At 33.1% G+C, this 130,133-nt stretch overlaps 1 protein-coding gene and 1 long non-coding RNA gene across 5 annotated transcripts; one reads left to right on the top strand and one right to left on the bottom strand.

Annotated features, from left to right (window-relative positions):
* The first annotated feature begins 17,333 nt into the window (after positions 1-17,333).
* Positions 17,334-28,277, top strand: LOC143239512 (uncharacterized). 2 transcript variants are annotated; one of them, XR_013021221.1, is made up of 3 exons: positions 17,334-17,596; positions 25,349-25,956; positions 27,638-28,277. It is a non-coding gene; the product is annotated as an uncharacterized LOC143239512 (long non-coding RNA). The 2 variants fall into 2 exon arrangements; XR_013021220.1 differs by lacking the exon at positions 27,638-28,277 and having other exon boundaries at positions 25,349-27,387.
* Positions 28,278-58,726: 30,449 nt separating this feature from the next.
* Positions 58,727-128,110, bottom strand: LOC143240273 (uncharacterized). Of its 3 annotated transcripts, XM_076482453.1 has the most exons (7): positions 127,847-128,110; positions 110,243-110,319; positions 87,522-87,901; positions 73,073-73,183; positions 71,842-71,980; positions 61,719-61,828; positions 58,727-61,469 (listed from the first exon to the last, which is right to left on the bottom strand). In XM_076482453.1, the coding sequence occupies exons 3-7, from the start codon at positions 87,879-87,881 to the stop codon at positions 61,050-61,052; spliced, it is 1,140 nt and encodes a 379-aa protein (XP_076338568.1). In that variant the 5' UTR covers positions 87,882-87,901; positions 110,243-110,319; positions 127,847-128,110; the 3' UTR covers positions 58,727-61,049. The 3 variants fall into 3 exon arrangements, with proteins under 3 accessions (XP_076338568.1, XP_076338567.1, XP_076338569.1); XM_076482452.1 differs by lacking the exons at positions 110,243-110,319; positions 127,847-128,110 and adding an exon at positions 91,445-91,576; XM_076482454.1 differs by lacking the exons at positions 110,243-110,319; positions 127,847-128,110 and adding an exon at positions 91,061-91,313.
* Between the last annotated feature and the right edge of the window lie 2,023 nt (positions 128,111-130,133).

Raw genomic sequence — 130,133 nt, 5'->3', positions numbered from 1 at the left:
GACAGCTATAATTTATTTCACTTAAAAGTAACTTAGGTAGGTCAGCTGAATAACGGAAGGTTTATTAAAATACTAGAGCATAACGTCAAAAATGACAAGTACAAATACCCTCACCCCAAACTATATCCTAATATCACATTTTATAGCTAACTGAAATAAATACATTTTGCGAAATTAGTCTTAACTAACACAGAGGCAGACAAACGTCGGTAAATTCTTTTGTGAGCCAATCAGAATTTAAATCATGAATTCGTGGCGTATTCACAATTGTTTGTTTTTGTTTTTGAATTTCGCGCAAAGCTACTCAAGGGCTCTCTGTGCCAGCCATCCCTAATTTAGCAGTGTAAGACTAGAGGGAAGACAGCTAGTTATCACCACCCACCGCCAACTCTTGGGCTACTCTTTTACCAACGAATAGTGGGATTGACCGTAACATTATAAAGCCCCCACGGCTGAAAGGTGGAGAATGTTTGGAGCGACGGGGATTCAAACCCGCGACCCTCAGATTACGAGTCGAACGCCTTAACCCACCTGACCATGCCGGGTGAACGCGTATTCACAAAATAATTACACAGATTTACGATGGTTTTATTATCTCGAAATTTTTACAGGTTCTATCGTAACTCCTGTACGCTTAAACCGAAAATGATATCCATTTTCTCCATTACGTACGAAGTTTTCACATAACTTGTTACGTACTTTTACACAAGTGAATCATTTACTTCCATTGACATCAAGTCACATTTTGTTACGCTTGGAATGTTGACAACCACTGGCTGTAGATTTCTCAAGACCAATCACGACGAGAGTCTTATCGATATGTGCAAATGTATCTCAAGACGTCTGGTATGGATATTAAAACTTTTATTAAAATGAAATAGAGAACAACGTTTCAATTTTCTTCGGTCATCTTCAGGTTAACAAAGAGATAGTTTGCAACTGACCGTTGCCTCTCGTCGTGACGAGTGTTATCGATCGTTCTAGAACCGAAAAAAAATAGCAAATATAATAATAAAGACGTTCAGTGTGGTAAACGATATAGTAATTTGATCTCTTGGGATACTCTTTTACCAACGAATAGTGGGGATTGACCATCACATTATAAAGCCCCCACAGATGAAATGGCGAGAATGTTGGGAGCGACGGGGATTCGAACCTGCGACATTCAGAATACGAGTCGCACGCCTCAACACTCTTGGCCATTCTGGACCCTTTTATCTTGAGAAATGAAGCGTTACGTGACGTGACACATAATGACTTATACAGATTAGATTTACTGGAAAATACTTCTGTATTTTCTGACTAACAGAGTTTGTAAGCGACAAAGAGAAAATCAACCCAAATGTACTAGCACAATAAATAATATTTATTTAAACACGCAGAGTGAAAACTGTACTTTAGTTACCATAATAAACAGCCCCTTTTAGTGGAGTTAGGTTTGAATATTTTCTTATTTATTCAGATTGTAAGAAACATTAAATTTATTGACATCTTGATCCACACTGTGTATATCTTACGTTATTTGCTTAACTTGTCAACACCAGACTCACCCAAAGCGTTTGGTCATTCCCAGAGATAATAAGAGAGGTTATTTACCTGAAAAGATTACCCAACTGCCAATAGAAAAGATATATGTTTGGGATTACGGCCAAAAGCACCGCTAGCAACAATCTTTATAAGTAGAAACATGAAAAAAAAAAAAAGCTATAACGACGGCCAGATTGATTTTTAGTTTCATTCTAAGTACATAAGTTTTTCTGATCCTAAAGATATTATTATTGTGTAATTTCACATATTGCATGTGCATGAAATAAAACAACAGGTACCCAAAGAAATACACAACGACCTTCTTATTCTACGTGTTATGCAGAAACTGCGCACACCTGCACAAACAAAAATTTTTGAAAATTTCTTATATCTATTTAAATTAATAAATGGTTTGTTTTGTTTTGAATTTCGTGTAAAGCTATACGAGAGCTACCTGTGCTAGCCGTCCTTAATTTAGCAGTGTAAGACTATAAGGAAGGCAGTTAGTCATCACCACCAACCGCCAACTCTTAGGCCACTCTTTTACCAAAGAATTTTGGGTTTGACCATCACATTATTTATTTATATTAATGAAAGGTGTGTGTTTTCTTATAGCAAATATACATCGAACTATCTGCTGAGTCCACCGAGGGGAATCGAACCGCTGATTTTAGCGGCGTAAATCCGTAGACTTACCACTATACTAGTGGGGGACATTAATAAAAGGAGGAAGAAAACATATGATATATTTATATACCAAAAGGCACCCCAGTGATTTAGTGGTAATTCAACAGATCTAAAACGTTTAAACCGAGATTCAATACCTGTGATAAACAAATCATAAATAACACATTGTGCTGCTTTGCGCTATGAAACAAACCAAACCATGTATCATAAGTATATGTATATATATATAAAATTAAGTATGTTACTTAATCCGTTGACATTATAATGTCTAACCCTGTTCATAGTTGACAAACTGTCTTCCATCGAGATTGTTGCTTCTAAATTAGGGACGACTAGGGAAGTTAACTATCATTACAAGTACAGATACTGAAAAATACGTCTTTGAAACAGCTTTTAATTCGAAGAATACGCGTTGCTTACTGTTTAACATATCTGAATTTTAATGTTTATAGCTTTAAGATTACTTTTCTGTTCCAACAATAGCTCCAATTCATAATTTGTTAACACTTCTTAGTAGTTCTGCTAAAAACGTCACACAATATGATCACGCTTTATTAAATGTGGTGGAAAAATACGTGCATATACGAAACTCTTTTTGTTTCCCAGATAATATTAATAAAGATCAATGTATTTATTTATACATTTAGCTCAGAAAATTCAAGGTCATTTCCTTGCAGGACTGGACAGGACCTAGCAGTTATTTTGCTGGGACTGTGAATCTTAGCGTTGGAGACTCGTGATCCTCCGCCTAAAGACGAACTTCACCCTTTAGAACTATGAATGAACTATAATAATGACGACGGTCAAAATCCAATATTCACTCAGACAAGGGTAGCGTAAGAACTGACAATAGATGTTGGTGACTATCTGCCTTCCTTTTAGTCTATTACCTGAAAGTTAGGGACTGCTCTACATGCAGCTTTTTTTGAAAATTCTGAACTCTTCTTGGAACGGTAAGCATCCACGTCTTTTACTGTATTAGATGTGACGTCACCTCTCCTAATGGTTTACAATGTATTGTATTAATTACTACTGAACACGCATGCGAATATTAATATTCAAAGTTTTAAGTCTTATATTCTAAATTATCTACTACTAAGAGTGTTTCCTGTGCAATTAAACAACTTTTCGAGTCTATTTCAGCGAATAGTTTAATTTTGTTTTATGTGAAAGCAAGTTATTGATATATCGCTAAGCCTTACAACCTAATAACTTTGCTATGGATACGAAAGAGAACGTGCGCTAGTAGCATTCTCAGTCTGATTGTCGAACAAAATCAACATTACACTCGCCTTTGTTCCTGGTGTTTATATGTTTAATCACATAATATGGGAACCACTTTACTATTGGTTACTGAACAGAGGAACTATAGTCATTCATTCGAAACCTGAAATTTGGAGTGATCAGATGATGTACTGTGCATCAGGGAGGGAGAACAGTGTACTTATAGTACTAAGGTTCTTCTTTCTGACCATCTTTTTGGTTATATATTTAGTTTTTATAACACGTAATTCACTTATCATATTGATAAGAAAAAAACAAAATAAAGCAACAACCGTATACTAGTGTTGATTTTCAATTAAAAGCAGCTCTGTACGTTATTCGAATCACGTTTCAACACCTCAGCTAGGACAAAAAAGTAAATGTGGTGTTGTAATGACGTGTTTCCTGTAGTAAATCATAACTACATTAAACACTGAGTCATTAGGAACAGGAGGTTATTGCCATGGCATTAGGTTGAAGAAGACCACAATACTAATATACTATGGTGTTGGGAATACATAGCAGCCCTTCAACTGGGGTGTCCGAACTTTTATCACCATCTATTAAACGTGTGTGTCCTTTGGACTGAAGAGTACTTGTGAAATGTCGAAACCAGTTTCCATATAAATTATAAATTATTTTATCCATATAAATTTACCATTGTTTCGTTAGTGTGGACTTTAATGGGTTATATATTAGGTTGAGGAATAATTCGTGAGCGTTTTTAAATACTTTCGTTCAAACATTACATGCAAGACTATACAATACTTCAATGCATGAACACATTACACCCAAAACATTTATTATGATACTTTATTTCATGTAATACCTAGGTATATAGTATGCATTGTTTTAAACGAAATTGCAAGAAATTAAATGCGAAAAGCAGATGGTGTCGAAAATGCTCGATTTTGTCCACTTGACATTCCATTTAATGAGCTGAAAATGAAAGCAAAAATTAAAGACATATGAAAATCAAACACACCATCTATTAAGGCAAACAATTATCTAACAAATGACATGAAATATTTTGCGAAAGCGTTTCGTTTATGAATATATTTTTTTAACTTGAAAAAACGCTCACGAATTATTCCTCAACCCAATATATATATATAACGAAGAGACATCTAAATCTTACTGTATGTGTATTGTCTTTCATTCTTGTCTTCGATTTTCAAACTGATCATATTCTGAAGCATTTGTACTTAAAGTATATCAATAAACCAACTGAAAAATGTGATTACTAATATTTATCACGACGTCAGTTGCTTTTCACTTAAAGACTATCTGTTTACAAAAAAAATGTCGAGTTAGTAAAGAAGTTATGTTTGCGTGTTTTCTGTGAGAGCCTTTTCTTTGTCAGTTTATGAACAATGAAAAAATGAGATAAAGTTCCTTCAGATGTAGGACAACTTTTGAAGAAAGCTTGTGACTTGAACCCCTATTTTGCAATAAGTTTTTGTGCAATTTATGAATCGCTTGCTGAAGGTTGTAGGACACACACAGAGACATTGTGCTTTGGAAGGTTGACAAGTGCATTCCAGGTGCAGCCAAGGCCGCAGGGGTTTTCCAGAACTTTGATCTTTGATCTCTGATATAAGAAAAACATTTAATGTGTTCTAAACTTAACCATACGCAACAACAAACTCACTTCTATTGCTCGTTTCTCTTGTATATTATATGTCCACAACTTGTTCTCTGGAGCCCCTGTCACGCTCAAATATGATTGCGTCTTGGGCAAGTATACAACCACGCAAATAAAAAGGTGTTCTCGTGGTCTGTGATTAATATGTCATAGCTAGGATTTAACAATTAGAAGACCAACAGTCAGAAGTCAACTGAAGTTGACAAACAGAACTGCACATAGCAACTGTAAACCTGCAAAGTTGGAAATAAATGTGGATGTTATTGAATTAGCAAATAGTTTTAACAGAAAAAAAGTTGATATACATTTAGACATAAAAGTATTTAATATTTGGAGGGTCAAGGTCTCAGCAATGTCACGAGAAAGGATCCTCTATTAACATAAGGATTGCTCACACACTATTTTTGCTCTATTACTCACCCAAATTCATTGGTTTTTGGTTAAACTTGATGATCTCTCGCAGAATACTATTCCTTATTTTCCTGCCAAAAACGGCCAATGTCAGTTGATAATGAAAGACATAAGAACATATTTTCGTATTTTGTTGAGAGCCGAATATGGTGAATGTATGCACACTAATGAGTGTCCCACTAGTTGATCATGATATGATCCTGCTTTGTAACCTGTTCAATTGCCAATTTGTACAAACATTTAACAATTGTTGAGGTTGTGTTTTGAGTTATTTGCGTTGGACATTTTTGCTTTGTGCGGTCGGCGAAGAAAGTGTTATCTAAAAAGGTGTTAGGGACATATTTCTTTAGAAATGGTTAAAAACGAAAAATATAAAACTATACTTAACTGTTTAAGTAAAATAAAGGTGACATTTGGACGCTGGTTGAGAAAGAGATGTTAAACTAATTGATTTATAGAATCAGCCATGGGAAATTATCTTAAAATGATAGTAAGTTTTATAAAAATTAAGGTCAATGTTACGTGAAAGAAATAAGCAAATAAAGCAAAAGTTATTTTTCTAATAGAGGTGCCCGGCATGGCCATGTGGTCTGAGGGTCTAGGGTTCGAATCCCGGTCGCACCAAACATGCTCGTCATTTCAGCCGTGGGGGCGTTATACTGTGATGGTCAATCCCACCATTCGTTTGTAAAAGAAGAGTTGGCGGTAGGTGGTGATGCCTAGCTGCATTCCCTCTAGTCTTACACTGCTACATTAAGGACGGCTAACGTAGATAGCTCTCGAGTAGCTTTGCGCCTAATTAAAAAAAACAAAAAAATGACAGAGATGAAACTCATGATCAAAGATTGATTCAATAAGGTTGAACAGTGTTTAGATTAACGATTTAATAATATATAGGCTTCAGTCATTTTCTTTCGAGATAGCCAAATATTCTAAATTTGTCTTCATTAGTTCGAATGGGTCGTAGAAGGATGTACGTCACATAAGAATAAAACGTGTTGCGTATTATAACTTATCCCGGACGAATCTCTGAATTATTATGTAAAGTATGACAATGTATTACGATTCCAAATAGCAGGAAAATTTAATATGAGTTTATAAGTCAATTGAATGTCAGTATGTATCAAATTTATAATATTTGCCAACAAGAATGATACACACAAACATTTCTTTCTTAACAGAATAATATACAAATACCAACATACAAACAATAATACAATTTGTAATAACGGTTAATATAAATAATGATTTTTTTTACAAACTACAGTGAGTCTTCTATCTAGTCGGTAACTGAATATTTTATCAACAGTCAACGATGAGTTGATATTGTTACACTTCGCTTAATGACTTGTCTCACGCCGTTTACAAGCTGACTTTTCTTCGACGAATGTATTTAATATTCTCGTAGAAATAGTAAATTGATTCGCTGAGGTTAACTGGTCTGTAATGTTCGAAATATATAAACGTTCTTGGTCAAATATATGTAATTTTCCAATTAATAAGCGTTTTTTACAGCTATATCTTCCGAGGTTTATAGTATACTAATCGCAGCAAACCAATAATATTCGACTGGCTCTCCGCGTCGATTTATAAACTTTCATGCGAGGTTCTAGAGAGTCCAGTTGGTAATAATACTGGCAATCACTAATGTTTTACATACAAAGATAGTACGTTGTTTATTTTTATGCTTGGGATTCTTCTACGAATTTAGAGAATAGGCGAGACTTTCGCAATATACATTTAACGATATAAGTTGCATGCATTTTTAAATATATATTAAAGTGAAACAAATATAGGTATTAAAATAAATGCATAATATTAAATCCGTTACATGTGTTAAATTAACTTGCAGCCATATTATATTTAAAGGAGGAAACTTAAAACTGCATACATTTTAGTCCTCTGCTGGGACAGCGGTAAGTCTACGGACTTACAACTCTAAAATCAGGGGTTCGATTCCCCTCAGTAAACACAGCAGATAGCCCGATGTGGCTTTGCTATAAGAAAAGCCCACAGTGCATACATTTTACACAAATATTTTAAACATAACTTACTTATCACGATATGAGGAACTAAACACGACGTTTTAACACACGGTACACAATGTTTGAACACTTCTGTATATTGTTTTCATTTTTTTCGGATAATATAAATACTTTTTTTAAAGAATTGCTAGTTGAACGGAAATATCATGGAAATGTTGAAAAACTAAGGATATGAGCTGGTATTTTATTAATACCTACATAAGTTTATACTAAAAAGAAAAAGTAAGTTGTTTGTCGGTTCTGAATATTTTAATATAAAACATATCTTAACATGTATTTATAACTCTGTAATTATGGTTCTGTTCTTCCCTGATTACACGATCCGTGATTTTAAAGGAAGGAAAAAAGTATTGCTGAAGAGCAATAGGTAAAAAAGAAATTAAAAGAAAGAGGCAAATTGTCTATAAAACACATATGAAATCTAAGTAAAGACATATTCTTAATTTTGAAAAGTTGTACCGAGACAGAGGAAATAGAATGATTTAGATTTGCCGTACACGTTTATTTGATTATACTTCATGGTCAGGTGGTTAATGTGCTTGACTCCTAATCTGAGGGGTGCGGGTTCGAATCCCCGTCGCACCTACCGTCCTCGCCCTTACAGGTGTTGGAGCGTTATAATGTGACAGTGAATCCCACTATTTGCTGGTAAAAGAGTAGAACAAGAGTTGGCGGTTGCTGGTTATGACTAACTATCTTCTATCTAGTTTTACACTGCTATATTAGGGACAGCTAGAGCAGATAGTCCTCGTGTAGCTTTGTGCGAAATTCAACACAAATCAATTTATGTTAGAACAATTTTTAAAGGACGATAAAAACTCAATTCATTATTTATGATATATTAACAAACGTTCTTTATAATTACAAATAGAAATTAATTTATTTGAAAGGACAAATACTTTTAAGGCATTTTTTGGTCTACAGTTACCCTTACGATGGAACTAAGCGTTAAAGATGAAGAATTACTTTTCTGAGATTTTTAACTATTCTCTTTTCTTAGTTTTCCGACAACCACAATAAATTAACATCTTTTTTCTCCATTTCCTTTTGTAACAACACGCTATTATTAGTACGTTAAAGTTGTTTTTAACGTGTCTAATCAAAACAAGTGGTTTTTTTTACTTAAGCATGTTGTAACGTTTAGTAAGTAATTTTCGTGCAAAAAAAAACACAAACTTTTTATTATGTAATTACTCAATCAAAAAGGTCCCACGTTATAAAAGAAGTGAATTTTTGGTCCTAATATTTGATCATTAACAAGATTACGATTCTTCTACATAGGTGGTGTTTATAGTCTTATCTGTAGATTAAAAAGTTCATGAATTTAAAAATCCGTTAACAAAACTAAAGAAACGTTCAGAAAAGCTCATATTTTCGTCACGCAGCATTAATCATATTAGGTTTTCAAAAAAATACCGATATATGTTCGTATGTTCATCATTATTAACGGACACGGACCTTTTTGATAGGACAATGAAAAATAACATTTTATATAGGTACACCAAATTTTATAAAATTACGATCATATTTGACTGAGCTATAGAGCAAACACAATGTGAAAAATCGGTCCCCATGCTAACAGATGGGATTCTTTTTTCATGGTCTTGCTATGACCTTTACCCGTAAAAAATAATCAATTCTACGTTGGATCATACTAACTTTTGTCCAGATCCATTTAACCGTTTTAGAGAAACACATGCACGCACACACACACGAGGATGAAAACATAACCCCCGTCTACTTGCGGGGTCAAAAACGTCTTTCAAATGAATATAAAATAGTCCATGTATTATATCGTAACGCCTGTAAGATCCGTGAGAGGAATAGCAGCACGAAAAGATCAGATGTAAAAAAAATATTGTACATGCAGTAGTAGGAAAGTATAAATGTTATTTTTTTTTACAGAGAGGAAAAAAGTCAAATAATACTTTTGTAAATTATGGAAATGGGGAATCATATGAACATTGTGATTTAAATACTTGTTAAGTACAATTTTCTTGGCAGTGAAATAAATCTTGAAATATCTTCAGTTTTTGTCATTTGTAATCATTTTATTTTTTATTGTTGAATCAAGAAGACAGAAACAAATTACTAAATTCATTACTGCATATATTCAAGTAGTTTGGTTTGAATTTCGCGCTAGCCGTCCCTAATTTAGCAGTGTAAAATTAAAGGGAAGGCAGCTGGTCATCACGACTCACCGTCAAGTCTTTTACCAATGAATAGTGGTATTGACCGTTACATTATAACGCCCAACGGCTGAAAAGGCGAGAATGTCTGGTGTGACGGGGATTTGAACCTGTGACACTCAGATTACGAGTCGAGTACCTTAACCACCTGGTCATACCGGGCCTTCAATATATTCAAATGGTATTTATTTTTGTCCCATGTCTGTTAAAATTAAATCATGACTGTTAGACAAGAGGACGAATTTAGGATGCTAAAGACAGCAAGCAATGTTTGTGATCTAATTAGGAGCACAATGCAAATAACTAACGTCCATTGTTTGCACTTTTTCACTTCAGCAACTTTTCATTTTCACAAGTACATTACATCATAAAGCAAGATAAAATGGAATATTCCTAAAATCCTTAGTAATAAACAGTGTAATGTCAATTACTGCAGTGTCAGATGATGCTGTGTAAACATAGTGAGCCTTGTCATCCACCCAATGTAGCACTAGACAGTGGAGTGTCATTGGACTGAAACACACTCAAACCGTATCATAAGATAGTGGTGGAGTCTTAACTGTTTTAACTATCGTATGATACATACCTTACTGTAGTGCCATGCAATATACTGTCAACGGGTTTAACCGCACAACTGACTGTAGCTTTAGTAAAACATAATGTGAACGAATTGAAAAATGCACTTTATTGAACTGTTAGGTAGTGTTGCTTTATAAGGTTGAACCATATGATCCTTATCATAGTTTCAAGCAATGTAATGTTAATAGATTGAACCACATCCTAAGAATAACGTTACTTATTGCAATGCCAACTGATTGAACCACATCCTTAGAATAACGTTACTAATTGCAATGCCAACTGATTGAATTACATCCTTAGAAAAGTATTAGACATTGCAATGACATATTTGTTTTTTATTTATTTATTTTATTAAACTGGTATTCTTTTTATCGAGATCGTTCTGTTAATGCTTAGTGAACACTCTTGTTGAACTTCAAAATAACATGGTTTTCACATGTTTACATAATTTTCGCTTTTTTCATAAGCACCTCCACAAATACCCAACATGAAATTTAATAGACACAGACGCAAAGGTGCATATTAATATATTTACTGATACTTGTAGATGAATATAAAATGGATAGATAAGTAACCAAACAGATAAACAAAGAGATGAATAGCTATTGAAAGTAAAATGAAACATAGTTTAAAACAATGTCAAGTTTCATTACAAAGTTGGTTGTTCAAGGCAAGTCTGATACAAGATATTTCGTTCACCCAAACCACGTCATTGTTCATACTAACAATCATTAAAATACGCTGACAAGTATGAATAAATATTAGCTTAAAATCAGTGAAGGGAGTCTAGAAAAAACGTGTATTTTCTGTAGTTCTAATAAGCTTGAGGCTATCCTCTCTTATCTGATAGAATTCAATTTAATTTCAATTATAAAATTGTGATTTTTCATAGCTTATAAACGTAGGAAGAAATATTAATAATTTAACCAGTAAAGCATTCAAAAGACTGTCGTAATAATCCCATCCAAGTGATATTCTGTGTATTACAAACTGATCTTTCCTCTGAAAAGCTAGAGACTTTACTCGCTCATGAAAACATAACGTATTTTTACGCATGAATGTTATTAGCGTACGTGTGAAACGATATGTTTTTTGCACTGCCAAGACGGGTAATTCAAAGACCTGCCCGAATAGAAGACTCGTTCCAAGAAGACATCTGGCATTCATCTGTCACTAGAAGGCTAGTTTTAATGATGGAAGTATGTATTACTGTCAATAAAATGAAATCCATGCCTGTAAACAACAATACATCTGTATTTTCTAGATTGATATCCGGAACGGAATGTTCTAAAATCTGCTATTTGAATAGGCTATTCTGTGTATATTACTAGCAAACAAAAATAACATATTACGTCATCTAAGCCTCTAGTGGACTAGTATCAGTACGTCAGAGGCGCAGCTTGCAAGTGAGAAGTTTGTTGTAGGTTGTGTGGGTGGAAAAAAATATTAAAATGCAGTATTTCTTGCTTTTGGTTAAAGGAGAACTTTCTTTTTGTAAGCATGTTGGAATGACAACATAGTTTGTTTACTAATTTGACAATATTAGACAGATAATATAATATATCCAGTATTCTAAAAATTAACGTCCTCTTGAACTAAATCAAGCATGCACGCATCTAACAGGAAAGAAACGACACAGAAAAACGGTGTTTTAATATAACTTGATACAGATGTGAAATGAAGCAGAATGACGCTACTTTAATAAAGCTTGTTACAGATGTCAAATCACACAGAACGACGCTACGTTAATAAAGCTTGTTACAGATGCCAAATGACACAGAACGACGCTACTTTAATAAAGCCTGTTACAAATGTGAAATGACACAGAACGACGCTACTTTAATAAAGCTTGGTACAGATGTCAAATCACACAGAACGACGCTACGTTAATAAAGCTTGTTACAGATGTCAAATGACACAGAACGACGCTACGTTAATAAAGCTTGTTACAGATGTTAAATGACACAGAACGACGCTACGTTAATAAAGCTTGTTACAGATGTGAAATGACACAGAACGACGCTACTTTAATAAAGCTTGTTACAGATGTCAAATGACACAGAACGACGCTACTTTAATAAAGCTTGTTACAGATGTCAAATGACACAGAACGACGCTACTTTAATAAAGCTTGTTACAGATGTCAAATGACACAGAACGACCCTACTTTAATAAAGCTTGTTACAGATGTCAAATCACACAGAACGACGCTACTTTAATTAAACTTGTTACAGATGTCAAATGACACAGAACAACGCTACGTTAATAAAGCTTGTTACAGATGTCAAATGACACAGAACGACGCTACTTTTATAAAGCTTGTTACAGATGTTAAATGATACAGAACGACGCTACTTTAATAAAGCTTGTTACAGATGCCAAATGACACAGAACGACGCTACGTTAATAAAGCTTGTTACAGATGTCAAATGACACAGAACGACGCTACGTTAATAAAGCTTGTTACAGATGTCAAATGACACAGAACGACGCTACGTTAATAAAGCTTGTTACAGATGTCAAATGACACAGAACGACGCTGCTTTCATAAACCTTGTTACAGATGTGAAATGACACAGAACAATGATGTTTTAATAAAGCTTGATCCAGATGTGAATATATATAATTTTCAAAACCCAGTAAGAAATATGCTTAATTTTAATACAAACGTTTAATAAAAATAGCAAAACCAAAGTTACAAAAATTTTCATCCTTGTTCCGTTAGTGTTAATATTAATAAACAAGGGTGTTGCAGATGTTTTATCGTTTATATTTGTTATTACGCCTATCTAGGAGAACTTGTTACAGCAGGGGGTGGGTGTTTCCGTTCAGTGGCAACTCAGATAAACGATACTGACGTAATCGTTTATAGGGTAACTAACCGGTTCAAGCAAAAGGAACCAATTAAAATAGTTAAAGACTCATATAATAGTTTTTATTACTAAGAAAGCTTCTAAACGAATATGTAGAATGAAATAAATGTTTAGTTTGAATGAAAGAACCAAAACTACTCACATAAATAAATCGCTCTTTTGTGATGGTTTTTCGTTATAGTAAAATTAGTAAACAGGATAGCAGCAAGCATTGTAATGTATTTATGTAACTAATCTATAGAAATGCTGCTTGGCTGTTTTCCATGAGGCTTTGGTAAGTAGGACAAACAGTTGGAAGTAATAAAAGTGTTTGTAAGCATCAGTGGCTCATCAAATGCAAACTCATCGCATGACTTTAGAATGATATTTGGGATTTATAATGACAAAAGTTATTTTAGGAAGTAAGAGTGGCTTTAAAAACTTGTGTTGTTCACTAGACAAACAGAAGTGTGTTTGAAACAACAGTTGTCTAATTATTTACAAGGAATGATTCTGTGTAGAGGTCAGAGTGAATTATCTAAAATGTAAAAGGTCAAAGTAAGTTCATTTACAGGGATTTCGTGTTAGTGTTGAATTATAGAACACGTATGGGATGATTAATCCCACACTTTGACCTGTAGAGTTTCGAATACAAATATATATACATTTTTGTGTTGTTTTGAATTTTGCGCAAATCTACACGAGGGCTATCTGCGCGGGCCGTTCCTAATTTAACAGTGTAAGACTAGAGGGAAGGCAACTAGTCATCACCACATACCGCCTCCTTTTGAGCTACTATTTTACCAATGAATAGTGGGATTGATCTTCACGTTACAATGCCCCCACGGCTGAAAGGCCGAGCATGTTTGGTGAGAGGGGGAGTCAAACTCTCGACCCTCAGATTACCAATTGAGTACCTTAACCACCTGGCCATGCTGGGCTTGAAAGTTGAAGGAACAAGATGATATAGAATAGAAATGATAATAAAAAATGATTCAAAGAGCATATTCTGAGGCCCGGCATAGCCAAGTGTGTTAAGGCGTTCGACTCGCAATCCGAGGGTGGCGGGTTCGAATCCCGGTCGCACCAAACATGCTCGCCTTTTTAGCCGTTGGGACGTTATAATGTTATGGTCAATCCCACTATTCGTTGGTAGAAGAGTAGCCCAAGCATTAGCAGTGGGTGGTGATGACTAGCTGCCTTTCCTCTAGTCTTACACTGCTAAATTAGGGACGGCTAGCGCAGATAGCCCACGAGTAGCGCGAAATTCAAAACAAACAGGTATGTTCTGAACTTCTGTGCTTTTTCCAAGTGAGCTAATAAAGCTGAAAAAACACATATAGTTTGTTAAAAACACAAAGAAACGTTACCGGCAGATGTTGGCTTTCGAAGAAACAACGCCAGTAGTGTTTATTTTCACTAAGGTACTCTTCAAACACCACGTTAAGCTACAACACAGGAAATTTAATAAAGACTAAAAGCACGTCTGTTTATTCTTAGAAAACTGATGGTTCATCAGGAGCATCTCTCTTGTTATCTAACTGTTTTGGTTGTTTACAAGATGTTATGGAATTAGTAAGCGATGAATCCACGTTTACGAATGATTTATTCAAAGAAAAAGAAGGAAAAAGTGCTTTATAATGATTTCGAAGCATTACTACAAGAACACATACTCTTTACCACAATCTTGCTATTACTACTTAACCTGGCAATATTATGCCTTATCATGGCTTACGTGTTTTAAACCACATGACGACGTAACCAATTAATTTGCTCAACTCTTTTCTCAAGAATCAAATATCTATAAAAAACAAAATTAAGTACTTTTTTAAAACAACTTCTCGACAAGGGATCTTTCAGTCTTACAAAGGCCAGAGTTGGCATACTGGGTAGCGTTTGGTGTAGATTATTTTCTGTTCCATATAAACGAGTTTCGTACTTCGAGGTCGGGTGATGAGTTATAGGAGTGACGGTTAGCCAATTGCCCTATCTTGTCGTTGTACTTATCCAAAAAGTTATTCCTAGGCATTTTGGGTATATATAAACGATCATTTAACCTTACTGTCTTATAATGATATAATAATACAATATTTTGTATTACGTATTACTGGTTGTTCATTATTCGAGAAAAGAAATGTTATAAATGGATCAGAATTTTAAGAAACAAGGACTTCAGTTATCAGTGTGTACTGTTCACTAAGAACTTCTTTGCGAACATAGTACTTTGTATACTTATTAGCTAAAGTACTGAAATAAACAATTCACAAAACTGTGTGACGAACCCTAGCGTTTCCTTAACTTTTTTAGGATGATGTTACATTTACTCTAATGTCCTGTTATGAGGATACAAGATCTTAAAGTTTGAATGTTAACAAAATGATAACCGAGTGTAATAGTATATCATTTCAATCTATATAATATCTATATTATATTGATAAGAAAATAAGTTGTAATTTCTCATACTTCTCCAGTAAATGCCAATCTTCGCTAATTTAAACTGAAAACAACAACAACAAAAACTTACTGTAAGATTTTTATAAATATTGTTACATTTTAACTGTTGTCTTTGATGATAAAAGAAAACTTTGTATTTCTTTCGCTGATATGAATGTATTAGAAATTTTTACTATTCTTACGACTTGTCTATTGAATTTCGCGCAAAGCTGCACGAGGTTATCTGGCAACTACTCTACGACCCTAATTTGAAAAGGAAACATTTAAGACCAGTTACTGGGCAACTCTCGCCACACCGAACAATGAGATTTGACAGTCACTCTTATAACACACCTAGAGCAGAGAGCGATCTTGTGGGGGAACCTAAGATTCAGTGATCGACAGGCTAACCATTAACAGCCCACTCCCGTCCTACTGGCCGATGGGATGTAGGCTTAACAACAAGACCGAACAGTATTTTTGCAAGTTGAATTTTGATGACAAATATAAAGTCAATTATCTCCAAACGTTACCTCTTTAAACGATGTAGACATTGTAATTACACCAAACACATACAGATTGAAAAATAGATTAGTACAATAACGCACAACACGTGTAAAGGAAATAATATATTTATTTTTAGAAGTTATATGGTATATAGTATATCCTATATACCAGTGAAAGTAATTTCTGCACGAACTGCTGAGTAACAAGGTTTCAATGGAGAATATGTTAACAAAATTATTAACTGGCTGGTGCAGTTCTTTCGAGATACGAATATATATATATATATACATACGCTTCTTCATTGCAATGTATGGTTTGCATTTATTCCTAAAATCTCGTCGTTATCAAAGAGAGTAGTTACAATTAGTCAATGTGTTTTTGAATGGAATAGTTATAAAAAAAAAAGGAGTAAAACATTGATTTTGACCCAATTACAGAAAGGTCGAAATGTGTTTTTCCCTGTGTGTGTTTTCTTACAGTAAAGCCACATTGGTCTATCTACTAAGTCCAACGAGGTGAATCGAACCCACGATTTTAGAGTTGTAAATCCGCAGACTTACCGCCATTCCAGCCGTGGACGTTGTTCTATGTACATATATGGTTGATATATGTTTGTCATGTTTAAATTAGAAATAATAGGAAGGTAATAGCAGATATCGTGAACTAAATCATTTTGTGACTTGGTATACGAACACATATTTTATTCATACATATATTTTAGGACGCATTTTTGCACTTAACTGCAAGATCTAAATAAACAGGATATGCCCAACCTCGAATCGCGTTTATCCTATCTTTGGGAACTGCCGTGTACATCCACAGACATATCTATTCTCGTATCTTACCGACTCACTTGTTAATTTTAACTAGTTCTTGAGAAGTTTCTGGTCATGTTGGTTACGTATGAACATAAGAAATGTCGAGAACTCAAAGGCTAGCCTAATGACGTGAGTGGCGTGGAATTCTTGATAGTGGACTTAGGACTGAATGTAACTGTGAACAAAGTCACTTCTCGGGTTTTCCCCTAGTGTCTGTTTGGTGAAGTTATATGTTTCTTGCAAAACAAGATAACCAGCTATCTGGTTTGCTTATTCATCTGAATGATATTAAAGTTAATCCAATAAAAAACAAACACATAATAAATAATATTTTAAAAATTCTTACACTAATTCTGAGTTGTAAATGACGTAAATCAATTTAATAATGGTAACACACTACATTTGCTTAAGGTACTTCACACCATTACAGTTACAACTGGTAATATTTAATAGCGCATTGGCTTTTATTATGTGTGTATATTATTATATCCTAGCAACTTTGATAAGTTCTGGGATTGGACGAAAAGCTTTGTCACCACCGAATATGGAAAATATAGTGTGGTGGCCCTGTTATGCCATTTTGTTTCGTTTTTATTCGTAAGTTCTTAGAAATCCAGAACGCTGATTCTACAAAGTGAAAGTAAGTGTTAATGTACTTTTGTTCTTGCTTACAACTTTTATATTATTAACGATCACACAGCCAATTTAATTCTGATAAGTAAAGTGATTCTGTTCACTGAACATTGTGTTAGTTTATATCATTTGTGGTTGATCGTATTGTAGTTCCGATAAACATTATAAATCTCATCGAATCTTCTGATATTGTAGTTAATAACCTGCCAAAGGAAGACAACACACCAGTCTTATCTTTTGCGGAAAAAAGTTTATTTCCCATTTATTTGCACAGATTTTATACCACAAATTTTATTTGAAGTATTAAAAAATTACAGGAACTGAGATTCACGTTATTTGTCACACTTATTGTTTGGCAATTAAAAGGTCCAAGGTTCGAGCCCACAATATGTCGCTGAACGCGGTCCACACATTCATCTGTGGTTATTTCCACCGTGTAGGTGGTAGGTGCTACCGACTAACTTCCTGTTCTTTGATCAACAGCAATAAACGAGTGATGATTGTGCTTGCGCCTAGGGCTCTTTGACTTAGCCGTTTAGCCATATATCTCATAAGGTGTCGTTTAGGGTTGAATACTAAATATCAGATATTTTCACAATTTTACACTAGGACTATATTTCACATTTATTGTAAGAAATTCGTACTACATTTCTCTCGAGATTAAACAAAAATTGATGAAATTTTGAATTAGAGATGAGTAGAAACAGCAGTTAACTTTTGCCTGCCACAAATCGCTTCAGTGCTTGAACTCTGCCTGGGTTGTACTTAAAGCAGTTCTATAGGGATTTCAAATAGAGGTGTGTAAAATAATAATCGAAATATACGTTTTTTTTTTCGCTCACAATCACTTCAGTATCAGAACTCAAGAGATGAGGCTGTCAAAAGTCTCCCTGAAATATTCGTTGAAAGCAGCATAAGAAAACCATACGATTTGATGACGTTGTATTTCGTACTTATCTTTACACTCCATAGTTAAACATACTGTTGTAAGTACCTATATTCTGATGTTTCCTTAAGCTGATAGTGATGCAGAACGTCAAACAAGATTGAGTTTTAAGGTGGAAGTCCGTATAGATCACTTTTGTTTATTTGAAGCTGGAACATTCCTGATGACACACGGAGAAATTTAAAATATTTTAGTTCGATCCCATACGATATTTCGAAGCTTAAGCGTAATCCTTAATGTATACAAGTTCAGGTTTAATCCTTATGTATAGAAGCCGAAGCCGAAGTTTAATCCTTGGTATGTACAAGTGCAATATTAATTCTTAGTGTATACAAATTGAAGTTTAATCCTAAATTTATAGAAACCAAAGTTTAATTTTTTGTGTATACGAGTAGAAGTTTAACTCTTGGTGTATAGAAGTTTAATCCTTTGTGTATACAAATTAAAGTTTAATTCTTAGTTTATAACAACTGAAGTTTAATCCTTTGTGTATACAAATTAAAGTTTAATTCTTAGTTTATAGCAACTGAAGTTTAATCCTTTGTGTATACAAATTAAAGTTTAATTCTTAGTTTATAGCAACTGAAGTTTAATCCTTTGTGTATACAAATTGAAGTTTAACTCTTAGTTTATAGCAACTGAAGTTTAATCCTTTGTGTATACAAATTGAAGTTTAACTCTTAGTTTATAGCAACTGAAGTTTAATCCTTTGTGTATACAAATTGAAGTTTAACTCTTAGTTTTTAGCAACTGAAGTTTAATCCTTTGTGTATACAAATTGAAGTTTAATTCTTAGTTTATAGCAACTGAAGTTTAATCCTTTGTGTATACAAATTGAAGTTTAACTCTTAGTTTATAGCAACTGAAGTTTAATCCTTTGTGTATACAAATTGAAGTTTAATCCTTTGTGTATACAAATTGAAGTTTAATCCTTTGTGTATACAAATTGAAGTTTAATTCTTAGTTTATAGCAACTGAAGTTTAATCCTTAGTATTCAAGTACTTAGCCAATAAGTTTTCATCTCCTTAGCTTGGAATTTGTTATAACATTAGCTCATTTTAATACATCTTCTGTGGCATCTCAAACCTTTACTTTATATACTATTTATTATTCGGATATTTTACCAGCTTTTGGAATAATTCGTTTCACCAAAATGTGTTCTAAAATAACTGAACCAAGCTATGGTGTCTTTAACGAAAAAGAAAAGTTATTTAAAACTTTGGATACAACTGTGATAACAAATAGTGCAACAAGCGTTCGGCTTGTTTTAGTATACTATTTTTAAAACAAGTGGACTGTGTAGTGTTCGTTGTCGAAATTTATCGTCAAGAAGTCACAGAACCTATTGTATTGTTTTTTTTGTGTGTGTGTGTTTTTTTTATTTCGCTCAAAGCTACACGAGGGCTATCTGCGCTACCCGTCCCTAATTTAGCAGTGTAAGACTAGAGGAAAGCCAGCTAGTTATCATCACCCATCGCCAACTCTTGGGCTACTCTTTTTACAAAGAATAGTGGGATTGACCCTCACATTATAACGCCCCCACAACTGAAAGGACGAGCGTGTTTGGTGCGACAGGAATTCGAACCTGCGACCCTCAGATTACAAGTCGAATACCTTAACCCACCTGGCCATGCCGGTCCAACATCTGTTGTAAAGAATTCAGTTCATACATAAAACCTGACAACATTAACTGTGTTATCGAAACTAGTCCACTGAAACAATAAATAAAAGCTTTATTTTTCATTGCATCAAATAAAAATGGCGCTTTTTGTTTTACTTTTAAAATCGCTTTAAGTTGTGAGTGGGGTTGAGGGGTAATATGTGATCAGTATATAGGTTGAGCGACCTACGTCGAGTTCTACTGAACGTCAGTATGACCGAAACGTTCAGAACAATTTATTTACTTTTTCTTTTGTTTGTTTGTTGTTAAACATAAAGCTACACAATGGGCTATCTGTGCTGTGTTCACCACAGGTATCGAAACTAGGTTTCTAGCAGTATGAGTCCGCAGACATATCACTGTGACCCTGGTGGGGGACTTTTCTTTTAAACACATATTGTATCAATTTTTTTGTATTTCAGATATTTTAACGCTGTAATTGGAACGGTTTATTATTCGATTAATCTACTTATAGTTTCGTAGCACAGTGAAGAGGTAAGCCTGAAACTATTTTATTTTTTCCTTTATATTACAAGTATCTGCCTTTAACGTAAAACAAAAAAATAGCGAAGAGTGTTTTTAATACATGTTATTCACTAATTGGCAGAATTCTTGAAAAACAACATAGTTTATTGGTTTCAAATAAGAGCTAGGTATTTTAAAGATTTTCATTAAATGTGCTTGTTATGACTAATGGTACAAAGTGCGGTGCTATTCTCGTGCAACATATCGTTTAATTATACAATACAACTTGATTGAACACAATTATTACAAAAACTAGGTACATAAACATACGTATTAAATAAGCTAGAGGTATGTGCGTATCATCCCAAGCGTTTGAACGACAACCAATAATTTCCCGTCCAGTAATTGTGGAGGGATATTTATTGCTGTGTAACTAAAGTCATGGGTTCCCTTCTTTAAATTACTGTCTTCATCTACATTTACTTTCTTTATGTGCAATTAAAGGAAGGGAAAGTTGAACTTTCAACATTGAGAAACGTAGTTATGTTACAGTTTTATTCCGGGCAGAACTTTTATATAAACAACTGTTCAATGAAACACAAAAAAGTGTTATTTTCGGATGTTTTGGGTGAAATTTGGACTTTTGTATAACACAAAGTTAAAAAATATTTCTTGTTGCTTCTATATTAAATTAAACACAATACTAATTTATTGAATCCATCAGAAGCTAAACTAGGAACATCTCTTGACATTTTTTTATTACAGAAATAAAAGGTTCGGCCTTGTACGAATAGAACAATGACAATATAAGTCATAATTTTAGTAAGTTATAACAAACGTTAATGAACGCTATTTTAGGCTTCTCAAGTGCAAAGTCCAAAACTTTTGTCAAGTATCACATATAAACATGAGTTATCAACATTCACATTTTTTTACTTATTATTATTTTGTAAACGTAACTTTCCTAATACTCCAGACCCTTGGGTTGGGTCAGCTTTAAGTTACTGGTTTACAAAGCTTTGTTTTTTTTTTGGAATTTCGCACAAAGCTACTCGAGGGCTATCTGCACTAGTCGTCCCTAATTTAATAGTGTAAGACAAGAGGGAAGGCAGCTAATCATCACCACTCACCGCCAACTCTTGGGCTACTCTTTTCCCAACGAATAGTGTGAGACTTTAATAATTAATAAGGTTGTTTGGTATGCCTGTTAATTAAATGTGTATGTATGTATGTGTACATATATACTCTTCAAAAAAAAAAAAAGAAACGCAAAAGACAAAATTTGAGACATATTGTTAACAAGTTTATTCCGGGTAGTTCTGTATGACATGTGTGAAATTTTGCACATTCACTGCTGAACATCCAAAGTCTGCAAAGGCGAAGTCCACGCTCACTAGTTGAAGTTTAACGTCACTAAACGTCAATAACGAGTATGCCACCCGTGAGCATCAATAACTGCTTGGCATCTCCTGCCCATGGAAGCGATGAGATGACGAATCACATCCTGTGGAATGGCTGTCCACTCAGCCTGCAAAGCTGCTGCAAGCTGAGGTAGAGTCTGCGGTTGAGGTTGTCGCCGTCGCAGACGTCGGTCCAACTCGTCCCAAAGATGTTCGATGGGGTTTAAATCTGGTGATCTGGAAAACCAGGGAAGAACGTTGATGTTGTGGTGTCTCAAAAAGACAGTGGTGAGTCGGGCTGTGTGAGGACAGGCGTTGTCATGTTGAAAAACGTCGTTGACGTTTACCATGATGGGTTGCACATGGGGCCTAAGAATCTCATCGACGATTGTGTACGGTCTGATCGGAAATCCTACGCAGCCCTGGTATGGTTGAGGCAGTAAACGTCACAGTGGTGGTCCTATCCCAAAGGTGACGTAACCGGATGTAGCGATCTTGTGCGGGTGTGGTCACACGAGGTCTGCCAGATCGTGGACGGTCACAAGTTGATCCATGTTGCTGGTGACGATTCCATAGCTTTGTGATGGTGCTTGGGTGGACATTCACAGCTCTGGCAACATCTGATCGAGATTCGCTTGCTTCCTGTCGACTAATGGCATTGTTGCGTTGTGCTTCAGTCAGTCTTGGCGTAACTGTATTGCGTGTCGGTGGCTTAACACTGAGCTATGGAAACCGAGAACCCGTCACTTTTATAGGGATTTTGCACATATTGCACTTGCAGAACATGCATATCTCTCAAACAAATTTATTGGACACGAATGCGTTTTGGCGAAAAATCCGATGTTTCCTCCGTTTTCAAAGTGCACAACTTTTATTGTCATTTTGGTCTGACAATCAGTGCCTTAACACGTGTAACATTACATACTCTGAGCTTGTAACGTTATTACATATATTTCTCTTTAAAATAACAAAAATATCCCTTTTGCGTTTCTTTTTTTGAAGAGTATATATTCTCCAATTATTATCCACTTCGTATATTTGTCTTTATTGAAAGATTGTTTTGTTTTTTTCTACGGTCTTTAGTAGATGATATACTCTTAATGTACACTATAACAATGACAGGAAGCAGATATGGCGAAACTATATTAGCCTTAATTTCAAAGCTGCAAAAGTCGAAAATGTTATCTCAGTATGTGTGGTCAGTCTTGTAGAAAGGTAATAACGTGTTACAACAACTTTTCAAGACAAGTCGTAATGTCCAAATACTGACTGATTCTTCTATTCATTTCATGAGTGATGTAGGAAAACTCAAACGATCTTTAGAATGAAACCTTAAGGTAGTTTCAGTTACATAGTACAAGCGAAGACTGATATGAGAAGACGGTTTTCAGAACTGGAAAGAAACGTATTTGAAATGATGAGAGTATGTTTAATCCGAAAGAAACAACAACAAAAACAACAACGCTTTGTAGTTTAGCAAATTGTGGAAGTTACTGCATAGCCATTTAGCATTGCTATTTGATATAGTTTGCCAAATAATTCTCAGAATACATTAAAATTATTGTTGATACGCAATTTAAACGTTAACGTACTTTAACAATAATTACATTTAGTTTATTGCAGGTTTTTACTCTGCTGTTTATTAAACATATCACAAAATGTAATGGTTAACTGATGATGTACACGAGTGGTGGTAAAAACAACCAAAATATGTGATGTGAAAAAAAAATTATACATTCATACAAAACTACTTTTCAATGAAAATCACAATATATTTTAAAACACTAATCCTTTTTTAGTTCACACTTTTCAGTACTTTTCCTTATACATAATTTCAGGTTAAAAGTAATTAAAAGGTTTGCTTGTGTCCCCCGATAAATGTCGTGTTTCGATGCCCTCAATGTGCAGAGTACGGACAGCCCATTGTGTAACTTTGCACTTAGCAACAACAACAAAAATCCTAACACTGCAAACAACGTATATCGATAACAGTCGATGACAGTACGTTGTAAATTAAGCTGTTCAAAACTGACTGACAATTAATTTAATTAGCTAACAATAATTCAAATTCTTTCGGGTTTCGATACCAGTGGTGGGAAGAGCTTGTGTAGCATCGTGCGTAATTCCAAACAAATTAAACAAAATCTTTGGATATGATCGCAGATATAAATATCAGTGAAAATGATGACATTTATTAATTAAAAAAGCCTTAATAACTTATTCAAAAAGTCACCAGGTGTCTTGGGAGCAATAATTAGTTAAATTTTCAAAGAAGACGTTTACTGCTATTTTCACGAGCTCCTGAAATTGTTTCTGTGTGATGGTTTGTTTTGAATTTTGCGCAAAGCTACACGAGGGCTATCTGCGCTAGCCGTCTCTAATTTAGCAGTGTAAGACTAGAGGGAAGGCAGCTAATCATCACCACCCACCGCCAACTCTTGGGCTACTCTTTTACTAAGGAATAGTGGGATTGGTTGTAACATTATAACACCCCACGACTGAAAGGGCGAGCATGTTTGGTGTGATGGGGATTCGAACCCGCGACCTGCGGGTTACGAGTCGAACGCCTTAACACACTTGGCCATGCTGGGCCTTCTGTGCAATAGAATTAAAAAATATTATCTTCTGTATATAAACATTTTATTACATGTTAAAGTTATACACCTCTCTGTTAAATTATAGCTTTTTAATGATTTCCCACTTTTCATGATTTTGGTGACAAGCACACTGATAAAATGACTCATCCACTTGAAATTCATAAAAACTAGTTTTTATTTCCTATTTTGCCAAAATATATAATGGATTATCGAATAATTTCACAGGCCACTGGTTGAAATTTGTAATAAGCGATGTTTTTGAAATACCAAACTTGGACCCAAGTGAGGTTTTAGAAAATGCAGGAACATCTTGTATTTCAAGGAAATTATTTAAAAGAAGGAAGGAAAGAAATAATATTAATTAAGAGTCATAAGATACCATTATCATATTTTTCATATTTTTACTCTTAGAGGCAAGCAGTCACATATTTTGCTACAAATATTTTCTCTACTGAGACGACGGGTTATGAGGTCCAGCTGAGTAACCTGTTTCATTCACTGCATTTATATGAGCGTGTTCAGAAAATAGAGACGTCACAGCATTTGTTTTTGTAATTGACTAAGGTGAAAGAACAAGTTTGTTGGTTACACTTATAAAAAAGTTTCAGGTAGATAAATCATATAAAAATGAACGTGTTTCAGGGTGGTGTAGCTTTTGGTCTTTAGAAATTTCCCTTTTTTATTCTCTAGATGGTGAATCTACGACTTGATCTGTGGTCTTGAAGTTCTGCCAGACAACAACAGGTGCTATAATACACAGAAGTCAAGATTACGCCATAGTACGGCACTTATCTTGAAAGCACTCTTTCTTCATAGATCGATACGCAATTCCAACTGAATATGAATAGCGTTTGAGCCCTTCAGGCAGATTGTGTTACTGTGTTTTTTTGCTGTTGTTTCATGCTTTATGTCGTCATGTTCCTTAATAATAAAGTGTTAATTTTGAGCTTTTTGTTTGTATCGAAATCCATTTTAAAAAAGTCGTCTCTTGAGAAGTGACTTATTTCAGAGTGAACTGCTAATCCCACCGGACAGCAGGGATTTGTTTTCAATGATGGTGAAGTGTTTAACTAAAAACGTTTCTACCTGAATTTGATCTAATTTGTTAAAAAAGTTTTATCTCCCCTCCAAGAACCGATTCATTAATTTCTGATGAATGTAGGTCAAAGATCAAGATCACTTTGAAGGTCAACCAACTACTTTTGTTGTAATGATAGCAATTTGTGATTTTCAAAAATGATCGAAACTCGAGAACAAACTGAGATACAAATAAGATTTTGGCACCTAGACCTACCTAGGTAAGAAATAGTTTGATTGGTAACCGCAAAAATTGACGAATTACGGAGTGGGGGCTGCACTCTATAATAACATAAACATACCTAATATGAATAAAGAAGTTCATACATTTTTTATTTGTTTTTATTGTTTTATCAATTGAATATTAGCAAATAAAGTATTACTAGATATATTAATAGGCACAAACGAAAACTACAAATTCTGAAGTTTCTTCTTACTTATCTTTGGATTTAGGTTATATTATGTAGGTAAAACTTGAAACAAAAGTTTATCGTGAGCTAGTTCGTAATCTAAAGTATTCTGCTATTAGAGTATCTATTTACTCTTTGTTTCCGGGTTGGAAAACTGAAGTGTTCATGGTTCATGTCCCACAGTTTCTAGTCATGGATATGTAAAAAGAATGACTGTCAAATCCCAACTTTCGTTCAGAAAAAGATTTAATAGTCGGTACTGCTGATTAGCTATATTTTTTTAAATTTATCAGCTCAAAATTACGCATGCACAGCTATGCACTAACATTCTGAAACAAACAACTCATTATAGCATGAGAAATATTTAACAGCCTTAAGTTATGAGAAGCACCAGAGGTTGTCGAACCTACTTGCGATTAATAAAGGCGAACGAAACTCTGTGAATAAACGTTGCAGCCCAAAACTGTTGACGTTTAAGTCAAAATAAACAGACAGACAGAAAGAAAGATAAATACAAGAAAACTGATAACATGAAGAACTTCAACAGCTGGTGACGCCAAAGAGTCTTGCAAAGTAAACAGCTTTATGAAGTCTCTTTCAAACAATTGGAATCAACTGCAGCTTCAAATCAGTTAATGTGTTATGAACTGTTTCTAAGGTGACCTTTAATCATTCCTACAGCTTAGCAACAACTGTTTCTTCCAGTTGCGCTCGTTCGACATTTCAGTGGGCAGATATGTTAATATAGAAGTTCAAATGGCTGAGTAACTGTCATAAGCTCTAGGGTTAATATGTAAAAAAAAAAGCTAACTTTAATAATTGATAACCAAGATTTCATATTGCTCAAAAATCAAAACAACATGTAAGAATAAGTCTACTTAGTAATATAAAAACAGACAAAAAATATCACTCATTACTTTATAAACGATCCAGTATTAAAGAAAACTTAATAAAACAGGAGTAAATACCATTATCGTATTTCACTAATTTTTATTAATTAAATTAATTGTAATTAATTTGAAAAGAAATTAATTTTTTAAAAGAAATTTTAAATAAATTTCTTTATTAATTTCATTAAGAATTAACTGAAATATAAAATAATTAGTCTTTCTCCGTTTTAGCTTTCCGTAGACAAAAATTAATTTGTATAATAATATGGATAAATAAAGTTACTATTTTATTTAATGTGACAGAAAACTCTCAGGCCTAATATTAAAATAAAACTAAGATGGATGTTTATAACCACTTGAAATGGGAAAAATAACTTTTTATCCCAATGTAGAATACTTAATTTGAAGGTTAAAAACATTTTAATATTTTATCCTCAATATTTATTTGTCATTTTATTTACCAAACCTTCAAAGTGGTTTATTTGTTTGTTTGTTGTGAGTGATAAAGAGTCTGTGAGTTATGATGTCTTTTTGCTTTATTTTCGTTTTTTGTGTATGCACTTTCTATATTCTTATGTTTTAATGTGCTGTTTCTTTTTTAGGTTTACTGCGCCATCCACATAGCATATGGTCATTAAATTACTATTGTTCTGGCTACTTATTGCTTTCTGTTTTTCTACTGAGATAACACCTGGTGTACCTATGATTAAAATAAAGTCGCAAATTGTTTAGAAAAGTGGGCTGCAGATTTCTCCATTGGTAAGTCAGGTGATACCTGGAGTTACAAAGCAAAACACAGATGACAACCATTCTTCGCCACTGCTTACAAGACTGTGATACAGGTGTCGCTTCTAAACACTTCAACACCTTGAGTGCGTGTAGCAAAGAAATGTTACGCACGAAATAAAGTTTGTGGGTTCACAAGATATGTCTTGAATTAAGCATTAATCAAACAGTTTCACCTTTACTCCCGAAACATTCGTTACTTGCAAATGGGAATGACCAGTCACGTAGTAAGCGCTAGTTTAGCTGATTAAGACTGAAGTTACTTTTAAAACTAAATAATGTGAAGTTTATTTAGTTAGTCTGTAACAGGATTTTTACTATAAGAGTCTGAAACAAGTATTGAAGGAAAAAAGCAATTTGGAATCTAGATATTTCGTAAAAGTGATGTCTTCCATGCTGAAACAAGTATACATATTATGTTTGTGTGCTTGAATAAAAAAACATTGTATTTTTATGCAGTTATATATAGTCTCTTTATTTTTCTTACAAAGTTACTCATATAACTCACAATTACTTCTTCATAAATATCTTAGTCAAATTTCGTGTTATTCTGCAAACCTATCATCTCACTCTAAGTAAAAATTAATTCATTTGAAAATAGAACAGAGTAAATAGGAAGAAGACAATTTTGATGCTAGGCCATACAGTACATTGTTGTGAAGTTTTTCTTTCTGCTTATGTGTGTTGCTTCCTTTTTACTCCAACTATTAAGTTAAAAATGTTTTATTGTTAAGAAAATGTCATTTCCATAACCTGAGGGGCTTACTAGAGAACATAAAAGTACTTTATTGAAGGAGATGGTCATGTATAATAGTTGTCTGGTATAGAAGTCCTTTTTTGAATGTTGGATATCAATTAATGTTGCAAAAAGTTAAAACCTTTCTCTTACTACAATCAATGATTCAGAATTCTTGGAATGGGTGTACTGAAGAGTTTATTGGTTAGTTTCGTTTATGCAACGTGTGAAATGCTGTTCCTTGGAGAGTTATTTGATGCTGGCTACACTTGGCCTAGAAACAATGAACTTGACAAATGAGTGTGGAAGAGAAAGTCAAAGCTCCATCATGAACACAAATTCTGTTCTATAGTTTACTACAGGTGAAGTCTAATGCATTAGCGTCATGTAATGTGGTGCACACACATGAAATACGTTAACTTCTCACTGGAAAGGTCATCAGCAGGGCAATCAAAGTGGAAGTAACAAAAACTAGTGATAATGCTATAGCTTTATGTTGAACCACCACCAAAAACACGTTCACAGCTATTAACCCATCTGAGACCATTAAAAGATTTGTGGACAAACAATATATTCTCAACACAACAGCATATGTTAAACAGGGAGAATATACAACTTTCAAAGAGCATTTTTTCATCACCGCTTTTCAGAAAGAAGGAAGCTACACCTAGGTTGTTATGTATTGATTTTAGGCAGATGAATGTTCAAATACATTGGAAGATTCTCAAAAGTTCAACACGTTACTCTGAGCTCAGAATACTATAAATTGAGCTAGACGATAAGAGCAGATCTAGGATATATTTTAGTATGAGAGATGGCTTCTAAGAATTTTGTATGATGCTATTCAGCCTGTGTTATGTGTCCGTCACTTTTAAGATGACAATGGAGCTTACACTAAAGCGGTTGTAATGGGAGAGTGCCTGGTCTATGTTGATGACTTCTTGGTGTTCGGGCACATATTAGAGTCTTTAAACGAGAACCTAAAAGTGGTATTTCAATTGGGAAAAAGAGCTAGCTTCAGATTAAAACTAGAGAATGTACAGTCATGTTCATGGAAGTGGAATTTATTGGTTATATGTTAGGTGGAAATGAGTCTCAGTGGATTCTGCTTTTGCAATGTTGTGAAATTTATTTTAATCTGTGATCAAGTGAAAATTCTGTAGTTTCCTTGGTTTGCATATTACTGTTTTTGGTTTGTACCAAGATCGTAATACCATTATTGGCTTTCTCTCATGTTAAGACACACTTCAAATATGGTGAAGAATATAATCAAACAGTTGGAAAGTTCGCTATGATGTAGAACATGTGTTGCTGAAATAGTTGATAAACTCAAAAATTTTGAAGGGATAACTGCACACTAGATAACAGCATTGCAAGAGAATAAACTAACCATACAGCATCATCCAGGCCTATTATATGGAAATACCAATATGCTGTCTCATAGTACCATAAGACCATGTACATTTGTTGAATGTCTCAATCCTAGACATAGAGATAGAATTAAAATTAGTTTTGACATAGTGATTTCAAGCTATACAATGGGAGATTCCATAAATGGGTGGATGTCAATAAAAACTTCAGGAGCTCCGTAAAGAACAAAGGATAAACCTAAATCTAGCATGGGAGCTACTTGCAGTAAGAAAGACAAAGCTCAAATAACTCAGGGTGAGAAATATAGAACAGACGCGTGTACTCCTATTATCCCATAGACTTGGATATCACTGATCCATTTCTGGAAACTATCTGTATATACTCTAAGTCATATATTACTTCATGAAGTTGTCATGATCTGTAGCTGATGCATTTATGGAGGGCTTAATTCCCCAGTTTGAAGTATCAGAAATGATTTAAATGAGTCAGGGGACTAATTTCAAGCTATTTGTAAAGTGTTGGTGTCGTGAAGACGTGCACTTTGTCTTATCAACTATCTTATGGTTTAGCAGAACAGATCGAACAAACACTGAAATATGTGAGATGAGCACTTACCCTATATTATGATAGTATACTGCAAACTGAGCATAGATTGGTATACTCTTTGTCAAACATGCTAATTTAGGTTGTGAAACCTTGCTTCCTGTTAATGTGATGGATGATCCCCCTAGAATGCATTTCTCACAATGTCTTCAAGAATACGTGGAATAGTTAATGGGTTCAAGTGTAAACAACTAGAAAAGGCCATCATATATTAATAAAAGTGTTACAATAGGACAGTAAAGGAACAAATGAAGTTTAGGTGTGGCTGCTCTGATACATGCCAGTGACATGGAAGTACCTCTGTTCCTGTTCGATAGGATTTACCTCACATTCCAACAAATCAATTAATTGTACAAGTTACAGCAACTGAGAAGAGCACAAAATAATGTAATTTGTTTCAATGAGCTACGTCTGTATACACTGCTGGCCAAAATCTTAAGGCCAATGAACATAAAAAAAAAATATGCATTTTGCGTTGTTAGACTCAACCACTTATTTGAGTAGAGCTTCGAAAAATGAAAATAAAAACCTTTTTAGCATTTAATAGGGAAAATGTGAACACTATGAAATTAGCCTAAATACTTACTGGTCAAAAGTTTAAGACCATACCAAAAAGAAGTCCTAAACAGGGTAGGAAATGATGGGTGTAAGTTTGAAAATTAAGATGAAGCAATTTTCAACCCTTACTTTCTGAGCTACCAATATATTTTCCAAGACCAAATGTCCTCTGGCATTTCACAAGGACTACTCACCTGATATACAGGTCCTTGTTTAATTTGCAGTTGTGTTTTTTCTGAAGTTTATATTGATATAAATCGCAGTAAAAATATGAGTTTTAGTCCTGGCTTACAAGAACTCAATTCAAAAGTTATAGTTTGACTGATATTTGCCACTGGTTGTTGATTGGTGGTTCCTCAACAAATATACGAGTTGAGCTTGATGACTCATAGATGGCAGCACGTTATAAAACGGCAATTAGTAATATGTACAGGGTGGCCCGTACGTCCCTACCCATCCATATGTCATTATAAACAACGTTATAATACTAATGATGAGTTAAAGGCAGCTGTTACCGCGGCATTTGGAACAATAATCCATGCTATGTTGAGGAAAATGTCTCACAGAACATGGCGTCGCATAATATTGTGCAGCGAGAATGAGGGACAACACATAGATACACTGGATACATAAGATATATGGATGGGTATGGACTTACGGGCCACCCTGTAGTTCCAGAAAGTAACTCAGTCATGTGGATGGTGCGAGTAGTCTCTGGATAAATCTGATATTACCATTTAACTCAGTAACCCGAAGTCCAGTGAGTTTGAACTCAGATTACGCACAATATAGTAAGTATCGTTGATGAATCCCTTGCTATTCTATCAATTTATCTTGTCTTTGTGTGTGACTATAAGGGAAATCAGTTTGATCTGAAAATATCAAAGTTTGTCATTAAAGTAGGTTTCAAATTCTTCAAATGGACTATATAATTAAGTACTTCGTTTTTGAGTTGACATAGAATGAGGACATCTTCCAGTGTAGAATAAATACAAAGTCACCTCTAAACTTGAAATCAGTGTAATTTCCTCTTTGTCATATAATATGAAGAGATGAACATGGAGGCTACCAACATTGAACGCTGTCAATAAAAACTCTATATGCTTGATATATTAAAGAGAAAATGATTGTCTAAAAACAAACACGATAAGGTGTACATGCAGTGAACACACCACTTTAAAGCGAAAGTGAACTTTAACAACAGATATCAATGCAAATTACACCGAGTTTTTAAAGGCTGTATTAACTTTTCAAAGATTCTACTCATATTCTTAAAAGTCGTAATCATTTTGTAGAAGATATACTCGTTGTTTAAGGTTTGCATTCGTTTTTATTCTTCAGATTAAAAACCCCAGGTTATTCACTGAGAATAGCTATAAATAGATAGTAATGTTTTTGAATTTGCAAAAATTTGGGACAACATCAAAGAGCACGTGCACAAAAAGCTTGGTTAGACACTTAAACAGACCAACATTTATTTTTGAGGTTTTTGCTGGGACACAAGAAGATAAAAGCACGGTTATTTTAGAAAATAATAATCTTTCTTAGGACATTTAACCATTGAGGTGAATGAACAATCAAATGCCATGCTGTCCTCATGAGATTTATCATACATGACAAAGGTTATGAGGCAGGGACTAACTTGTGTTATATGCCACAGATGAAAGATTGAAAAATTATGTAATATGCATGTAACTGGTTCATGGAAATTATTTATATCATGGACTTCTAAACATTTCAATAGTTTTACGTTATCTGGACACCACTAGATGATACAGCTATGCATTGTGTCTATGCAGTCCTGTCTACCAAATGTCAGTGTGTGCAAGTAACTTCTTAAATGCATAATAACTGAATATGGCAAGCTTGGCATTGCACCAGACTCTACTAAGGGAATGAATGAGAGATGACAGAATTTCAGGCAATGGCCAGCATTCTATGTCACATACTAATATTCAGAGCTGTTGCATCCACCAGATGCAAAACCATGTGGAAGCTATAGGAAATTGTCTTTACAAATCTATATCGTAAATTACGATAACCTAAAACATGATAATATACTGTTGAATGTTGTGTGGTCTATCTCTTCTCTTATTGAAAAACGTCGAAGGAAGAATTATCTCTCTGGGAGATAACATTCCAGAAGGAATGGAAAACCCAATATCCTATTTTGAATGCATATATATTACACGGGACGTTAATGTTGTACAACCACCAGCCACAATTATTTGGTGACAGCTCAACATTTCCATCTAGAACTTGGAATGCGTACGATGTCACCATAAATCATTGGTTCTCAACCCTTTAAGACAGTGTCTACCTTTCCTTGTCTGTGTTACTTGATTTCCTCAACCCATATAATAAAAATAAACCAATATGACATCATTACTAAGCATTAAAATATCAGTACATCACAGGTTAAAAGAGACACAGTGTAACGATAAATGAATATACATTTTATATGAGAAACTGCTTACATATTCGTGAGATGAATGTGCATTTTTCTTGGAATAGAATAGCTCCATTCATGAACTGTTAAATGGCTTATACACCAGATGGATGAGAAATTTGCGAATAATATTTTAGCTAAATAAACGACTTGATATGGCAGTAGGTACCAACAGTAAGAATTACTTTACTTTCTAAATGTATATAAAGTTGTGTTATTTTCGTCAACCTCCTCAGCCTCCAGGAACAACTGTTCTAAATTGCGGATATGCAATTGAATTTGTCATGTGTCTTACATATTTGCTATATGTTATGTATTTTGTCCTCATTAACGTAGGATAAAAACTTACTATTTGAGTGGACTAAAACAACTGAAATGGCTGGTAAAGTTAAAAAATTTGGAAAGTATGACTGCATATTGGATAATGACACTGTAAGAAGACAACTTTACTACAGAACACTAGCTGTCTAACAGCATGAACATGCTGATAAGTTATCTTGCCAATCAGTAAGAGTTTTACTATTTATTGAATGTCCAGATTCTGGGCAAAATGTACGAATCCAAACCATTGCAAGAGCAATGACGATGAGCACATTAAGAGCAACTGAAGGATCCAGATATTGTTTGGATGTATTACTTGATGTGTAGCAAAATAAAGTTCAGTTGTTTCACAGAGTTAGAAGTACAGTACCGATATACATGACACGTGACAAATTTTATAGTCAAGTAGAAGAGCAGAATTGTTTGTTGTACTATAAACTTTGTAGATGACCTGTAATGTAGTTGAGGGTCTTAAAGTATTCTAGCAGAAGATACTTTGCACTTTGGATATTGTGGGAGTTAAAGAACATCAGTAAGTGTTACATACTAGTTCAACTTTGTGTGAAAACGTTTCTAATTGTAGTTATGTAAAGACACTGAGAAATGGCGTGCACCATCTAGAGGAAAACCTGACTACTTATACATATATGTATGTATGTGTAAAGAGGTGTAGATACAGCTTTTGAGAGAACAACCTTGGATATAGCCGTTCCTTAGACAAAACTTGAACAAAGAAGATAATCAGTATATCCTAATTGTTAATATTTATTTGACTAAGTAACTGGAAGTTTGTTCATTGGATAATTTACTAGTGAAGTCCATCACCGACAAGTTGATTGAAGAGTGGTAACAATGGAACACCTGGAGAGAACCACAGAGGTTAAGAGGCTAGCCTTAATAACCATGTGTTTGAATGTTTTTGATGGGTGTCAGTTGTGGTGAAACATGTGCAACTCGGTATACCACCTTTAATCTAATAGTTTGAATAATAGATGGTACAAACTGTAAAATGAATGCTTGCTAAGTTGATTAAAAATTAACTGGAATGAAAAACTGCTGCATACCAAAATGAGATACCATTCAACTGAGTACCAATCAACTGTTTGTTTCCAAAAGCTACATACTTTCAGATCACTGTACAATTCTCAGTGAATCCGACCTATGTTCCTTCAATCAATTCAGATGTATCACAAGAATATGTGGAGTGGCTGTATTCTGTGACAGTTGCTGTGCATTAATTCGCTTTTCAACAGCCACATAAAACAGCCACATGGTAAAGAAACGGCATGGAAAAACAACCAGTAACTGAATAAAAGTTTGAACTGATAACGTGACATTACTATGTTATCTACTTGTATCATATAAATGATTTGGCTGTGGCTGAACGGTTCTAAGTTTTGTACGCTGACAACTCAATTGGTTTAGCTGCGAGTTAAAGTACCGATGTGAGGCGCATAAGCAAACTAAACACGACAAGCTAAAACTCTATGTCATTGTTGTGCTTATGAGGAATTCAGGAGCTCATTACTCCAGAAATGAGAGAAGGATGTGCTAGTTGACTCTGTTTACGAGAGTACTATATCATATAATTTCATCTCATCTGATAAGGAAGGAGTAACTGTCAATAGTTATTTGAATGTTCATCAGGAAGCATATGAAATAAGCCAGTGCATAAGCATTCTATTAGCTTTGACAATAAGACAAGGTGTCATTGACGACCTCCTAATCATTATGGCTGAAATTAACTATTTGATTAACAGTTGATAGGTAAATCGGTGATTGAAAATAATGGTATTCCTTGCTTTCTGATTTATGGAGTGATGGTTCACAATATTAAAACATCTTATGAGGGCCACTTGTTTATAGTACAGTTCAGAATGCTGGTTGATCAGCATATCCAGAGATATGAGGCTATAGCATCCCTTATATTTCAAGTTATTGAGCAAGCTTTCATAGAGAGACGCTGAAGTATGTAGTTTGTGAAACAATTCCATGGAGCAGTTTACTGGACTCACAGCTGGGACAGATGAAGACATCGGACAGGATCCTAGAACACTGATTTTTGGATCTAATTGTTGATGGTCATTGGGAACTCTGGTATATCAAGAGGCTGAAAAGAATTTGCTATCCTTACTTCTTTTGAGAATTCAGGTAACGTTTTGTGGTAAACATTGGTGGGCCACTACTTGCTTTATGAGCAGCCTTGTACACGAGTTTATACAAGCTTTTAGTGTGACAACATGTAAGATCACACCTGCTAGTATGGTAAGTCTATAAGAGATATCCCGAAAGTAAGAGAGTTGTGTTTCCACACAGTATTTAAAGTCAGTGGAAGTTTTTGTAATTTTACCGTATTTTCCCCTGAGTTATTTTTCGTATATATTTAATATAGACTCTTTCAAAAACTCTCGATGGTAGTTTTAGTGTAAAAAGCCTAACTACTCCCGCTTGTTGTTGAGCTTTGACGACAAAAATAAATTTACAGTCGTCACTGCTTATGTATGTATTTTGTAACTGACAAGATGAAATATTATTCATAAACTTCTTACAGTTAGTGTACTTGTAGATCACTGGGTGAGCATGAATACTCTGCATATACCTCAGAGAATAGGAAAAGTAACAAATATTAATATTGGCTGCTACACAGTCTTTTTATCATATACAATGTGTTGGTTAATGCGAGACATTGCAGTAGATACGTGCGTACATGTGCATGCAAGTTTTGTATTGTATATGGACTGATTTGTGTAATACATCTAGTATATATACGAGTTTCAAATATACAAAGGGAAATTTCTTTATGTGATTAAAGAATTTGATTAAACTTTGAACGATTCATTTGGACTGTTCTTGAATAGAAACATAATGTATGTTATATTTTTTAAAATGCTATAAAGAAAATGTATAATTGAATCATAAACTGACTTATTTTTACTTCGTACATTTTACTGTAAGAGAAAATCAAAACATTGTCAGTATAATCTAAACCACAACAAATGAGAAACATGATGGGACCGTTAAAATAACATTCTGCGGTTGTTGCGACTGGAACATTCATACATTTTACAACACAATCTTTATAATATAAAATCATGATTAGGGATTTGTTCAGAATGAAAACCAAGCATAATGTGATGTGATTTTCAAGTAGTTTTGTTCAGAAGTACGTTTAACTTACGAAATTAATTTTTTTTTCTGAACTTTGAGGACACCACTGGATGTATCTCATTATTATGTCTAAACCCAATGGCTGTTTTAGATATGTTTTAACTACATGTGTGATATCATTAATTTTTATGAAATCTGGCGTTATTTTTCATCTGTTGTGTTATTTATTTATCTTACGTCAGAAAATAAGTTGGTTTTATGAACAAAAAGCTTGCAGATAGCACTAACAAATCCAAGTCATTGAGTGGACAAAGGTCTGAGCGCTGTATCAGAATGTTTTAGGTTGATATCGGGGAAGAAGACACATTAAAGATTAATAATTAGCACAGGAGAATAGCCATCTCTGCTAGAATATATTGTGTCTCAAAGAGACATGCAGAGAGTTAAAGAGATCCTCCAAAACTCGCCACTGAGACGTTACAAATTTGGTAGTCTTCTGTAGTTTCTATGAGGGTTTTATTTTACTTTGACTGTTTAAACTTTTGTATTTAATAACATTTCCCTTTGTTTGTGACGGTGCACATTTTAAGCACTTTCTTAGTTAAACTTATACTTTGACTTTAACGTTTAAGGTATAAGGTAGTAATGCCCTAAGATAAGGTTGCGTTTGAAAAACTGTATTTTATCCTTCCATGACTATCAAGTTTGTTTGTTTTTTCCTATTTAGGTACATTTGTCAGTTTTTGAGTGCGGATGTAAAGGGAATTTCAGTTTGTTTTTATCATGGCTGTACTGGTGTGCAGTTTATACTCAAGTTCGGTGGTTGTACAGAGATTTGGACATGTTAGTGTGAATTTGGAATTCATTCCTTTGGGATATATAATGAGAATGATAGTCAACGAAAGCAATCCCTGACTGTGAGATACTGTGTTATAAAACGTATTTCTCAAATAACTTTGCAGTACACTATCGTTATGGCTCCATTATTTATTCCAGTTTCAGCAAGTAAAGAAATTAATCATTAGATTTTGTAGATAACCAGTCCAGCAAGTTCTCGGTGCTTTCTTTGTTTGTGCAAACAAATTTCCATCATTCTATGCTTCACAAGAATGTTATTTTTTTCCTTTTGCTCTCTTCTTTATTTTTTTGTCATTTCGTAAAACATTTTCATATTTCTTACTTATTGAATCTGAGTTGCACAGTTGTATTTCCAAACTACCAAATGTGAACTGGTTTCTTTCTACGTTTACACTGAAATTTGACAGAAGTTAACCAGTTGAAAATTTGAAACTAATTAAAACTTTAAAATTTGTAGAGAAGAGTGTAGTAAATTGTAACGATGTTAAATTTATAACACTTCCCTTATCAGACGAAACTTGATAATGATAAACTTAATAGTAATCAAATAAAATGTTCTAATATGATCTTTAAGTTCAAAATTTATATATAAATTTATAAATACATATATCTCTTCTTTTTCTTTATACTATTAAATAAGCTTACAAAAAGGATATTGAAACTTAGATTTGTTTATAATGGAAGTAAGTTTAGATTTTGATAAATATCCAAAAATGGGAAAATAAGAACATAGTCCAAAAAGTTAGTATTGTTTTGAAATTTCGCACAAAGATACTCGAGGGCTATCTGTGCTAGCCGTCCCTAATTTAGCAGTGTAAGACTAGAGGGAAGGCAGCTAGTCATCACCACCCACCGCCAACTCTTGGGCTACTTTTTTACCAACGAATAGTGGGATTGACCGTCACATTATATGCCCCCACGGCTGGGAGGGCGAGCATGTTTAGCGCTACGCGGGCGCGAACCCGCCACCCTCGGATTACGAGTCGCACGCCTTACGCGCTTGGCCATGCCAGGCCCAAAAGTTAGTAAAACAACTATTATATACTTACCAATATAACGAGGGAAGTAACCTACTAAAATATATATATATATATATAAAATCGGCTCGTTTTCTCAATTCAAACGAGCCGTTTTTACATATATATTTATCTACAAGTGGGTTTTCTCGACATCACTAAAATATATATAATCTTACCAGCTGGCTTTACCTAAATGCGCTTTCACTTATTTTATCTGATGGTATGACAGTTTGACCAGACTGATTTTGTGTCACACTAATTCATCCTTTAAAAGTCACATGACAATTATTTAATATTACTATTGGATATTTACTCTTAGGATCTAAGAAAGGGCCAATGATGAATTGTGGTTGCATTTAAAGAGAGCTTACTCCTGAGATAAATATATTTGTAAATTAATGTTAAACTATATTTAATTACGTCAATTAATGTGTTTCCTTTTCTATTCTGTTTTCTGTGCATTGTTCATTTATATAATATACTTGTGTATAATACTATATTTATTTCCACAAAACTGTCATTTTTGTTAATAATTTTTGTTTTTGTATTTCTTTTAATTTAATGTGTTTATGACTGAAAAATTATTATGACGAAACGTGCAATTGTACGAAAAGAGCAGTGGTCAAACATGATGGTTGTCTTATTTATGGTTCCCTTTCTTTCTTGTAAAATTTTGAGTTCTAACTTATTTTTGGTTTTAACCTTTTAGTAATTGCAACTTGTTTTCTATTAAAAACTTCCATATCTTTACGTTTATGTAAAAGCAGAGAGTGTTCAATGAGGTACGTGACCATCAGCCCGTGTGCAATTTAGGAACTTGAGGTCTAAACCTATATGGCACCTTATATGCAAGAAAGCAGGCCAGAGATCCATATGGTTCCGATATAATTGTCTTAATTTTGAACTACTGATAAAAAAAGGCAGCCAACTAGCAGCACCTTCTGTCACAAGGGTTTGATCAGCTCTTTGAACCGAATAACAGGATTGACGGCTATTTTTCAAATGTCCCACACAGCTGAAACTAGAGATCGTGTTCATTGTCAGAATGTCCTTACCTTCAGTAGTCAGACATGCTAATCGCTAGACCTTGCCTGTACTGTGCAATATGAGAAGGATACAACTTTAATAAAAGTTGCCTTTAATACATCGTTAACTCGATACTCTAAATCTTACATTAAAGCCATCAGTCAGTAGAGAATGTCAATGATGGTAATCTTTTGGAGCATATGTAATTTTTGAGTTTTAAAGTTTCAGTTTAAAGTTTATAAAAGAATTAGCAAGATGAACTACTAGGTATATTTTTGGTTGACGTTTTACAACTGAAAATTAATTTTGTAATAAATTGGTAGAGATATTAATTTATGTTTATTCCATATTTACTAAAAGTTAGGGCTTTCCATGGCCTGATGACTCTCAACTCGCAATATGAGTCGTGATTCCAATCCCTGTAAACGAACATGATCGAGGGGTCATTATAATGTAACGATGAATCACACTATTCATTAGTAAAACAGTAGCCCAAGAGTTGACGGTGGGTGGTGTTTACTAGTTTCCTTCCCTCTAGTCTATCACTGTTAAATTAGGGATGGCTAACGCAGATAGTTCTTGTGTAGCTTTGTGTGCGTGTGTGTGCTATCTGCTGTGTCCACCGAGGGTAATCGAACCACTGAATTTAGCCTTGTAAATTCGAAGACTTACCGCTGTCCCTGCGGGGGACTTGTGCAGCTTTACTTGAAATTCAAAACAAACTACCTTTAATGGTGCATCTGTATGTTCGCGGGCTTACAACGCTAAAACCGGGTTTTTTTTATTTGTGGTAGGAAGAATGCAACCTTTGTGCAGCTTTATGTTTAACAACAAACAGAAACAAACTGAAAGCTATTCTGTGCTGTTCCCACCATGGGTATCAAAATCCTATTTTTAGTGTTGTAAGTCATCAGTTATACTGCTGTGCCACATGAGACCATTTACGAAAGGAAGAAAACACATTGTAGAGAAAAAAAAAGGAAATCATGATGTACAAATACATTTTTATTTATAAGGAGTCTGTCTGTTTTAAGTTTCGCGCAAAGCTATTCGAGAGTTATCTGCACTAGCCGTCCTTAATTTAGCAGTGTAAGACTAGAGGGAAGGCAACTAGTCATCACCACCCACCACCGACTCTTAGGATACTCTTTTACCAACGAATAATGGGATTGATCGTCAAATTATAACGCTCCCACGGCTGAAAGGGCGAGCATGTTGGGTGTGACGGGGATTCGAACCCGCGACTTTCAGGTTCCGAGTCGAGTGCCTTAACCACCTGGTAATGCCGGGCCTTAAAATTAGAAAGGAATAAGTTACACACAAAAAAACCAGTAAAATGTAATAAACTTGTGATATTCTGAGATAAAGTGATTTCTTTACAGCACAAAGTAGTTAATAAAAGTTAATAAATTCATTTTAAAAACAGTGAAAACAATCTTTATTATAAATACAAAAAGAAACAAGTATGTGCGTTAACAAGTGAACGACTGTCTCTACTACATCAATGACTAGATCTTCAGATGTTTTTTCCCTTTGAGTTAAATCTCTGCATAGCAAACCACGATGTAATAAAAGTAGGAAAAGCCACGAAGTCTGGGTTTCATGCTTGTACAAAACCATTGGTTTATTTGTCTTGTTTGTGTAACTACGTGAGCATCACTCTCTCTTAAACTTCGCAGTCTTAAACGTGCTACTGTTATTCCATCTACTAACGAAATGACGCCTCTACATTTTCACAGTTAGAGAAAAAAAATGATAAGAAAATTGAGAAAGAGTTTGGACAAAAGAATTTCAATTGTTTTGGAAGAGAGTTTCATACTATGAACTGCATAGAAGTAACTTAGATGAAATCCAGTACAAAATGAAAGAACAAGTTGACCAAATCAAAGAGAAATCAAAACAACTTTAACGAAGATTATTTTCTCTACTTTAGAAGGTAGTCTAACAGATCACGGTTATAGAATATATTAAAAAGTACAAACTAAATTAAAGCATTCAATAAAGGTAACATACCCTATGGGAAGATGTAGTCTAAAGCATCCTTTACGTATCATAGTAAAACTTATTAAACTCTAAAATGATGAAATATAAAAAAAAATCGTAAATGAGAAGGAGAAATAGTTTTCACACATACACAAAAAACATTATTTTAAATAATAAAACACACAATATCTTATGCAGAAATGAACTGGCAATACAAACATGAAAAAAATTCTACAATAATTACCAAAGAAATAATGCGTATCCTAATAATAGCCCTTTTAAACAACCTAAATAAACAACACACACACACTCTCGGGATAACTAAGTACCTATACATAATTAAATGTTGTATTAAGATGTATATAATACATATATTGGTTGATTAAAATAACAGGAATTAAATTACTTCAAAAGACATATTTACAAAATCCTCTCTGTGAAGTAGCATAGTGACTTCCTTCAATGACAGCTTTTGTTTGGGTTCTGCCATTATCCACCAATATTCTCTGTTTGTTAGACATCGGACGAGTGTCCACCATCCTCTTCAGCTTTTTCATAATGGGAAGATATGGAAAATGCTTGAAGAGAGTCAAAGATTTAACTAGTTAAGGGACAGAATAACCTGAAAAATCTTGGGTTCGATCCTTTGTTCAAAAGTCTATATTACAGTCAAGTGAATCCAATCAGTCAAAAGTACAGGTTAGTAGGTAGGTTAAAGCACATCACAACACATGGTTAGAACCCCAACTATTATGGCAGTCATTACTTAAGCTAAATGTCTACATATTTTTGAGCTCAGGCACGATATTACCCATAAAACATATATTTCGACGACTTCTTAGGCTGTAGTGTGTTACGTATTATAATCTATCTTGGATGAGGCTCCGATTTATTATGTTACGCACACTACTTATTACGATTTCAAATAACTGGAAATTTCAGTTTGAATTTAGAAGTTAAATGAATGTACATATGTATCAAATCTATAATATTTGCCAATATGAGTAATACACAAATATATTCTAATATACAAACAACAATACAATTTGTAATAATGGTTATTACAAATAGTTATTGAAATTATTGGTTTATATATAAAAGTTTGACAAACTGACTAAATATACAGAGTCTTCTGTCTGGTCTACAACTGAATATTTTATTGACGGTTCAGGTCCACAATGAGCAAATTAATTCTGAGTTGATATTGTTACACCTCGCTTAAGCTAACTTGCGTGGGTGGCCTCACGCTGCTTATAAGCTAGCTTTTTACCGACAAAGATATTTAATGTCTCGTAGAAATAGTAATGTCCAAAGTTAATTCACTTAAGTTAAACGGTTTGTAATGTTCGAAATCTATAACGTTATTGGTCAAATTCTATAGTTTTTACGATACATGGATTTTTGCTAGACCAAACTGCCTGTGGCCACTTTACTTTCTATTCTATCTTCTGCGCAAATGGAGTACACTCTAAGCTTTGAATAATGGCTCTTACAAATGTGAGCTGACTCATGTTAAGCAGTACTAACCAGACCTTTGACCATTCACCTTCACCACTCCTTTTGTTATCTTTCTTTAGGGACTTTCCTCATTTACAAGTCCTGTATTAGATTTTGACGCGAATTACAAGTTGTTAATTTTCTCTTACTCCTGCTACATTCAGTCTACGTTTTCATGTCTTAAAATGCTGCTTGTAATATAAAGCACTACGAAATTATTTATTTATTAATAAATATTTTAATCGGCACAACTGAAAACATTCTTATCACAACCCCATTAAACACTTATTACATCACGTGTATATATTTGGTAGGATATATAAGCCACTGACTGTGAATTTCATTAGCTACTGATAATTTCACCTGCTCGTGAATACCTCAGTTTGATCCAGTTAAAGCATCTTCTGAACTATTCTTTATGAGAAACAGCAGCTACAAATGTGTTCTAAAAACAAAAGAGACAAAATTGTATTTTTCTCATTACAGTGCTAATCTTATCATCTTTTGCATGAAAATTATTACCTGATGAATATTTCAGTGTCAAACTGAAAGATTATTTTTCTGATATTAATGAAAATATCAAGTATACTCATTTTAGAAACATCTTTTGAACTATTCTTTATGAGGAACAACAGGTACAAATGTGTTCTAAAAACAAAAGAGACAAAACTGCATTTTTCTCAACACTCTTTTATCTCATATATCCAACATATTTCTCATGTAGTTAAGTTAAAAAATCTAGTGAGTATGAGTGTGTGTGTGTTTTCTTATAGCAAAGCCACATCGTGCTATTTGCTGAGTTCATCGAGGGGAATCGAACACCTGCTTTTAGCGTTGTAAATCCGTAAACTTATTGCTGCACCAGTGGGGAACATGTGAGTATAGGGTGACATGCTTTCATCTTTCAGCTTCAGTATGGGAATTATTTTTTCAAAACGTTGTATGACTTTTGTATCAGAAAATTCATTTAGTGGCTTAGAATGAAATAGTTTTAACATCTTTTTAGTCACTGGTTTTTCTTATATATAAATATTCTAATTGTGTAATCGGGTATAAATCATATAATGTAATGCATGCATTATGCAGTGTGCATCATCTGATAGCTTGAAAGACAAGGAGTGGCAGTCAAGCTGGTCAATAATTTCTTCTCATCCCAGTTGGCCACAAAACTAGATCAATAACAAGGATATAACATGCATTTTCTTGTGTCAAAAGTTTCTGTAACGTAAAACATATTATATCTAAATTGACAATAACATTTTCCACTAGCAAGTCTGATGATGTTCTAGAGATATAATATTCTTTGTTTCAGAGTGAGTGTCATTGTCATTTATGTGGATTCCACCCTCATCCTGGAAAGAATGGCATTGTTGTAATTAATATATAGTGCCTTGTTTTCTCCCTCTATACAGTTTAAGCTAGAATACAGTTTTGGTAAAACTTGAACTTAACCACAACTTTTGAGATCTGAATAACTTATCTTGATACAGCGTGATTTAATTTAACTCTAACAACCCTGAAGAGTACTCTTCCATAACATCACATTCCTCTCAATAAAGATGCCATATTTATTCTTGTCTGTTGGTTCAGCAAATAAAAATTGCTTAACTGTGTGGAAACATGTATCTAGTCTCTGTCTTTGTGTCAAACTCAATTAAAGTAAGAGGAAGTCAGATTTTTGCTCTGCAATACGTTTTCTGATGAATCTCTATTATCTTCTGGCTGCTTCCCAATTACTCTAAATCGCAAATAAAAATCGCAGATAAAAAGTAACATAGCCACAATAAAAATACATAAAGTAAGAAATAGAATAAAACTACATTATAACAGTTACAGGTATTTTGGGAGGGAACGAAAGGTTTTTAAGACCAGATTTTGGCAGAAAACTTTGAGAACCTTTTTACCTTTTCAGATATCTTATTCTGTCAGTTACCACTGTCAACCATTAGAAGGTGAGTCATGACTTCACAACAAGAACCATTCAATTTAAATAATCTCCCAACAGTTCAGAAATTCATTTATCAACATAGTATTATATATCATAGTATTACACATCATAGTATTACATATCATAGCCAATTAAATCATAACTCTAAATTTTCTTCATGACCCTAGATTTTCTAAACCATATATGGCATAGTTTCTGCTTTTTACAGTTGGAATAGTGAATGAACTCTACCCTTAACTACAAAAAGAATGTGCTTTGTGAATATCCAAACCGTGAAGCTTCTTTCATACAGTACACACAGAGTTACTTCACCTAATTGTGATTGTGCCCAGTCTCTAACATGGCCTTACTAATCTGTGAGTACAGTCATTTCACATACATGTAAAGTTCTCATATCACTGTCTAGTTTCTGGCTCCAATAGGCAAAGGGCAAGAACTGCAACTTCCTTTTATACAGTGGTTAGTTACTAAATTAAGTCAACCACTGGGAAAGTATTAACCAATTTTACTTACCTTGAAAATTTTGCAACTTGTTTATTCATAATACCACAAAGCGAATATAATCTAAATGGACGAACAAAATCGTACTTGATTGAATAAAAAAATCAGAATACACTCATGTATATATAAAACCTCTATATAAAAATCGTATTATAACACTACAGAAAAATATAGCATAACTTTATTTTTTTAGAAAAGCCTCAACCAGTTATTTAATACGCTCAGTAAGTCATATCTTCATTTATAGATGCTGTGCAACCACCGTAACATCAGCGATATTCATGATCTGTGTTATTTCTGCTTTCTCTACAATGTTGATGGTTATTCCATTTATAATTTAAATAATAAAGTGTTTAAAATTTCAGATCACCCCATTATAATCCATATATTTAGAGAGGTAATTGGGAGATTAAATTCAACTTAATTTCTTTACAGATAACGACAGATTTTTGCTTTAATTTTATTGTCTCAACCGACAGTGATAATATACTAGACTGCAGCAACCATGCACCATATAACACTACTTAACCATTCGTAATCGCTACAGCCTCGTTCTCAAATGTGTGTGGCTTAGAGTTGCTTGCTTCAATGTGATCAGCAACAGATGACTTTTACATAGAAATATGATTCAGCTATTGCACAAGCGCGACTAACCAAATTGTCCATGAGCCACAGCAAATATTAGTATCACCTAAATGGCAAAACTTTAGGGGTACCAAATTATTTGTATGGTTAATATGAGCACATTGATAAAAAAAAAGATTGTTCTTTAAATCTCTATCGTATTTTTCTTCATTAGAAGTCATGCTGATATTGATTTTCGTGGATTTAATCTTAGTTATACTGTTTATAGAGAAAAATACGTTAAATTGCCTGTTTATAAACGTTTGTATAGATAATAGTGTATTATGAAGTCCTTACTTTCAAATATAGGAAAATATATATACTTTTGTTAATATAAATAAGCAAATTTCTTTCAATGTTTATGTAATTTTAAATGATTTATTTAACAAGCTTAAATGATAGTTAAGTTGAAGATGTCTTGTTATTGTATCTTAAGTTTAACAAAACATTTCAAATCCTATGTATTAGAAGCGGAGAATCAAAATAGTATAAGGTCCCTTGACATCAGCAAACTCGCAACATCAATTGGGGCTAATATCTGAAAATTGAGTATTTTGAAGCAAATGAAAACATATTGAGTCCATCGGGAGGTTATTAGTCAGTCTGAAACATCATGGAAAGTATCAACTAAACTGTTCAAGACAACCCAGCAGTGCACCTGCCACACGTGTTTACCTTCCACTAAAATCCATCAAGTAAATCATGCATCATCAACTCTTCTGAACCAAATGTGGATGAGACTGCTTTTTAATGCATGTTTTACGTGTTAGTTACTAAGATGAGCTTTGGAAGTGCTGTGTCCAATGCCATTCCTGTTATGACAAATCTCAATAGATAGGAATGGACCATAAATGATTATAACAGTCTAGCCATCTAGTAGATGCACCGGTTATCAGCACTAAATGTTGTTTTAGAACTGTTGTCTTGTTGGTACATGTATTACTTCAAAACACTACAATGCACGTATCTTGCCAATGGTCTAAAGTGCACAGATACATGTAGACTGCAGATATGCACAAAAAGAAGAGGTTTAAGTTGAAACAGAAGACTATGATGATGGCAATGGTAACGAACAGTGAGTGTTTTCCAACTAATCTACTGATAGATACTAAGAGATACATGTACATGCCATATGTTGGTAGATTACTGTTGAAGAAGACTTCATTTACAACAAGTCACCAAACTCTTTGTTCATTAAACAGCGCTATAAAAATATAATTAAAAAATATTATCGCACCCTCATACTTTTTTATTTCCCCTGGTGATGACATGTCTTAATCATACTGGTGCATGCATATTAATAGACAAAAGTACTATGTACTTCTTTGTTCTTGTATTTTAAAGAGTTTATAGTAATTCTGATTTACATTTTTATTGTGACTATTACTAGTAGTATGTTTTCATAATACTTAAGACGTATTTACTTTATTATTGTGACTATTACTACAGAAAATTAGCAGAAAATGTGAAAAAGGTATTTTCTTTTACCATACTACACATCAAAATATTTAATGTGTTTGCTATAACAATATTTTAGATTGGTATTGGGTTATCTACAATAAAACATCAGACAAAAGGTAAGGACTTTATCTACCGCTTTTCACCATACAAAAAATTATAGTCTCTACATATGAAACCCTAAGAAAAAGCAAAGAACTTTTGCCACCTCGAGTGATACCGAAAAATGAATGCTTTTTTGCCCTTGCTCATGGACTGAATATACTTCAAGTGACATTTAATGCATTAGCTTTATATATTTTGAAAAAGGGGTTTGTTGGGCTTGAAGATAAACCCAAAGCTACACAACAGGCTATCTGCTCACTACGGGTATTGAAACCCAGTTTTTGACATTGTAAGTCCACAGACACGCCGTTGTGGGACTGGGGGTTTTGAAAAAGTGAAAAGGAATTTCGTTTCTAAGTTTTATGCATAATTAACAAGAAATTAACAACTGCACAGCAATTGCAAGAGTGTCAAAGGTTGAGTAGATATACAAAATACTAAGGTTCTATTCAAATGAAAGAAAAACAAAGTGATGGCCAATTAGCGAAAAAAAAGTAAATGAAATAAACTATCAGAATAAAACAGGAAATAGAATAAAATATCAGAAGACTAAAAATGATAGAAACTAGCAAGACACATTCATACGTCTTCTTCACATTCGCCTCATCTTCTATCGTGGATTTTGAATAACTGCTACACTTAGTATTATGCTGTTTTATTATTAAGATGGCTAGTCGCTGTTCTCTGTAACATGTTAATTCTATGCTGCCTTAATAGTTTTGTTTCCCAAATTCACCTTAAATTTCATTCGAATAGAGGAAGGTCACATGAAAGATGTAGTTTTCTGAATATATTAGAGAAAGAGCTAACTCAACAAAACAAAAGTGATGATGTCCAAGTACAACAGATTCCGACATCGACTGAAAATCACAAACTGTAATTACATGAAAGCACGGTCGTTTCAAGTTCTGCCCTTGAGAAATAGAAAGTATTCAGGGATAGATAAGAGAATATAAATATTTCGTGTGTAAAGTGTTTTTGAAGTTATTATGTGACTGTTATGATGTTTGGAAACTTACTTCAGTTTAACGATATGCATTTTTTATACGTAAATACTACTATTGTTAGGGCAACTGAACCTTCATGAATCTCGCCTAATAAATAAAAAAGATAATGATCGCAATATGCCAGGAGACAGTTTATATTGTTGGGATGTTACACTCAGTGTACTATAAATCTCGGAAGATATAATTCTGATAAACGCTTATTAATTGGAAAACTACAAATATTTGACCAGAATCGTTTACAGATTTCGAATATTAAAAACCGTTTAACTTTGGTGAATTAACTTCGAACATTAAATATCTTCATCGGTGAAAAGTCAGCTTGTAAGCAGCGTGAGGCCAGCCAAGCAAGAATAGACAGTTATCTAGCTTAAGCGAAGTGTAACAATATTAACTCAGAATGAATTGGCTCGTCGTAGTCCCAGACCGTCGATACAATATTCACTTTGAGACCAGATAGAAGACTGAATATGGTTTGCAAGCTTATAAAATATAATTCATTATTTGTAATAACCATTATTATAAACTGAATTATTGTTTGTATGTTAAAATATATTTGTGTTAAGAAAAAAAATTGTGTGTGTGTGTTTTTTTCTTATAGCAAAGCCACAAAGGGCTATCTGCTCAGCCCACTTTATGGCGTCCGCGACAAAAATTGTGTGTATCAGTCTTATTAGTAAATATCACAAATGAGGTACATATCAACATTCAATTAACTTTTACATTAAAATTATAATTTCCGGCCATTTGAAATCTTAATACGCAGCGTATGTAACATAATAAATGGGAGATTTGCTCGAGATAAATTATAATACGTAACAGAATATACGTACAAACAAATTTTTCGTTTTGCACTTTGCGGTTTATATGGACGTTTTTTACCACTACATTGCTCCAGTTGATAGATCTTCACCAAATTTGGCATGAAGGTTTGTTGAATCAATGAAGAGATATATACAGGTTTTCAGTTTTCTATTTTGTGTTCTGGAGCTTTCATGGGCGTTTTTTACAATTACGTATAAGGGAAACAATGTTTCATGTTCTAAGATAACCTTTAATTACTCATAACTTTACATTACTTCCGTCCAGGGAACGGGTACACCACCTAGTAAACAACAGAAAGCGTAATCTCATGGAATGCTGACAGAAATCTTACTTGAAAAGGTAATATTGTAAAATCATGATTTAAATGCCTAAAGTGTGAAAGCATTAGAAACCAATAGGCCTACAATGTAATATGAATATAGTTTAAACTGCTATATATGTTAATTTCTGGTACACACTATGATTTTAAATCCAAAATGGCAAAATTAAATTACATTAAATATGTTAGAAATTACATTTTAGATAATTTATATTCTTGTACATTACAGGTATTATAGACTTAGAGAACCCAACGTGACTCATCGTTAAGATGTGGATTTAGTATCTTTTGTTTATCATGACCACTTCATCTACCAGCCCTGAAACATAGAACACCATTTTCCATATGCATACTTACCTATGTGGTATTTTCATGTTCAAATGATTTACTCAAAGAGCATTAGATAAGTTCACTATATAATTGGAGGATCGGTAAGATATATCACAAAGGACTTAATGTTGGGGTGTATAGAGTTAACGTGATTGAAAAAAACTAAGTGTATGTTCTGTAGATATGAATCAAGCAATTGTATCGTAATTGTATTATCAACATACCTGTACTAGCGTAGTGGTGGGTGTAAGACTGAACTGATCGCTTGATATTCAATATGTGTAATAAAAATGTTGGCTGGAACCGGTGATATGCGATTCCCCATACTTAGCCCATTTATTTGTAGGTAGTTTTGGTTATTAAACTAAAGCTAGTTTTGGTGGTAGTGAAATTCATAAGTGGTGCTAATTGGTTGCTGGGGATGTGTATCAATTGGGGTTTTGGATATGAAGTTCTAAAGCTGTCTTGCAGGCTTCAATCGTTGGGACTTCTGTAAAGAGGGAGACTACATCAAAATTGGCCATTAAGACTTTATGATTTAGTTGATTAAGAATATATTTAAAGTTGAAAGAGTCTTTAATAAAGGAGCCGACTGATGTTACTTATTTAGAAAATGCCCACGCTCTATATTTACCGAGGTTGTAGTTAAACGATTCGTAGGTCGACATTATGGGTCGCAGTAGACAATCAGGTTTGTGAGGTTTGAGGATGCCGTATAATTGTGGTGTGCGTGAGTCTGTCTTTCGTAGGTAAGAATAAATGTTTTCAAATGTTAACAAAACACAACATTTCTGTAAACACCAAATTTATTCAAAAAATCAGGTACAAAACTAAAGTCTATACTATACAAAAATTACACTGACAAACACAACATTAACCTAATTTGTAAAATACAATGCAACAACTGCCACGACTTCTATATTGGAGAAACAAGTAGAAAATGGAAACTAGATTCAAAGAACACAAAAAACACGTTAACACGTTTCTGAACACTGCAAATCAAATAAACACAGCATAACCATGGAAAACACCCAGATAAAAAGTAAAGAAACAAATATAAACAAACGCAAAATTAAAGAAGCCCTACTTATGAAGCAACTAAAATAAAAATTAAACCAATATAAAGAACATCTTTATACCCATACTAATTAATAACCTAACATCCACCTGCTACGCCCCCTTATATCCGGTACCCGTTTATATTCTCATCCCTAAGACATGTGTCTGTTAACGGTCACATTCAAACACTCTCTTTCTTAACCCGAAGATGACTTACAGACAGCTTTAACAAAAACGAATATACTGTAGCTTGCTTTCTCGACATTGAGAAAGCATTCGACGCGGTGTGGCATAACGGATTACGCCACCGGTTAACGGAAATGAATCTACTCCAGGATATTATTCGCTGACTATCTAACTTTCTGGACAATAGAACATGTAAAGTAGATGTGAATGGGGCCCACTCATGGTCCTTTTCACCTGAGGCAGGAGTCCCACAGGGAGGGGTAGTTAGCCCTATCTTATTTATCATGAATGAGAGTTATATGCCACTGACGAACCTAAATTTAGGCTTTGTATCACAATTTGCTGACGATGTAGCGGTCTGGAAAAGTGCCCCCACTCCTTTAATAGCAGCAACAAACCTCCAACCAGTCCTGAATAATTTAGAAGAATACTGCTAGAAATATAGAATAAAAATAAATATTCCAAAAATCCAAGTAATACTATTCAGCAGATTAAATAAACTGAAAAAAGATCCACCAAAGTTATACATGAACGGATCACTTTTACAGACTGCTACCTCGGCTAAATATTTATGATTAACTTACGATACCAAATTAACGTGGAAACAGCATTCTAACAACATGCTGACTAGAATTTGGGAAAGAGCAAATTATGCAAGAAGTCTTTCAGGTAAACATCAAGGTACATCACCTGATAATATAATAAAAATCTACAAAACATACATAAGACCCATTATAGAATACGCATGTAAAGCCTGGATAAACATAACACAAAAACAATTACACAAACTACAAAAAATACAAAATTCAATCTAAACTACAGCGTATAAAGTACCACGTAGTACTTCATTCATATTCATGCACAAGTATGCAAACATAGACCAGTATCTGAAAGACTCTTGCATAAAGCACTAAATTATTTTAATAAACATTGGCATAAAAATGATTTATTGTGTGATCTCGACTGATACTACGTACATGATGAACACAGTCCTAAGTACCTCTCTCCTATAAATATATATTTAATAAATATAAATCAAACTGGCCACCATGCACCAGATACTTAAAATCAGTATTATTTCTTTTTTTTTATTATATTTTATTCTTTATTTTATTTATCCAGAAAAAATAAAAAAAAAATAAAAGAGAAAAAAATGACAAATCACTACAATATATGGACATTGCCCTGAAAAGGGCCGGAGTACTGTGGGATACTCTGGCCCAAAAGCACTACAACAACAATAACATAATAGTAGCCGACATGAAAGCTAGGGATGGAGGAAGAGGTCTTGTGCACCTGACCATCCTGGGTATTTAAAAATTCAACATACCCATAAAGAAGAAACGAAGATAACCTAGGAAGGTCAAAACGTTGTTCTCTCCTTATCAGTATAAGTGTTAATACCTATAACCAGCCGTTCTGAGATACATTTTAATCATTCTTTCGTCCATGTGCTAGGCGAAAAGTGCAGAAACTTGGAATAAATGATTTTCTTTGAACGTTTATAAATTAAAGTGAGATGTTAAAGTATGCAAGAAATGTGTTGACTTTATTTTGCCCTTTAAAACATATTTTGTTTATATGTTTTAAAACATATAAACGGTAGTTAACTATTTCACGTATCTACTATGGGGAATAGAGCCCCGGATGTTAACGATGTAAGTTCGTGTGCTTACCGTTGTCCCATCAAAGGAAAGCTTACAGCTCCGATAGAACTAATAAAAAAATTAAAACCTCTTGTCAATGAAATGATTTAGAACTACATCAAAACGCTTTTAAACGAATAATTCTGTATCGAAAAAACCGTTTAATATTAATGTAAGCACATACTGATATAATAAATCCTCTAACAAAAACTCATCAAAAATACCATTTAACAATGAAAACTTGAACATAAGAACTACCATATTCAATAGCACGCTGTTGCTTCATATAGTCAAAAGTCTTAAAAGATAAACATTATAAAAATAAAAATATTTATTTAAATATAGAAAACATATATAATATATAAAAAATACTAGAGAGAATAAAAATGAACATAAACCACTGAACAAGTATAACCCAAACAAAGATTCAGATACATAGAGAAATAGAATATTGCTGAATTATTCGTCTCCAGCTAGTACAGCCGTAAATATACGGATTTACAACGCTAAAATCAGGAGTTCGATTCCGCTCTGTAGGCTCAGCAGATAGCCCGAGGTGGCTTTGCTATACAAAAACACACACACTTCTGCATTAAATTTACTAACGCAGAAAAGATCCACTCACGTAGAGTCATCACATGGCTTCATTTCTTTTTTACCTTAATCTCACCAGTAGGACCTCCAGTGTAGCTTTGATCAAAATTTTTAGGAACCAAATAAGTTCGATCTGCAAGTAGTACACCTGTTCCTGAAGTCAAGACAAATGCCGAGTTCCCCATCATGTGTGATCCTTTTCTTGGCTATAAAGGGTTCAAACTTTCGTCCACATGGTAGCCATTTCCTGGAACTGCCACTTGTAGGTAGGAATATGCTCTAACATGAGCTGTTGGTAACCACTTTATGTAATTCTTTCTTTATATAATAAATTCCTGATTGTAGTAGAAAAAAACACTTCATGTGCTAGCAGGAGCATCTGCATTGTTGTGGTTATAGTGATGGAGATGGTATTGTCAGTCATTAGAGGACTAAACATGCTTCACTGTTTCCAGATTCTGGTCGACTCTCGAGATGTGTCAAGCCCTAAAAAGGTTTTCTTGAGTTTTTGTATATAGTATGTCTATCTGAGGTGTGAAAAATCTAAGTCAGTGTTTGGTGAAATCATACCTTCCAAGGGGATATTTCATAAGCAAGTCCCAATTCTTTCTATACAATGTTGCTGTTCTTACTGAGACCAGGAATGATGGTAATGTATGCAGCTTGGTCACTTGGAGGTTTCGCTTCTCTAGCTTTAATGAGGCAGTGATTAAAACCACGTCATTCTTGAATGGTACATCTAGGTAGTATTGAGCTTTACTGGACCTACCATGGATGATTCGGCAGCTCAGTAAAAGTACACTTCAGAGCCAACCCAACAACAGGCTCAGTGTCTGATGCATCATCGTGAGCTTCAGGCTGGTTCAAACGAGTCTGAGGATTGGCTGCTTAGTCCACTCATTTTGTGTAGAAGTGGTGGATTTACTATTTTTCATCACAATGATGGTTCATTGGGTACCTCACAAAAGTTTTAGAAAGTTACCAACAAGATGGGATGAATGTTTGGAGAAAGAAATAACCAGGATTGTGAAGAATTTTACCTTGCATAAAAAAGGTCAAATAATTCAAAAGTTCAACCAGATATGTGGGTTTAAGTGGATCATAACTGCTCAGTTATTTCCTTGACTACACTAAAATTCTGTAGACATTACTTCGTAAGCTTTATACGTTGATCAAATGAGATTTCTTTGGGCTTTACACGTAATCATACCATACATCAACTTTACAAAATTTATACTTAATGCTTGTGAACATCCCAATCCCCAGGTTTCTTTGAGCAATACCTCTAGCTGTGACGCCCTCTTTAATTCGTTCTGGACAACAGCCAACACAGCTTAATCTTCAACATGACTTCAGCCTTTTCTTTACTGCCTGGCTATCACATGAATAGAGTTCAATTCCAGTAGGAATAACACAAGTATGAGATTACAGAACTGCATGAGCTCTCTCGGACTAGTGATATCAAACATTACTTATGATCATTAAAATTCACTAATATTTGCATAGTCTTTACTCAAAAACCTTTTTTCTAGTTACAAGTGTAGTATTAGTTTTGGTGCAAGTTATATAAAGTTTCATCAAAACAGATGTCATTTCTCTCTTCTAATACGTTTGTGCCCTAAATTTGCATGCGTTAAAATTTCATTTTGTATTGGAGCAATGTTAAGAAAATATTCAATAAAATAGTGTGCTTATTAAAATATTTCAATCTTGATACATAAAGTTGACATTCGATATTACATCTTACCTACTGTCTGTGATTGATTTTCAATTGGTACGGATAATTACACCCACTCACGAACTCTTAACTTTAAATGTTTTGAACTATTCTTAGTAAAAAACTTTTCTCTCGGGTATAGTTTTTTCATTATCCTGATCCTCCCATGAAAACTTTCTACCTGCCAGTTAATTCATTGTCAATGTTAAGACATTCTGCCAGAAGTATAAATAAAAATAGCAGGTGCACAATATCTTCAAATAATACTTTTACTTTCCAGATCAATAACGATATTTATCTTTATATCACAAAGTTTTAATACTCACGCTTTCCCAGTGGTACAACTGAATATCAGCGGACTTACAACACTGGGAACCTGGTGCCATTACTCGTGGTGGACAGAGAACAGATAGCTCATTGTGTAACTTTGTGCTTAACTTCTGGCTAATACACCTCCTAATACTGGTAACTGACCAAACAAGTGGCACAGGTTAAATGTAACTGTATCACACTTTTCAATTTTGGTTTGTCAACTTTTACCTAGTAGCATAGCATGGAACATCCATTCGAGATCCAAATCCTTCAGTTACTTATTCCAAAACTTCCTAAGGTTCAAAGAATCATGGCATTTCATACAACAGAACTTGACAGTGCTGAGGCATAAATGAGTATAACCTCAATATGACGTCAATTCTGTGAACAAACAGGGTCTTTCTGTTCCTTGCGTGATGATGCAATTTCTTTTGTATTGTGGGCTAAGGCAATGCACTATGAAAAATTATATTCTCCTTACAATGTAATCTGATGAGCTGTTACCATGTCCTGAAATTTTAAGGTTTATTAACCATATCAGTAAAACACTGTACATCTGGAAGTTAACCTCCTATCATACAAGTAGTGGGAGTACGATTATTGTATGTGATTACACGTTCTTCTGTATCGTGCAACTGCAATGACATTGCTCTGACTCCATTATAGCTGGTGTCAGTGGATAATAGGAATCTGCTTTCGTGGGTATTCTGACTATGGATCCTCCATAAGCAAGTTTTAAGAGATTGGATGTATGTTCACAATTTTTACTCCATCCACAGTATTTCTAAATTTCAGTGCCAGCAAAAAATGTTATTACCTTGGAAAAATGGCCACACGTCGTCAGTAACCTGATATAAAAGTAAGGAAACTGCAGACTTCTTATTGGGTCACAGGTTAAGGCCAGTCTCTCGCCACTACTTCAGTACGTTCTAGACTCCATTTCTGTCTATAATGATTGATAAATTCCGCTTATCTGTGTATAAAGTGTGCAGTTTCCTTGTTTCAGTTTTAATCTGCCCTATTGTATCCATTATAATTCTCAGGTTTCTAACCACAGACTTGAATCAGTGAACCCATACTTTCACCTCTACACTTTGTTTTCCTCATTGTTAAATTTTATGCAAAGATACTCGAGGGCTATCAGTGTTAAACATCCATAAGTCATAAACAGGTTAGAGGGAAGGCAACTAAGCAACAACACCTACTATAAACTCTTGGGTTACTCTTTTACCAACAAACAGTGAGATTGGCTGTCATATTATAACACCTCAGGAACAAAAGGGCCAGAGTGATCAGTTTGAATGTTACTCTCCGATTGACATAACAGTCATACCCAATTATTCAATAAAAGTAACTCACGAATTTGTGGTGGATGCTTCTGAGTAAGTGCCTCAGGACTTAGTCCATCTATTCAAAATTCCAAAAAGTTAATGCAAATGGTCCTTTTATAGATTTACACGAATTCCCAAAAGAAACATCTAACTGTTAACTCAGACTGTAAAACGCAAAACAAAGTCACTAAGAGGCAGTATTTAATGTGCAACGTTTTCAGCAAATTTATTTTTAAAAATATTTGTTTGTAATAAAGCACAATGGATTATCTGTGTTCTATCCACCACGGGTACCGAAAACCGTTTTCTAGAGTTGCAAGTTCACCTCTGTATTAGTAGGAGGCAATTAAAATATGCAATTTATTGTGCACAAGTTGATTTTTTTTTTTATTGTCTACATAGTAGACATTAATTATGAGCTTGCCTAAGGCTCTTGAGTTTCAAATTTCGATTCATGCAACTGTTTTTTCTTACAACATATTTTGGCCCTACTAACCAAGAAAATTATTACAGAAATTTCTGACAAAATCAGCTGTAAATTAACCAACCAAATGAAAACGAACTAGAACTAGTCATTAGGTGAAATACATGTTGTTAAAATATAAATCGCCATATGTTTGTTTACTGTGATGCAATTGGAGGAAACAAAACACTGTAAACATCATTCCTAACATTTATAACCAGGAAATCCTTAATTACTGCTGACCTTGAAGTTCTTTCAGGCAGGATTAATGTACCAGACTTTTTTATTAAATATATTTCTGTGCGTTAGCAAAACCACACATGGGTCTTTCAGTTTTATTACTCTTCAGAATGTCTACCGTCAAATTGAAGTTCGTTTAGGCAGAATTAACAGTAAATTAATCTACGATACTTTAGGCGCTGAAAAGTATATCAATCGAAACGGTTCGACATCCCTAGTACAAAACTACAATTAGATATCAAATTTATCAAGAGATGAAGATACGAACTAAAAGCTTATGCTTAAACAGTCCAACTCGGAACCGTTATGAAGCAATGAAAAATATAGGTATGAACTGAATTGAAATCAAATCTGAGAATTTATATTCAGTCAGACATATTTCTTCTGTTCATATATATACACAAGGTCACATTATTTTAGTATTTAAGGTTTATTCAAAACCTATAATGTTTGTACACGCTACATTTGGCAGTGACAGATGATTTTTTTTTAAATTAACACGTGCAGTGAATACTGAATAAATTACGAAATAAAAGTTATCAAAAGTAGATTATGTTAAAATACTTTGTAATAAATAGAATTAATTTGATGAAACATCAAATAACATACTTTCATATGTTGGCCTCCCTTTCTGAAGTCTATTATGTCACAGTAATTTTCAATTAGCAAAGGATAAAAAAAAGAAAAAAAAAGAAATACACAACTCTATATAAGTCCGGCACCAGCAACCTTTTATTTACACTTTGTGTACAGAGTTGGGGAAAGTACCTTGGATCCTCCCACTGCATGTACTTCAGATCTCATGAGACTTATACTAACTAGTAAAACACAAGTTTACAATTTCACAGTGACAAAAATTGTGACAATGTAAATAAAATACACCTGCCATTTACCGGACTTGTTTTGCAAAATATTTTAGACATTTTTTTTTGTTCCAAGTGGAAAATATGATTCAAATGCTATTATTACATAAATGGGGTGCAGTATTTCCATGTTCATCATTTTACAAAGAGAAACCAGAATTTCTACAAGCAGTGAAATATTTCTACCCATTTATCCATAAAATTTGTAAGGGCTTTTTTAAAGTATAAATACAATTTGAGTAAGAACACACGCAAGACATAAAAGTTCAACATCTGGAAATATACAATGAATTGTGAGGATCTTCATACATATGAATAATACAACCTTAATTTATGAATTGTGGTTCTACTAAAATAATTATAACAATGCTTAAAATAATAATATTAAGTATAACTGAAAAGAAACGATGGTATTGCATGGGATTTAAAATTAGTTTCAGTTTCAATAAAATATAATTTTGAAAAGGAATGTAAAGTTAATGAAAAAGGCTGTGGATTGGTCCCAGTTAAAAACAAACATTTTCTGAGATGGTTGGTTATGCATCTATAAAAAGATAAATACAATACTAACAAGCTCCACTGAAAGCTATGAAACTTTGGCATATCTTAGAACTGAGATTACTGTATTTTTTTTACATATGATCAACATACCAAAGTAGCGTATACTCAAAGAATTAATCAGTCTGCATAAATTAAAATCTTTGGAAATAAACTAATACTGAGAAGAAATAGAAACAAAACAAGAGTTTCAAACTTTTGATTTTACAATGAAATTCACTTCACTCACATGTGAGCCGAGTTAATGAAATAAAAACGACACACACACACACACACACACACACACACATTTAAACTCGCATACATTCCGTTTATGGCCTTATTTGAAAGGAGGCTCAGACATACTTCAGAGTATGCAGTATTACAAGCCCAAGTGTTTAATGGCACAATCATTTTCGTTATACTAAGCAAATTTGAACTCAGTATCACAACTCTCATCCAAATACTAAAAGAAAAGAGCCACTGTAGGTTAAATACACATGTAAGCATGTAATATCAAAGTATGAATGTGTGGTTAAAAAGGGGGGAACACTTATGATACCAATAATTACATGCTATGAAATGTTTATCAGACATGTCTATTTACAGGTATATTTGTAAAATGGCTACACTGCACTGAGAATCATGTGACATTAAAGAAATATTTAACAGTCCCTATCACATACAGGGACCACAGGGAGCATCTTGAACAGATTTTCCATTACCATGTACGAAAACTAACGTTTTCCAGATATGTAAAAACAAAACAACAAAAATAACTACTGCACTTCTGTCAAATCTTTCTTCAATGTTTCTGGCAGGAGCAATTGAATGGCAAAACAAACAACAAAAAAAAACCTGCTACAACAAACAAACAGTAGAATACTTTGAAATACAATAAATATGTAGATGTTTTAAGCTTTGTTCAGTGTTTAATACTTTTAACTGTTAGCTGTCTGGTGTTGTAACAATAATATATGTAATCCTTTCTCAATCAACAGTCTTAGTACTAGAGTAAGCATTACATACAAGCTGATAAATGTATATATACACACACATATATAATGTACTGTGCAGATCAACTCATATCACAAAACAAAGATGTACATGGTAGTATAAACATCAAAATGTGACCAAACCTTTTGTTTTCTTTAAATAATCAACTATGATTACAAGTAGTAAGAGACGCAATAAAAAACAAAAAATCACAACAACAGGGTCAGCTATCAGCTACCAATAGGAACAGCATGTGCTGACACTTTCTATAGTTTTCTGAAACACTGGAACTTTTATCAAGTGCACTTGAAGGACTGGAACAACTTCAAGACTTGTACTCTGTAACTACGTTTAACAAACAAAGCTAACTGGTACTCATTATATGATAAATTATCTTTAAAAAACATAATAAGATCCTCATGGCTTTCAATGACTTTTAAACCACCATGTACATGCAGTGAGAATAACTTAGCTACAGCTACAAAACACAGAAGTGCAAAAAAACAAATCAGCCCAGACCATAATTGGTACAAAAATAAACAAACACTGGCAGCACAACTATTAAGTAAGGTTTTACACATTACAAAAGCAATCCATGGTAGAGACTTCTCAACGGAAGAGTGTTGCCATCAGCTAGCTACTCATGACCAGCTGTATTGACCAGACTGTGGTGACTGATTGTAGCTGTTGTTACTATTACCCATGTATGGGGAGTTGTTGGCAGCATGAGCCTGAGTATAATTAATAGGAGTATTCAGGATGTTTCCCAAGTGAGATAAGTTGGGAAGAGCAGCAACTGATGGTTGACCATAGGCCATTTGGAGAGCTGCAGAGTGAGCTGGGGTCATTTGGGCCAGTGGCATAGGCGAAAGGCCTGAAGGAATGTTGGAAGACGACCCTGAAGTGGCAGGGTTGACAGAGTGGGCAGCAGGAGGGGAAGCAGAAGCAGAGTTTCCTGATGGAGACTGTGGTATGTCCTTACTGTCAGAGTCATCCTGTTCCTCCATCTGCATCATCATCATATTAGGCTGCTTGACCATTTGTTGAACTGAAGTACTTTGCTGTCAAAGTAAAATTAACACAAATTCTAGTTGGTATACTTCAGTTTCTGTTAAGTTTTGATCATACTTGTAACTTTTATTATGCAAATAACAGTTGTGACAGTGAAGAAGTCAACAAAGTAAATAAGTATTACAGCTGCCATATTGTATACAACAAACCTGGTGAAAAACATTTTCAAGTTTGTGTTTTAGAATTTAATAAATACTGATATATATTAAAAGAAATACAAGAGGAACGAATGTGTTTACCTGTCTACGATACTCTTCCATCGATTGTTCATATATTATTTTGGCTTCATTCTGTTTTTCAACGTAAGGTTGCTTCTCTTCTTCAGTCATGTTTCTCCACTGTTCACCTCCTATAAAAGTAAAATACATTAAAGACTTTTCCACAATGTCATGTTTTCACTAGATTTGAACAACTATAATAAAAGTTTTCAGTTTAGTCTAACCATTTCTACATGTGGTTGTCAAGCTTATATCGGATCAAGTCACCTTAGCCTAAACAGGCTCAGGTTAATAAACAAGTCTGGTAAAATATCAGGTTTGAAAATTTCAATATCTCTGTTTATTTTTATACAGATGTAGAAATATTTTGTGTATTATCAACTGAAACTGATAGAGGCCAATGTCTTTCATATATAAGAACCTTGCTAATGCTTCAAAATATAATGATTATATAGACTTTTAGTTTTTATAATTCCACATCTTATCATTACTAATCAATTAGTGTTTGTTCCCTAACCATTCACTCAAATTTTGTTTTATTTACTCAGAAGTACAAAATAAAGTTGTACAAATCTACTGTTTCTTCTAAGAATAAGTTAATATTTTATGACTGAATACCAAACTTAACTTTTAATGATGTGTCAATAAAAGTTTAAATATTTTAAAAATTCAAATTATTACTCACTGTATGTTAAATTTTTACATGTGCCTCAAAAAAGTGTGCCAGGTAACCTATGATTATCAGTACCTAACTAGAGAGACTTTTGGTGCTATTGGTTGTACAGTGAAAGTTTTGCATTGTCAAAAGATTTAAAATCTCTTCAAGACATTACTAGAGATAATTTTCACACTGAATCATGATTTACTAACATATCTTAATTAGATAGAAATATGCATGATTATTTAGTTTGTTTTCTGTGACACTGAATTACTTTACAAACCATATTACTATATACATAAACAGAAAAAATGTATCAGAAAGTGGAACCTGTATTTCTGCCATTTATAAATATTTGACACTTTTAAAGAATGAGTAAGTTTTGGTCCTTTTAATGGTGCTAATCATTTATGGAGTAGATCTGGATCAGCTTTACAATTCAATAAATTTACACTTACCATAAATTGTATTTTAAATAAAGCTTTGTGCAGTTTACAGTAAAAATTGTACTACTTCATATCTATTGTTTCAAACTGTGTTGTGTGCAATTTGGATACTGGTATAAAATTTATATTTATCTCTTTATGTCCAATACATGTCTTCAATCTTTTATGTATTATGTATCTGAAATCACATGCAAGTTTACTAGAATATAACTAATTTTACACCTGAACTTGCTGAAATAGTAGTATATGATTCAAAGACAAAGCACAAACTTAATGGTATTTTAAATTTCATACATTAATTGCTAGGTTAATTTTTTAAGTCTAGATCGACACAAGATATTTACTCTGATCAGAAAATATTGGTAATTGCCAAAAAATAAATCACACCAAAAATACTAATTTTTTTTTAAACATTACTTGGCATGTCCTATATCTACAATTTCAACTGATTTGTCTTACATATTTTCTGTTCATTAATTTGACAGTAAAGTATTTAATTCAATTTCTCACATGAAGCTTTCATTAAAGTAGCTTTGGTATGTAGACGTTCACAGTTTGCTGAAACTAATATTTTCACACATTACTCAGAAACATTAATGTTACACAATTTCCTGAACTGCAATAAACTTACAATTATTAGTACTAAATCTTACAATAGATGTTTTAAACATGACACAGAACTTATTTTACTAGATACATTACACATTAACATCAACAGACACAAGACTTTCACGTTAAATTCTGACATTACAGGAGAAATTTTAACTGATGCAGCTACTAAATATTAACTAAAGTTTCCTGTTAAACTTCTTACCAGCCAGACAGTGAACTATATTTTGAATGAAGACAGTATAAATAACATTTATACATAGGTACAGAACCTATCATTTTATCAACTAATAGAGCACAAACCACATCTTAATTTATTCTGTCATTTGGCTATCATTAGCCTAAGTCAATTTCTTAAGCCATTCTAACGTTCCTTCTCTGTTGTCTCAATTTACATTACAGTTAAAAGTCTAAATAATACATTCTTTCAATGAAACAAACTGCCACAGTATGTTAGATGCTAAAAAAACAGGCATGCCAATGACATTTATGAAAAAATGAGGAAGAGGTATATAGCCTGGCGCCAGAGGCGCCACAGCCGCGCCTGACTAAGGGGGTCCGGGGGCATATAACTATAACTTTCATTTACAGTTTTTAGCAGATTGATTTATTCTTTTAATTTGCATTCATTTTTTTAGAAGATATATCAAAATATCTAAAATTAACAAATAAAATAAAAAGTAAATAAATGAAATTTAAGATTGTTTATTTGCTATTTATTCAGTTTAATTTTTTTCTAAATCAAAATATATTAGTAATACAAGTTAATAAAGCCAAAATAACTCAGTAAATATTTCAAATACAAATCATTTCATTATTATCCTTTTTTGTCATCAATAACATCATCATCAACTACTGGTATGCTGCCAATTAAATGTTTTACAGTCATTGCCAATAACTACTTCTCTGCTGCATATATTCCATACAATTTTCAAATCACATAAAATTACTCTTTTGACTAATCATGACTACCTACAGTTCAAATTGTTCATCTATGCAATCTTGTCATTATATTACTAGTACCTTAATGTCAGTGAATTTTCCATTTTTTCACAAATTGACAATACAAACTAAAACAGCATATGAAGGAAAGCTATGACATTGCTTAAAAATTCAACTACTAATATGGTTCAATATTAAACTACTGATATCAGTGATATGCCTCAGAAATTAAATTTTGTACAGTCACTGACATCAACAACTACTGCTCTGCTGCATGTATTCCATTAAAATTTCAAATTACTTAAAATTACTCTACATGACTACCTACAGTAAAACTTGTTCATCTATACAATCTTGTCAGTAAATTACTGGTACCTCAATATCAGTATATTTTTCATTCTTTCACAATACAAACTGAAACAGTAAATCAAGGAAAGCTTTGACATTGCTTCAAAATAAAATTAATGATATGCTTTAAAATAAACCACTGGCACTGTATGCTGCAGATAATAATAAAATGTTTTTCAGTCACTGATATCAACAACTTCTGCTCTGCTGCATAAATTACAGTCAAATTTCAAATCACTTAATTTCCTTTAATCAATCTTGGCTACTTTCCTCTTTTTCGAGACAAGGGTTTCCAGTGCTCTCTTCCGAGCATTTTTTCTCTCTTTCTCTGAATGGGCAGCTCTCTGTGCCTCTGCAGCTTTCTGGACTTTTTCTTTAGCCAAGGTGGCTGGGCCAGATTTCACAGAACCATAGGTCTCAAACCTTTCTGCCCTTTTCTTCTGATTCTCCCTCAGCTTTGAGGTATACTTTGAAGCTGCTGATCTAATGTTCTTACACATTCTCTTGTCTACAGGATCAAAATGAACATCTTTCCTTTTAAACATTTCAATCGCTATTGTTTCTTTGGAGCATAGAGAATATTTTATTGTCTGGTATGCACACGATACCAGACCACGAGACTGCCTCCAAGATGGCGGTCAGATTTTTTTTTTTTCTGCAATAAACATTGAAAAAATACGATTTCTCCTCAAAAACCACCTACCCGGCCCCCAAAATCGCTCATATTTTCTCCTCGAATTTACACGAATCTCATGGGTGATCGCTGGCCGTTTGAAAACCGCAGAAATCCTCGTTTCAGCGGAAAAATGGCACGCATGAAAAAAATTATGGAGCATACGTGAAAAATTTGAATATGTCTCAAGTTATTGGAAAAAAACAAAACAGATGCAAATACTTAATCAGGTGCAAAATGAAGACTTAAACTGAGCATACATTTATATAACAACTTATACCAGAAGAGATGATCAAATTATTCAGTAAAAATTAGAATGAATGATAAATCTTCACTGAGTAACAACCAAACCACAAAAGCTACTCAGTTTCATCAGCTGAATATCTTCACTGTAAGCAATAATCACTTCACTGAGAGTGGCATATATTAGAACTAAGTAAGATAAGGGAAGCTCAAGTGTTTCATTTTTCAGTCTGAAGGAGTAGTAATCATACCATTAGAGTATTGGAGAAATAAATCCACATTTCAGCTACTACATTACATGCAAAGCCAACTTATCTTTTACATGGATTTCTTCCAATGCAAAAACAAAACAAACATATGTATAAGGTACTACAGGCATTAATAGCACAACTATCACATGTATTATTATAATAGGGTATTTGCTGTATATAGTCATTCATATGTTGTATGGAAGAGGTAAAACTTACACAAGGTAGTTTAAGCCTAATAATTTACTATAGGGATGTAATAAACAAAAAGAGGTAAAATTCATATGAAATATTTCATATTTTATTGTTATTCCTTCTATAAGTAATGTAAAAAAAAAATTACAAGCCATGAACAGAGTTCTCATTCAAGACAGGAATTTTATAGTTGAATTGCAATATTATTCCTGCAAAAAACTAAGCACATTGATTCTTCTGAAAAATTATACACAATGAAGATATTGACAAAAACACAACACAATTCTTGTTTTATTTGATAAAAAAGTCTTTTTCACATATCAGGAATGTCAATAGTATTTACAGAAGAAGGAAACTGTTGGGGGTGGATTGAGAGAGTTGAGCAAGAATCTTTCCTGAATGGAAGTTATGAGGCAACACTTTGTAAAATGGGTCTGAAAAACATTACTTTTTATAATACATATACATGCATATATATGTTTTCAGTTCAAAGAAAATGTAACTGGTATATTGGTTTTTTTTTTATTCCTTTTTCTCAACTATAACCATAAACTTGCTCTTAGGACATATCACTTTTGGACTTTCGCCAAGTTAAAAAAAGAAAACTAGATATTTTCATTAAATAATCTAATTCATGAAAAGCATTTAAACAAACTTTATGAATTGAGAGTTTAAAAATACAGAATACGTTAGTAGTCAACTCGTGCATTTATTACATACACACAAATATGAAAAATCATTACTATACTGAAAGTTGTCTAGTTCCTAAACATAAAAATACAGTAAGTTTGTTTGAAGTTAGACACACAGCTACAAAATGAGCTATCTGTGTTCCGTCTACTACAAGTATTGAATCCTGAACAGACAAACAGATTAGAGGCTTGGCATGGCCAGGTGGTTAAAGCGTTCGGCTTGTAATCTGAGGGTCGCAGGTTCAAACCCCCATCTTGCCAAACATGCTCGTCCTTTCAGCCATAGGGGTGTTATAAAGTGACAATCAATTCCACTATTCATTGGTAAAAGAGTACCCCAAAAATTGACAGTGGATGGTGATGACTAACTGCCCTCCTGCTAGTTTTGCATGAAATTCAAAACAAACAAACAGACTAAACATCTGTATTTGCTTTATAATATGTTGTCATTCAGGCATGAAAAAAGCAATTTATATTTTACTTCTATTTTTTATGATGGTTACGAGGCTGGTCAAGTAACAGACCCCACATAGTTAAGAGTATAGAAAATAAAATATTTCTAGAATAGTTTTCAATCATAACATGAAATCACTTCACACTTGGACTAGTAACAAAACACTCAATATTTTCAAACAAATCTTTAGTAAAATATTTCATTAAAATTCTGATTTTGTATGTAAACAATACTTATAAACTTAACTAAAAGTCTACCACATTTTGTGAAGATACACATGCTTTATCAAAAGTTATAGTTCAAACACTTAATATGTAAATATGTAGATGAACTTGTGTACATTAAACCAGCCTGTTGTGAAAGGTTTAATATTAAACTAGAAACCTTATGGGTAAGAAACATTTTTCTATGTCAAACCTGCAAGACTTCTCATATGATAACACATTCTCATATATCAAAGATATCTAAAATGGTATCTGTTTTCAACTATTTCTAAGAGTGCTGCAATGTGTATCACATCACAGGATTTTATTAATACCAGTAAAACAATCAACTGTTTTTTATTAATTTTAAATAGGAAAGAAAATACTATGAGTACAAACCAAATAAACTTAGTTTATACAAAAAGTATTTTCAGTCTGCTGTTGCTGTTCGTTGTTGCCAAGTCAACGCAATTTCACAGAACTTAACAATTGGACTCAGCCAATAAGTTACTGTCACGTGATTAATCTTCCCATTGTTTCAAAAAAGATGATCTAAACATCTACTTGTTGAATCCCTAATGTTGAGACAACCAACCAATAGATATTTTGTTTTTAAAATATGCCATCATCACAACAATGATCTCATACAAGTCAAATCAAGTGATAATGAAAACATTTAATTAACTGTACTTACAAAACAGTCCAATTTTCAAATTAAAATCTTAAATAGAGATAAAAGACAAATAGCCCTTAGAAATTTAAAAACACCACTGAGGTGGACAGTATCACCATCGTCAATGACACTGTCTAACGTCCAGAGTGCACCCATGGTAAAAATATGTTTAAAATAGTGCAGTTGCTCTTGATTGTAATGACTGCATGACAGTAAAATGTGGGCTAGTGTGACCTATGTGTCACATAGACCACATATTGGTGCATCAATTCCAGATAAAAGAAAGCAATGAGTTAAAGAACTGTGACCAATGAGTAGTTTAGCCTGAACAATTTCCTCCTTCTGATCCTTACAGAAGCAAGACAATCAAATAGCAACAGAAAGTTTGATCTGGAAAAAAAATCTTGTTACCACATTGCTCACTCCAAGTCCACTGCCAATTGGAACAGAGACAAGCTTTCATGTACAGGGCTAGTCCACGTATGGGAAAGGAACAGCAGTGACAGTACCAGCACAGACAGACTTAGCTGTGATGTCAGTGAACTGGTTCTGTGAATACCAACATGTCCTGGTATCTAGATAAACAGGATAAAAGTAGATGATAGAGAGAAATGGGCCAGTCGATTTTGAATACAGACAAGAACAGGGTCAGAACTAATGTGAAGTGATTCCAAAGCCAACAGAGAGCTTAGAAAGTCAGTATAAATAGTACAATTTGTGTACAGCATAGCTTCTATGTGATCCAGGGCAGTGAAATGGCATACAATTCAGCAGTGAACACGAACACTCTAGAGGGTATTCTGTGTGCAACGATTGAATTACAACAAACCATGGCAGAGTCCATAGAGTTACCTGATTTCAAACTATCCGTATAAATGGAAATGGGAGTATCCACCTATTTCAGTTGACTCAAAGAAATGTCATATTTGAGGATGGGCTGATCAGTGGATACAGCCATGTTATCCAAGGACAGACCCATAATGTTATTATTAATACTTATTGTAAGGAAAAGTCACACAGGGTAAGAATCAATCACCACCTTGATGTCATCCAAATCAGAACAGAAATCTTGACAGTTCCACTGTATCAAAGTGGCCATTTTTTCTTAGGTGGAGGAGAACTGGACAGAGAGCCCTTCTGTTTTTCTTTAGAAAATGCTTTGTTGTCCTCCATGGATCCTGCCCTGGGTCAAGTGAGCAGGTCTTTGTCAGTGGAAAGATTCTAGTAAATCCAGCAAATAAGGACATAAATGAATAATTGTTCTGCATCTCAGGGCTGAAGATAATGATAATGGACCCAAGCAAACCCCAGAAGCCAGAGCTAAAAGAAATGGATCTGGGGAGCTACTGGAAGGAATGGTGGGATATAGGGAATGGATGTTGACTTGTCAACTCTTTTCTTCATGAGAGGCAAAAGACACTTCACATGTTTGGACATTTACTCTGTCAGAGGCACAGACATTTTTCTGCACTCCCACCATAGCAGTGGAATGAAGTGAAGCAGCATATGTCCGAGACATAGTGGGGTACAGTAACTTCTGATCTTCTGGTTACGAGATATTGTTCATGGTATTTAAATGTTGCACCTCTTTCTCTCCTCCACCCACTTAGGGCAAGAATAAAAGTAAGAGGGGTGGGAACCTTTACAATTAACACAGCAAGGTCTCAGTTCTCACTTATAGTCTTCGTGGTCTTTGCCACCACAACAAGCACATGTTAGAGAACCATGACACTGGAAACATCAGAGGGTATGAGAAATATATGACTGTGGTGCTGTAAATGTCTAAATAAAAAACATTTGTAGGCAGCACTATTTTGCCATTACAAGTGCAGGTAGAAATGCCTTGGCTGGAGAAAAAAGCAAGGATCTTTGACTTGAGAATATTCTTTAAATCTCTCTCAACAATAACTCCTCTCGAGAAATTCAAAGTAGCATGGGGAGTAACTTTGATGGGTATATACCCAATTGTCTTTGATTTCAAGAGGAGTTTGGTATGTTGTGGTATAATGTTTCTACCCAAATGTGTCCAGAGTGCAATTTTCTGACTGACTTAGGAAAACCAGCAAACCCCTCTAATCCCTTTTGAACTTTAAAAAAAGAGACATCAGCCCTCAGAATTTCTCAGGCAATGAATGCACAATGAGCAACTGAGGTGTAAAATCTGACTGTATACCAGAGTTGTCCATGTGTGGTCATTTTCCAATTATCTGTTTTTTCTCTAATTTTTTTTTTTTTTTTTCAAGGATTAGGGTATCCATAGTAAAAAGAAAATATTTCAGTGCAAACTGACCCCACCCACCCAATGTGATGTACTACAATACCAAACAAGGACACTGCAGCAAAGCCAAGGTTTCATGAGCACTATATACCAAAACTCCAGCACCAGACACAATGTTCACATCTGTTGAGAACGTGCAATACTGGTATTCAGTTGACCCTAGCTCAAGAGGACTAGCTGACTGACCCTGGAGAGGCCAACTTAAGGTCACCTGTCTACAGGAATTCAAGGCCAAAGTGGTGTGCTGGGGTTGGCACTTTCAAACACCAAAATTTTCTCCTCCCCTTCACAGGTTACAATGCACAGGAAACATGGGTACATGTTAAGATCCCAGAGAAGATAAACTGAAAGTACAGAACCTTCTCTGGGAGGTCCCCTAACCACATACAGGAATACACTTTGAGGGGTGTGGTTAAATTCTAATTATAAAACTGATAATTAATTATTAGCAAGTTTAGTAAAAGAAGAAGAGCTCCAAATATTTGATTGTTACTTAAGTTACACTTGATGAACTATTTTGATTTTCTGCATGACATGAGGTTACAAGGCTGCTATGAACTATTATAGTTCAGTTCAGGTTTCAGTTTCAATTGTAAAAATGTCTGAATTTAACTAGAAAATTTTTGTTGTAAATATTCAGCAAATACAAACTCAGTGGACAAATTGGATTTTCTTCATCAAGGAAGAGCAACAAAAATTTGGTGCAAACTTTGTGCTAAATACTGAGAGAAGATTTGAAAAAGATGTAAAAGGGTGCAGTAGGCTATAACATACAAAACAAAGTACACTATCACTCATGTAAATACTGATGGAAGTAGTACTCTGCATAGGACACAATAACAGTCATTGATGCAGAGTTTGGTTACCTTACCCACATGCTCACTGACCAAAAGCTTAGTTTCAAACATGCAAAAGTGGAGAACCTTCTACTGATTCTGTAAGCCTGAGGAAGAGTAACAAATATCAGAAACAGCTTACAGAAATTTATGGGAAAAAACAAAATTCATGCTATGTAGTATTAAGCAATGAAACTCAGCCATAGCTCATATTTAATTATAATTGTGATACCGGTTGATGGATTAGTGTTTTGTCTCAATGCATGCTATTGCTTGCATCTATTATTCAATTATTCAATACTAAAATGCAACAGTTATTTCTTGAAATTTTCTTCACACTTTTAGATATGCAGGCCAGAGTTGGGTAGAAAATTGCTTAAAGTATAAACTCTTCATAAACATAAGGTCTGAATTAACTATTTCCTGTCAGCATTTGAATTATATAAACTTCCATAATTATATAGATAATTAAGTAAGTTAGTGGAGTATAAATTTACTTATCAGTTGAAATGAGCTTCATTTAGGAAAACAAGTTCACAAGTAATAGTATATGTCAACTAAAAATACAGTGTCAAATTCAAAGTCATGTCATAAATAAGAAATATACCCAACCATAAAGAGTTCAAAATCAAGCACCTTAACTCACCTAATTTGGCCATAGCTGCTACACCTCCCTCTGGTTCTTTCCCTGCCATTTGTTTTCGAAAGTCAGACATAAAAAGCATGAAGGCTGTTCCTGGTCTTTTAGGTTTGTTGGAATCACGAGCAGGCTTATAAATGGCCATCTACATATTAGCAACAACAACAGGAAAGAATATTTAGCTTGTATTATTAGTTATTACTTGAAACTAACACAATTTACATAAATGGATGAATTAACCTAAAAAAAATAAAAATTTCCAATAATTACATTAAGTTTTTTTCACTTCACACATTAATTTTTCAGCTTTAAACTTCTGTAAGTATAAAGCAATGAATTATAAATAACTTCTAAGACCATAAAAACTAAGTTGGAGATAAATGTCTTTATTTGGCACCAAAAGATCTAAAACGTTAATGTAAAGGTACAAGATTGGAGGAAAGGTGAATATAACAGGAAGTACAGGACTAATATCTCATTGAGAAATGGAGTAAAAACTACTGAAAGCTCAAACAGTATATGGTTTAAAAACTCTTCTGGGATTTCTTCCATCCACATGGGCCAGTTTTTGGGCTCACTTAGAGCATCTAATTTCTAAGTATGCTTCCAAGAGGCAGTTCCGAAGCAATTTTTACAGCTATGAACTACCATGGATCTTTCATCTTGGGATTAATTTTATCAACATCCATTTGATGTTGAAAGATTGTAGAATGCACTGAATAGCTTTATACTTATCTAACGTCACTATGCCTAAAAGTTTGTAAAAGATTACACCTAACTTGAATGTCCAACTCAGCATGTTATATTACTCGGAACAGAAATTTGGTCTTTATTACTTATATACAAAAACAGGGATAGCTATTTAGTATTCCTGCAATCCAATGGTAATTAACTTTGCTTAACGATTTTCATCTTTTCAGTTGTTTTTCCAAATTGGATATATATGGCCCATCTGTATTCCTCCAGTTATGATCAATGAAAGTGAACATACTGCATGGATTAAATACACAATTCATAAGGAAATGCAAATTTACACAAAGAAATATAATCTTCCTGACAGCCTTGCCTGAAGGACTTATCACAGTAAATGAAAATAATCTTACATGACCAGTGTTGATTGCTGGATGTTCTGAAGAAAATAAAAATTACTAAATGTGTGCTATATTTTCAGTTACGAATTAGTATGTGAAGATTTTTCACCCTGTAACATTAAAGACAATATGGACTGGTTCCATACTTCTCTTCTATAACGTTCTCTGTCTTTACTTGAAGCATCAATGAAAGGCTGCTTCTCCTCCTCTGACATAGAATTCCACTTAGCAGCACATTCTTTACCAAAATCACCAATCTGAAAATAATTTAAGTGTATATTAAGGCACTGGATTTCAACAATTTTCCTTGGAAAAACACATTACATACCATACTAATTTATAAAATCAGAAGTGACTTTACAATAATTCATTTGTCCTAACTTTCCAAGAATGAAATATTTTAACTGCATAGAGAAATCTAAGTTATCTACATACAAAAAAACCCACAGTAACAGTGCTCCAATAGCTAGTACATCCACAATTTTTTGAGAGGTGTGACATTTTTATTTTACACTTATCAGTTATGGATTTAATATCACTGTTATGCTACAATACAAACTAATGTGCTTACCAGTTTCACACTGAAAATGGTTGTTTTTCAAAACAGTGGCTTGCATCATGCTTAAAAAGAAAGTAAACCACAAATGGGAGTGTAACAATATATTGAACTATTAATAGGTTGTGATTATGATTGTCCCAATAGCAGTGCACCAATGGTAAGTTAAAATTAATAACAATAGCTATACCTAGTATTTGATTGGTTGCAAACCTTTTCTTCATCCCATTTTATCAGTAATTTTCCTTTAATTTAGACTGATTTTACTGTTTTTATTCACCTGTAAGCCTAAAAGCATATGCATCACCAAACAAAATTAATGATTGCTTTAATTCTGAATTTACTAATTTGTCAGTTGTTTATTAAGAGTGAACAGTATGTTCTAAATAAAAATTCAGAATTTTTTTAAAATGAAGTATTTTCATGAACATTAATTTCATGATAAGGATAACTTGTACTTATTTTCAAAGTTCTTATATTTTATTCATATAATCACAAGAGCCTCCAAACTGAGCATAAAGTTTTTTGGTAACATTGTTTATTTTATCTGTAGGTTTCTTTATACAAACAATGTATTTACTTCCATGGTCATTACAGACATTCAACAATAATTAAAGTAATGGTTGAAAACAAATACATTGACTAATACAGTTCCTTTCCCTTCCTGTTTTAATGTGATGATACAAATTACTTACATTAACAGTTTAAACTTCTCTCTTTTCTTTATGTGTGTTTTCTGTTGTGGTATTATTTTGCTGTGTAGAATATTAATTCCCCCTCCCGAGATAAAGCAATAAAACATAGCTTGAGCTATTACACCATTTCCAGCAAATGTTACACATGCTTTGAAAAGCATGAAAATGTTACATAACACTTCGTAATGCAAATGTTCCTGAATAGTATGTGTTATTTCTTAATAGCTTATGTTGTAAAAGTACAGAAAATGGCCATTATTCCCTTCAAACTTTGCTTTTGTGACCTGGATAATGAAATTTAGAAATTAATGCATTTTCTATGTAAAAAGAGGCAAATTTGCATATTTTCATTTACATAAGATCTGAATAAAACATATAAATCAAGATTTACATGTATTTATTCTAAAGCTATACAAAACTAAACAATGTTTGGAAGCGAGTAGTTTTTTGAGATTTGCGACTAACGTAAATCACTTTCACATATCAGCCACCAAATATGGTATCCCATCATACTTTTGTTATTTGCTCCTTGGTAGTGGTGTTCGAAGTCCAGTTTATCTTGGTGGAAGCACTCGCCTTGCACCTTTGAGTATGCTTCTATGTTCTTCTTAAATTTATCAAGATGAACATCAAGGATATGGACTTTCAGAGACATCATGCAGCCTATTTTGCCACAGTTCTTCACCAGAACCTCAACCAATTCCACATAATGTTCAGCCTTGAGATTGCTCAAGAAGCCCCAAACCACTGTGACAAAGTTGCCCCAAGCTTTTTTTCCATTCCTGCTGGGCTTCTTGGGGAATTCTGTACACTCCAGGATCTTCTTTATTTGTGGTCTAATGAAGACATCAGCTTTGACCTTTGCCTCAGAGAGCTTAGGGAAGAAGTCTCAAAGATACTTGAAGGATGCAGACTCCTTGTCAAGAGCTGTGACAAGTTCTTTCATAAGCCCCAATTTTATGTGCAATGGTGGGAACACCTTTTAGAGGTCCACTAGTGGCTCACACTCTGCATTGTGCCTCCTCACACAGTACTTGATTCTTTGTGGCCACTGCTTCCTGTTGTAATGCACTGCAGTGCCCCTGCTGTCCCAAAATCAAAGATAACAGGGAAACTTGGTAAAGCCTCCTAGGAGACCCATCAGGATTGCTACTATTTAAGTCTCTGATAACCTCCCAACCATACTCATCATACTTCAAGGCTTCTAGCAAGGTCTTGACGCTGGTGTATTCCTCTTTGAGGTGCATCAAATGAGCCAGAGGAAGAGATGGATATTTATTCCCGTTATGGAGCAGCACAGCTTGGAGGCTTCTGGATGAGCTATCAAGAGGTGCCACTCGTTCAGGTTAAAGGCAATTCCAATTGCCTCGCATGGACTGGATGCATTGTGGCAGAAGCAGAGCTCATCTTGGTGAGAGAAGAAGCTTGAGAAATGTCAGTGATGCTTCCTGTGACTTGCTACTTGCAAGTTCTACAACATTCTAGAAAGTTCTTGGAAATTCTCTATCAGCTACTCAGCATTTAATCTACCTAGAATGTTCTGGAAAACAGGCAAATTTGAAAATTTCATTACCTAGGTTACAAAAGCAAAATTTGCATTAGCAATTGGGAAATAACATTTTCTGCCCAGGAACAAGAAAACGTAAAAGTTTTGTTACATACAGTAGTGTTATTTATTCTATTTCATCTCAATGTAAATGAGTAGAAGAATAACATGTTCAGTAGACAAACGGAGTAACTCTGGCCTACAAAGTAGAAATATGTAGCTAGCAGACTGGTATTTTGTCAAATATAATGACATCTGGATTACCATGTATTACAACACAACAAAATCACAATATCAGTTTAATTGACATTTTTTAAATTAATTCTCAGCAAATACAGGTATATGTTATAACTACTAAAATATAAAGTTGAATCTGTTTGCAATAGTATTGAAATAGTCAAAATGTGCCTTAACAGTCACCCTAAATCATAAGTGTTTAAAACAAATATAATTCTATACTAAATGATCTACTATCAGCCAATTAACAGTTGGTTTTGCAGTGTAGGTGCACTCATTTTGTGGATTGCATTACATAATATTTTCACATACAGAAATTTGTTTTGTTACTAAAATTAAAATAAAGCAAAAAATAAAACAGTGCCTCATTTCCATATTTAACCATTTCATTAGAGAAGTAAGCTGTTGTGACAACTTTTACTGAATACATCACCAGACCTACACTATGATTTTACAACTGGTACTACATATTAAGAGTTGAATTTTGTTACACCTACACACTTAACATTCACATTCAAGATGTCCTTTATCAACATAAATATCAATCAGAAGTTGTTTTACATTCATACTGGAAATTCCTAAACTTACTTCAGATGTTACTTCCATACTGGACAAAATTGAAAATGTCACAATGAACAAAAAGCACACAAGTGCCAAGTTTAAGACAGCTGCACGGTTAAGTTTTCAAAAGTCTTATTTCTCTCCTTTATCGTCAAATATAAAACACCAGTGAATCCTGGCTTTACTATGTAAAGATGAATAAATCATTAGAATATCATGGTGCACTGGCATGTTGCACACACACATTTTTGAACAATTTATTTTTGTGTAAAGTCAAATCTTCCAAGAGAAGCCATAAATAAACTAAAACTAAAATATTTTCATTTCTTTAATGGTCTGAAAATTGAAACGAAAAAATTTAAGTTGAACCTCAATGAAATACAGAACATACCAAACTGTATGTAATGACACTGCAAAACATCTTTGAAGATGTGAATTTTATAATCTCATTATAGATGAGTCATATGATCTAGAACTTGACAAAAGCTAGTCATTTGTGTAAAATACATGTATGAAATAAATGTTAAGACATCCTACTTTGGAAGTGTAAAACTTGATAATGGCAAAGCCTATACAGTCCCCTAACATTTCAAGGATACCTTTAATAAATTAGGAGTAAACACGAAATAAAAAAAAAAAGCTCATACACAGATGGTGAAGGCGAGAAAATAAACTCAAAGCCCTCCCCCATTTGTCTCAGACATGAAGTGAGTTATATCAATGCCATCAAGAATGTTGAACAGCCTTTCACAATACAAAATGTAAAATTATATAACATTAGAACATTTTCAATGGTAAAGAATTGTAAACTACAGAATCACACAGAGGTGGTTGATGTGCATTATATCCTTCTCTCGTAGCAACTCTTTCTGAACTAGGTACAACAGGTGTAATAGCTACATCGCTACACATTTTAATGCCACAAAAATGGCTTTAATAACATACCTCATATTAGATGCCCATAATTTGAAGTTATAAGTTAACAGAGCATCAGTATATGTCAAATTTATGACAGTTGTCAACAAGATTCATAGATACAATTTTCTTTGACATATTTTAATATACAAACAATACAATTTATACTAATGGCTATTACAAATAATGGCTTGTATACAATATTCAGTCTATCTTGTCTGGAACTGCATATTTTATCAACTGTCCAGGTCTACAAGACAAATTAATTTTAAGTTGATACACAGATACACTTCACTTGACAGGAATGTTAGCTAGCTCTATTATTTACAAGTGAGTTTTTCTGCTGAAATTATGCTATACCAACATTCAAAGTTAATTTTGAGATTGAACAGTTTTACCAATTAATAAGCATTAATCACAATTAGTTTCCAACTAAACATTCTATTACTGTCTCACGATTTCCTCATACTCCTTAGGTTAGATTTTCAAAAGCTCAGCAACATTAAATGATTCACCAGTGTTTTCATAAAACATTTTATTCTTACACTTGAAAGTTTTTTACAAATTTAGAGAACAGGTAGAACTTGCAAAATACACATCCAACAATATATGTCACATGCAAACTAAAACAAATGCAAATATTAAAATAAATGTACAACAGTAAATCTGTTGCACAGTATACTGACTGCAATGACCCACCAATAATATTCTGTCTTCCTGCATATTACAATGGCTACTTTTACATTCATTAGACAAGACTAGAAAATTCAGGTGGCAATAATTCTGCTAATCACTAGTACTTCCTGCACTCAAGAATCTGCAAATTTAGAGAACAGGCAAACTTTTGCAATACAGTGAACAACACAAACTACATGAAATTTTAAACATATATATTAGTAAATCCATTACAATAATTAGAAAGATTTCATCAGAACATCACCAACAGGCTTACACAAGAAAATGGAAAAAACATCCATAATTTGGGAATCACAACTGACCTTCTGTTTTTGATGAAGATCAGGTAGATGGTGCATTACTGATCTTGCAGATTCTTATGGAACCAATAAACTCCCCAAAATTTCAAATGATGCTGGGAAAAACAATGATCTGATACAAAATGAATGGGATAGGTTAAAAAACTGAAACTGAGCCCTGTAAAAGAGGTTATTATAGTGCATGGTGAACATCTTCCTAACACATTCAAATTGTGTCAATTGGCTTTATCCATTATATAACAGGTGCTAATTGTGCAAGAGTCTTTTCCATTTTAGACAGGCACAAGACAAAATTCAAATGCTTTACACAAGCTGAAAAGACAGATTGTTCAACAAGAATTGTAACGTTAGTAGGCCCAGAAATTTCAATGGATGATTCCAATTCTACAATTAAAATCTAAGACAGTGCTAAAACCCAAAGAAAAGTACTGCTTTCACAATTATACAAACACAGAATTAAGACAATTAAAATTAAATGTGCAAACTGTGTGTGTGTGTGTGTGTGTGTGTGTGTGTGTTGTAGTACTTTCTTGAGCCCAAATACACAGTAAGATAATACTGGTTCATTCAAACTATTATAAATTGTTCATTTTTACACACACTAGCACATAGATGCTTATCCATGACAAACAATCAAAGGCAAAAATCAATCAGTCCCATACTAATATAAAAAATTACCTGAAGCACTGATAATAAAAACCTTGAGATTAATTGATCTTTGTGGTGAGGTATACTTCCACTTAATCTATATTTCATTAATGTTTGTTGTGATTTAAGTTCATTCCCAAAAAACTTTAAAGAAAATATTTGTTAAAATAGTTGCTTAGTTGTGAAGCTTTGCTCAAAAGTTCCTTACGGCTACAAAAACAAGTATTAAGTATTTGCTCATTATACTTTTAAAACTTGTTTAATTAAGAAAAGTAACAGAACTTCTTTTATAAATGTTGGAGCTAATACTGTAGAAAAGATTGAGTGAGAATTCTACCTGAAAGGTACATGAAACTGATATCATTAAATATCTATAGATCATAGTCTCATTTTGTTGAGAATTGTTGCTGAAGCAATAAACTACAAAAGTTCAGTATATGTTAAAATCTGCGTATTATTTTGATCACGTTTGGTGAACAAACTTATGGAATTTATTTGGAGTAAAAAAGCTCTATGAAAATGCTGAGTAGGATAGGGGTTGATCTGTTCACATCATTTATTAATCTAGTTATCCAAAATGCTTTAGAATTATTATTAAAGATATAAATGAATAAAAACTGATTTGACAGCACTTGAAAATAGTTTTAATTGAGTTCTAGTTACAGAAAATTAATTTAAGTATTAACTGGAAATTTTTTATACCAGATAATGAAGGCAAAAGTTCTTTACAGTTAGTACAGAATAGTGTTCTCCATCAATTAGTTATGGAACAAATTAGAGAAAATGTTACTTTGGATTCAGTATCACTCAATAATGATATTATTTAGAACACTGAGGAGGTATACTTTTAACATTTGCAAATGAACCAGCCTGTCAACTTAATGTGGATCCAAAAACAGTATTTGTTGAAAGATTTTAGTTGTTTTTATCATATAAAAAGATTATGTTTGGTACTATTTTGGAGGTCTAGTTTGCTGAAGCAGACTGTGGCTTCACCAAACAATCCAGGGAGTCAATATGCAGAAGTTAACATGTAAATATATTGTAAAATGATGTAGCAATGAAAGAAAACTGGGGTCCAGATCAGATAAGGAAAGAAATTAACTGAATATACCCCACTTAATTTGACATAACAGATGAAATGGAAATTGAACAATTGATTACAACATCAACAGCAAAATTTAAAAAATTGGCAAACAGTATTATCTTCAAAAAGAGGGATTGAAATCATACACAAGAAATCACTGGTTTCAAAACTCTGTAAAACTAATGGCACAGTATATACCAAAGTTGCAGTATTGAAACAGATGCAAAATGAATTACAAGATGTAATTTAAGAAACAGCTGGGACAAATGCAATAAAGAGTGAATATAAGAAGAATGGTATAATGCCCAGTATGGTAACACTTGTTTGCAGTGAAAATATTTAGGGAAAATTACTACAAGTACAGTACCTTGTTTAAATTAACTCTTTCAGTATAGGATTGGTCTCAGTAACTATTCTGTACTTGTTATAATTTCCATTCTATTACTTTTAAGTTAGTATATGCTGATGAAATTTAGCAGATTACACTATGTAATAAAATTTTTACGTTTTATTGTTCCTGGACAGAAAGTGTTATTTCCCATTTGCTTATGCCTAAAGTAAATGGAAGAGACCTACATTTCTTTTCAAACTTTGCTTTTGTGACCCAAAAATGTATAACAAAAACATGATGGGAGGCTATATTTGAGGGCTGATATGTGAAAGTGATTTACATTGCAGTCACAAATCTCGAAAAACTACTCCTAAATATTTTTGTATAACTTTAATGTAAATACATGCAAATCTTGATTCATATGTTGTTTTATTCAGACCTTATGTAAACAAAAATGTGCAAATTTGCCTGTTTTTACATAGAAAATAAGTTAATTTCTAAATTTCATTATCCCAGTCACAAAAGCAAAGATTGAAGGGAATAATGGCCATTTTCTGTACTTTTACAACATAAGCAATTAATAAATAACATACTATCCAGGAACAAAATTTGCATTACACAGTGTAATCAGTAAACATTCCAAGGCCATCACACACAAAATATTTTTTTTATTAACTCCTGAGGTTTGTTAAACAATTTTTTACTTATGCCTTTTTTTTATATGTAGCCTATCTAACACAATGTAATTTTCATTTTAAATTTAAAAATATTTTCGTACATTAGAAAATTAAAAATTTCACTGGCAAAATCCTTATGTCCAGATAGTTTTATCAAACATTACTTAAGAACACTATAACACTGATCTTTAGTTTTTACAAAATGACCTGTAGTGGCTGTGTTTTAGCAGACTAGTGTAGGGTAAAATAGTCACATTTCAATTGTTATAAATTGTATATGTACTTAGATTATTACTATTTATAAAGAGTTTCTTAAATGTATTTTTCTTAAGATGTAGAACAGTAAATATGGAAATAAATCACACAGCTATCTCTTCTAGTTGACATCTGTACATTGCTGTTGCTTGTCTTAGCTTGCTAAGCTCTAAAAAATCTCACATGAAAGATATGAATAAAATATTCTTAGGTTTCATATATACATATGAATAACTAAAAAAATGAAATTACTTGATTGATACCACAGAATGCCATTTTTATTTATCAAGTTTAATAACTGATGGTATTTGAATCTAAATAAATACAAAATTTCAAAAAGACTAAAAACTCAACTTACCAGTTTGAAAGTTTGTCTTGAAAGAGAGAACATTCTGAGCTTCCAACTATTATTCACATCATATGTAGAAGTAGGTATATTTAAGGAAGTGTTACCAAAAATGGAAAGAGGTAAAATGGGGTCACTGTGTTTGAATCATTAAATATAGTGATAGCTTAGCAAAGAGAAAAAAGTTATTTTATATTCTAGTTTGTCAATACTGGTTATTTGAGTTTCTAATTCATACAAAAGTACAGACTTTGTAACATAACATAATAAACATCTAGTTTGAACCAGTGCTGCATTTAACATAAAATGCGACACACAAAGTGGTGTTTGGAGGTGTTTAATATTTACTTTTAAATTAAGAAATTAAATAATGTATAATATGAAAATCTGAATTATAATCTACACTTTGATACCAAACTTAAGGAGATAAATGCATAAAATGGTAGTTCAACAAACTTTTGAGTGCAAGTCAACAAATGAGACGATATGGCCTTTAACACGCAACCCATCTGGGAAGGGTTAATAAATACATTGTAAATGCCAAACTTAAGCACACAGGTCTTAGAAAGGAAATTTAATGAAAGTCTTTACATATGCAGACAAATTCCAACACATTGCTAGATAAAATTAAGAAGCCTAACACAATAGAAGTGGTTAGAAAATATATTATGAAAAATTTAAAATGTTAATTACCAGTAAAAACTAAGTTAATTGGAAAAAAAAAATTAGAATGAGAGTTGGGGCATTAAAAATGAAGATACAATTTGTGTGATGATTACAAACTCACTGACCATCCAAATGCTTTTTTATATTTTATAGAGATGACAGTCAACACAGACCTAGAAGATATATCCTTAAATGAAACTTGGATTAAGCTGGAAAGATGGGAAAACTGAAGGATGGTAAAGCAATTGGGCCAGACAATACTTAATCTACGATAACAAAAAACAAAACAAAAAAAACCAAAAACAAAAGAGATATATATCAATGCTGACCTTAAAACTGAGTGAAAACACTAAAATGAAGAGGTACTTACAGTATGAAGAGCAACAATTATCAAATTTCTTTTGGGTGGGGGTGAGATCTGCTATGCACAAGTAATTATCAGTTATTTGATCTTACTTCAGCAATTACTGGTCTATAATTACAGAGTAAAAAAAGAGTAAATTTGGTTATGACAAGAACAGTCAAGGGTTCAGACAACAAAAAAAATCACAGATCAAACAGTATCGCTTGAATATCACTGCTCTACACGAGTTTCATAATGTTTAAAAATAACCTGATACAATGGATAGAACAGACTAATGTAGTTGCAACAATACTTAGGAAAACTCCCAGATTCTATAAAACGTGACATGTTAAATAATATACAAATACAAACCAAGTTATTTGTAGTGGATTAAGTAATGAGAAAAAAATATTAAAGGAGCTACACAACACTTGCACTGAAGCTAGAAGACCTTGACAACAAATTAAACCAAGAACACTGACAGCTAAACATGCCTGCATAATCTCAAAGGTAATTTGAAGAAACAGAAACCTTGCCTTTCACACTGATGCAATGGATTTTGCACAAACTTGAGATAATAGTAACAGAAAAAGATGTTAATATAAAAGGTGATTTATGCAACAACTAATCCTAAACCATTCAGTAATTAATGTTTACAGTCACTAAAAAAGTATATTAAAATAATAACAATGTAAACACGTACTTTATGTGGAACGTAGTATGCAATACTGAATTTAAATCATTACCACAAGAGAAACTCCAATAACAATATGCTAAAAGCACAAAGATAGTCTAACTTAAAAATAGATGGTTATTAATGTGTATATACTTTACTCATTGTTTATTTAAAAATTTTATTTCATAACTGTGTTAATAAAGATAGAAAATGCATAAGAATAAAAACTGTCACAAAAATATAAATTTTAAATTAAGCCAGATAGATAAAAGGTCCTTAATCTTACCAAGATAGGTCATCATATGGCCAGGGGTCAAAGATCATGTTATCACATCTGTAGATTTACATTCAAAATTCTGTTGAACTATTATTTTACGAACATATATCAATAACTTTGATATCAAATTGTAGATAATTCAAAGTAGTATTACATGTTAATTTCTTAAAGGTAAATATTTAAAAAATCCTATATATTGATTTTTGAATATCATATGGCATGTTGAATGCTGCATTGGTTCAGATTAGATGTTTATGATGTTCAAATACAAAAATTAGTTTCTTACAAATTAGGAACTCAGATTACCAATAGTGACAAGCTAGAATATAAAATTAGAAGCTGTTGTCTTTTCTGTTTACTGAGATATCGATAGATTTAGTAAATTAAACATGGTGATCTTGTCCACACCCCTCCATTTTTGGAAATGCTTAGATACATCCACATTTGTCTAGAACATGTGAATAACAGATCAAAAGCTCAATGTCCACCACATGGTTCTCAGAGTCTTTGTAAATTATTTTAGTAGAAAATCCTTTCTTTTCATGAGAGATTCCAAGTGGTAAGGTGAAACCACTTTGGGCTTGAAAAATAGTTGTTTAAACCCAAATACAACTTGGCTAGTAAGTCCAAAATTATAGTGGAATTTTGTGGTATTTATATAGTAATTTTTGATTTTTGCTATTTCAAAAGGTATATACAAAGCCTAAAAAACTTCAAGTTTTACATTTTCCACATGTGAAATACAAGAAGACTTAGCAAATTACAGCAAGTAGCAAACAAGTAAAACCTATAACTAGAACAAAATTTTTTCTACATTCATTTATTTACTGTTCTGTGTGTCAAGAGAACTGAAATTTAAGAACTTGTTTGTGAGTATCAATGATGTACATACATAATGTGTTATAACCAAAATAAGTATTTTAATAAATGCTAGTCCACTACAACACAGCCAAGACAGGTCATTTTGTAAAGGCTAGTTTTATATTACTGGATACAATAATGGATGTACATGCATCGTGTCGTTCAACTTCTGCAACATTAGACACTGATGAAAGACCAATAAAATAAATTTACACACACACAAAATGCTATGAGATTGACAGTATTTAAACCAAACATCTATGGTTTTGTGTTATAATGTGTAATAATTCTAGAACAAAAAAATTAACTTTACTTAGATTTATTCCCTCTTTTTTTTCTTTATAGTGGTTACATGGTTAGTAGAATAGAATTAGTCAAATTTCCACAAAAATTTAATAGTAAAAATAAACAACTTTTTTCTTAAAAATGCTTATCTGATAATTGAGATTTCATAAGTAAAATTTGATGATTTTCTGAGGCATAAAAGTACTTTTAATCTTAATATCAAAATAACTATATAATGGACAGTCAATATTTTAAATAAAATGTATGAACAAAACAAGTAAAGAATTTTAAGAGTTAATACTTTGTGCATGAATGCCTTGTAATGTTTATTGATAACTGAAAAATTAGTTAAACATACATATACATTCTAAACTGTTACAATGTAATTGCTTCATGGTTACTTTCAGCAACATGGGTTGGATGGAATTCACTCACCCATATCAGAAGGGTCAATGCATAAATGAATGCTGCTGTTCTTGTACTCGTGGAAATTGATACATGCAGATCACAGAAGGACTATTTTAAGTTGTCAAAAATTACACTTATCTCAAATGTGTTTTCAAATTATTAAAGGATCATAATTTCAGTTGATTATAGATCTTTTATGTTTACAAAATCTATCACCAATTTTGTCACTGGTCTCATCAATATACAATAAGTTAAGATGACTGAAGTTACACAGTAAATGACAGATCATGATATGTAGATGAGAAAACTTTATTAATGTAAATATTACTGTCAGGACCAATAATTAAAGTTTGGCTGTCCTTGTGCTGGCACATTAGTGCTTATATGTGGGGGATCTTGTACTTTTTGAAAGTCAAAGTCTCAGTTAGAATTAAACCTAATTTTTGGTAGGGTTATTAGTACCTTACCAAATTTTCATTCAGTTGGAACACAAAATAATGAACAAGAATACAATGTTCCATAAGCTATCATGGCATACATCTTGGCAAGTGCAGCTTTAAAACTGTAGGTTGAACAATTCAAATGCTATTGTAAGAAAAAGCTAACCTATTTTGTAATTCAATATTAAAAATTTATCTTTCTATTGGTTATAAATAATGTGTTAAGAACATGCAAGAGAAGCATGGCTTATATTTCTCTAAAGTATGACAACCAGAGGCTGCAAGTTACGGTTTTAATAGCTTATAATAATGTGTGTTAAAATGAAGAAATTAGAGTAAGAATGGAAAGGATATATAAACTGAGAGAACAAGTCATATACAGAACAGACAAGTAAAAATAGAGAAATATATACACACACACACATCATTTTGAAATTAAGAAATTAAAACTTGTGACATTAGACTTGGATTTATTCACTATCAACTCATTTTTTGGTAGATGCAACTTCATTTTCTTGGAAAAAAAATTACCCCCCCCCAATCTTTTACTATATCTTGGGAGACACAGCTTTCTTATCATAAGATGGAGAAAAAAATATATAGCTCTTACTATTCGAAATTGACCTGAAAGCTATTATGAAACCCAATTTCATACCAAAAAATTTTCTGCAACAAGGATGATTTTCTGACTGTCCATTGTTCACATCTACCTATACACACACAGAAATTACAAGGCCTATACAGGCAAAACCAAATGTGACTTTCAAGTACAAGCACACAAACACATTTTATAAATTATGCATGTATTAACATAACACTCTTACTAACCTGTGTATATTTGAAGTTATGACACACTGAAGACAGTCTGCAAAGTGGCACAGAATTTTTGAGAATTTATAGCAGAAATCAGACAAGTTTTTTGTTCTAAAGAAATTACTTTAGTTGTTCACTGTTCATCATCTATTACCATAACCAAGTCCTGCAGAGTTCCTTTCCCAGTAACCAATAAAGTAAAGGCAAAAAAAATGTGAATGGAGATAAAACAGCTTAATGAAATCACTGACTGATAAAGAGAACTGAATAGCTCAACTTCCATTCAGCCTCAATGTTTGCTGTCTAAAGTTAGACAAGTGTCCTCCACTTCACAAATGTCTATAATATAAATTAAGTAGGCAATTTCCAGCAGAAACATTAAAAATGTTTGCTCTAATGGCTATACCAATTCAACAATGAGGTGTCTTAGGTAAGAGATTTCTGCACATCTCTCTCCAGACAAAAACTTGTGTATTCAGGCACATTCAACATTGGTGTGATTTTGTTGTTCTAACAGATCGACTTCATAATTTTTTCTGTGTTCCTAATGAATAAAAGTGTTAATTAAGAGTTCAAGAATCTCTGATCATTACTGGTTACTTCTATTAATCTTCTTAACCTTTAATATGTAGTTCACTTCTCCACTCCTTCTTTGTTTTCTTAGAATATCAAAAGTATTTATGTTTTGGTTTGTTTGTTATACCTAGATCCCTACCAAATTTCATACTCTGTAACTAGCAGAGATCTTGTAACTGCTTTTGTTATTATCCCTTTATTGGTTTTAATTCTTTATTTTAAAACAAGTTTTAAATTGTTTAATTTTTTCTGAAAGAACAATAGGCAAATTAAAGGCAAGATTTACATCAACTTAAAAATAAACTTGAATATTGATACAAATCACAGTTAACTTATTTTAGTTCTGAAAAGCAAATCACACTGGAGGGTATATAATGCTCATGTTTCCTCTCTAAACTTACCCGAGGTACTTGTCTTCCTGATTTTTTCATTTCTTCTCTATACCACTGAGTGAAGTTGATGTATGCAGTGGTGGCTCTTTTTGGAGCAGGAATGCCATCTTTGTTCACTTTTGGCTTCTTCTTCATCTTTCCACCACCACCTCTACCAGCTGGATAGGATGCCATCAGCGGTGTTCCTTGAGAGAAGTGACGAGAAGTACTGTTATTTGCAAAAGGTGATCCCTGTAGCCCTGTACCTATTAATTGATTAGCAGTATTCATTGTTAAATTCAACCCTGCTGGTAACATTGCAAGTTGAGCCATTGAAGGATGAATACTAGATGAGTTTCCATCTGGTGACATACCCTGGTGTTGTGCCATTGCTTGGTAATCGTATTCTGCTGTAAAATAGAACATAATATTAATTAAAAAGCTGTTTCAAGCAACTTTATATAAATGCAACATAAAATTGGTATACATACACATGTAAATACCAATAGAAACAGCAAATAGAACATACAAGCAACCAGAAAACTGTATCAAAAATGCATCTGAGGATGACAATAGTACACAAGTTTTTGAAGAATGAAAATGCAGAACTATCTACACATGAATAACATTTGGTTTCTTAGTATGATAGAGTATCTTTTTTAGAATTCAACCACAAACATCACTCAAACTGTTCCATAGAATATCAAGAAAACTTTGGACACTAAGCTACATGCTCATTACATAATAAAAATCTGCCTCTAGTTTACTGATTCACCAGTTTTTTTAAGGTTAAGAAAAAATAAATAATAAACAATTTGCCATTTTTAATTGAGACATTGTAGCTCCCTATCAACCCCAAAGTCAGCAGCCAAGCATGGGCTTGTCTGAAAGGAATCTAGGAAACATTCATGTGTGGGTAGTTACCATACAGTCACCACTAAGATAATTTGTCACTAAGATTTCATATCTCTACCACATGGAATAAACATTTAATGTCACTGGAATATGTAGAAATTAGTCTACATAAAAGACACAATTTGCACAGAAAGTGAATCAGAAAAATCCTGTTGTAAAAATTTTGAAAAACAATTACCCATCACCATAGCTACAATTGGTTCCCACACAAAAGTATGAAAGCTGGTTGGGCATCAACAGTCTTACAAAAACAACTTTCCAGTGGAGCATTCAAGCTTCCTACAGGGATGGAACTGGAAATTATAAAGCAAGCTATTATTCTCTGGATTGCTGAAATCAATGAGAAAACTATCACCATACTTGCAACTGACTCACAAATGGTACTGCAAAAAATCAGTGATGGTCAACTGATGGATGGCAGAAAGCAAAGCAGCTGCTGGTAAGACTATTCATGAAAGATGTGCCAGACCATAAAGAGATAAAATTAAATGACAAAACTGACAAGCTCACAAAATAAGCCCCTTTATCAAGACCCTCTACTAGAAAGGTAAAAATTGCAATGATGCAAGGTCTATAGCAATGTTAAAAAAGAATAAAAGTACTGGAAAACAAATACTGCACAGTTTAGCTATGGAAAGTAAAAGATGGGAATCAATAAGACAGCAAAGAACCAGCAGATCACCAGAAATCATACAAGTAACTTTCTTCTACTTTCTAGAAGGTTGCCAGTGTCCATATCAGGGATAAACTCTTAGCAATGCAACACACAGGACTGTCACCTAGTACTCAACACACAAAAGTTAATACCTGAATATTCTTCAAACAAATATTTGAAATCAAATCTAGATTTATTGCTATTTTTGTTAAAGTTTTCACACATTTAACAATTATTGTTGAAAAAGAGAAAAATTAATTGAAATAAAAATACAGATTACACTAAAACAACAGGAAAAAAGCCACCATAAAGGGAATTACAACTTGCTTCTTAAAATGAAAATTTTGTCAAATTTCCAAATCATAATACAAAATATCAAGACATGACTTTGCAATGAAAACTTATTTACAAACTCAACATATCCTATAATTTTAGCCAAAAACATGCCCAATTTTTTTTTTATGGTTTATATTCAAACAAGCTAAAAGATAATTGAGAAAATCTTTACTAAACAATTTTGCTAATTCTTCCATTAAATCATTCATTACACCACAATTATCTGTTCACAATCTCACATTTTAAAGTCTAACCTTCAAAAAACAAACAAAAAACACCAATATATATTACATACACATATATAGCTTGTTATGACTGTTAGAGTATATACTTATATTTTGGGAAAACTGAAAGCTTGTGACTGAAATGGCTTTTTAGTTAGGTTTTATATATATATTGTTTAAAGAACTATAACATATTAACACCTTTAAAAATCTACATTTATTATTTCTGTTTGTCAAAAAGAAGAAGCAGGTGTGGCAGTAATTGTTTATCATAGAATATTTGCCAAGTCAGCATTGTATGCAGACACTTACTTGGATGGGCAATAATTCTTTGTTTAAAAAGCCTCCACCCAAATTTTTCTTTAAATATCTTAATTTACACTAGTCTTAAATTTGTAGAATTATTTGCCTCATGATTTAATATATACTGCTAGTTTATATAATGCAGGATGTAGCAAGAAAACACTTATCCTCACTGAAATTTCAAAAAATAAAATCTATTTTAATAATTTATTAAAAAGTATATCAGAAAATGTTTAAATATAAACGATGAAATTAGATGTACATAAACTATAATCAGCAAGAGAATTGCATTGGAACTCCAAGGAAATGGCTTGCTCCACCTAGAATAAATTCTGCAGATGTCCATGAATACACATTTTCTACAGGTTAATATTCCAAAATAAAAGAATTGATGTACTTTGACTTCCTTTGCAGGCTTTTCTCCTACACACGTTCTCATATACTGGTTAGTGTAATCAAATAAGACAGCTGGAATCAAACTTCGTGTACTTACTTTGTACCATATTAAATTTTTTAAAACATGAATCAGACACATTTATGGCTAATTCACTTAAAATTATTTTATAAGCTGAAAAATAATAAAACTTAACTCATACAACAATATTTATGTATCAGTGCAAGTTATGGCATATGTCATGGTTTCTAATGATAGTTTGTTCATTATTTGGCATTTGTTACATTACATACAGTATACATAACACATCTGTCGATTAAGTATAGTTACTAGTATTAAGACTTGCAAATCATAAAACTAGATTACGCTAAGTATCATACGTTAAATTACGCAGTTAGTTATTCTCATTAATGCCAGTAGTAATGTCCAGTTAGACATATCACTCCTTTAGTTTTAACAGAGCAAGTTGTAACGTTTTGCTTTGAAAACTTTTAATGATAAATATAATTTACACAATATATTTTCCCTTGAAATAAGTTTCTGTATATTACAACCACTCCCAGTGGATTTGTCTAAATTTGTTTCAAATTTTCACGCTTTGATCAAGACTAACACACTTTTATGAACGGACCTTGCAGCCGACCATTTGCCGAATTCTAAATCATCTTCTGATTGGTCTAGAGGGCCATACATATTGTTACGACAACGATAACTGGTCCGGGTTTATTAGGCTTGTTCTTACCTCACATTTGGCTTCCTTTCTTTGCCTGCTTTATCTTTGGGGGAGCAATGGCAGATCCCCCATTTTATGAGTACGAGTTCACACACACTGTTTACTTAAAATAAAAACGACAAAACAACCATTTATATCAACGGATTACTTTATTACCATCATATGTTACTGCAACAGCTTCAAGAACATTATAATTATTTATTTTGTTAAGAAAATTATTGTTGAAGAAGAGAAACTCGAGGAATGGCGGGAAAGCATGGCAGCTTTGAACCAAAATGTTTTATAAATGACTTAAAACGTGATTACATTTTCAGAGAAAATATAATTATATTAAAAAACTACGTAAATTGTTTGCTTACGAAGCATTGCAATTTTTTTTTATATTTCACTTACCCATTGTCTTTATAAATAAGATAATTTGCAAAACAAATTATTGGTCTCCACAGTCATACAGACGCCGAACTTCATAAATCTATTGTGTAGGTTGCCTACGCAAGCGCTGTAACGTCACATAGACCCTTGTTGCGGTATTGCCACCTAGCGGTAATTAAGTAAGGTAGGTTTTAAATTCATTGTTATTTACAGACAATACCAAACCAAAGTTTTATGCGTTTTCTAACATCATGATTTCTACAAATGACGCAATGAGTAAATACTTAAGCATTTTTTTCTCTATTTTATAATCCGCCATACGTAAAACAATTATATGTCACAAAGTTATTACGAAAGTTGCTACAATTATCGTTAAAATCAGATACTGGTGTGCTTTTCTGTTTTAATTTACTCACTGGAAATGTTGTTAAAATGTCTACTTTGCTCTGATTATTCAACTACGACGAAGGAATGTAAGTTGCGACGGCGTTTGATCCTGCAGCTATTCCTCCAGTTGAAATATCCAAGGAATTAACCTCTGTGGGTCATCTGTCTAATATATATATATATATTTTTTAAAATTACGCCTCTTGTGTACTTATTCGTATTTTTGAAACTTCAGCTACAAGACAAAAGGCTTGACCGTTAATGTTACTTTAACAACAAATAATTCACTGAAGTTTTTTCTTTGTTTGATTTTTTTCACTGAATGCAGTAATGGTTATTTTTCCATTTCTGCAGGTTAATCTAATTGTAGCATATTAGAAATGTTTTAAGCTAGTATTCTGAAGAGTTACAATTACTATTTTAAATTTTATATCATTTTAACTTAAACACACTATTGTAGAGTATGTTCTTTTTACAAGACATTTGTACTGTTCGAAGTTTTAGAATTTCTGACTAAATGTAAAAAAAGAAAAAGTTAATTACACTGTATCTGCTATATCCGGTGTCGTCGATAAGGCCTTTCATCCAATATCCAGGATTACCATGCCGTTTGAGATGCTATAGACATAGTGGTTGAGACACTTTTTAAATCAAATTTTGCAACTTACGAACGAAAGAAAAAGTAATAAACGAGTTTAATTACCTGTAACAATGAATGGATTACTATACGTTCTTTATTTGATATATTACAGAATGACAACAAAGCAAAAACTATTACCTATTTCTGCACGGTGTTTTTAATTGGTTTCAACGTGTTTATACAATCGTTACCCATGGGTTTTTGTGCTTTAAAATGAAACTTAGTTGTTTTTTTTACATAAACTTACATTTTGTTTTCAAATGAAAACAAAAGACCTAAATATGTAACTGTTTCTTCCCAATAAAATATTTATAAAATTTTAATAAATGTAGTAATTATTTGTTTTGTGCTATTTTCAGTAATTTTATAACGTTCCCAGAACTAAGAGCCTTTCCTCATTAATAATCACAAACCACAATTTGTTTCGATGTTAAGACTCAGAGATAGATCCATAACTTTTTGTTTGGGGTAGGGTGTTTTTACTCCCATTACGATACGAGACCTGTTGAAGAAAAATTTTATATATATGATCTGTCTTTGTTTAGTTGTCCATCAAAAGTGGGTGCAAATGTTTTCTCCACCTGTACCTGAGGTTAGAGGGGAGAACGTTCTCGATAAATAAACGTAAATAGATAAATTCTATCCACTATCAAAGGCTAGGATATCGTTTACTTCCTTATTGGATAGATTATCTATGATTAAGGCTTCTATGCAACAAGTTCAACAATGAGTGAGTAATTAGAATCTTTGCGACATCTTCCCTTTCAACAATTACTCTGAGCCTAATTTCATTGTAACACGGTCTTTACTGTCCAACGAAGAGCATAAACTAGAAAAAAGGTTTACTTTATGCGTGTCAATATATTCTTTATTACAATTTATTCAAATTATTTGCCGAGTAAACTTTATTGTACTTGTACTCTATAATAGAAAAGAATAAGACTGATATGAGAAGCTAATATTTTCCTACATTGAGAACATATTTACGATATATTCTTATCACTTCTTTCACATAGAAAGCATTCCTTGATTTGTACTGCTCTCTATACCGCGCGATTTTCGTTCGCTTGCCCTGGTATTTCCACCTTCCTTCAAGTGTTTACCACATGGTTCATTTGCCCAGTATAGCTTGCAAAATCCCTACAACAATAGAAGCGCCACGCACCTTTCAAGCAAAGCTGACTCTCTGTGTAATAAAACCCAACTTCCACTTCGAGATTAGGTATGAAAAGTACACAGGAAGTGGGGGGGGGGGAAGCAGTAAGTTTGAGGAGGTAAGCATCTACAGGAAATATATTTTTAATATAGGAAAATATTACCTTTCGAAACGATATCTTACATTTTCTCAGACACAGCTAGAATCCCGCACAGGTCAAGTAGAAGGCGTGGTGTACAATTAACTTAATAAGCTCTCTTCAGAAAGAGCACCCACAGAGTGTGAAAGTTCTTGCTAAAGCTAATACAATCGTGTGAGGCCACACACCTGAACAAGCTCAGTCTATACTCGTGAAAAGAAGGCACATTCAAGAAAACGAGCTTCCCCTGGTGTGGATTGAGTAGACCATATTGGAACATAAGTGGGAGGTCAACGTCAATCCAAAACTAGCGAGTCAGATTATATCGACCAGCCAAAAGTAAAAAGAGGGTTCTTCTACCATTCTCCTTGGACCCAAGAACCAGAAGAGAATATGAACTTTTGTTCCGTGAACCCAAGCCATCATGTATGCATATCCAACAAAACCAACACCCATATCCTCTGGGAACTGATGTATTGATGATGGCTGGAAAGTAAAAATGCAATGTGCAGGGTCAACTTCAGTCCAGAACCATGTGACATTGGAAATGTTGGTTGGTTGGTTTGGTGTTTTTTGGCGCAAAACAACTAGGCTATCTGCACCAAACATCTAGTAAAAAGTTAAAATTAAAGTAAAATTATTAAAAAGTAATCAAGGTTAAACAAAACAATTTAATTTTTGAATTAAAAACTAAAAACATTTGTAAAATGGATAGTTACCATCGCCAATGACACTGTCCAATGTTATAAACCTTGGGACAAAACATGTCTAAAATGGTGCCATCGTTGAGAGTCATAATGACGACAAGACAGTAAAATGTGGCTAATTGTGACCTGAGTGTCACACAGACAACACACATTGGTGCATTAATCACATAAACGAAAACTATGAGTTAAAAAACTTACCAATGTGTAGTCGAGTTAGAACAACCTCTTTTTTTCCCGATTCTTACGGAAGCAAGATGATCAAAATCCAATATAGGGTTTTATTTGGAAAAGCATGTTTTCACGTTGCTCACTCTGAGTCGACTGCCAACTGGCATGGAGCCGAGCCTTGAACACAGGACCATTGTTCATGTATGGAACAGGCACAACAGTGATAGCAACACAGCAGACAGACTTAGCTGGGGTGTTGGTGAGCTCACTCCCGCAAATACCAACGTGGCCTTGTATCCAGAAATACTAGATGTTAAAGAGAAAAGGGCCAGTCGGTTTTGAATATTGGCGAGAACAGGATAAGAACTAACGTGAAGCTATTTCAGGGCCAGTAGAGAACTAAGCGAGTCAGTATAAATAGTGCAATTCAAGCACTACTTAACTTTAATGTGATCCAGGGCAAGAGAAATGGCATAGTTCAGCAGTGAACACAGAAATTGTAGAGGGGATTCTGTGCACAACCACAAAACCATGGCAAAACTCATAGTTACCTGATTTTTAACCATCCACATAAATAGGAATGGAAGGATGGATCAAAAGATGTTTAACAAATAAAAGACGATACTTCTAATCGGGAGTATCTTCTTTTCTCAGATGACTTAAATATCACATTTGGGAATAAGTCATGGTGGGATGGGCTGCCCACTGAATACAACAATGTTATCCAAGGACAGACCCAATTCATCCAACTGCACTTGGAGACGAAGGCCAAAAGGAACAATGGCAGATCATCTGCTTTGAAAAAAGCATGACCCACTGAGGAAGGAAAACTCAACCCAGATGAGATGCTGTGGTAAAGACTGGTTGGTTGGTTGATTTAGTGTTTTATGGCACAAAGCAGCTAGGCTATCTGTGTCAAACATCTGGTAAAAAGCTAAAAGTTAGTAAAGTTAATAAAAGGAAATAAAGGTAAAACAAAACAATGTTTAAAAAAAACACAAAAAAAATAAAACCAATGTTTACATCTAGACTACAACGTTAAGAGAAAAACAACAGTAATTAAAGTTGTAAAGGACTTTCTGTAGCATAACTGTAATCATCATAACTCTCCAGGAAAACTAACAGGAAAGTTCAAAACCACTGTCAGTCACGTGAAGTTGGCTTTTCTAGTTCTGATTCCAAGTTATTTGACATTATAGCCATTTTCAAAAAGGAAAGTAATAAAAAGTTTTAAAGACATGTAGCAAAATTATAATAATAACTAGCCAGGATGACAACCTGGTAGGTTCAAACAGCAGCGTTAGTCGCCTGAAGTTGGCCTTTCCAGTCCTGGTTGAGTTATTTAATGTTACAGCCAGTTTCTAATTACAAATCGAACTAGATGAACTGATTTTTAAAAGGGAGCCACATTAAAAAGGTGTGATGTATAAATTAAAAATTTAAATGGCATTAAAAAGATTAACGGTATTTAAAAAACTAAAAACATAACCAAGGTGGACAGTGCCACCATCACCAATAACACTGTTTAAGATTGTGCCATTGTTGAGAGTCGTAATGACAAGAAAGTAAAATGTGGCTTATAGTGATTGGAGTGTTACACAAACTACACACTGGTGCAACACTTCCAGATAAAAGAAAACGATGAGTTAAAAACTTTGACCAATGCATAGTCTAATTAGAACAACCTCCTCTTTCCGATCCTTACAGAAGCAAAACGGCCAAAGGCCAATATAGGATTCTATTTGGAAAAGCTTGTTTGTGCATTGCTCACTCCAAGTCGAGTGACAGTTGGCATGGAGCCGAGCCTTGAATACAGGACCACAGTCCATGTATGGGACAGGCATAGCAGTAATAGTGCCAGAGCAGATAGACTTAGTTGCGGTGTCGGCAAGCTCGTTCCCGTGAATACCAACATTGCCTGGTATCCAGAAAAACTGAATAGACGTAGATGTTAGAGAAATGGGCCAGTCGGTTTTGAATATCGGCGAGAAAAGGGTGTGAACCAACGTGAAGCGATTCTAGGGCCAGTAGAAAACAAAGCAAGTCAGTATAAATAGTGCAGTTTGAGTACTGCGTAGCTTCTATGTGATCCAGAGCAAAAGAAATAACGTACAGTTCAGCAGTGAACACAGAAGGTGTAGAGGGGATTCTGTGCACAACCACCAAACCACAACAAGACATGGCATAGCCCACACAGTCACCTGCTTTCAAACCATCTGTATAAATAGGAATGGAAGGATAATTCGAAAGATGTTCAGCAAATAACTGTTTCCAATCGGGAGTGTCTGCTTTTCTCAGATGACTTAAAGATAGGTCACATCTGGAGACTGTAAGAAGCCATGGTGGGATGAGTTGACCAGTAGATACAGCAATGTTATCCAAGGAAAGACCCAATTCATCCAACTGTGCCTGGATACAAAATCCAAAAGGAGCAATTTTTGAGAACAATGTTCTGTTCTCAAAAAGTACGGCTCACCAAGGAAGGAAAACACAACACCAGGTGAAATGCTTTGGTAAGGAACAAAGTTTCAAAGCATATAGTAAAGGCAGTTGCAAATTGAGGAGGTGCAACATAGTTCATGAGACTATGTATAAGCTCTGAACTGGGGAAGTGCAGAAAGCCATAGTGCAGAGCTGAAGTCCTTGATGATGAATGGAGTCCAGCATCTTTAAGGCCGAAGTTCTGGCAGAGCCATAAACCAGTGATCCATAGTCGAGTTTAGATCAAATAAGAGCATGATATATCTTTAGCAGAGAACACTGATCTGCTCCAAAAGTGGTGGAAGAGAGGACGTGGAGGATGTTCAGTGCTCTTGTACATTTGACCCCTAGCTGCTTGATGTGTGATATAAAGGTCAGCTTATAGTCAAAAATAAGCCCCAAGAACTTTTGTCTCACAAGGCAGCACAACTTCACCAATACAGAGAAAGTTAAAGTCATTTGCTGTGGTCCACTTCTGTAAACGATTAAGGGCAGTCTGTATCTGCTACTCAATATATCTCATGTTTGACGACTGATGTGAGATGTGAAAGTCGTTGACATAAAGCCCATTTGCAACAATGAGAGGGAGTTGTTTAGTGATGGCATTCATTTTTATATTGAAAAGTGTGACACTCAGAACAGTCCCTAGGGCTCCAAAATCTTGTAGAAAAGAACGGGAAAATGTTGAACCCACACAAACTTGGAAACTCCTGTCTGCTAAAAAATTTAATAAAAATGGTCACATAACCCATATATATGAAGGTCTTGCAAAATGCCATACCTCCATGTTGTATCACAAGCTTTCTCAATGTCAAAGAATATTGATACAAGATGTTATTTGAGAAAGACTTCTCTGATTGACGTTTCAAGTCGAATCAGGTGGTCCAAGGTGAAGTGCTGTCATCGAAACCCACACTGGGTGGGCAAGAAGAGGTTGTTTGATTCGAGAAACCAAACAAGACGAGCATTAACCATCCTCTCTGAGGTTTTACAGAGACAGCTCGTCAAAGCAACTAAACAGTAGTTTGAAAGAATCTTGGGATCTTTCCCAGGTTTAGAGAAAGATAGGACAACAGCCTGACGCCAGGCATCAGGAAAACTTTCTCCTACCAGATCCAGTTAAAAACAATCAAAAGAATAGCAAGAGAAGCAGGAGATAGATGGCGCAGCATGTCAGTGTATATCATCAGGTCCAACCAATTTACTGCCGGACTGATGAAGGGCCAGTTTGAGTTCCACCAGCATAAAGGGACTATTACAGTCATAGAGACAATCAGCTCAAAAGGAAAGAGGTGAATGCTCTGCCCAAATCTTGATGGCTGAGAAGGTGGAAGAAAAAGAAGCAGAAGTGCTAGATACCCATCAAAATCTTTCACTTAGAATATCGGCAATGCTCCGGGTATCAGTTACTTCCTGGCTATCAGAGAACAAGATAGAGAGGGGGACAGAATTATATTACCTACTGACTTTTCGAATCTTGTCCCATATGATTTTGGAACTGGTGGTAGAAGATATGCCAATTGTGAACTTAATCCAAGATTCCTTCTAGCTTTGACATCTTACTCACCGAGCATGTGCACATGCCCGCTGGAAAGTAATGCGGTTAGAGAGTGTGGGAAACCTATGGAAAGTATCTCAGGCTCATTTTTGAGCCTTCTGTGCCATGTAGCAGGCAGGCAATATTCCACCACGGACAAGGATATAGTGAAATATGTGTCGAAGTTATAGGAATACACTGAGCAGCTGCTTGTATAATACACTCAGTTACTGCTGCCACACAGTCATCTACTGATGGCTTAAAGATGATGGCAGGATCAAATTCTGCAAGAGCAGTGAAAGAGTGTCAGTTTGCCTGATTCAGCTTCTACAGAGGTATGCGAGTCAGATGGCATTGACCACGGCCAGTCTCTTAAAATTATAGGTAAATGATCACTGCCTCGTGGATTATTGTCAACTTTCCATGAAAAATGGGAAAATAATGAAGGGGAGCAAATTAAGAGATCAGTAGCAGTAAAGGACTGACTAGGTGCATGAAAATAAGTAAAAGAATCAATATTGAAAAGAGAAAGGTTGTGATCAGTGAGCATACACTCTACAGAGCAACCCCTCCCTATCAATATCAGCACTTCCCCAGAGGGAATGATGACCATTATAGTCCTCCAGGACTCAACTGTTCATTAAGAATATCAAGATCTGATTGATCATATGTCACTAGGTGACAGGTAGAGAACAAACAGTGATGGTATGACCGAAGGAAACAGGGATGGCTACGGCCTCCAAGGGTGGGCACATGTTGATCAACCAACAGTGCCATCTCTCCATGCACTCATCCATCACACAGCCTGTCATTTTTGAACAAAGAAAACCACTGAAAGGTGACTGTATCGGCCGGTTTAAGATATGTTTCTTGTAAGGAAAGACATACAGGATGATAGGAAGCAATCAGCGTTCTGACGTCATCCAGGTTAGAACGTAAACCTCGACAGTTCCATTGCATCAGGGTGGCCATTTTTATTTATGTGTAGGCAAACTGAGTGGAGAACCCTATTGTTTCCGACCACATCTTTTTTCCTTACTATCCTTATTTAAAGGGGGTCTATTTACCTCCATAGATTCTGTCATGGGTCAACTGGACTGAGGATGTAAAACAAATGATCATTTTGCATCTTGGGGTGGGAGAAGAAGATAACCTGAAGAAATGCCCAAACCTAGAACCAAAGGAAGTGGATCTTGTGGTTTGCTGGAATTAATGTTAGGGACAGAGATGGGTGTTGATGTTGATTCATCAACTTTCTTAACCATGAAGGTCAAAAGACTTTTCATGTGGTTTGAGAATGATCCTATCAGAGGCACGGAGAGATCTGTCTGCACTCCCACTGTAGTTGTGGAACAAAGTGCAGCAACATAAGTCTGAGGTACAGTGGTGGACAGCACTTTCAAGCCTCAGGGTAAGTACTGTTTTGAATTATTTTGAAACACAACCTTTTTTCCTTTCAACCATTTTGGGCAAAAAAGAAAGAAGGATGGATAAGAGCCATTACAATTAATGCAATGAGGGTATGTTTCATGCTCATACACATTGTGGTCCTTGTAAGTGCAAGGAGCACACTTCAAGGAACCATGATATGATCTCTGAGTGACCAAATTGCTGACTTTGGAAACATCTGAGAGGGTTAGGAATATATGGCTGTATCTTGGAATTGAAATGCCCTGTTTTGATGGTGGCAGGTGGACGTGGGGATGCAAATGTTAAAATGAGGACATTGGTTGGCATCATAATTCCATCTGGAGATACACCTCACTGCAGAAACTCCTTGAGTAAAGAAACCAGGGAGAATATCTGATTTGGGAATCCACTTAAATCTCTCAATAATACCTCCTTGTGACAAATTCAAAGTAGCATGTGGAATAACCTCAATAGGTATATCCCCAATTGCCTTTGAATGTAAGAGGAATTCACTGTGTTTAGGAATGCATGTTACCACCAGTATGTCAACAGAATGAAGCTTTTTTGCCTAACTCTGGAGATCCAGCAAGTCCCTGTAATCCCTCGTAAATAAAAAAGGGAGACATTTGCTCTAAGGATTTGTGTGAAAGAGAATGTAATATAAGAAAAAGAGGTACAGGTGTTACAGATATTCAAAATTGTTGCTCAGAATTTTTAAGATGTGGTCGTTTACCTATGAACTGTTTTTCAGTATTTTATATTTAGGGGATTCATAATAAAGAAAGAATGTTTCAGTGCCCACTCAACCCAACCATCATGGAACGTTACGAGGGAATGCACTACATTGCTAAACAAGGACACTGTAGCAATGACAGGGTTTCGTGAGCACTATACCCAAACACTAGCATCAGATACAATGTCCACAACACCTGTTGAAAACATTCAACACTGGTACTTGGTTGACCCTAGCCCAAGTGGACCAGCTGATTGACTCTGGGGGGGCCACCCCAAGGCTCCATACAGGAATTCAAGACAAAAGTGGTGTGTTAGGGTTGGACTCCTCAACCACCAGGATCCTCTCCTACCCTTTACAGGTCGCCATGCATGGTAAACACGCGAGTGGATGTTTAGATCTGAGAGTAGGTAAACTGAAAGAACAGAACCTTTATTGGGAGGTCCCTTCACCAAGTACAGGAATCCACACTGACAGACATTGGAAATATATCACCCAGTTCATTGTGGGAGAAGGGTTACAGCCTATTTGCATGCAAATACTTATTTTGGCCAGTGAATATCCAATGAACACCATTCATATGGGAACCAACATGTGGGTGGCAATAAGCAGGATTCCCAGCCAAAGAGATAAACTGGTCTACATTGGAAAATTCCAATCCAAACTGAATAGAACCCAAAAATGAACATCAGATCATGTGGGAAGATCGCCACATCATTTACGCTGGTAGAACACCAATACCTTTCTCTCAACTGGTGTTATCTCTGTCCAGCCACCAGTCAAATTGTCTTGAAGTGAAGGAGGAAGCAATATCACATAATCCAGAGAATTCTTGGTGAGGTTCCACCGATCATGGAGAACCCTCTAACAAGATTGCATGTTGGTGTGGCCAAGGGGAATAAGGATCTCTAAAGAAGCCCAAGTCCTCAAGAAAGAGAGAACCTTTCAAGCAGGGAGAAAGTGAGAATTGTGCCTTATAAATCAAAAGCTCCATCTAATGCAGTTAAAGGAGATAAGGCTCGGCTGAGATGGGAATTGACTAACACCCCAAGATGAACAAGATATTATGTTACAATGAAAATTGATTTTTTTCACCTTGACTGGCCTCCCATTTGAGCAGAGTCACTGAGAAGAAACTGTGTGTGGGTGGAAGAAGCTGAAAAAAAAGAGATGGAACTAGGAGTGATGGAAATGAACCTTATATGAATTGAGAAAACGAGCAGAGTCCTTGAACATCCATCAAAAATATGAACAAGGCTTAGGCAAGCTTGAATGTTAGAACTAAAAACTGACAGACATTTTTAGTGAACAGTGTAAACATATAGATGGAATGCTGGGACAGTGGGAATGTGAAAAACTGTACTAATCTTTGTCATCCAAAGACCAGGAGTAAATGTTCATTGAAAAAGTAAGACTTCATGATGAGTTAAGGAACTTCTATACAATGGTTCTGACTAGAGAAGCCAGTAAGAGAACACCAATTCCCAGTCTTTTTTGGGAGACACACAAAAGAAAAAGGTGAATCAGAACTTGGTAGAGCAAGAAGTACTAGTTCTATAGTGCACTTCAGGAAAAGTTCCTGAACTGCCACAGAAAGATGCTACTTGCAGACTGGATCCTGGGGAAGAAATGGAAAGTACATGTGATAAGACTGAAGAACCTGAGGGTCTGTGTTAAATATTTCTTGGATACTCAAAATCAAAGTAGTCCAGATCCAATGGGACCCAAACCCATGAGACAGTCAATGTTACTGTTGGCAGACTGCAGTTCATCAGCAACCATCAGTATGCTGTGATGAAGTGACCTGTGAGGAAAGAATGAATAGGGAAGAGAAAGGAAGGATGGGATACAGGGACAGTATCTGGGACGGTTGAAGCAAACATGTAACTATAGGGATGTATACAAATGTGTGGAAATACACTCTAGACTCCAATGAATTGAGGAAAACCAGCTAAATCTGTTTATTGCAGAAGTGGGGTCATACAAAGAAGTAGGCGAGATAAACAAGTTAAGAGAGTTCCTATCCAAGAGGCCTCAACAACAAAGAAACCATGTGTGGAAAAATGGGCAGAGGGAGGATAGGTGTGACAATGTGCATTTGCCAACAATCTTTCAGAAGAATGATAAAAGCCTCAGACAAAAAATGAATGAAAGATAGGTAATGTATGAAAGTTCTCAGGGTTAGTCAAATGAAGAAGTTTGCCTGAGAAAAGTGTACAGAAATATAAAATGGCTAATTCCCATAGTGGGAAAAGCAAATTTAACTCTTGACTATCCAGAAAGAAAATCATGGAATGATGGTATGCTGAAGATGTACTTTTATTCTGTATGGCAAACATGGCATACTAGTCCCCAAACATAATTGATTGGAAAATGCTCAGAGTGGACCCCAATGTTGCAAAAAGGAGAATAAGGACAAAACATTCGGCATAAGGTATTTCCACTAAAAGGAAAAAAGATGGGTCATAAAGCACGGGAGACAAGAACAAAATAGAACAATCACGTGAGACCAAATCCAGAGAGAGAGAAGGCAGCCAAGGTACATTTATGATTTGAAAACAGTGTTGCACTGCAAAGAAGGGGAGGGAGGCTGTTCATATCCTTGTTATCCTGTTCCAACTCTTCTCAAAAGAGGAGAATCAGTTGATGTTAAGGAAACCTCCTGGCTTGCATGAAGGAAGCTGTCCCTTAGCAAACTAGGGCTTAAACTTCCTTGATTATAACATTGAGCCTGAAGTCACTGTAATAGGTTGGTTACCAGAAATAGTAATAGTCATGATATGAGATTGGGAATTCATACAAATGCATACTACATAAGGAAATGAAATATGTGAATCTGTTATGAAACCAGATGAAACAATAAATAAAAATTTCTCTAAGTTGAAATGGATATTAAAGTTACAATGACACTTGTAATTAACCACAAAGCAAACCAAATAAACCTTTTCTGTGCTAAATCAAGAAGTAAAAATTGGGTTCTACTACATAGAGAGTCAGCTACATTAGGGCATGCATGCTGCACTCCTATTGGTGGTGTTGTTATATGCTTATTTGCATGCTACTGCACAACTGAACCACATGGAGGTAGGTGGAAGTGTCAAGACTAGTGACAAATGAAAATTACATAATATAAGGAAAAGTACAAATTAAGGAAAGCTGTTTTGTGAGCATAGGTAAGATATATTGTATCAGAAATAAAAGATTATACTTTATTAGAGTATGAGCTGCCTAAGTCACTATGTTCCAATGTTTCTATTACAATATTTAAATTTAAGACATGAATGTTCAGTTTTATGGTGGGTACTGATCATTAATCTAAAGCAGTTTGTCTCATTCGTAAAGTAAAAACAGCAGTTCTGCCCTGAAATATATTTCTACCAATAAAAATGTATTGTCTTAATGTTCGCATTAATATTTCTGTTTCAGCACAAACTATTTTGGTTCACTAACTTCCCACATTTAATTACATAAAGTTATAATAATTTTTAAGACAGTAATGTACTTTAATTATGTTAAACATATTTCATTGTAAGACTTTACCAAATTTATACAAAAGGCTTACTTAACAAAAGGATAATACAATTCTCTCTCTATATTGAAAACAGGTTATCTGATTTAAATATTTTCTTTACTTGTCATACAATTAATATAAAAATGCTGTTCACTTTAGAATTTTCAGGTTATGTATTGAGGGAAAGAGGTTTCTGGTTTTTGTTATGTGTTTAGCTCAAAGATAAATGTTTATTTTGAAGAAGAATATTACTTTCTTAGGACTTCAGCCCTCATAATCTATAATTGCTACAGCAAGAGTTCCAGAATACTAATATGAATTGATATTTGCAGACTGATGCCTTGGACCAGGATGTCAAGAAATTTGGCAAACAGCTCATGTAAACTAAACTAAGACTTAGTTGGCAGCATTACCCTACTATTGTACAATATTTCATCTTAAATATTTCAGTCTGTTTTTTGTTTAAAAATCAGACCATAGGGGTTTTTAAGCAGCAAAATTGGTGTAAAGAATCAACCAAACAGAATTTTTGCCAATCGATGGAGAAAATTCTGTTTGGGTAATAAGCTTAGTAGATGATAAAATATGTTTGTATGTGAATGAAAAAAACTAATGGCTAAGAAAAATCATGTTTGCAGTAATGTCTGTTAAATCTGCGATCTTTTCAAACTAAAAGTCAAGGGAAGTAAAAAATACAGAAAGAGAAATTAGTTTTTGAAAATTAATTTACTCAAATATATCTAAAAAAAAAAGGAGTAGCTTTACATTTTAAGCTTCGAGTTAACATTAAAAATGCATGAATGATGACAGCGGACTTCAAGTATAAAAGAAAGTTTAATATTTGTTTGTTTCAAATATAATATGTTTCATGCATTTACATTATGGAAAGAATAATGTAGTAGTAAAAAATGATGTTAGAAACAGAATCTAAATTGACCAATCAAAGTATCTATCAAGTAACTCTACAAAAATAAACAAAAAACAACTTGATACAACTTTTCTGTACATAAATTTAACTAAATGGTCTTTCAAACCATCTCCTTTAATTAATCAAGTAAAGCACAAATGAAGAATTAATTATACTGAATAACCAAATCTCTTGTAGTTCCTATCCAGGTTTCTACAGCTTGTCATGATAATCCCCTGTACTAATTCCAAATTTACTTGCAGAAACTTTAGTCTTATTTTTCCAATAACCTAATCTCTTGGACATAAAAAAAACTTAAAGATTTTAAAAGGAAATATTATGAATTTGTTAAAACTCACAATGGATGCCTTTTACTTCTAGATGCTGAGGAAGTATCTGAAATTTAAGATTTCTATTATAGTTCTGATTTTCATAAAGGCTTACAGAAATGTTCAGTGTACTATAATTCTATGTGTGTTGTTTATAAGGATTTGGGAATTGTTCATGGGTACCTTTTGAAAATGCACTGAATTTAAATGATACATAAATCAATACTGATTAAAAATGTTTAATTCAAAAGAATTTTTAAAGACAGAAAATGTTGTTCAGAGCTTTTTGTAAAATCCTGAACATAAATTGGTTGTAAGTGTCCATGAATGACAAGCTTATCCAAGGAAAAAGGTAAAATCATTGACAATGGTTTGAAATCACTTGTTTAGCATTTATTTGTGACTGAAACTAAATAAAGTGATTCTGTTATATGTATTGCTATAATTGATTGTGTCAGTTCACTACCAATCTCTCTCTAAAAAAGAAATTTTATTGACTTTTGAAACACTTATTTAGCATTTATTTGTGACTGAAATTGAATAAAGTGAATCTGTCATTAAAAGTTATTGGTTTCAAAAGTCAAAAGAATAAAATTTGTTTTTTAGAGAGAGATTGGTAGTTCACTGGCACAATCAATTATATCAATACATATAATTGGTTAACTGAAATGATAATTAAGTTGACTGTCAAAAATAATCAACTAATTGAAATTAGTCTCTTATTATTCCAATCATTCAAGTAATCAAAATATGGCTATTATGATTTCTAATTATTTTTCCTTAAAGTTTGTTCAGCTAAACTGATCAATATCATAACACAAAAATAATCAATTAATAAAAATTAGTTTCTCTATTTCAACCATCCAGTATCTAATCTAAGTAATCAAAATATTGCCATAATGATTTTTCATTATTTTAAATTAATTCAAGGTTGTTCATCTTAGTCGATCAGTGTTATGATTCACAAGAATAAACTAATTAAAATTAGTTTTTGATTTTTATATATATATATATATATATATATATATATATATCAATTCAACCTTATTCAGCCATTTGCTGGTATGGACTGGTGATTGGGTCTTCTTACAATTCAAGAAGTTAGGATTCAATTTTCATTGCTATTATTCATTTACACGGGTATTATATTTATTTTTGGGTTATGGCAAACCACTAAGACTATATCATTGTCTACCACAACCAATTGATAGTTAAGGATGAAAAATTAAGCAGAAGAAATTAGCCTTATCTAAACAAGTTATTTATGGGATTTTCAAAGAAATAAACCAGAATGATAAACTTGGTTATGAATCCAATCCACATAACTATCTTATCATGAAACAACCATTCCAGCAAAGTTTTGTGAATTACTTTTCCCTCCCAGATACTCTTTTTCCAAATACTTGTTTAATGTTTGATAATATGGTGTACATAGGTTACTAGGTTACAGAATGTATTCTAAATCTTTATAAATTTTGCATATAAAAATAAAATAGTCTGAAATTGTGAAGATTGTTTTGCTCTATCAAATGATAAAAGTATAGTAACTGCTAAAACTAGGCAGGTGTTAGGTTTTTTTTGAAAAAAATGACTGAATCAAAATTAGAAATCTTGGTTTTTGGCTATTCACAAAGAAGATAAAAAGCAGCATATACAATGGAAATAGAGACTAAGTCAGGTTGCTTTTCATACCAAGCTTCTGATTACCTGCTTCTGTATTAATTGTTTTTTACTCCTTCACTTAATGTATAATATAGGGTTTGGCTCCCTAAAAACACCAACTGCATAATGCACAATGCACTGAGTATCCCATATTTACAGTTATGTAATGTTCATCTGGTAATTCCTGTTTCACACTGTATTTAAGCTATTTAAATACACCAGGTTTCTGTAAGAAACTAACTTCATGGGGTAATAACATTTACACTACAATTATGATTTTGTTTTAAAAACTATACATAGAATAATAATAAAATAGTTAGGCAAAGATAATGAAGACTTTGCTATATCAAATTATAATAAAATTACAGTTTCTACTAAAACTAGGAAAGCACTAGGTCTGCTGAAGAAAGATGAAGACGAACAAAAATAACAAATCATGGTTTTTGGATATTTACTGGTTTTTATTTTTGAGATGCTCTGAATACCTGTAAAGCTGTATATATGCCAGAGAGAAAGTGACTATGCTGTGTACATCTTCATATTTAGGTTTGATGACCTAAAGAGAAGAAAATCCACATTACTTTTGCATTGCTTTAATACAAGCATCTATGTTATCCCTTCACAGAAAATATTAGAACACTCTGATAGAAATGTGCATCATACATTGCAAAGGTTCCAGTTCACAGTATTTCACTCATCTCACACTGGAGACTAGCCAAGCTTAAAGACCTATTTATGTACCCTACTTGAAGTTTATAATATTCAGTATAATCAACTTTTTTCATTCTTGCTAACCAAAAAAATTATGTTAATTAGTTAAAGCTGTGATTTTAACACAAAGCAGACACGAGTGACTTTAGTACGTATTTCTAGAAGCTATTCTGTGGTGATACTTTATTGTGAATGGACAAATATACCATTTTAAACAAATGTTTCCTCTTTCAAGTAATATTTACCATTCACAGTCATCATTTCTGCAACATTGAAAAATAGACCCAGAAGCTGTGACATTCTTTTGTTTTCTAGAGTGCCAAAATTTTTTGCAGGTCCTACAAACCCTCCTATCAAAACAGGTAGTTTATTCTACAATATTTACTGTTAACATCTTTTTCCATGTTGATTGGACTAGTGAACAAACTTGTCTTGTACTGTTATATGGGTGTGCACAGTGACTATATTTGGCCCATGGACTAAAAGGGTTTCCTGCATAAATACTTTGCAGAGGCTCAGAAAACAACATGGGGGCATTCTGAGCTTTGGATTAGTTATTCACACATCATATACAGAAGTCCAAAAACAGTCTACTATCACTTATGAATTAAAGTCTCAAAGTACCAATACTGACAAGCTAGAATATAAAAACCTTCTATCTTTTTTATTTGTTTGGATATTATTATATTTAATGAATAAACCAAAGTGGCCTAATCCACCTCATTAATATTTGAAAATACTTGCCTGCATATATCTGCTTCGCTCAATGCGTATATACATAACTGAAAGCTCAATGTCTCCCATATGATTTTCTGAGTTTCTGTGATGTATTTATATGTGAAACTATTTCTTTTCATGGTAGATTGTAAGTGGTAAGGTAGATATTACTGAGCTTGAAAAAAATCATTTTTTTTTACACCATAGTATAGCTTAGTTACTAAGACTGATAAATTATACTGGAATTCTTTGATATGGATAACGTAATTTATGATTTTTTAATTTCAAAATACATATACAAAACCTAAAAAAAACTATTTTGTTTCACATTCTCCATGTGCAAAATTTAATGGCAAGTGGCAAACAAGTACAAAGTTCGTAAGTGGTAGAGATTATTGCTTTCTATATTCTTGAACACTTGAAAATTATCTAGATGATAGGAGGTTAGAGATTTCACATGTTAAATTTGACAATTTTCTGATGCATAAACGTATTTTTAATCTTAAAATCAAAATTACTTTGCATGTTGGAGAGTCAAAATTCAAAAATTAAGAATGCAGGAGGAAATAATTAGAAAATGTTAACACTTACTAAAAATATTTGATACTTTGTGTACAAGTGCCTTGTAATGTTTACTGCAAAACTCTAAAAATACGTGCACATTTAAAAATTTGACAGCATATCTACTTTAAGGTTACTTTTGGGAATACAGGCTGAGTGAAATCCACACATCTGTAGTAGGAGGGCTAATACAAATACATAACAGCATGCATTACTTGCAAGACCAAGTAACTATACTGAGGAATGTCTGACTTGTGTATAATTGCATGTGTTATATAGGTGATCACTTACTTTTAGGTGAGAAAGCAAAACTTCATGAAGTGACTATTAAGATGTATTAAGAATGTTTTCCCAATGAATACAAATAACTACTTTAATAGAAACTTATAAAATTCTACTATTTTTGTAATTATGCTTCAAATATAGCAACTCTCTTATGTAAAATATGCTGAAATTGTATGCACTTGCACTTGTTTAAGTGTAATAAAAATGAGGAAACAACCTGGATTATTCTATCACAGATAGCATCAGTGAACCTTTAAAGATCTTATTGGAATATATATAATCACACACAAAATCAGTTTGAAATTAACGCATCAACATAAATTTTATGTTCATACGAGTCAAGTTTTATAATTCCAACACACAAAGGTCAGTTGGTTAGACATTAGAGTTACAAGTTAATATTAAAAATACTGAAAAACATGTATGCTAAAACAATGTTTATAGTGACAACTTCCTCAGTTTGTATTTTATCAAGATAAATAGATATTTATTAGTTTGAAAGGTTTTTTATATATAATCATCACTGAGATGAACTGAATGTACTGTCATTAAATCAAACACAAAACATTTTGAGCTAAAACTTTTTATCAAGAATGTACTCATCACCCCAAATAACCAGTATCATTTAACACTTTTGGGCACAAGACCCATTTTAGTGGTAGAAAAATTAGGAAATACATAAAGGTTAAACATTTGTGCTTATCATTTAATGAAATGGGTCAATAAAACTTTAGTGCTATTTCATCAAAAGGTGTTTTGTCATATGAAAATCAGTTACTTGTGGAAGAATTTCAAAGCAGATTTCATTCTGGTATCTCTTCTTTGCACTCCCTTTCCAGTGTACCAATGATGTTCCTATAATAAAAAAAAATAGACCAAACTGAGTATAGTAAACCAAATAATGCCTAAACCAATCCTGTACAAAGTTACTATAAATAATCATACATTAACTATCTAGTTTTAAAGGCTTACTAATTACAGTAATCTTTATACACTAGTCTTGAAGACCACAGCAAGAATAAATGTGTCTGAACAGTTTTCCACTTATCCTCTTTTCTGTTCAGAATGTTAACATTTATTTCCACAAAACAGTGACATCTTTGATTTTATTTTAAATTTAGGTGTATTTCTTAATGTTATTTGAATTTCAAAATTTAATTTGTATTTAATTTGTATTAAAGGTAGATGCAAATATTTCTGGATAGTTCAACTGTGATAAAAAAGATAGATGCAGCTACACATTAAAGCACCATAATGTTACTACTGTAATCTAAACTTGTACAACAAGATCTTATGATGAACGACCATTCAGTTTTCAATTTAATGTTCATTCTCTAAGACTGCTAATATGAAATTCAAGCATACATAGTTGAAGGTCATTACACCAAAATCAAAGCATACTAAAATACTAAAATGTAATACTATAATGATAGTAGTTAGCAATAATACTTTGACTGAAGCTTTTAACTTAATTCTTATACCATTACAGATCCTTCCAACAGTAAACCATACGACTAGTTCCAATTTGGGCACTTTAATTCCAACAAGACTTATGATCTGTGATAATAACTTTGCACTTCAAATTAAAAGAATGTTTTAATCTGATTACAGCTTCAAAAGTTGTATTGGAATGTGTAACTGATTAATTTTTCTTCTTAATCATAAAGGAAATAATAGCCAGAGAGGATAAGCTAAAATAATTTTTTGGGAACACAAGATTTAACATTGGCTTCCTTACTTTTGTTAACCAATGCCGTAGCTTTTTACACTTCTGTAAATCTTCCACACAACCTATTAGTCAATTCTAACTTGCAGCACTTATCCATAATATTCTACTTCGTCTTACCCAAGCCTCTCTCTCTTTTTAGGTAAATATAAATTTATACAAAAAAATCAAAATTATTCAACATCATATTTTAACTTACAATCCCAATTTTTGTAATGATAAATCTTGTTTTTTTAACTTTTAAAATTAAGATATTAAAATTTTTCTTTTCACCTCAACATGTAGCAATATTTCAAACCTAATTATCCAATAATTACCATTCTCCAAATGTTAACTCTATTTCAAATCTTGGAGACATATCTTTATTAGTACTTAACAATACATCTAAAATTATATCCTGCTGTTTACACTTGGTTTTACAATCACTTGATGAAGAAAATCCACTCTAAATAACTTAAAAAATTCTCTTTGATTTAATAGAATCCAAACAGATGTGTTTAGATTTGAAATCTTCCATTATTATTGTATCAATATTCTTATTAGTAATACTCTTGATCTAATTACACAGTTTCTCAGTGAGCTCACTATCTGATTAGGTGGACTAGCCATTTAAAAACCTTTTTTATCCTCTACATCACACAACCTCTGGATGCATGCACATTACAGGCCAAAACTACAACAGATGCAAGAAGGTTGGCAAGGAATAATGGCTGCAAAAGCATCCACTGGTTTAAACTATTTAAGATCAAACTGAATAAGGCTACAAACTTGGGTGAGCATAGTATTCAGTTTGCATCTGAAGCCATGGGCCAGAGAACCATGGACAAGATGTTTCTTGGTATGTGCTTGGATGTTAAGTTGGCATGAGGTTGGGTTCTTAGTAGACACTGAAGCATTGAGGACTATACTTGACTTTGATGTGAATTAGGTACTTCAATTTAAATTACTTCTTTGGCCAATTGGTACAAACTTCATTCTTGTGACTGGTGATAACTAGACATAACTTTTCACTTATGTATTAGCATTATTACACATGTCTGACCTGGTATTTTAAGGATGAACCTTTACAAAAACTGTCAGCCAATTTTACTTGTACAATATGTGAACTGAATTTCTGAAACAAGCATCTAATAACAACGAGAATGGGCCTTAGAACATTGAACTGTGTGTGTGAATGTTGAACAAGTTGTGATAATTCTCACTAATATACAAGTGTTATTTCATTGTATACTATAGATGTAGTCTTGAATTGTAAACCTCTACTGTGATGATAGAACCAACACACGAAATAAACTATCTTCTGAATTAGAAAGCAAGCTGTACTAGCCTAAACATTTATCTGTTCTAGTGAAGGTGTTATACCAGTGCTAGTTGGTATCTAATACACATTTATCTGTTCTAGTGAAGGTGTTATACCAGTGCTAGTTGGTATCTAATACACATTTAACTGTTCTAGTGAAGGTGTTATACCAGTGCTAGTTGGTATCTAATACACATTTAACTGTTCTAGTGATGGTGTTATACCAGTGCTAGTTGGTATCTAATACACATTTAACTGCTCAGCTTTCAATTGTAATGGTCATCAGCATGTTAACAGACTAGGTATCTCAGTTACCATGAGGTAGTAAAGAGCTGGTTAATTCAAAGCTTTTAGAGCACCTGAATTCTCCAGCTGGGGAGTATGCAAATAACATGAACTCAACTTAAAGTCATGGCCTCAGTAAATTGCTCAATTTGCTGATGTATTTGTGTAACAAGTGGCTGATTGGATCAGACATCTTAGAACCAAAGATACTGTCAGCTCTGAAATTAAGGAGACCTTGAAGGATAGGGTAATACAACCAGAGAAGTGTGTGTAATCACCTCCAATGGTGATTTTAAAAACAAAGGCACATCAAGGTCCCATAAAGAATGCAGTGACTTGTATTATGTCTTTTACTGCACACGTGGCACTGGAAGTAGAGCTGGATGATTTGATTAATCAGTAAAATCAATTATCATAAGCAGCAGTTACTTCAGTTTTGTAAACTAATTAAAATTTTAAACTATTGACAAGAAGGAAACCAACTGGCTGGCAGAAATCAGACACTGGCTACTTAACTATTGAAAAAAAGAGAGTAAATTTACTCTTTTGTACATTGTGGTTACATTTCTACTTGTTTAACTTATTTCTCCAGGGTACAGGCTATAATGTAGAATATAAAATACCCCAGATTTTGGAAGTAGGACCCAAACTGTGGTGGGGATACACCATCTATCAGTCTTAACTTCCATTCACCAGTTCTGCATGAACATGTTCATAAATATAAATTATTCAATCAATCCACAATTATAAAGAAATTTTAAACTGATTTAAATGAAGATAATAACGTATCTTGTGAGTGTGAATAATTTTTATCGACAGTTTTCACAAATATCTTATTACTGATAACTTGGAAATTATAAAAAAATAAACTTATGTGAAATAGTTAAAAGATCTAAATACAGAATTGGCACAAAATTTCTTCAGTTATAAAATAAGATTCATGAATTAAAAGTAAAATATGTTATAGTTCCAACTGATAGTTATTTGTAGTTCTGGATTTATCTTCAAAATAAATTATGATAAATGAAATAAGTAATATACAAACATTTAAACTGATTAGCCAATCTAAAGACAGTAATTAATAATTTCATTCAAGTTTATATATAACTTTATTCTAAACCAGATTTCTTTGGAGATCTACTTCACTGGACACTATTCCTAAACTCTATACATCTTTAGTTCAATAAAAATAATTACCTAAGAAGCAGTCATTTTATTGAATGAACTACTTAGTATTTTATTTGACAAAACTAAAAATTAGGTATTAATAAGAAAAATCACATGGTTTGGTTAATAAAAAATAATCAACCCATTTTAGAATGTTTTAAAACTGTAAACAACTAAAGGATATTCAAACATTTGATTTTATCCTACTGTACACCACAATTCCATTACAATATTTGTTATGAATTCATCAGTAGAACAGTTCTGTTACCCTTTCTTAGCACTGGAAGAAAAAACTTAACTCCAAAAATATAAAACATGTATTAAGCATGTATTATTATAAATGCTTTATAATAATTACGTTTTTTTTTAATAACCACATATTTAAATAAGGAATACAAGTTAAAATATGTAATAAGTATTCTACTTGTATTGCAAGTTTATGCATTTACTTTTAAAGAAATAGGTTTATTGAAAATTACATAAACCTGAGAATTTTTGTTTTAATTTACAGATATGTTGATTTAACTAGAATAAATAATGCCAAGATAACTAATTTTATTAACCCCATTTATATGGCAAATTAGAAATTTAAAATATTTCAATTTTTAATGTACAAGCATATTATTTAGACCTAGTAATTAAAATAATTTATAATAATATTGATCTAAATATTTTTGATAAAAGTTTTCTTTTCCAATATATGGTTTATTCTCTGTTAATATAATGTACCATACTCTATGTATCATAACTTCAAAATTATTCAGATTTTGTAAAATTTATAATAGTTAGTGGATTTAATAAAAAATTAAATTAAAATATTCTGTGATAAATATAAGAATGTATTACATAAATAAAGTAAAAATTAAGGAGACTTTACTGAAAGTTTCCAATAAATATTTTAAATTATTAGTAAAGTTATTTAAACAACTTGGTATTACCTTTATGTGAATGAACAACTTATCACATATAAAGCCTATTTAGTCTCAAAACTGGTAGATACAGTGGTCTTAATGGGTGGTGATTGGGAGTTATACTAGTTGGTTCATATAACTTGTCTATTGTACTACTAATTAGTGATTTACTACCATAATGGGAGCTGGGATGTCAACTTCAACTTCAGGAGAAGTTTATTTTACTAACCTCCCTAGTGGTAGTATGTTTTTGTTTTGTTTTTTTCTCCTGCATTGGGTTATTTGCAAACTTCAGCAAGGGAAATTGAACCCCTGATTGTAGCATTGTAAATCCATAGACTTACTGCTGTATCAGCTGGGGACGTGCAGGCAGTGAAGTTGGGTTTAATAGCAAGTGTTGAACAATAATGATACGCCATTGATTAGAAAAGCGCATTAATAACAACAGCTTAATTATTAATACAGTTGGTTTATGTGGTTTCAATACTTAAGACTTGGTTTAGCTGCTGTTTATACCATTTCCAAAAATGTGTTTTTGGCTTTACCTCTTTTTATTTGTCTCCCCATTGTATTTTTTAACCTTACCTTTATTACCTAAATTCAAGGAGGGTGATCTAGGGAGAATGGGCTGCTCCATTTTTTTCTCCCGAAATTAATAATTATAATTTTGCATGAAAAGGCACGCATCTAGTGGATCAAAGCCGTTAATCCATTTTTACCTGCAATTAATAACTTATTTAATGGTGGACAAGTAGATGCTGACCTAGGGCATGCAAGAGCTATCCATTTATCTTGGAATTCAACAAAAACAGCTAGACTTCTTCATATTACTATACAGTATAAAAACAAACTTTAGATGTATTATTATTTAATCAGTCTATTAATAACCACAAGTTTATTGAAGTTTCTGAAATTGACATGGCTGGAGCCTACAGCAATGCAGCTAAATCATCAGCCAATAACTATTTCTAAGCTAATGTAACAAAATGAATGCCAATTAAATGTTGCCATAATAAATGTTTGTGTCTTGCCTTTTTCCAGGTATTAAATTCATACTCTTCCAGTAACAATATATTGTGTGGTTTGAATGTTATAGAATTTTAATTCTTAAAAAAACAAACAAACCTGCATTTGCTCTACCTTTTTACTTCAAATGACAGCACAGGCAGTAAAAGCATCGTACCTTTTTCTAATATAAAAACAATTTCCCAACCAACTGTAAATTTGAATATTACTATTTAGTAGGAAAAATATTTATTAACACAATAATGCTAAATTTATACTTGTTATAAAGATTAGTATTAGGCCTATTATATTTCTAACATTTCATTCTTTATCTAGTCCACTAGGAATTTACATGAATTAGTGTATAATATTTCATTATGCTCATTATACCACTACCAAAATATCATTGAACACTAATGAAAATCTATAAGGCACTAAAAAAATAAAATGTTAATACAATAGGACTAATACTAATGTCTCAAGACAAGTACAATTAACTGTAATAATGCTTTGCCATAATATTAATAATATATTATCTTAATATACTTTCTAGTTTTATTCTTTTTCTTTTCCTTATGGTTTTCAAACTTTATAAGATAACTATCAAAAGTTGTATTTTAAAAATTAAAATAAAGTCAGTTTAAATTAAAGCTACTTAATGCAAACATTTACTACATTTTTTACTGTTTAAGTGCTCATTTGTCTAATGAGCAAATCAAGTTATGATTATTTTTTTCCCTTTGGTTTGTAACAAAGAATGAATAACCATATTGTTAAAGACACTATAATGACAAGGAGCCAACACTGCTTGATACTGAATGTTTAACAAAAAAACATTTAAGCATTTAAATGTTATCATATTAAAGGAATAGTATGCTAATCATATTAGCATATATTTGCACAACTGTTTGTCTGGAACACCAGTCTTCTGAGCTACATCCAGCAGGATGCTTAAGTTTGATATGATTTAATATTGTTCCTACACTGCCCCTGTAAGCAAGCTCTGCAGAACACAACTTACATTTTTGTCTCTCTTCCTATCAAAATATAACCTAAACAGGGCTTCATTTATTTTGAGCCCCTAAGAAGAAATTGCTCTTAACCTGGCCAGTATTTAACATCAAGTTGTAGTGTATTTACATATCAAGTTTCAATTTAAAGTGGTTAAACTATCATTTCTGAAACTGGTTGCTATATTTAGACATTTTTTTTAACTTAAATATACTTATAAAATATAATTTCTTGTATTTTTTTGTCTGCCAGCCTTATACTCAATTTAGCAGTAACATTTATTAAATGTATAATTTATTAGTGATATTAATAATTAGTGACAAAGATTTTGTTTAAACAGTGTCAGAATAACTTTTTTATATGCATACAAGATTACAGTGAAATGTGAATCAATACCTGCCAGTAATGCAACAAGGTAATACTGAAAATATATGATATAGAAGCCTATTATATTCCTTTATTTGCTGCTTCCTCTGCCATAGGTTGAAGTTCTACTTAATTAAGTCATCAGTACACCTGAGGTCAGCAAAATATAAAGAAATACATTTAAGATTCATAAAATAGAAGTATTTGTGTACTATTTATGCTATTATTGTCCTTTTTTCACAAACCATTTAGTCACCTAAAGAATCACACAGTTGCTCCACAATATAATGCTGAATAATAATTTAGTATAATACTACAATATAATTTATACACCTAAGTTAATTATGATTCTATGAATACAGTTTAAAATAATTTAACCACTTCATAAATATGGCAAGGCTGGAAGTGATTGATAAGTGAATACATTTATCATTGCTTCTAAATGTTAAACAAAGCAGTTGTGTTGTATGTATACCTTTTCAAGGACAAAGTTCAGAATTTAAAAAAGTGATTCATGATAAATTGTGCCTGAAGCCTGAAGAGAGGGTTTCCTCTGGCTTTTCATTTTTTTTACCACTTAAAAACATAAGACAAAAATTTAATATCAATTTTACATGATAATTCAGTTAACTCAAAAACATTTTGATACTTTACTTTCTAACATTCATTTAATGCAATGCATACATTCATGTTTGTATGGCTACAAAAAGTTTCACCCTTAAACAGAATTCACTTGTTTTGTTTATTGTCCCTCCTATCTCAAAGAATATTTTTGGTTTTAAATTATCTTCCTTAGTTGTTTCTTTAATGGCTTTGGTTAAAAATTTGATATTGTACCACATAATACAAGGAAACAGAACTTTGAATATAGCTATAAACCTAACATTCTGGGACAACATGGAAACTATTGGTCCATATTGACTTTTCCAGATTTTACACAACTTAAAGCCAGCTCTTACCACTCATATTTATCAAGCTTTTTCTTAAACATAATTAAATTTACTGCTTCTACATGTGAAGGCAACCCATTTCAAAGACCAACCACCCTGTTAGAAAAATAAAAATAAAATAGTCTTGGCTGAGGATGACTTCTACTTTGCCAAAATGTGTACTCGTGTCTCCTAGACCTATTATTCTCACTGTTAAATATAAAAAATAGTGATGAATCAACACTATCGACTGCCCTTACAATCTTAAACACCTCAATCAGATCCCTTTAACCTTTTTTTTTTTCAAAAGAAAATGATTGAGATTTCAGCCTCTTCTAGTATTGATGTCACCCCTCTAACCCAGGCACCATTCTAGCAATTCTTCTCTGAACACTTTGCAATAATTTAATGTCTTTCTTAAGGTATAAAGCTTAAGACTAAACACAATATTCCAAACGTGGCTTAACCAATGACGTATGCAATGAAATTATAACCTCTTCAGACTTGTTTTCAATATTTCCACAGATACAAATTAAAACCTTATTTGCCCTACCACTAGCAACAGGAAGTTTACCATATACAGGTCTTTTTAATAGTTTCTCTAAGTTTTCCTTTCAATACCCTACTTTTGTGAATTGTTAAAGTATTTGTGTTAAATTATATCTGTTTGAAGGCTGTAAGAAATTTCAATGACAAGACAAAGCTAGAGATTAGATAAAGTCACACAGTTTAAAATCAGGTTGAATGGGAAACAAAAAAAACAAAACAAAAAAACTTTGCTGCAAATTTAACCCAATGACAAATGTACAATGTCTGAAGAATGTTGTAATTTTAACAGATACAAGTAGTTTATCTACACATACAGTTTGAAGCAAAAGAAGTCACATGATTGAAGATTGCTTAAGGTATAATAAAGGTATTTTGTTGATGTTTGGTTCTTTGTTTAAATATGGAATTTTTATTGATTTGCAACATTCATAAACGTTTTTCTTTTTAATATGTTCCCCAAGTAAAATTATCAGATCAGGTAACTTTATTTACTATTAGCAAACAATGTGGGTGACTGCAAAATATTCTGATTATTTCAGGTCTTTAATATTATTTTTACATTATCCTGTTAAAAAATGTACATAAAAAAATTGGCTAATTGGATATTTTATTACTTCTAATTACAATCATGATAACCATATCTATAAACATAAAAGCCAAGCTCTGTTCCTAATGCCCAACCCTGGAGGTAGTTTGCAAATTGTGATTTTTCTCAAGGGGAAGTCTCGAGTCCAAATACCAGTCTAATGGGGATTTTATGACTTAAATTATTATATCATCATGGTTAGTGTAAAATATTAGTGTTATGAAAAACAACATGAAAATTTACAATTGAAATTAGAATTATTTGTTAAGATTCAATTACAGACTGGATGTCAAGGTGGTTACAACACCTGACTATTGTGTGGAAGTCTCGAGTTTAAACACCAATCCAGTGGAGAGGGATTTATATTGATTTCATTATATTTATTATGATATTTACAAGCTCTTGAAATACTATAAAAAATAGGAATATAATTATTGAATAAGCAAGGGACAGCATCATATTACATAATATGCATTAATGACTGTTGTGTCAAAAACAATTTAAATATCTTTGCAACAAAGCAGATTATAATATATTATTGTTGATGTTTTACAACTTTGGAAAGAGATTTTCAGATTTAGTCTGAACATTTAAAAATTTTTAATAAAAAGTTACATCTTTGTGAATTTGCCATCCACCATGAAATTCAATGCCTTTGCTTTCACAATAAATTGCAGGCTCATCATTTGACAATGTAGGAAAAGTTTTAGGCATAGTTCAACTTATTTCTCTTTGTTAAGAAGAACATTCAAACATAATAAAGTAGAAGTCAAAATTATACGTAAAACAGATGATCATTTTCATACCATATTATCAATGGTTTGTGGTCATTTTATCCAAATTAACTGTATCACTGCCTCAGTTAGGTCTGGTATAGGTAAAGGTGTGATGGGACACATCTCAAGACGACAGCCTAACATTTACTTCATGGGCTGTGCCTGTCACCTCATGAATACTGCTGCCCAGAAAGCTTCCAGAGAGCTGCCCTGCTCAGTTTCTGATATATTGATAGATATCTACTATTTTCTGGACAAAAGTGCTAGCAGAAAACAACATTTCAAAGAGCTTCAAGGATTGTATGACAAAGAAACAAAAATTCTACAACTTGTTAACACAAGATGGCGATCACTTAGGGTGTGCCTCAACAGAATATTGAACATGTGGAAGCCATTTTCACTGTGAAAAGGAAAAACTAGATTCAAAAGGATCTAAATGTGCAGTTCAGTCAGGCAGCAAGACTAACAGTCAAGACATCCTCTCAGCCACACAGGGACACAAGACAACAGTCTCCAAAAGCAAACAAAGAAACACTTAATATAACTCAATATATGTTTAGGCAGTATGACCTTGAACTGAAGAAGAGACAATCAATGAAAAAAGAGAAGAAAATGAAAACTAGCAAGGAAGTAACCAAGAAAAGTTATGCGCAGAGCAAGTTAGATAAGTTAACAGTTTTCTTGGACAACAAAATGAACTTGTTATTTTGTCTTTTTCTTCAGTCTGCAATTCCTCTATTTGGGCAAGCCAATTTGATATTGCAAAAGAAGAACCTTGCATACACATTATGCATAAAACTCTGATTACACAAGTTAAAAATATACTTGTCAGATACATCAAGCCAGAATATCTTGAAGGCAACATCACTGAACTTGACTACAACAATGAATCCTTACACAAATCTGATGAGGCAGTTTCTATTGGAAATGCTGCCAAGGAATACATTAAATATTCATGTTAAATATGAAAAGGACCTTGACCTGATCAGCTTCTATACCAGTGTCAAGAAATGCTATATTACAGCTACAAATTACATGATGAAACATTTCCCTCTAAATAATGAACTTCTGCTTCATGCAGAGGTTGCTGATCCAAAACTGAAAGTCAGCAAAGATTTCTCTTTATGCTTCTTCACAGACAGGTATCCTGTCCTTGTCAATACACATGAACACGACACTATTGACAAGTTGGAAGGGCAATATTTGAACTATCAAACTGATACTTTCTCAGAAATTGTCCTTCAGTTGCATGTTGAAAAGTTTTGGGAAAAGGATGGAAATGGCAACCAGAAGTATGACGTTCTGTGTAGGGTTATGCTTGGAATTCTTACAATTTTCCATTTTAATGCTGACAGTGAAAGGATATTTAGTTTAGTGACTAAAAACAACAGCAAGTTCAGACCAAACTTGAGCACCTCAGTTTTGAGCAGTATTCTAACACACAAGATGTGTATGCAGTCAAATGCACAATGTTGTTATAACTCCAGAGACATTCTCATGAAAGCAAAGGCTGCAACAGTTGCAAAACTATTACAATAAGTGTCAAAAACATGATATAAACTAGTCCTTACACAAAGGCTTTTTCTGCTTACTGTTTGTGCATGTTCAATGTTGTTTTACCAGTATGTTTGTTACTTTGAACTAAATAAAAGACAATTTCAAAAGAATTTTTTTTATTTATTAAATACACAAAACACAGTCATAAATGAGCAATCTGTAGCAGTAATAAATAATAGTTATAATAATAATATAATAATATACAGCTTAGAGACATTGGTCAGGCCTAGTAGCTACAAATGATAAAGGGCTCTGTCTACAATCACTATGCCCAGTCATTTGAAATAATTGGCATTTCTGAACCTCTCTTTTTAACTTTTCAGCAATGGTTGAGGTTTACTTGTTCCTTTTACTAGCTTCTCAGTTTAACCTATTTGTATACATATACTATAAATGTCATTTTTCCATGCTAATTATTGTTACTATTTTACTTCATAGTAGTAAGATTTGTATGATAGTTTTAAAATTTTTGAAATTTTCTTTTCATATGTAATTTTTATGCTTTTGTAGTCATTGTCCCACACTCCTCCTCCCAACTCTCCTTGACCCATGTGGAGAGTGCACCCAACAGTTTGGAAACCATGGAGTCTACATCACTAATAAACCTATTGAAAATAGGTTATGTCAGGATTTGAAGAAAGGTGGGCAAATCAGCTCTGATTATAAAAGTATTGTGTCATACCACATCTCAACTGATGAGAAAGTTAACACTGAATGTACATAATAGTGTTTGTGAATAGTTGGATAAGGAATCACCATTAGAGAACATTCCATCTCCTCCAACAGTCAGTCATGAACAGCTGGGACTAACTGTTTAACAAGCAGTTAAGATAGTCAATGACTGGAATGACTGATAGTTCGTAGAACATTAATCTTAAGATTTTGCAATAATGAACCCTTTTGCAATGGGTTATGTGTCAATGGCCATGCTATCATGTGTATCGAGTTGCATGCAAAATTTTATCGAATAGTATTTTATGAATTTATGTCAATAAATATGGAATCAAATTGTAGATTATAATTCAAACTTTCATGTTACTTACAATTTCTTTATTTAAAAGTAAATATTTAAAGAACACACCTAAATATAGATTTTAATGAATCATATGGTACAATAAATGCAGCACTGATTTGAATTAGTTATTTATAATGTCAAAATACTAAGTCTATAGTTTTGTACAAATTAAGAACTCAAATTAATAATATTGACAAGCTAGAATATAAAATAAAAGTCTCCTATCTTTATATTTTGCATAGATATGGCTTATGTATTGAAACAAATACAGTAGTCCTGTTCAACTCCTTCCAATTTTTGAAATGGTCCCTTATATACTCATAATATATGACATGAATAACTGACAGGTTAGAATGTTCCCTTGGTGGTTTCCTTAGCCATTTTAATCTGTAAAAAGGCTACCATTCTTTTAAACTAAGATTTCATTAAGGTAGATTGTGTCTTTAGTCTGCTTGAAGTTTCATTTTTTTTAAATCTAAATATATCTAATTACTAAGCTTAATAAATTATAGTAGAATTTATGGTATTCAACTATATATATAAAACCTTAAGAAAAAATTTTAACATCCTTCATGTACTAAATTTTAAAAGGCTTAAAAACTTATGTTCAACAACAACCAAGTTCAAAGGTCATAGCAAGAAGAGATAATTGTTTGCTTTACTTCTAAATTTATTGTTCTATTTTAAGAAAAATACGTTAATTTATTTCTAAATAGTAATAATCTATACACACAATGTATAATAATTGAAATTTGACTATTACAAAATACTAGTCCACTAAAACACAGCAAAGACAGGAATGATTAAAGGTCAGTTTTATATTATTGGATATGTAACCCGAGTGCACATGTACCATGTCAATGCAAGTTATGCAATGTTAGCTTGGCATGACTGGAAGGCCAATATAATAATATATATAGCATTATGAGACTTAATCAACATGTAATAAATCTGTAGTTTAGTGTTATATGTAGTTATTCTTACATGATAAAAGCATAATTTACATATTTTTTTTTCTTTATGATGGTTACAAGGTTGGTCAATTGACAGACCTCAACTAGTTAAAGAAAATAACAAAATACAGTCCTACTGAAAAAAAAAATTAAAATGTATTTATGAGGTTTTGCAAATAATATTTGAGATTTTTGGAACCAAGAATGGTTTTTCTTAACCATAACATGAAATCACTTTGCACTCAGACAATTAAAGAAACAGATTATTTTCACAATCAGATCTTTAGTAAAAATGTTTCATTAAAAATCTGATTTTTTTGTACAAAATACTTGTAATCTTTATTCACAGTCTACCAAGTTTTCTGAATACATACTTGCTGTATCAAAAGTAGTGTAAATACATGTGAAATGTGTAGACAAACTTGTGTATACTATACCAAGCCCATTGCAAAAGGGTTAATCTATCTAGTTGAGTGTAGCAGAATTCAACAAAACATACCGCAAGAAAGTCATTAAATATAAAGGTACAGCTGAAATTGTTAGATGAAAATCTTAAGAAAAATTAGTTATATACAACTGTTAATGCCTACTGACTGTTTTAATAAGTTCAAAGGGGATTTGTAATACTTAATTAAAATTAATATTTTCAACTATTCAATCAATCAAAATATTGATTTTTTATTTTTTTATAAATTTAGAGTTCTTCAACTGAATCAATTAGTGTACAATTCAAGAAAATATTAAGCATTAATTATAACAGTTTCAAGGCAGTTCTGCAGGATAAAAACATCTTTTGGTTATGGTTCAGCCATCCTGAAAGCCATCAAAGCAATGTGCTGTTGTTAATAGAGCAAATACAGTTTTAGTTGTATCTGCAGAAATAATGGATACAAGTTTAAATAGTTATAAAGCTTGTATTTGTGTAAGTATATAGATGTGTTAATAGCTCTTTTGTAAAATTAACTGAAAAACTAATTTCTCAAGAAATTTTGAGTGAATATGAATATATCAGAAAAGAAAACGTTTTTGTTCGATAATTTCAACTTATATGGTGAATAGTTTCAGTTAACGTGCATAGTCATTTGCACGTTAGTCCTGGATATGAATTGTATAGTTCACTGGTTAGGCCACATTTAGAGTACTGTGTGCAACCTTGGGCTACTTACCTTAGAAGGGAGGTTAAACTGTTGGAAGAGGTTCGGATGAGGGTTACAAGGATAATACCCAAGATGGAAAAGTTGTTATACAAGCATATGTTAAGGTTTATTAACTTTTCTCTTGAAAAAAGAAGAGCAAGAGAATCTGATTATAGTATTGAAGATTGTTAAAAGAATTGAGTGTTAATGCATCATTTTTTTCATATTTAATTGTGAGAATAATAGAACAAAGGGACAAATTTTGGTAAAGTTGTTGATTTCAACTTCAGCTAAGATATACCTTTAACAGGGTGGTTGATCTTTAGAATTAGTTGTTTTTAGATGTGATAGATGTATTAAACTTAAAAGAAAACTCAGAATGTTTAAATGATCATGGCTGAATTTGACTTTTGTTCAAGTTATTTTTGAGTTTATCTGATGAAACAGGTTTTTCACAATCCTTAAGTGATAGTGCTGTCATTCTTTCTGCACTTATTATATTGGATTGTAAGTAAATACACCTTTATCTTATGGCTGATGGTATGAAAGTAGCTGAATAGTCCATATTTGCTTACTTCCACCTGCAATTTCAATATTGTTCTATTGCTTTGATTAAAATAATCCCAACTGAATGGGTGTCAACTGTAGGTTTAACTTTAACATGCTCTTCAGAAAGCACAAAGTAAGAAATGGGACTAGCTGTTTGCTAAAGAAACCATTCACTGGTGACATGTACTAGAAGTGATACATTGATCATTATATGAAACAGAAATACAAACATGTGGAGTCCATAGATTTGTTTCACACACATTAAAGCAATTTGTAAATGGATTATGTACATTAATAAAAAACAAGTGTACAATTTATTCAACCAAATGAAGTTTGGCTGAAAACACCAAGATGGGTTAAAGTGATGTTTGAATAGTACTGGTTTTAATACAGAGAAACTATTTCATGTTTGGGCTCAAGTCACAACATTTGAAAGCATGTAGTTTCTACTATGTCTTGATAAATACATTTTGGGTTTGATACAACTTCTATTTCAAGAAAACAAGTGCAGTGTGATATGGCAAACACTGGCTTTTATATAGATTAGATTCTGCAGTTCAAGTTGAGGCTAACCCCAAGATAAGAAATAAAATTTTAAGAGGTAATCAAAAATTGTACCCTTTCATAATTAGTACAGAATACATATTTATGCACATACATTAACAAAAACTTTCTAAACTACCATGAATTTTCTGCACTCATATCCATAGCGGTTGGACAACTCAAAGTCAACTATGTGCTAATCCTTTTACATGGGAAAAAAGGGTTATATACAACAGCCACCTTACCATAATGGACTAGCATACACATTAGTATCTCCCAAACTTGTGCCATATATTGAATAGTACCAAACACAAATCTCTATTAAAAAAAAAAAGTTCCACCTTTCAGATATTCAAGATTCATTGTCGTGTGTGTAACATCCATTTCTTTACAACAAAACAATTTCAGATAGAAGTACTCTCATCACAACAATAACTTTTACTAGGACTCTACACGATATCTTTACTAATGTAATTTTTAAATGTGGTACTAATAAATTGGAGTTCTTAAAATTATTTTTTCAATAAATAGTACCACTTTTAATACATTAAAATAAAACATTACAACTTATATCACTAAAATGTATGAAAAATGAGCTCTGAACATTGAATCATTTTGATTTAATGAATTGTGTGCGACTGAAAAAAGCACAATCTGAACACTTTTCCTATGAAGTATTTCCTAGAAAATTTGTTTTAGGAAATGTCCACTTTTTCTAAATGCTTTCAATGAAGTATAAATACTAAAATTAATAATTATTAGCATAAACAGCAGCCCACGTGGTGGCATTTTTGCTAGTTGTTCTTAATTCTCAAGGTAACATGCATTTTTCTTTTTGTGGGGATTGCTTAGAAATTACCATATTCTCCTACACAGTAGAGAAAATAATACACCTGATTTGGCTAAGATTGCATTTAGCCCAATGACTGAATTATAAAAATCTTAAACTTGTTGGACACTCAACTCTATTTTGCTAGAGTATAAAAGTTGGGCTTTCAACAGTTTTCTCTCTCTTGCTTTTGCAAGCCTTGACAACTAAACAACATAGAAAAACTCAGCCAGGATTTGGTAACAGAATGATGTATTTGTAAATACAGAATTTTTGTTTCAAACCATATTTGTGGTTGCTTGCTTGCCTTTGCTATATTCAATTTATTCTTTGAATTATTATAGTCCTGAAACTGTACTCAGATAACTGTTGGAGATCAGTGGATCTGAGTATCACCTACATTAATAAGTGTCTAATCCAAAATAATCTAATTAAAATAGCTACTCAAAATGTTAACACCAAAGTAATGCACATCTTTTTCAGAAAAATATTGTAATCTGCTACAAATATATTTTCTGTATAAAATAAACATTTGTTACTCTAGTCTAAGCATACCTCCCTCCATGTATCTTGCTTTAACACAAGTCTTAAGCTGACACAAGTTCTAAATAATCCATAAATCATGTTTAAGTTATAACTGTATTCTCATGATGCATCAAATTTTAACAAATCAAATAAATTATTTTGCTACATTTTATAAGCTACAAGGCTGAAAAATCAGTCTTCCTAATGTTACTTCTAGTTGTAACTAATGCTACTAATAGTTATAGTAGCACCAAATGTTATATCAAACTTGGAGTATATTATTAGTGATTCCCAACCAACAGTAAAATAATTATTAAAAACAAACAACTTCCATGCCTCAAACTTGGATAACAATATTAGAGTTACCAGTATTTTCTAGTAGTTCTACTAGTCAGCACTCCCAAATTGTTGACCCAGATCTCACTTTCTTTTTAAACAAAGTAAATGACCACAAATATGTTATTGACTCGAGTTCGGATGGAAGTCTGACATCAGACTAGCGTAGGGGTAATTTGCATCAAAAGGTTGGAAACCATTAGCAAAAAGTAATACTAACACTGCTAGTCTACTAAGCTTTTAAAGTAAAGATGAAAAATCAAATAAAAAGACAAACGGGAAAAACAAACAAGTAATTTTTTTGAAATTCCCATTCTCGTGAACTTACCAACACCAGTTTACGTCCTTAACCATAATACAGAACCATAAACTGATTATAAAGAACACCACAGTGTGCAAGATCGGTCATATTTGATTGCAAATTCTTGTTTATTATTGAACACTAAATATCATTTTGTTTTTTCATTTTAATTCTTAAATAACCCTCTCTACTTTTGACTTATCTTATATGTCCACAACAGTTCTAATTTAATACTCACCACTTACTGCTTAATTCTAAACAAAATTTACCGCTTTTATGCAATGTGTAAGTTTGTATTGCACGCTATCACGCGGAATCAGCAAATATTAACAATATTAAATTTATTTCACTTTTAGTGTATCTGCATTTGTTAGTGCTGTTTTAATTCACAGAAACATTTTTCCCTTCTAATTAAATCAGAATATAGTACACTTTGCTATTCAGTATTACGACTTTAACTGTTAGATTACATTTATTCTAAATGACTTCTACCATTAGACCTGTTTACACTTTATGTGAACAATATTTTTGTATTACATTTCAACATAGAAGAAACCTTGAGAAAGAGAATTAGATCGATAAAGCATTAATATGGTATAACATGATGAACTCAAGTTGCAGCAAATGAATTAAAAAATGAAAAAGACATTTTAAAATCAGATACAATTGTTAACAAAATTAATGTGTTCACTCATAGACAGGTGTACAAGCAATAGTCTCCAGAGAGCATAAGTATTATGTTCTAAATCTTAGTATTGTTATAATAATGTTATGACAACAATTTTGTGGAAAAGTTAATGGTCTATACACAAAAATGAAAAGTAATCTTAAAGTGAATGACCAATTAGATTACTTTAATACAGCAATCTGAAAGTGAAATCCTCAGATTTACAACGCTACAATCAGAGGTTCGTTTCTCCTTGGTGGACACAGCAGATAGCTATAAGAAACAAACAAACAAACTGAAAGTGAAGAAACCAATTAGAGTTACTTCAAAACTAGTAATCAGAAACTAGGTCCAATAAAACTTAAGTTTTGTATTTAGATATTTTTCTTTTTTTTTTCTTTTCATATATTCTATTGGGCATTTGGTCAACCACTATGGCCCAAAATATCAGTATAATGAAAAAGGTTTTTCATCATGATGTGCTTTTCTACAAATCATTATTAATCTAACTGAGCAACACATTGTTCTCTGAAGACTAGATCGTGACCCCATTTCTAGGAAAAGATAATACCGGTTGAACATAATATAGATGGTGGCTTTTCACTGGTATGGCTCATCACCTATTCTTGCTTTAAATAAGGTCTGTAGCCCTTTAGCAACACAAAACAAAGTTATCCACTTAATGCAGAAAGGTAGGAGGAAAAGGAAACGAGCACTGGTTTAGTAATGCTGTATGCTATTACAATTTCTATACCAGTGTGCCCAGGGATCAAAACACAAACAGTTCGGATAATACTATAATAGAAAAGGCGATACTTTATAAGTAAATAAGCACAGAACAACTACAACTGTTTTTGTATTTTTAAAAGTAACAGAGTGGTTAGAGCATCAACAAAAATACCTAACTAATATTATCCAGGTTGGGAATTGTTTGCTTTGAATTTCGCGCAAAACTACACGCGGGCTATCTGTGCTAGCCTTCCATTATTTAGCAGTGTAAAACTATAGGGAAAGCAGCTAGTCATCACCATCCACAGCCAACTGTTGGGCTACTATTTTACCAACGAATAGTGAGATTGATTGTAACATTATAACGCCCCCATGGCTGAAAGGGGAGCATATTTGGTGTGACGGGGATTTGAACCCGCTACTCTCAGATTACACGAGTCGAGCGCTTTAATCACCTGCCCATGATGGGCCATAGTAGGTAATTCTAAAGGAATGCATGCATAGTCAATTATGAAAATTCCATAATTTTATAGATGAAAAGAACTAAGACTAAGTGATGGTAAGATCATAAGAAATACCCACACAGATACCCAAAAAATCATTACGTTCACTAATGTCGGATCCCTCGGTGGGCCACTGACAAGTTTACTGACTGTTGTGAACAGAGTAAAGATATTTCATTGTGTAGTCTTACACTCAAACAACAAGAAATAACAACAATAATATAGGTTGTTAGACAATAACCTTAAATTCCAAAGTTGGTCAGAAAAACTAAGGAAAACAACTAAGGTGGAGGAAAACTTCAAATGATTTGGAGTTCAAATGGAAGCTGAAAAAGATAAGTTGTATTTTAAAAACATGAAATATGAATTTTATTACCAATAAGTGGTAAGGGCTTAGGTACAATGCCCCATATAT

The sequence above is a fragment of the Tachypleus tridentatus genome, chromosome 13 (assembly GCF_004210375.1).
Source record: "Tachypleus tridentatus isolate NWPU-2018 chromosome 13, ASM421037v1, whole genome shotgun sequence".
Classification (NCBI taxonomy): Eukaryota; Metazoa; Arthropoda; class Merostomata; order Xiphosura; family Limulidae; genus Tachypleus; species Tachypleus tridentatus.
This window is presented reverse-complemented; position numbering and strand designations above follow the sequence as displayed.

Excerpts from the sequence above, each read along its gene's own strand:
- LOC143240273 (XM_076482452.1), bottom strand. Across the intron at positions 73,184-87,521 it reads CAGGAAGACAAGTACCTCGG|ATTGGTGATTTTGGTAAAGA; the intron begins GTAAGTTTAGAG and ends AATTATTTTCAG. Across the intron at positions 61,829-71,841 it reads AGCAGCTATGGCCAAATTAG|GAGGTGAACAGTGGAGAAAC; the intron begins GTGAGTTAAGGT and ends TTACTTTTATAG.